Source organism: Hyaena hyaena, unplaced genomic scaffold (assembly GCF_003009895.1).
Source record: "Hyaena hyaena isolate Hyena2069 unplaced genomic scaffold, ASM300989v1 scaffold_569, whole genome shotgun sequence".
Taxonomy (NCBI): domain Eukaryota; kingdom Metazoa; phylum Chordata; class Mammalia; order Carnivora; family Hyaenidae; genus Hyaena; species Hyaena hyaena.
The window spans coordinates 478855-623033 of NW_024081202.1; the positions used below are offsets into that span (position 1 = coordinate 478855).

The 144179-nt window shown below is 37.2% G+C and overlaps 1 protein-coding gene and 1 long non-coding RNA gene across 2 annotated transcripts; one reads left to right on the plus strand and one right to left on the minus strand.

Annotated features, from left to right (window-relative positions):
- The first annotated feature begins 23311 nt into the window (after nt 1-23311).
- On the plus strand, nt 23312-99608 carry SCIN (scinderin). Its single transcript, XM_039256394.1, has 16 exons — nt 23312-23510; nt 30513-30667; nt 35798-35959; nt 47765-47914; nt 69028-69120; nt 72055-72187; nt 72846-72934; nt 73750-73965; nt 76773-76894; nt 82305-82395; nt 85617-85787; nt 92068-92245; nt 92527-92648; nt 95774-95851; nt 98049-98109; nt 98730-99608. The coding sequence occupies exons 1-16, from the start codon at nt 23312-23314 to the stop codon at nt 98855-98857; spliced, it is 2148 nt and encodes a 715-aa protein (XP_039112325.1). The 3' UTR covers nt 98858-99608.
- A 16953-nt stretch (nt 99609-116561) lies between these two features.
- Nucleotides 116562-132394, minus strand: LOC120248163. The gene is made up of 3 exons (XR_005532511.1): nt 132187-132394; nt 126048-126156; nt 116562-116653 (listed from the first exon to the last, which is right to left on the minus strand). It is a non-coding gene; the product is annotated as an uncharacterized LOC120248163 (long non-coding RNA).
- Nucleotides 132395-144179: the final 11785 nt, after the last annotated feature.

Below are 144179 nucleotides of genomic sequence, written 5' to 3' on the forward strand. Positions count from 1 at the left end.
CCACAAGTTTCTTAAAATGAAAAAAAAATCTGAAATCATAGTCCCATTTATTTTTTCCTTTAAAAACTATTTGATATACTTATGGTTCAGATAAATGGCCTTATTTTTCTCAAACATGACTTTCAAATGTGCTCTGTGGATCTTTATCTCTTCAGCTTGAGAACATCTTTGGCAGATCCCATAGCTTTTCAATCATTTTATTTGTACCAATAATGTCTTTTCTGTAATTCCAGTTCACATAAAGCCATGAAAAAACTCAGACTTGAATAAAAGGAATATATAATTCCTACGGTGCCTGGGTAGCCCAGTTGGTTAAGTGTCTGACTCAATTTCAGCTCAGATCATGATCTCACAGTTTGTGTAACTGAGTCCCACTTCAGCCTCTGTGGTAATAGTATGGAGCCTGCTTGGGATTCTCTCTGTTCCTTCCCTTCTCGCTCTCTCACTCTCAAAATAAATAAATAAACATTTAAAAATGTATATATGATTCCTCCTTATACCATGCATAAAGAAACCAATTCATGTGGATTATAAATCCTAATGTGAAAGGGAAAAAATAATGCTTCTAAAATAAGTTTGGGAAAATAAGTGATATCTTAAACAGGACCAAAAAAAGGGGGGGGGTAAGTTATCCATATAGAAAAAATTTATATAAATGCCCTACTTAAGCATTAAAACTCCAATCTTCCATTGATTAAAAGACACAAATAGGGAGTGAAAGGCAGCTCTAGCACTCATGAAAATTAATCTGAAATAGACAAGCAACTCACAGAAGAGGATATCTAAGTGACCAAACTTATGAAAATGTGCTCATCTTCGTATGTCATGAGGGAAACGCAGTTAGAAACACAATGGAATGAATACTATTGTACACCTACCAGAATAACTAAAATGAAAAAGATAGAAAAAATGAAGCATTGGTAAAGGTATGAGGCAACTAGAATTCCCCTATACTGCTTGAGGCAGTTTAAATTGAGACTAGTACTTTGGAAAACTACTTGGTAATGTATCCTAAAGTTGAATGTGTGTTTACAACGTAGGACATGACATTTCATTCTATAGTGTATTTATCTAAGACATATACATGCACTTTTACATGTACAGGAATATTCATAGCAAAGTTATTTTGTTATAATCTTCAACCTAGAAACAAACCTAATGCCAATAAATAGTCGAAGGGATAAAGTATGGTATATTTACACAATGGATTACCATACAGCAAAGAAAGTGATCAAAGTGTTGCTATTTGCAACTACATAGGTGAGTTTTACAAACATACTAATGAGTAAAAAAAAAGTACCAGATGCATTAAATTCTATATATATAAAACATATGTATATAAAATATAATAAAATATATTTTATTCCATTCTATAGAAAAGAAACACTTGCCTATGTGTAAGAAATCAGGAAGTTGATTTCCTTTGACTCAAAGGGAAGGAGTACAATGAAGAGTTTCTGGGTCCTGGAAGTGTAACAATTCCTGATCCAGGTGGTGGTAATGTAGATGCATTGCATTTGTGATATTTCATAGAAATATACATTTAATATGCAAACATTATGCTGTATATATGTAAAACTTTAATAAAAAGTTAACAACAGGAAGTTTTCTTGTAATTACCTTAAATCTCACATATAAATATAAGGCCTCATCTGTTCTAAATTAAAACTTTAATCTCAAAACTAGTTTGTTCTCAACAAAAGCCTGCCCTGTGCCTCAGGGCTCTACAGTGACAAAGGAACATCATCTCCTTTTTTCTCTTTCTACCTCTTCTACCAGTCACATTCCATTGCTTTTTGGTCTGCCTTTTATCTGCAAAGTGTTGCTGCCCAAGGGAGAAATGGGAAGGGCAAAGGAAGGAACAGGGAAAAAGCCTCAGGTAGGAGAGACTGCTGTCATCAGACACTGATATTGCCTGTATGGCAGGTGTCCAAACAGTTACTTGCTGGTGGAGCCCATTTTGGACATACATCTTTGTCCTGCACTGGGACAAAGTCCCATCATTCTGCATGTTCCTTTGATGAGGACTAACCTTCAGCATCTCATTCTCAGCATTCCATCCCGCTGCTTCTTACAGGTAGACCCAACTCCTGTCCAGCCAGCCTTCTTGGTAGGGCTTCCCATAAGATTGCTGAAGCCTAGTTTGCTCATGAGTCTTCTGTGTTCATGGAACACTGTGTACAATCCACCAAATGGTGAGCATGTAGATGGCCCCATATTTACCTTTCTCATTTCCCTGACACTGTGAGCCACCCTTCTTTTAATCTCTAGGTAGGAAGTAGGCACCCTTCTCTATGAAGAAATGCATACCTTCTGAAATCTCCTGGGGATATAGATGAAACCACCCCTCCACCAAGAACTCCCTTACTGCCTTGTTCTGAAGGACACCACAGTGGTCTCTGCTTTTTCTGAAGCTCAGCAAGAAGCCATCCATACCTGCCAGTTTCCTCCTCTTGTTAGCAACCACCATCTCAATTCTCCATAAATGGTAACTCTGAGAACTTGTGAATGGCTTTGCAAGGATCACCATCTTTCCTTTCTCACAGGAACAAGAATATGTACACCGTGATGTTTACCCCCCCAAGGATAATGATGGTTATTTAAAGAAAGAAAAACATGCCTTTATACTTTTAATCACTTATTTACTTAATGAGGATAGAGTAGAGAGTGAGAGTATGAGATATGGAAAAATAGACCTTTTAAAAATTCCTGTGAGAATAGATCTTCTAGTAGCTTCTTTCCTTGTATTTTCACTTTTGGGGATTTTGCCTCATTTCCGGACAACAGGGAAGATCCCATTTCTACCTGGTTAACACTTGTATTCCTTGCCTCACTGAATTCCCCCACCCCCACCCCACCCCCCACCTTTCTTGCCTAAGTGAGAAGCCTTGGGCACACTCTTCTCAAACTCCTCACATGGCTTCAGTCATTTCCTAGGAATCTTCCTGTCAATATTTTTCTTCTACCCCTTCCTGCCCACCTGTTTTATTTCAATGTCTCCATCCATCCATAGGCAAACACTACCCAGAGCATACCTCTAGCATACTTTTATTACATGCTGATGGGTGATGTACTGCTCTTTTCCCCAACAAGGTAATAAACAACTTCAGAGCCAGGCTCTTGCCTGATTTTATTTTGTAGGTGAGTACCTGGAATGTGGCACTTAAAAAGCTTTGCTTAATGAGAGAGTAAAAGACAGTGGTTGAGATTCATTGTGAAGCAAATTGGTACAGATTACCAAAAATTAGAAATAAAATGGTTCACTGTAACACCCCTCAGTATCTTTCACCTTACGGCTGCTGATGGAAGGGAGATTTAACTGTGTGATACACGATGTATTTAGGAGACCTTGGCTTTTGCATGGTTTAGCCATCTTTTACAAATCAAACTCAGCAATGTACAATCACTTTCATAGGCACAGTATTCAGTTATCTCCAGAGCACATGATAGTTACTTAGGCATCATTAGTGTCCTCATGATTCTAATTTTGTGAACTAGGAAACCAAAGTCCTCATTAGGAACTGAATGTTCTCAGCACTTATTCACCATGATGCTCCAAAACACAATGAGTTTCAGATCACAGTGGCATATGCGTACTTTCTGATAAATAACCAAAAATAAACTTATATGACCAATACGGTATAGTTCTCATTCCCAATCAAAGCTGTGATCATGCTCAAAGATTACTATTGCTATCATGCTGTTCTGAGCTTGGTTTCAGATGAATGGCTTTATAATAAGACAAGAGAACCAAACACATGATGTATAGCATTTGTAGTCAAGTTTCTGGTCCTGGGAGGGATGTACATGGTAAACTTCACGCATTTATAGAAGCTGATTTAGGAAATCCTGGTCTCACACTAGGGCTTCCTGAAATCTCTCCTGAATGAGGATGGTTCATCTTCTGTGCCTTTCCTTAGGATAGCATCAATGGATTTTGATATCATGCTGAATTCTACTGAAATAAGCACTCTCCCAAAGTCATAAGAAAGTTCTAAATCTATACGTTTTTCAAACTAAAATTGCCTAAGTTGAAATTGCTTTGTTGCAAAATAGACGAGAATATTGTTATCAGACTTGTGATTTGTGAAGGTTAGATCTTGCACCTATGAGTGAAAAGTTAATAAAACTTGGATTTTCAGTTAATGCCCAACGTTAAAGAGATGCTCTACTCTCAAGTTAAACTAGAGAGAGGCAGGTAAGAATAATGCCAACTAAATTAGACAACCAAGCTTTTCTAAGACAGACATGGTGAATTTTATTTGCATCTTTCATAGTAATAAGAATTTTGTATACATAGCTTATATTCTCTTAAAGGATGAATATTATATCTTTTAGGGGGATATAGTTGGTGAAAGGTAAAATTTTTTTGACCTACAAAAAAGGAAAATTGTAGCAATCAGAATTTCAATAGTTCACATAAATTGGGTATGTTTCTAGTGGGATGTTAACCCCCCAAAAAAATTGAATATAAATTTGTGCTACAGCAATGGTTTTCTAAAGTTTAAGTTGTTTCCAGGAGTAGATTTTGTTTCAGAAATTTTGGGATGCCAGATGGCTTGTAACAGTAATTATTTCTTTAAAAAAAACTCACAAAAACTCAAGAGTTATTCATATAAACTTTGTGTTTATTTCTACAAAGCAGCATGGGCTAAAACAATAAAAATTTACCTTGCATATTTATGGCATATTGAATGGAAATCTGAATCTTTATTTTTCAAATTTTTCCAATATATTTTTGAAGTTTATTTGACACACTCAAACATATTACAAAAAAGATTTCCAACTAAGAAAAACATGTCCTTGAAGATCATTAGGCTTGGAGAATTTATAGTTCTAGAGATAGGGGTGGAGAAGTCTTTCTTTTAACATATGAAAATAATTTTCCAAGATTTTGTTTAAAAGTTTTGTGGGAAAGAAAAAAATGATTGGAAATTTCTTTGTTTCTGATCAAGATTTGATAATTTTCACTTCAAATGAAAAACGAAAAGGGTAGAACTTCATGCCACTCACAATTTTATCAAATGAATTATCCTCTCCTTTCCAGTTTCACTGTGGAAACTGATTGGAATGAAGTCAGATATGGATTTAATAGCTCTGTTTACATAAGCAACATTAAGTGGAAAGATGAGGCAACGAGTTACATCATTTCCCAAAGGATGTTATGAATAATTTAAGTTCTCTGAAATCATAGTAGGTAATCCATGAAAAGAAAATATATTCTTTAGAAAAAATAGATGTAGCTGATACTGAATTAAGTACATTGGGCAGGTGAATGTATTCAGGACATGTGAGTAGAAAGGTGAAAATGCCCTAGGATTCATTTCTTAGTCCCAATCTTAGTTCTAATCTTTTCTGCCAGAGGGAAATCATTTGCACGCCTACTGGAACTAAATCTACCAGTTAACATGTATCTTCACAGAGTCTGAACCTTAGTTAACAGTAAATAACGACTTACACAAGGGTATATTCTGTAGATTAACACAATCCAATAGAAATAAAATATCAGTCACATAAATAATTTAAAAAAATGTTTAGTAGGCACACTGAAAAAAAAGAAAAAGTAAAATATACTAAAAAAATTTTTTAATGTTTATTTCTGAGAGAGTGAGACAGCATGTGAGCAGGGGAGGGGCAGAGAGAGAGGGAGACACAGAATTGCAAGCAGGCTCCAGGCTCTGAGCTGTCAGCACAGAGCCTGACAAAGGGCTCAAACTCATGAGCCATGAGATCATGACCTGAGCTGATGCTTAACTGACTGAGCCACCCAGATGCCCCAAAAATATTTTTAATAATAAACTTCATGTAACCTAATACATGAAAAAATATTTATCAATTTAACACATAATACAACAAATTATTAATGAGATATTTTACATTTTTTTTCACTAAGTCTTCAAACTTTGGTGTCCATTTTATACCTAGAGTACATTTCAACTCTGACTAGCTATATTGCAAGTACTCAGAAACTACATGTGGCAGGTGGTTACCCTATTAGTGTAGTTTTAGATTACTTAAAAAATCTGTTAAACAGTACCCCAGAATGATGTTGAAAGGTTGTGCTATACTTCTTTAGGCTTATTTCCAAGTTTGGGGTCACTGTACTTAACATTTCCAACCAGTAATTGTAGTCTTTTTCATTGACTCCCAGGACACTGAATGATAGCAAATAGAATTTTTCTATAGCATGACTTTATTTAGGATACTAAATGTGTCTTTAAAAGTTATTTTAAAGGCATTTTCATTTATCATATATATCATGTTGCTTAAGCTTTTAGCTACAGTCTTTACTTTAAATTTCAATTGACCTATTCTAACAAAATCTATCATAGCACAGATAATTAAGATGCACAGAAGATTACTGTGAGCCAGCTACTCTAAATATCTTTATATTAGTTGCCTAATGTAATTCTCACAAAAATTCTTTAACCTATTATCACCATTTTAGACATGTGGAAGATAGAAGAGAGTTTATATAACTTGCTAAAGAAAACTGGAAATAAAACCCAGACTTCCCGACTGCTAAGTCTGAACTATTAACCACTATGCTATACACAGGGATGACTTCAAAATCAATTCTCCCAACCCATATTAATTAGATTGCTAAACATTCGCTAAGCAAATTAAAATTAAGGATACATCATTTTTTCTTTACACAAACAAAACATTTTTTCCTGTTTTTCAGAATGAATAGGAAGGACCTACACAAAAAAACAAAGTTTCTGTAGTAATAGAAACATACTATTTCTTTACCCTTTAAAAAATCAGTTATGTTATATACCTGAAATTAATTCAACACTGTGTTAATTATATGAAAATAAAAGTAAATTAACATTTAATAAGGGAAAGAAGTTGTTCATATTAAATTATCTGTAGTGGAATAAAATTCAGTGCTTTTGTTTTCTCTCATTTCTACTTTATAGGTTTGGTTTGTACACTGCTCTTATTTCATAGGAAGAAAGCATAAGGGAGTAATTCTGATTCTCATTATCACAGAATACAATTTGGAAGACCTTTTAAACTGAAATGGAAATCGAAAATTGAAATAGAAATGGAACTATGAAAAAGGGCCTTGCTTCTTAAAGGGACTAATGATTTTTAAAGGCAAACTTCTTCTTGAGAAAATGTGGCCAACAGAAATAAAATGTGGCTTTGTAACAATAGTTTGGCATTTTTTCGCTTTTTCTATTTTTTTGGTTCAACTTGTATAAACTAGAAATGAGTACTGTTCCTTGAATATGTGGTATGAATTACCTATAAAATTCTACTTGTCTGGTGCTTTCTAAGACAGAAAGCTCCACAAACAATAAATGCTAATAACAATAAATGCTCCACAAACAATAATGCTGATTAAAACCGAGTTAAAATCATTCCTCTGAAAACAAATTTGTATCAGAGATTATCCTTTTAAGATTACTGTCAAGTGTGCCTATATATATATATATATATATAAAATTATATATATGTTATATATATAATTAGGAATATTAGGAATTATATATATATATATATATATATATATAGGGAATCAAATTTCATATTTTCTTTCTTGAGCCTGGCCTACAAAACTGAGGATCTTTGTGTCTGGTAAACATTTATACATGGAGTATTAAACTTTTTTATTTTCAGAAGAAAGTTTGAGCCAGACCGAAAAGTTGAAGAAACTCAATGAGAGCTTTGAAAATATATATGTGTTAAAGGGGGTACAAAAATGTAACAGAACTAAAACTGATATCAACAGTTTGTCTCCAGAATCTGCATCTCTTAAACTTTTCATCGAAATTCTCTAAGCAGGTCCAGCCTGAAATAGGACAGCAGACCACTCAGTGTGGTTAGTGTTGTCAAGCTCTCAGAACCCCAGAGATACTAGATTCTCCACTGAGCCATCCAGGAGATTGTGAGAGCTCTTGTGATTTTGGTAAAGACCTGGGCTCCCTTTCTTCTCCAACAATAGGTAGTTGGGCTCTATCTTGGAGGTCCCAGTTACTACTTCTAGGGAATAAAATATAAAGTCAATGAATATAATACATTAAGTTCCTATTAGCTAAAGAATAGCTTTGGGAGAAAATATTGGCACCTGTGTGAGGAGAAACTTTTTACTGGAGACTCAATAATATTGATATAATTCTGAGGTTGGTGAGAATATTAATAATTAAGAACTGAAAGCAGTGAGGAAAATGTTCTATATTTGAGTACAGTTTCACAACAATAGTGAGCTAGAGATGAGCCTGTTCACATTCTTACAGTCAGATAGTTGCATTAACAATACATAAAGATTCAGGCATAACCTGCTGCTTATATTTCTCTTTGTGAAGGTTTTGAGCAATCCAGCGCCTATCCAAACAAAACAAAATATTGAATGATGTCATCGTCAGGGTTATGCAGAGATTATCAAGCACTTATTTTAGAAAAAAAGGAGCAGTGATCTCCAAGGCTAATTCAAACCAGATGCCGTTTGAATATCTAAGTATTTTCTACTGAGAAAACTATCTCTTTCAGGAACTTTCAGGGAAATTCAGAATCATTCACTGTGCAGATATATCCTGCATTTTGCCTCATTTGGCACAACACATGTGTTTTTTTAAAAACTCCTTTTCAAAGCAATTATTTTGCCCATCATACACACCGATTGCTGTGTATTTTAAATTAAATGTAAATGCTATCCCAGAGCCGGTAATAATTAATGTTTACCAGGCACGTTGTATAAATGTTCTAGTTACTTGTTATGTACCTTGTATGCAAAATCTAATTTAACCTTTATAACAGTGTGCCTATGGATTTTATATACATGTGTTCAGCATATATTCATTATTACCATTTTCCAGATGAAGATGTGGAGGAGGTCACTGAGTCGCCAAAGGCCGCACTGTTTATAAATGGAGCATATGGAATCAAACCCAAGTGTTGTTGTTTTTTTCTTTTTTAATGCAAAGTCCACATTTGAAACCACTCTACTCAGTGCTTCTTCTAAGAGTTATAACCATGCACAGAGCAGGAAATGGCCTTCAAGTATCTTTTCATCTCTAATTTTATCACTGGAAAACCCACTTTTCTAAACTACCTCCTAAACTGCTATAAGTATTTGGCATATTTGTTTTGTCTATAAAGTTTGACACACTTGCATAAAAATGCTTTTTACTCTTCTCTTTAAGTTGAAGAGTCAGTCTTTCACTGGTTGAAATACAAAGTAAAAATATTCAAATGTCAAATTATTTTCCTTTTACGGAGCCAGAACTTTAAACTTGAACTTTAAACTTGAAAATTCCAACTTCATCAAAAAACTTTTAAACTTCTCTTAACAGATGGGCAGAGCACTTTCTGCAGAAAATATTCACTTTAAAATCTCATAATCCCAAGAGGGAAAGGTGAAGGCTATGTAAATTGAAAATCTATCCTGTCAGCCAAATGACACGAAAAACTTAACCTCCTGGTGACCTTTTGAAAGAATTTTAAAATTCTTTTTAAAAATTTTTTTTTTCTTTTTTAATGCTTATTTACTTTTGAGAGAGACAGACAGAGCGTGAGCAGGGGAGGGGCAGAGAGAGAGGGAGACACAGAATCTGAAGCAGGCTCCAGGCTCTGAGCTGTCAACACAGAGCCCGATGTGGGGCTCGAACTCATAACTGTGAGATCATGACCTGAGCTGGAGTTGGACACTTGACCAAAGGAGCCACCCAGAAGCCCTGATGTGACCCTTTTCTAAAGAATGAACTTGGTTTATTTGATATGACAAGTAAAGAAGCCAACTAGTTACATAGTCCTATTGGGAAGCCTGTGTGGCACAGACCTCCAGAGCTGTACTCCTCAGGCTTTCAACATTCTCCTTCAGATTTTAGTAATCATAATTTAAAACGTTTAAATTTTAATAAACCTTCAAAACACATGTTACTGATTTTCAACTAGTAGTTTAGTATAGAAAATCCTCCTTAAAACAAATGACTTGGGGAGGCACCTGGGTGGCTCAGTCTGTTATGTGTCTGACTCTTGGTTTCTGCTCTGGTCATGATCTATGGTTCGTGGGTTTGAGCCCTATATCAGGCTCTGCACTGACAGTGTGATACTGCTTGGGATTCTCTGTCTCCCTTTCTGTCTGTCCCTTCCTGGCTTGCTCTCTCTGTCTCTATCTCAAAAATAAATACATAAACTTTAAAAAATAAATAAAATGACTTGATTTAAACTTTCTCAATAACATTAACAATTTCAGTCACTAATCTTTTGAGTAATTGTTCTCTGTAATGTGTTTTAGAAATTGCAGTCAATCAATCAATCAATCCAAACCCAAGCCCAAGAAACTTTTCTCTTCCTTTACAAGGTTACTTGATAGTAATAAATGTTCATTGTTTCCCAGTTTAATTTGGAAATTGCTCAATGAGAGGAAAAGCAAGATATGTAAACATAAACTCAGAGAGGAAGAAAACTCGCCACGCATAAGGAAAAGCAGCCCACACGTGCCAGTTGTTAGGGAAATGAGAGACAAGTGTCAGGCCAGACCTCATCGTGAATGTGTGTGGCCTTTCGGACGGCATCATAACACTTCCAACTGTATCCAGCCATGCAGCCCTAGGAGCTTTATTCATCTCATAAATATTTTAGAAGGCATTTATAGCAAAATCATTGTTAAAACCACACAAAGCTCAAATTTAATTTTTTTAAAGAAAATTGCTTTAAAACGGAGAATTGCAATCTTACACAAAAGTTCACCTAAGAGAATAGTGAACCCCTATATGCCCATCACTCAATATCAACAAGTAGTATCACTTTACCAATTTCATTTTTTCTCTTTCTCCCCAGCTTCTTTTCTGGAGTATTTCAAAGTAAATTCCAGACATTGTGTCATTTTATTCATAAATATTTTACTATATCTGGAAAGAGAATAAGTTGTTTATGCCTTTATCTTTAAGGTATATATATATATATATATATATATATATATATATAACATTTTTGCCATTGCTAAATGATTAAATACTGCAGTCACATAATAAAGGTCATTTATGCAAGAGGATAGTAATAAAGACCATCAGAATATAGCTGAAAGAAATATTTTCTTTCTTTCTTTCTTTCTTTTCCTTTTTTTTTTTTTTTTTTACCTTCTCTTACTTTAAGTAGTCACTAAGCTTTTTCCTCTTTGCTGTTCTCTTGATTCAATAAGTAAATACATTTTTGGGGTCATTATAAGTTTTGAAACTAGACCATAAGAAAAGCTAATATGTGCAACATAAAGCATATTTTCCTTAACAATCATTGAATGTTTTTGTAGTGATAGTTCATAAGGCTGCAAGTTTTCAGGTCATAGAAACAAGTATTTTTCTACACACTCTTAAGCCAGATGGTAATAAAATAGTAAATTAGTAACCCAGGTTTTACAATTCATGTGAAACACTTCCTGACTTAAAGGTTTTACTTTCTGTCACACAGCCAAAAGAATATACAGGGAAAAAGAGAATTAGAACCACTATATTCATCTCCATAATTCTACAAGTCCCCCTAATTTCTTTAAATCCCTACATAATTTCTTATTATAATAGATCTAAGTTTCTATATAACTTTTAAAAAATTTTTTTGATGTTTTTATTTATTTCTGAGAGAGAGACAGCATGAACAGGGGAGGGTCAGAGAGAGAGGGAGATACAGAATCTGAAGCAGGCTCCAGGCTCTGAGCTAGCTGTCAGCACAGAGCCTGATGTGGGGCTTGAACCCATGAACTGTGAGATCATGACCTGAGCTGAAGTCAGACGCTCAACTGAATGAGCCACTCAGGTGCTCCATCTATATAACTTTTATATATTGACATACCAATATTAAAAAACATATATCAGGTAGATTTTTAAATTTTTGTTGGTATTTCAATTTATCTATTTATTTTATTTGCTTTAGGATTTCAGATCTCAAGTGCACAGAATTGAATTGATTGTGCTCTTTGTGTCATGCCAAATTTTTATTGTCAATGAGTGTTTTATTTCATGATCCTTCCCGTTCATTTCTCCATTATCTAGCCCCTTCCCACACTCACCAGGCACCCTGTCACAGGCAGTTAACTTGCATTCTTCCAATCAACATTCCACATAGTTCGTGGTCATTTGCAAATATTTATGTCCAAGGCATTTATTTCTAACATAGGTATGCCTTTCATGGCATAAAAGGTGTCACATCCTAAGTCTTATTGTTTCATTCAGTTGTATAGTTTTACAATGTGGTCACACAGCTATTTTTTTCCATGCAGCTGATTGGCTCTGACACTGTACAGATTCCTCTTATGTTTATCCATATACCACATTTTACATCTGCAGATGCCTACTTTTGAATTCCTAGGTTGCCTTCAGCTACTTTCTACCACCATATGCTTTGGGAGACATTACTATACATGTCTTCTGGTGCATCTGCAAAGAGCATCTCTGGAGTGTAGACCCAAGAGTGAGATTTGGGGGCACAGATTATGCACCTACAGTTTTCACTAAATATTGCCACAATGTTTTATAAATGGCAACATTGTATGAGAGCTATGTCTCTCAGTAATATGTGAGATTTCTCATTTCCCCACATTTTCACCAGCCTTTGATACTATGTCTCAAATTTTTGGCAATCTGATGACTCTAACATTGTATAACAGCAGCAGTAGAGTCATAGTCGTTGTAGAGATTAGGTGTGTGAATCAGGACATTTATATTTTAAAAGCACTTAGAATAGTGCCTGATCCTAGTAAGCACTCAAATATTGTCTGTTTATGTGGTTCCTCCAATGACCATAAAGCTCAAATCAATGCGCATGCTTCATATATTCAGAAGCCACTCAAATTACTCTATAGCTTTATATTCCTTTTTCTTTAAGGTTGTTTGACATTATTTTTGTTGTGTCCCTTTTCCTTGTACATACTCTTAACACCCTTAGTTTTTAATAGAAATTGAGATTTTTACACCTACTGTCGATGATTTAATTTTCTATTTGTTCTATTTTGAGGGCTCATCTTTAGTTCAATGTAGTAAAGCTATCAATTTTTCCCTTTATATTTCATGCTATATTTAGTATTGTTTAAAAAGTCTCTTTCTATTCTGAAATCATAGAGAAATCCCATTTTATATTTATAAAATTTATTAAAATATTTGTTAAAATTATTTAAATAATTATGATATTTTAATTCTTTTGAATTTGTATTTCATTTTATATCATTTGCATTCTTTTAATCATTGACAATCTTGTTGAATTTTCTTACTATTTTTACTAGTCAGTCAGTAGATTATTTTTTTAAATGTTTATTTATTTGTTTAGAGAGAGAGAGAGAGAGTGGGTGCCTGTGCACGTGAAATGGGGTGGGGGCAGAGAGAGAGGGAGAGAGAGAGAATCCCAAGTATGTTCCATGTCCAGCGTGGAGCCTGACGTGAGGCTCAATCCCTTGACCGTAGGATCATGATCTGAGCCAAAATCAAGAGTCAGATGCACACACAGCTGAACCACCCAAGCATTCCAGTAGATTCTTTTAGATTCTTGATTTTCAGATTATCAACTGCAAGTAATTAGTTTTAATTCTTTCTAGAAGTTCTTAATACCTTTTATTTCTTTTTCTAGTCTTGTATTGTCTAGGACTTTATGTGTCCTGTTGAATAATAGTGAAATATCTGGTTTTCCAATTTTTTTCCAGCCTTAAATGAAATCCTTCTAAACATTTTTCATTTGATATGTTAATGCTATCATTTGTTATTTTGTCGTTAGAAGAAGAAAGTCCCCTTCTGCTTACTTTTCTAAGAATGGTGAATATGAGGAGATTTTCTTTTTAATCTATCGAGATTATTATTATTATTTTAAACAAAACAGATTTTTGTTGGATAAAATTTTATTCATAATATTAATATTGATGTTCATGAATGAAACTGAAATAATTTTATTTTCTTAAACTGCCTATATTGGGATTAGTATGCTGTCATAGCATCATTAAAATAATTTTAGCAGCTTTTTCCCCGTTTTCTAGACAAACTACTATAAAATAGGAAACATACATGGCAAAACTCACATGTAAAACTTCTAGAAGGAAGATGTTTGGTTTAGAGCAATGTTGTTTATTTAAAATATATTGTTCAATTTATATATTCTATTTCTTCTTGTGTTAATTTTGGCATTTTGCATTTTCTAGAAATATATCCATTTTCCTTTCAATATCAAATGTATTGACATTTATTTATTTAGAATATAATGTTGATTTTTAAAATATTTATGTAATTGCTGGAATCAAGAACTACACATTCCCTAGGGTCCCATTATCTCTCAATCTCTGTCTTTGATTCCATGTTTTAAGAGCAACAGTCTGGCTGAGGTAAATCTAACTTCATGTCAAATCAATTTACTATTCCTCATAAATTAGGCTACCTCATCTGGTTGGGGCCTGGATGTGTTCATAACTGAAGCTGTAGATGTCTGAGGGTTCCCTATGGTTCAGATGGTGAGCTCATGATAACAGCTCAGCACTGAGTACAAACATAACTTTGTGACTTTTCTTATCCCAACTGTACTTCAGTTTTCCCTTCTTGAAAATCGAGATAATAATAGCATTGTCCACCTAATATGACTGTTGTGTGATTAAACTGGTATTACGTATGAAAACACACAGTATATGGCACACACAAAATATTCAAAAGTAATATATGTTTATTTATAATTTAACCACATAAGAATGTATCAGTTTTTATTCGTGCATTTTTTTCAATGTTTTTACGAAAACTTTTCTAATACCTCCATATTTTTCTAAAATATAACATTTAGTAACTTCTAAACATTATCAAATCTTTTTGTACCATCCATTGAGGTAATTGTGTAGTTTTTACTCCTTTAATTTTGAAGATGAGCCTAATATCAGACTAGCAATATACAAGAATATAATGATATATAATATATATATATAGTTATATACACACAGCACACATGGGGAGACACAAATATATCATATATTCAATTATAAAAAGTTAAGGAATAAGAATTTTTTAAAATCCTGAAGTTCTATTGACTTACATGAACCAAGACATGACCAAATGCCAAGATTATATCATGCGCCCAGAATAGTAGACTAAATTTATGTAAAATTTAATGTTCAACTAATATGTTTGGGGTGCCTGGGTGGCTCAGTTTCTTGAGTGTCCAGCTTCAGCCCAAGTCATGATTTTATGCTCATGAGTTCGAGCCCCGCATGGGGCTCTGAGCTGACAGTTCAGAGCTTGGAGCCTGCTTTGGATTCTGTGTCTCCCTCACTTTCTGCCCCTCTCCCACTTGGATTCTGTCTTTGTCTAAAATATAAATAAACATTAAAAAAATTTTAATGTTCAACAGATTTTTGAATATGTAATAATGTATAATTGTATACAAATATGTAATAAATGATAAGAAAATTTTGAAAAAATATTTAGTGAAGATCTGACATTGCAGAAGTTAAAAGGAAAAACTAATTATCATGATAAAAGAAGCATGCTACAGATAAATGAATAATAAGTAGACTAAGTACAAAGCTAAGGTATAATAATTTTATGTATGATGAATATATTTTGAATCAATACCTATTATTGGTTATAGAACAAATCATATTGAGAAATGTGGCTATCACTTTTGAAGAAAAATTTATATATCTCATTATATGATAACACAAAGTATATTTTACATGAGCTAAAAAGATGTAAAGAGGAAATTCAAAGCCCCCAGATTATTACAGTATAGCATATTATGCTGTATTTAACATCAGGTTATAAAGGACTCCCTAAGGAGAAAGTAAAGGCTGAAAATAAATAATATATTTGTAATGCACGTGAAAGGAAAAATGTTCTTCACCTACAAACTATTAAAAAATGTGTAATTCAGAAGATATATATGCAAATGATATAAATATGCAATTCTCATAAGATATACAAATAGGTTATAAATACTTTGAAAGGTATTCATCCTCACAAATATCACAGAAATAAAAATTTTCAAAAGATGAGATAAAATTTTCATGCAATAGATTGGAAGCAATTTGTTTTCAATGAAAGATTAACATTTAGTGCTAAGGTATGGGAAAATGGATATTCTCATATACTATTTTACAGAATATAATGTAATAATAACTTAACATTTTTTAAAATGTAGAAATCATTGGACCGAGAAATTCTGTTTTTAGAAATCTCTCATACAGAAATAGTGACATAGACATATAAAGAACAATATGCACAGGAGTTTGTTTATTGACACAGTATTTGAATTGATGCACTTTAAAACTACCAAAATTAATTACAAAAATCGTATGTTAATACAAAGAGGTTATTATTATTTTTAATGAGGTAAATCTATATGTAAGTACCTGAAAGGTATTCACAATCTATTAAGTTTTTTTTAATTTTTTTAATGTTTTATTTATTTCTTGGAGAGAGAGAGAGAGACAGCGTGAGCAGGGGAGGGTCAGAGAGAGAGGGAGTGACAAACTCTGAAACAGGCTCCAGGCTCTGAGCTGGCAGTCAGCACAGAGCCCGACGTGGGGCTCGAAAACACAAACCGCGAGATCATGACCTAAGCGAAACTCGGACGCTTAACCGACTAAGCCAACCAGGCGCCCCACAATCTATTAAGTTTTTAAAAGCAGGCACTTTTAAATGCAGTGAATGTGCACTCCATTTAGGGTGAAATGTGTGTATGTATGTATGTATGTGTGTGTGAATAATAATGTGCATTTATTGAGAATCTTAGTTTCTGGCAAGAATTCTTTCAAGCACTTTATCTGTAATAACTTATTTAATCGACAACAATCCTATCATATCAAATGCCTCCAATTTTTTTTTTTTTTTTTTTTTTTAAGAGAGAGCGGGCACAGTGAACAAGGGGCAGAGAGAGACAGAAGCAGGGCTCATGCTAACCCAGTGCAGGCTCAGACTCAACGAACTGCGAGATCATGACCTGAGTGGAAAGCAGATGCTTAAGTACTGGTGCCCCAAATGTCTCCACTTCAGAGACAAGAAAACTGAGCTTCCAAGTAACCCCCCACAGGCTGCACAGCTAGAAGTGGCAGAGCAGGAAAGTGAACCCAGGACTGTTGGCTCCAATGTCTGTGCTCTTCACCACTATGGATAGAGGTGGATGGATGGATACACAGAGAAAGACAGAAGATGCATGAATACATCTGTATCACCTCAAACATTTGGAAAGGATATGCATCAAATGGGCAAAATGTTGCAGCCTCTAAGAAGTGGACTTCAATGGGCTAAGAACAGGTATTCACTTCTTGAATAATAACATTTTTGTTAAAATGGAGAGCAAGAAAGATGTGGTTGTGAGTGTGATTCCCTTATAATTTTTCAAATAAAAATAAAAGTTAAAATTATGACATACTTTCAAAGGCTCTAAAAACAACTTGGAATTTGTTCACACCCAACAAGTCAGGATTTCTCGGAGAGGGGGGATGGGGAGTTTGTGGAAATCTATCTTGTTTATAGCCCCACTCACCCAGTGAAAAGACCTATGTACTATTGGTGACAGAATGAATTATTAATCAAAAGATAGAGTTTCATATCATGATCTTAACTTTGTCTAAAATGTTATCAGAACTTAACTATAGGTTGTGCAATAATTAGAATCCTTTTCATAGTTGGTACTTTCAAAATTGTCTTCAGTGATTGTAACTATTGTAATCAGAAATATTCACAATAAATATTAAAATAAAATAGTGGGAAGAAATTAAAAGGGGTTCTTGCCTTTGAAAGAATGCCAGTGCCCCACACTTTCTTTGGTGACACAAACTGCCTTCCAGTTTTCCTCAGTGGGCGTCAATTGGAAGCATGAAAACCAAGTGTCCAGGCAATAGTCATTGAATGGCTTATTTATAATCTTTGTCATTTCAGGAGAGGGACTGAGTAGACATGGGGGTGATTCATTCCAGATTCAGAACAGTGTTCTCTAAAATACGTTTAAAAAAAAAATTTCAAAAATCCTTCCAGTCATTTTGAATATTCCAGAGAAGCCTGTGATTTTAGGGAAGCCTCAAAATATCAAGATAAGAGGAAGCTAAAAGTAAAAGGAATACCAAATTGCTCAATTTAGACTTATATAAAAAGATGTTGAGTCAAGAAGAGAATTTATTAAAGGAGGTGATTTTTGGTCAGTGAGAAGCATACCTTCAATCTATGAAGGCTCTTTTAAATAATTGCCATTTGGTTTAGGTCAATTAATTAACCCTATTTTTGTTAAGTACCCACACTCAAAATGATGATCTGACCACGTCTGATTTCCATCATTCTCTATGGTCATACAGTTCTGACATTCAAATATTGTAAGCAGTTGTTGACATAGTTCTTGAAAAATCTTAAGTTATTTCTAACGGGCTGCTAAAGTTAGGGCTATAACCAAACAAAACTGAATGGAATGTTAACTAGGATAATAGATACATTTAGAGAAATCAGGCAAATAGAAAAAGCTGCTACAATCTCAGGCTTTAGCCTCAATTTTATAATATTTTAAAACCAGAATTATTTTCAGATCTCTGCATAAACACAAGCTTCAAGCAAAATTTATCATTTTAAATCATAAATCTCTGTGAGACTTTGGATCCTTAACCTTTCCTTTTGTCATAAGCATTCTTTAAAATGTAAATGCTTAAAATAAAGATGGTGTTTTCTCTCAGTAATCTTGCAGGGGTTTGCTATTTCCTATATAATAAAAATTATAACTGATTTTTATATGTAATGAAAATATTAAGAAAAAAGTGATGAATCAACCCACTGTGGCAAGTAGGTTTACAAGAAATGAATTATTTATCAAAATGGCAGACATTCAAGACCAATGAAACCTTCACCACATTATTGACCCCTGACCATGTCTTTATAGTATTATGTGTAATTTTAAATTAATCAATGAAAGGGAAAGTCATAGATCCTGACTGAAGCTAAAAAAAATGGTGAATTTTTTTTGAAGTTCTAGTTTGTCTAGTATGGTCAAGAACAATTTAAATATACTTCCCTAGAGTGCATTTTCACTTTCAGTAATCACACAGCTTTGATAGGTACTGGGGTAAAGGACTTTTGCTAATTATTAACTGTGTTTATTGATTGGTTCTCACAGCTTTGGAACACATTATCTCTTTTGATCCTCACAACACTCAGGTCTTCCGAATCCAGGTTCCATGAATACACCCTCGAATCATTGAGGAAATCAAATAAAAGTTATTACCATGTAGCAGGACTACCAGTAAAACAAATGTGTTTATCAAAATTTTTAAAATATATATTTTTTTTATTTATTTCTAGGAGAGAGAGAGAGAGAAACAGCGTGAGCAGGGGAGGGTCAGAGAGAGAGGGAGTCACAGACTGAAACAGGCTCCAGGCTCTGAGCTGGCTGTCAGCACTGAGCCCGACGCGGGGCTCGAACCCACGAACCGCGAGATCATGACCTAAGCGAAAGTCGGACGCGTAACCAACTAAGCCACCCAGGCACCCCTGTTTATCAAAATTTTTTAAATATTTATTTATTTGTGACAGAGAGAGTCACAGTGTGAACAGAGGAGGGGCAGAGGGAGAGGGAGAGGGAGACACAAAATCTGAAGCAGGCTCCAGGCTCTGAGCTGTCTGCATGGAGACCAATGTAGGGCTCAAACCCAGGAACCCTGAGTTCATGATCAGAGCTGAAGTCGGATGCTCAACCAACTGAGCCACCCATGTGCCTCTAAACAAATGTAATTTTAAATACATTATTTCATTATTATAGACAAAAGAAAGCAAATAAATACCAATCTTGAAGCATTTCCCTCTTCTGGAAAAAAATATACTCTCTGTCATTGATATATATTTAATTTCAATGATTCTGTGGTCACAACTCAGTAACGGAAACAAAACAAGATCCTCTCAACTCTAAGCTTCTATAACTTGAGGAATGAAGATCGCTTGGAAACAAATTTTTTGTATGTTTTTATTTTTGTTTTATTGACTCATTCCAATCAACTGCACAATGAATCAATTATATTCTTTAACACTGTTATTTATTTCAAAGATTAAATGCACAACATTTCTTCTTGAGCAATAGTCTTCTAGAAGAACACCTTTCCTGTATTTAACCACAGTCCTCACACCTCAAACCTCCTGATTCTCAGTAAAAGACATATTTACCTTGGCTGCTTCAACTTGGACTGAGAGTGTATTGGTAAATTGATAAAAAATAAATAAATAAAAAGTAATTTAATCCAAAATCAACTATTGAACTACACCTATTCAGCATGTATTACTACAGAGCCAGAGAAGGAAATGATGAGACGCCTGCTTTCTGAGCGAGCCTACAATCTTGTGAGATTGCAGTTTCCGGTATTGTCACTGTCCATCAAGAGCACTGGGAACACAAAAGATGCTGAAATTCAGTGCAGCCAGGGCAATGATGATGTATCTGGATATCTTCAATTAAACCTTAAAGAATGGGCAAAACTTCAACAGACAAATATGGGAGAAGGGCTATACCATGAATAGGAGAAAACAATCCACTTTTCAGAGCCTAGAATAGGAGAGAGAGAATATAAAGGCATGGAAAAGAATTTGTTGTCTGGTTTTAGGAAACTTTTTTGTATAGAAAAATGGACAGTCCTTATCTTAGACTTGGAGACGTTCTTAGAGGAGTGGATTTAGAGAAGTGGATTAACTACTTAGCAATTTCAGTTAAATTTACTATCATTTCCTATATGCCACGTGCTATTCCAGGATTATATTTATTTATCCATTTAATATTCATGACAATTCTATAACATCTTTTTTAAAATTAGTATTCCCATTATACAGGTGAGAAAAATGAGACACAGCAATGTTAGGTAACCTTTCCAAGCTCAATCAGTTGAAAAGTAATCAAGATCAATAATAAATACCTCGGTGCGATACTTGTAAAAATACCAAAATTAATGCAAAACAATGACAAACCAAATCTCAAAACTTTAAATAAAGGAAGTATTTTTCCTTTGCCTACGATGTGACCCAGATAGCACTATTAACAATTCTGTTTTTATTTGAAATTTAAAAATTTTTATCATGATATTTTGCATCAATTTTGACTTGTTAAAAATACTGTCTTAAAAGAGAATTGATCATGATTATGGACCTTTTTTTGTGGCCCCTCTAAATTTTGCATCCCAGCAGGTGCCTCATTTGCCTCACCCTAGCCCTGGCCTAACCAAGAGGAAATTCCACTTTTCCATATCAAAATTCTTTCTTACTTCTTCACTAGAAGGAAATTATTTCCTTTTATTCTTATTTCTCCATTAAAAGAAATTCTTTCACTAACAGGAAAGGAATTATTGCTAAAACTGAAACTAAACTTAAGTGGTCACTCTGATTTTTAAGTTATCTTGTGTCTAGATCACTGGTTCTCATAATTTTTCACTAGAAGACGGAAGAGAACACATGATTCCTACTTTACAGATAAGGAAACTAAGACATATAATGCCTCAGTGACAATGTTAAAACTAAACTTCTTGGTTCTGCATGGGACATGCTAGATCAGAAGCTTCTCTGGGGACACGTTGGAAGAAGTAACAATATAAAGTATATTTATGGGAGCAAATCTTAGCCAGATAAGTGGACTGAAAGAATGAGTTTTAGTAAACAGCATGTGTTTCTGAATGAGGCATAGTGAGCTTGAATTCCTCCTTGGCCATGCACAGTTCCAAAGCCTCAGTTTTCTCTTCTGTAAAATGAGCCTCATTATACCTACCTTTTATTGTTTTGCTTAGGAGGGAGAAAGAAAGAGAATATAGTTAATAACATTTATCAATCAGTATTTCAACCTATAAACACATGACATTCACAAAATAGGAAATCCTAAGAGTTTTTTCTTAAAGAGCCTATATATAGAATATATAGAAGTTGAAGGACAGAAAACACAAGAAGGAAAATGAACCCAAAGGGGCAGTTGCTACAAACTAAAAAAAAAGAAAAAGAGAAAGAAAAACCCAACACACACACACACACACACACACACACACACACACACAAAACAGAGAAAGCAACAGAGTTGTTGTCTTTAAACGTACAGTGACTTTTGGTAGAAAGGACCAAGTAAATAAATATTCTGACCGCTTTCCCTCTGATTTCTAATCAAATTCTAAACTAGAGGTCATCAAAGACCAGTTGCTTTAGTCTATGCAAGTCAGCCCTAAGGGAAGACCAAAGGATTTAGAAGGATGGAGGAGGTAATCACGAGCAAAAGACGCCTACTGTCACAAAATAGTAGCTCATTAGTGAACATTTTCTATCTAACGGACACAAATCATTTAATTGTGTCATCTCATTTGTACTTTTGAATTTTTTCTCATAGTCATGTAATGCCTATTTAAAAACATGAATTCATTAAGGAAAATCGAATTGTATATTATTAGTGACCTTCTGGGGACTGTTGTAATTTGGGAAACAGTGAAAGAAAAATGCACATGCATAAAAATCAGTTTTCTAAATCTTTAGATCCTTAGTGATTGGCTTTTTCAATAACTAAAGCTTTTGCCATACCAGCTTCTGTTAAAAGAATGCAAGGTAAAAAGGAAACTTCCACATGCGTGTTACAGGGCTGCAAAAGCGAAAAGTGTAGAATAAACACTGAGAAATCACTCTCTTGAAGCCCGGTAACAGGCAACTCAACAAGGCAAGTTGCGCCCTTGATAACAACACCCCAGGGGGAGGGCTGCTGTCTTTCCTGGCCAAAAGAAGCAAAGAGCTTAACCACAGCGCCCGAATCCCAGCGGATTTACCGAGCTCTGTCTTCTGCGTAAGACCACCAGCCGTCCAGGGTTTCGTCTTTTCCAAGAAACTGACATTTTTGTTTTTCACGGCATTATCTAACTGGAAAGATCAAGACAGAAATTTCAGCAATCAGAGATGGAGAGACTGGCAAGTGAAACGATGGCGTTGGTGATTATGAAGATTGCTATCTGGGTAATCGGTTTTCTTTTTAAGAGAACGTTGGCGCCCACCAGAGTTTCAGTCGTTAATCTCCTCCATCTGCTGCCAGGGGGGAAAAAGGTCCTTCCTTAGACCAGGAGGCATTTCCAGGAGTTTCTTTAAGTTCCCTCCGGATCTCACGATTTCTGAGATTCTGATTCTCCCGCTAACTGGGAGGAGGGCGTAGGCGGTGGGTACTAGGCGCTTCGCTCAAATTGAGAGGGGATCCCCCGCTTTCCGAGCAACCGGGCCTAGGGTACTTAGCCCCTCCCGCTTCCGAGCCCCGCCTCCCTGTGGGGCGAGCCCTATAAAGAGTGCGAACCGAGTCCCTTCTACCCATCCCGGGTGAGTCCGGCTTCCACGTAGAGCTGGTCCCGCGCCCCTTCCCCCGAGCGCGGCGCGCAGGAGCCATGGCCTCGGCGCTGTACCACGAGGAGTTCGCCCGGGCCGGCCAGCGGGCGGGGCTGCAGGTCTGGAGGGTCGAGAAGCTGGAGCTCGTGCCGGTGCCCGAGGGCGCTTACGGCGACTTCTACGTCGGGGATGCCTACCTGGTGCTGCACACGGCCGAGGCGAGACGGGGCTTCACCTACCGCCTGCACTTCTGGCTGGGTAAGGGGGTGCGGGCTGCGAGACCCCGGCGCGGGGGGCTGAGATGCGCTGGCTCGAGGGGGAGGAGGAGGTGCGGGTGATGTACGGGGAGAGGGCAGCCACAAACCGGGCGAGCCTGGAGGCGCTCCCCCTCCGGGCCTCACCCTCCCTTCGGACCTCCCCCTCCGGGCCTCCCCCTCCGGGCTGGCCGCCTTCTCCGCACCGGAGCCCGCTGGTGCGAACGCTGCTGCAGACGCGGGGCTCGGCGAAGTCGGGAGCAGTCTTACCCCTTGGGCTTTGACCTTTGTCAGGCCTGTCACCCGGGCTTCGAGGATGCTTCCTCTAGCTTCTCCCCGCTTTCGCCTTCCAGTGTGCACCCCACGCCCGCCCAGCGCGGCTGCTGAGCGCACCGGCTCTGGCCGAGTCCCGCTCGCCTTCTGACGAGCTCAGGCCTGGTTTCACTGTCCGCGAGGAGATGCGGTGGGACAAGTTTGCGGGCATCCGCCGCAGCTGGCAAGAAGTACACCCCCCCCCACCCCGCCCTTTCTCTAATTAATTTATTTTTAGTTTTTGCCCTTGGGCCCCAGCTTCTAGTTCTCCACGGATTTCTGGGTTGCTTTAAATCATGACTCACTTGCTCACACGTTCTGCTGACAGATTCTTGTTCATCAGGATGTTGGCGACCCTGGATGGAAGAGAGGAAAAACATCATACGGATATCGTCGGTATAAATAAATAGCTTTATATGGCATATTATTTAGATGAGTTGCTCTATTATAATAATTTTAGAAATAGTATTATTTATCTACTTGAACAAGGACACCGTGGGAAACAAAATAGCTCCTTCAGCAGTAGTAATTATTTTGGGCTGCACTTGAGCCAGGCTGTCAGAATACTGGGCCTTGTGTGTTCTACTTTTTCCACCTTCTACTTTTACTCGTAAACATCCTGAATGTCCAACCTCTCCCCGTAAGATCCTGTGCCAGTGGGCACACCCCTTCTAACAACGTGCCGATTATCTGAGACTTACTGCCTTCTTTTTAGACTGGAGTGCCTCCCCTAGACGTCTGTTTCTTTATTTTTAGCTGTATTCCTGAGCCTGTGGGGAGAACACCGAAACCACACACACACACACACACACACACACACACACACACATTTTAAGTCCTTGAAAAGCCATCATTTTTATTTCTAACACTTGAAGAAAAAAAGATATTTTAAGAAATAAAATGGCAGAAAAACATTGAGAAATGATGTTCTCAATGGTAGTGAACACCTCATGCAGACACTCCAAATGAGAAATATAAAGAGGGGGAAGGGCTGTTTGTATTATAGCAATTGATAATAAAATTTTGTGCTTACTTGGCGAAGCTCAAGCTGAGTTCCAGACACATTCTGGTTTCCTATTGCAGTGTCATTATTCCTATCGTATTAGACAGTGATTGATTTATATTTTACACCAGAAATCACTGAAACCTTAATATAAAACCATATTCATGAATGAATGATGCCAGATAGAATAGTAATGTCCTCATCTGGATCTTTCTATTCAGAGCTTGAATCTGGAATGACTATAAGTGTCTGAAATGCCACATTTGTAATTTTGGTGAATTATAGTGTGAAAAGACTTCATATTCTGCTGTAAACATGAGTTAGGTTTGACTTTGTCGGGAGGCTGCAAGAAGGCTGTGAACACAGGTGGGTTTTTTTTTTAATATTTTTTTTCCTGCTTAATAGGTTCTTTCTTATCCAAAGAAGCTTACTAAGCAAATTGTTTTTTTAAGGTTTACAGATTCACATTAACTCATTATTCACATTATTCATTTAGGGCTCACCAGTTTCAAAAATTATAATAGAAAATGCCTTGCGCAAGAGCACTTCATGATTTTAAAGATCTGCTAAAGCTGAAGTTAATAGTATGTTAATGAATAAGTGAATTCAGTTATTACTCAGTGTGCCCAGCATGGTATACAGCATTTTTACATGTGAATAATTTATGAGACTTCCCTTAAAGTTTATAATTTCAAAGCACAATAAGACAAAAAGTGATACAACATAGATAAAATGTGCTAAACCCACCATGAAAGAGACACAGTGTTTGTAGTTCTGGGGAAGCAGGGAAGTAGAACAGCTTTGACAGAAAAAAGGAAAATGAGGGTAATTGCGAGGAATCTAGTCCATGAGAAATTCATGTGGAGCATGGAAAAGTTTAGAGTAAAACAGTAACCAGGGTCTTTAGATGGAATTATTTAGCAGTTCTTCCTACTTTAGTTCCCTGAAGCTAGCTGGATTTCATCCAAAATATTCTAACCAAGACTTGAATTTGTATCAATTCATTAGGGCTAATCAGAGAGACAGACTGAGAAAAAATGGTCCAAGAGGGAGAGCTGAAAGTTTAGGGGGAAAGGAGGTTTGACTATAGGAAATCATTTGGAAGGAGGATGAAAGACAGTGGAATTAGAACCAGGTTGGGATGGAAAAGGTGGATTGGACAGAAGGAAAGAAACAGGTTAAGTAAGAGGAGGAGAGCGGAAACCGGGAGAAGCAGGACACGGAATAGAAGACTAGAGCAAGAGCCACCTTCCCTGCTCTGTCCCTCAGTGGCTTTCTCCAATGCCCTTGCATACCTCAGATTATTTCCGTTTATTATTTTTTCTTTTATTTACTTTACAAAGTAATAATTGGTTGCATATAACTTAAAAGTTGTATTGGTCCTTCCTAAAAACATTTTTTTTTTTAGCTTTGTATCTAGCAATTTAAATGCATCCACCTTCTGCCTCTAGTTTCTTAGAGCATCATGGCTGTGGGCATGACTGGGTAATAAAGCTACTCTGTCACATGCAGGGCCTACACCCACACACCCTGGTCATTTCTCCTTTCCAGTGGTGTATCTAGTCTGTGCTTGGCTCCCTGCAAGGCACTGAGAATCGAAAGAATTGGATTACAGTGTACAGTATACAGTACAAGGAACTTAGACCATGCAAGGGCTGGTGCGGATGCTGAGAAACTGGATTTTTATACATTGCTGGGTGGGGAGGGGGTCTTATAAAATGGTACAACCGTTATGAAGGGAGTTTGACACTTTCTTATAAAAGTAAACTGCAGCGGCCATATGACCCAGAAATTGCATTTCATTTTCTAAATAAAAATTTAGATTCATGTAAAAACCTATGCACAAATGTCCATAGCAGCTTTATTTGAATAGCCAAAAACTTGAATTAGCCCAGATATTCTTCCACAGGTGACTAGTTAAACAAACTGTAGTATATCCATACCAGAAAACACTATGGAGCAATACAAAGAAACAATCGATACACATAATGACTCAGATGAATCCCTGGCAAATTATGCTGAGTGAAAAAAAAAATGCCAAAAGGTTCTCTGGCATATGATTCCATGTATATAACATTTTTTAAATGACAGAATTTTAGATTTGTTGTTATCAGGGGTTAGGGATGGGGTGGGGACGGGGTGGTGTAGGTGGGAGGGGGTGATAGTTATAAAAGGGCAGCATATCCTTCTATCACTTTGCCACTAAAGGCAACATAGCACCTTATATTTTTTGGTGATCTGACTGTACAGTTTCTTGACTGGGATGATCAATACATGAATTTACACAGGTGATCAAATTTTAGAGAACTAAATGTACAAACACTCAGATGAGCACAAGTGAAATTGGGGAAATATGACCAAGATAGGAGGGTTGTATCCTGGTATCTACATTCTGTGCCCTATTGTGCTTATATATTTGTGCTTTAATATACTGTACCGTTCCAAACTATACTGTAGTCTGAAACATGTTACCACTGGGGCAAATTTGGTCTTTTGATCTGTGTGTCTCTCCTTCCACCAGTACCACACTGTCTTAGTTACTGTAGCTGTATAGTAAACTCGAACATCAGATAGAGTTATTCCTCCAATCTTATTTTTTGTTGTCAAAAGTGTTTTAGCTTTTCCGGGGCCTGTGTCTTTTCATATAAATTTTACAATCCAATTGTGTAACCTATAATAAACTTGTCTGTAATTTTGACAGGAATAGCATTAAGCTTGTAGATCAACTTGGGGCAAATTAAAATCTTTATTATATGGGATCTTATATCTTATGTCTCTATATTTGTTAAGGTCTTTGATTTTTTTTAAATCAACATTTTATCATTTTTGGCATAGAGATGATATACTTGTTTTATTAAATATGTATCTTTCTTTGGAGTGATTATAAATGGTATTGCTTTTAATTTCAATTTCTGCATGTTCATTGTTTGTATACAAAAAAAATGAGATTGATTTTTGTTTTTGATTAACCTTTATCCTGCTATCTTGCTGAATGCAAGATTCTGGGAGTTTTTGTGTGTGTGTGTGTGAATTTCTTTGTATTTTCTATATGGACAATCCTGTCATCTCTAAATAGGGACATATTATTTCCTCATTTCCAATGTGTATGTTTTTATTTCTTTTTCTTAGCTTATTACAATAGTTAGAACTTCCCATATTATGTTAAGCAAGAATAGTAAGAGTGGATGTCCCATGTTACAACTTACGGAGAAAACATTCAGTGTTTCACTATTAAGAATTGTATTATCGGGGCACCTGGGTGGCTGAGTCGGTTAAGCATCTGACTTTGGCTCAGGTCATGATCTTACGGTTCTTGGGTTCGAGCCCCGCATCGGGCTCTGTGCTGACAGCTAGCTCAGAGCCTGGAGCCTGCTTCAGATTCTGTAACTCCCTCTCTCTCTGACCCTCCCCTGCTCACGTTCTCTCTCTCTCTCTCTTTCTCTCTCTCTCAGAAATAAATAAAAAAAAATTATCTGTGAGTTTTTTGTAGATTCTGTTTATTAAGTTGGGGATATTCCCTTGGATTTCTAACTTTGCAAGAGTTTTTTTTCATGAATGGCTATTCGATTAACCTAGTTATTAGACCTCCCTTTTAATCTGTTTTATATATAAAATCATCAAATCCCCAAAAGGATTTTAGCAAGTTTGCAGCCTATGTACAAGTATAGTATAAAGTCACATAATATAAAAGAACATAACAAAAGAACGTAACATAACTTGAAAGACACTGGTAAGATCAGAAAAGGGAAAATAAATGAAGTCATAAACAAAATTCGTCGAGCAAGTACATAAGTTTCTGAACACTTGCTAGCATTGCATCATGGTATCACTGAATTGGATTCTAGTTTTCACATTCAAAAGCTTCTTTAGGACCTTCCAAATTCTTTAGAGCAAACCCTCTACTTTATTAATACTGATATCCATTGACCCAGCACACTATGCAAGCATCGACAAATGATAGCATAATTTAATTAACTTCCAGTTCATTCACTAATTGCGTGACTATTCGTTTACCTCTGTCTAAAGAAATCTGTGTTTCAACTTGTACTCTATAAGAATGTTTATGTCAAACACATTATCTTAACACTTCTGATATTAACCTTGATTTAAGCTTCCCTCTAAAACATCTCTGTGCAAATCTACATCTGTGCTTTTATTAGTATTCTCATTTATGGATGGGAAAGTGGGCAGAAGAATGACACTAGTATTCTTTTGGACTGTAAGACTGCTTATGTGTTTTCTTTTTTTCTTTTGACCACAAAAGAAGTTCACAAAATTGATACCATGTCAAATATTCTTCTAGCTAGTGGATTTTTTTCCCCTGAGAAGATAACGTGTTATACAGGTCCCCTTTAAGAGTAAGGGAGGAATGTCAAGAAATACAGTTCTTCCATTAATATAGCTGACTGTTTTCCTTTCTTCAGTTTTGGTGAATACTCACAGTATTGGGGTTTCAGGTGAACTGTAATATTGCTATAGCCTCTAGACTTTTCTACCACAGTTATACATGGAGAAAAACAACTACCCCAATCAGCACAAAATGTTTCTGCTACTGAGAATCTGGGTTTAAAAAAAACTACCTATTAGTATTGTAGTTTATAAGAGCCTGTGCTTTAGAATCACAGAAACCTGCTTCTGGGTTGTGTTTTTACCAAAGGTCAACTTTATGACTTCAGGGAAGTTACTTGGCCTTTCTAAGCCTCCATTTCTTTTGTTGTAACATGGTAGAAAATATTTCTGCTGCATGCAGTTACTTGAAGATTAAATGAGATCATCCATGTAAAATCACTAGCACAGTATCTGGCCCAGTGCAAGGATACTTTAAATGTATACATGTTAGCTATATTATTATTTCTGAAATCCTTTATGATTTGCACGCAGCTCAGATGTAGCAAGGGTTTTGAAATGTCTTTTATAAATTTGAGTTCCCCTCAGGACTGTCCCAGTTCTGATTCTTGTGTACCCTGAAGGATGTGAAAAAGTATTTTGACCTCAGTGAGATTAGCTAGATGGGATCTATACTAGTATTGTGCAAATTAAGTGTGTGTTGTGTGTTAAATTCCTGGTAAAAAATAACATCACCTTCAATAGATGTTACCGTCTATTTCCTATACTCTCCCTTTCCCCTCAGAGAATATGATCTTACACCAATAAAATAATGAAGTAGGGACTGTGGTCCTTGAAAAGAGGGGTAAGGTCAAGTTACATTCATTTCCCACTCTACAAACCACTTGCTTTTCTAAAGGTATTCATCTATGGCCTATGATGTTTATATTCACATAGTTGTAATATTACACATATTATCATACTGTCATATCGGAAGCCTAAAGATCGATGTTAATAAAGGCTAAAACAATTGGAAAACATTCTCATAGTCTGATCTGGCTACCAAATGAATCTGAATCCTACTAGAATATATTGTTATATCTTCTTGAGCATATAGAGACAGCAGTATTTCTTTAAAAAAAAATTTTTTTAAAGATTTAGAAAACAAGGGCAAAACAATTCTTTTAGATATTAGCAAAATAATATTTTTATGTTATACCGTTTCTGTTTAAAGACTGTTCTGCCTAAGATGGTTGATTATATTGCTATGTAACTCAAAGAACATCAGAGCTTTTTCTTACTAGAAATTCTGCCTTAGTCCTTTTCCTTGCTTGATAAATGAGGGGCTGTCCCTTGGATTTTCAGGAAAAGAGTGTACTCAGGATGAATACACAGCTGCTGCCATCTTTACTGTTCAGATGGATGACTATTTGGGTGGCAAGCCGGTGCAGAGTAGAGAACTCCAAGGCTATGAATCTACTGACTTTGTTGGCTATTTCAAAGGAGGACTGAAATACAAGGTAAGCAGCTCTCTTGAACTGTTTTCAAATTTTTAAAATGTTTTATTTAATTTTGAGAGAGAGAGAGACAGTGTGAGCAGGGGAGGGTCAGAGAGAGAGAGAGAAACACAGAATCTGAAGCAGGCTCCAGGCTCTGGGCTGTCACCACAGAGCCCAATGTGGGGCTCGAACCTACAAAACTGTGAGATCACGACTTGAACAGAAGTCAGATATTTAACCGACTGAGCCACCCAGGCACCCCTGAACTGTTTTTATGACCTCCTTTCTCTTCTGATCCATCCACACCTCATGACTCCATGGAATGAATGTTCAGGGAGGACGGCTTTTTGCTTTGGTTTTGTTTCAATCTATTTCTTTACTGATTTATACCGGTACCTGCTGGACACACAGTAGGTACTCAATAAAAGTTGTGGAAAGTCGGTGTAATATGGGAAATATTCTGACTTAATGTCATTTCATAGGTCAATTTTTAATAAAGTTAAGAGCTCTCAGTAATGTTGTCACAGGAAAGCCCTTAACAATTTTGTGGAGTTACTTTAGTAATTAAGTTTTGACAACTTGGGTATTAACTTTTTTTTTAATATTTTATTTATTTCTGAGAGAGAGAGACAGTGTGAGTAGGGAAGAGTCAGAGAGAGAGGGAGACACAGAATCCGAAATAGGCTCCAGGCTCTGAGCTAGGTGTCAGCACAGAGCCTGATGCGGGGCTCGAACCCATGAACCGTGAGCTCATGACCTGAGCTGAAGTCAAGCGCTTAACCAACTGAGCCACCCAGGCGCCCCTTAATATTTTTTTTATTCTATCCTAGAGAACCTCTGAATTTACTGCAAATAACCCAGGACTTGGAATCTGTTTTTCTGGAACATGTTAATACAATATAACAATTATAATTCCAGTTAATAGCAAGAGCTATACGCACATTTCCCAAATAGTGTGGGTTGATCTTGGAAATGATACAAATGAAACAACATGGAGTTGAATCTATGTGTGGTTCAGCCTCACAAAGTCAAATATACATATACTACCACACACACATGCACACCATTTATGTTTTTTGGTTAGAAACACTAATCATCAACTGGCTTTGCTTTTGGTTAAATCAAAAACAGAAACAAGTTAAATAGTTTTCTCCTTTTAAGGCAACCTTCAATGAAGGACAGACTTTTTTCTGGAATTCTCTCTGTGACTCTTCTAGACTGGACACCCTTCACAATCCTCCTGGCCCCCAAGAGTGTTCGGTTAAAGCGTAAGAAATACCTCCCTAGACCAACAGCTTAGAAGCAATCTTTCAAAATCAAACCTGCTCTAACAAGTGTTCTGCAGACCCCCCCCCTCACCCTTTGAGCATGTTAGCCTTCTGAAAACCTAAAACCTCAGAGCTAAACCAGAATTCTGAATATATATTAAATTTGTCTACTACAATGACAAGATTTGTTTCTACTTTTACCTGATCAGAGCCTTAGTGAATATTTTGTGATTCCATTGTGATGAGAATAAACACTTAACAAGTTCTCTTCTCTCTTAAAATCATTTCTCTATTAAAAATCAGACTCTAGGCTATGAGCAACCCTAAATATGAAACCATTACCTCCCGTTTTATTTAATTCTCATGAGTTCCTACAGTTTATGTCAATGAACTCAACATTTTGAATAAGCCAGGTCTTATAGTTACTAACAGCATATACTATGACATCATCTCGGTGATAAACCCATTTCTGCTACATATAACTTGTTTAGCTCAGGGCAACTATGCAAAGTTTCTGTGCTCAGTTTCCCCAAATACATAATGAGCATTAAAAAAGCTTCCTCATACAGGTGTTATAAGGATTGAAGATTAAATAATAAAATACATATATAGTGCATATGCAATCAGTAAGAACTTGTGATATTAATCCTTTAGTCCTCTTCTGGACTACTGAAATCAAACTTCTGGATATATATTTAAAAGTGGATATAAAAAACAGTTTTATAGTTATAAGATAATTATCTTCTAATTATCAATATCAAAATCAGCACAAATCAGCATATTTGAGAAAGAAGATATTTCCAAATGGAGGTCAAATTTATCAGCAAAAAAATCATTTCACTGTCATGTCATTAGTGACATTGAGCAGATAACAACATGTGCAATTGTAAAGTACTTGGTAGGAAATATGGAAGCAAAGATAACTTGCCACCCAGAATAGCAGACTATTATGTTATACTTAATTTCATGCTTAAAACAATATGCTAAGCACTTCATGTGTATTATCTCATTTAATCCAAGTAGTGCTCCATGCTGCAGTTTCTAAAACTGTCACCCTATTAAGGTAAGTAAGCACAATCTTTGAGAAACGATTTAACTTACCAGGGTCTAATAGCTGTTAAGTGCCTGGGTGACCAGATGACTTCAGTCCCTAAGCTGACAATCATTATATTATGATGCTCTAAACATAAATAAATGGTTCAAATATCACGATGATTTTCTTACTTAAGCTTACTCTATGCAACAGGGTATTGTGTCTGTTTGGAATGGGCATAGTTTGGCAAAGCCTACCATTACCAAGCCAACAACAGCCATATTTAGTTGCCATGTATAATGTAAAGATTGAGCTAGGCAACATTAAGACCATCTTCTCATGTCATTTAAATGATGTGAGTTTTTTTTTTTTCTTTATGAGGTTTTTAAGCAGGTTGGGGAGGGCATTATAGATAACTATTATTTACCACTACTCCCTTATATTAAATCTCTGGTGAATCACACCCTTCCCAAGCTGAACAAGACCAAGACCCAGCTCAGCCATGATTGTAATAGTGACCATGAAACATCCGTCAGTCAGCAAAACTTTTTATGGTGCCACTGATTTAGAGGATCATGCACCTTGCTTTCATTCTGCCTTGTGAAGGTAGAAAGAGACTGGGAGTTTCTAGGGTTAATTCAAACACTATTCCAGAAGCACTTACTATCAAATACAAGCACATATGTAACTTACAGTTTTCCTTTTTGTGCCTTTTTCACATCAAATATTAAAAAAAATAATTTTTAAAATAATGTTAAGTGTTCAGACTGTTAGCAGTCTGTTGATTCACTATATGACACTAGCCTAAATGCTATGTAAGTATCCTCGGTCTAAGTCTGTTTTGTATTTTATAACTTTTCTTAAATCACAGTGTTTTTACACTGTTTTTCAGATCATAATGTATTTATTTTTAAAAAAGCAAAATGACACACATCATTATACATTGTTCACATTGAAAGAATGCACAAGTGAAATGTAACTTAAATTAAGGACTTTGGGTCCTTAATAATAATGTGTCATTATAATATGTCATTATAGGTTCATCAGTGGTAACAAATTTAACACTCTGGTGAGGAATACTGATAATGGGGGAGGATATGCATGTCGGGTCAGGGATATATGGAAAATTTCTGAACCTTCCCCTCAGCTTTTCTGCTACACTTAAACTACTCTAAAAAATAAAGTCTTCATATTAAAAAAATGTGAAATGACCAAGAACAGTAGTATATAGATGAAAACTTGTAATTATTTTTATTGTATAATACTTAGTTTGTTCATTTATGGTATTTTTTGTAAAATTATGGGCTGAGGAATTATTATGTGTTTCTTAAAATTTGTGGTTACAATGGTCTCAAAGTCAGAATTTAGCCCATAGTAATAAAACCTTTCTATTCATGAGGGTCTTTTCCTAGAGAATGGTGAAAATTTAAACTCAGTGGATATTTCAAGAATGTGCTGATGATTACATAGGCAGCTTAACTTGTTTTTTTGAATTTACTGTGTATGTTTATGTAATAAATTTGAAAATTGGATTATTTTACAGGTTTCCTATACTGCTAATTTTCTTACCATATTATTGTAGGAGGCTTTGAGCAATAAAAGTGATTTTCTTACACTCTGTATTTATTATGCACGTTGCCTCATAGTTATGGAAATAAATAAAGATTATTGTTTCTAACATTATAGAAAAAAAGAAAAGTTAAAAGCTGATTTCAAATAATGTAAGAAGATGTATTTGATATGGTTAATTATTTTCGTTAACATATTTTACTTAAATTTTTTTAATATTTGTTTATTTTTGAGAGAGGCAGAGTAGGAGAAGGGGAGGGGCAGAGAGAGACGGAGACAGAATCCAAAGCAGGCTCCAGGCTCTGAGCTGTCAGCACAGAGACTAACTCCTGGCTCGAATTCGCAAACTGTGAGATAATGACCTGAGTTGAGGTCAGATGCTTAACTGAATGAGCCACCCAGGAGCTCCAATCTTTTAACATTTAAAAAAAAATTTTTATGGTTTATTTATTTTTGAGACAGAGAGAGACAGAGCATGAGCGAGGGAGGGGCAGAGAGAAAGGGAGATACAGAATTGGAAACAGGCTCTAGGCTCTGAGCTGCCAGCACAGCCCGATATGGGGCTCGAACCCATGAACTGTGAGATCTTGACCTGAGCCGAAGTCAGATGCTTAACCGACTGAGCCACCCAGGCACCCCTCTTTTAATATTTTTTAATTGAATATTTTATTTTGTTTTGTTTTGGGATGTGCAACCAAATTTAGGGTATAAATACTCAGGTCTGAATTTCCAGGAATAAAAGGAGAAAAGATTTTTTTAATAATGTTGTAACAAAGACCATAAGTTGGATCCTCCCATACCTGGCCAGCACTCAACTCCCCTTTCTGTCCTAACACTGTGTGTGACATGGGAATTTTGGGGTGTCTAGTTCTCTCCTGTGTTGGTCCTGTTATCTCTGACTGTCCCTGATTCTCCTGTCTCCTTCCCTGATGTTTTATCTGTCTTCTCACTCAGTGATTTGAGAATCATTAGTTCCCAAAGGACAAGAGCTACTGCTTCCTTTCATTTATGTAACAGGTTTCATGCACTGAAGGGTTTTAGTAAATACTTGCAGTGTTAAATTGAAAGGTTAAAACAGGAAAGACAAAAGGCCTTAAAAAAGTGTTGATTTGCCAAGTCATTCTCTTCTGCATACTTAATTTTTCACATGCTCATAAGTGGCTGTTTTATATTGGCCTGGCAGGCAGTTTTGGCTTGTACACCTGTGGTTTTATGTTTTTGTATTTAGTTAGAAGCCTCATCTGTTTCTGTTTTGTTTTCTGTTTTCCTTCCACTGATCAGGCTGGAGGTGTGGCATCTGGGCTAAATCATGTTCTCACAAATGACTTGTCCGCTCAGAGGCTCCTGCATGTGAAGGGCCGGAGAGTGGTCAGGGCCACAGAAGTTCCCCTTAGCTGGGACAGTTTCAACAAGGGTGACTGCTTCATCATTGACCTTGGCACGGTAAGTCATATACACATGCAGTCTACTAAAGGAAAGCGAATTGTCTTAAAATCAAATCCAACATACCTGCCATAGAAGATAATCCCCTTTTCTACACACTAGAAAGAGGTCATGTTTATGAGAGAGGCAATCATATCATATGACGAATTGGCAAGTATTTAAAGTTTTATTTTCTTTGATAGGTTTAGAATGGGGTAGTGATTTAGTTCTTCCTACCATAGAACACGCATTGAGTAATTTTTAATAGATTTACCCTTGTGTCTGAACAGAGCTTCCGCTAATTATTTCTGTCCTTAATTGGGTGTGGGAAAACATTATGTGAAGCGAAAATTGATTTCCCCGGAAAGCAAAGGTTCTAGAATTTCAAATGGACACAGAATGAGTTCATCTGCCTGAGGAGTTTTTAGGGGGTATTATAGTATATATATCACACATACAGTGCACCATATTATTTCACACTTTTTAATTATTTTAAGGTTGTTAAAAGGCACAAGTACAAATATCAAGTATCATCTTAATGGAATGGGCAGTATCTGACTTACATTTTCTTCCAGGAAGAGAGGCTCCTCTAAGTTCATGTATACTTATTAATCAGTGTTATCTTAAAAAGCAGTATTATTGCAAGGACTCCAGGCTCATAAAATAGGGGCAGAGCCTGTATTAGGAGATTCAAGGACATTTATCTGTTTATTAGTAAATTATATTTTTTTATATAGTTAATTACCTTTAATGACTTTCAAGCTATCTCTTGCTTTCATGCCTGGTTAGAGACATTTGGAGTAACTCTGTTGTAGAGGTAGTTGGGTTGGATTATCTCTTATTTATAGAAATATTCTACATCCCAAAGGGATACCCTGGTAGGAAACAAGCATTGGAGTACTACATACACTCTTTTACTCACATGATCTCTTTTTATGTTACTAACCTTTAACCAGTTGGTGTTTTGCCAACAATTTCTAAATGGTGATAAGATCTTGCAATTACCTTGGAGATTTTATTTTTGGGGTGTGTCACAGTCAACTAAGAAGCACATCGGAACAAATTTTTCTCTATTATAATATTTTAATAGGTGTAATTGAGTTCACAATTTCATAGGCACTTTCTGAATTAGCACAAAAAGAAGCCAGTGCATTTTCTTCAAGTTTGTTTTATTATACAAGTATGAAAAAATATAGGTTAGACATCTAAAGCTCTCATCTAACTAGAGCCACCTGGTCAAGACTAAGGTTATGGGTATAACCTAAATCCTGTATTTTGATTGTGTTTGTGGGAAGCCAACCTTTTTGATAAATAATCACTATCATTAATATGATATGCCATATACCTTAGAAACATTTGCTATTATAGGATGTGGGACTACAGTAAATATTTCCTAGATATGACAATTTAAACCACCTTGATTAAAAGCATGAGATTGTAAAATGACCCATTTAATCACTTTGAAAGTTAAAATCATTGACATTTTAGAAGATAATTTAAATCAACTATGTTATATTCAATGTGTTTTCATAAAATAATATGGAACATGGCTAGATTTTAGGAACCTGGAATGTACTGAATCTTTGGAGAGGTGCTTTTGAACTGTGTATTTTAATATTGGTGAATTTATTAATCATCATTTCCCCACTATTTTTAAAGCTGTGAGGTAGCTGAGGTAGTTGTAGAAATGACCTAATAAAATCACATCTAAATATATTGCAACAAAGCCATCAGTAACTACAGAAGGCGGATGATAATGAAAAAAAGTCCTTATTCCTAAAGCTTGGGATCTGGAGCTCTTTCAGAAATATGTGTCAGAGTCAGCCACTAGGGGAGAGTTGGATTTCACAGGAGGAGGAATTTCTGTGGTGAGTTACTAATTGTGCTGTTGGGCATGTTCTGTTTCCTTGTTAACTTGTTTGGTCAGTTATGCAGCTTTGCCCCACTCGCCTTGCTATTTATAACCTCTCGCCCCCTCATTGTTCCCTCCTGCTCCTTTGAAACGTCAATCTTCACTTCCTCATTTATCAGTTGGTCTGCAACCCACACTTCCTGACTTTGACTCCCACCATTTCTCTGAATCTGTTCATCTTATGGGTAATAATACCTTCTGCTGAATCTAGTGGACATTTTGCACATTACACACTCCATTCCTGTGCTGCAGTTGACACTGTTGATCAACCCCTTCTGCTTCAGCGTCACTCCTCCCCTGACTCCCTTCTTCTCTTCCCTTTTAAGCCATTTTTTTCTCATCCTTCTTTTCCTGGTGTGCTCACCCCTTCAAGTCTTTTTTTTTTTTAAGGATTCTACTTTTGATCATTGTCTCTTTATTCATTCTTACTAAACAAACATATCCTCACCCAAAGCTTCAACTACTCACCCATTGGTAAATCTCAATTTTATGATCTCCCTTGGACCTCTTGACTAATCTCTATGTCAGTATTTCACACTACCTCCCAGATATTTCTTGTGTGTATCACAAGAACCTCAAACTGGACAAGTCTAAAAATGAAACCCACATATTTACCCTCTGATTCCAAAATGATTTCTTATCTTATTGTTCTTATCATGTTGAATGGAGCTACCAGTCATTCAGACCTCCAACCCCAAATCCAGAAGTCATCCAGATGACTTCTCCCAGGGGCTGCACATTCAGTCAACCACTAGGTCTACTCTCTTCTACCTCCTAAGTGTCTCCTGAATCCTTCCCATGCTCTTCATCATCATGGTACTGTCTCATTGCCCTGAGCATGAGATTTCCCCTCAAGTCACCATGCTTTTTCTTTTACACATACTGTTTCTTTTGCCTAGAATCCACTTTTCCTCTGCAACACTTTTCTTTGGTCAGCATCCCATTATCATCTCCTCCTTAAATATTTAACTCTGATACTGCTTCTTTATAATGTGTTCCTTGACTTCCCTTCATCCCCTGTCCCACATCGCACTCCTGTAGAATTAGGCAAGTTTTTATCTCATATTTCTTATTACCTTGCAGACTTGCCTTGAGAATTTTCCATGCTGCCTGTCCTTATTAGCCTTACTCACTCACTTTGTCCATAGTATAAAGCCCAGAACTTAAAGTCACTCAGCAGATGTTTCAACAAATGTATGTCTGTCCAACATAGAGCGTTAGTCTCATGCAGTCATGTATATAGAGATATAATTCTCTTTTTTCACTGTGGCTCAACTTGACTTTAGAGTTAAGCTTCTATTGCTACAGAAGGGTTAAAAATAAAATAATCTTGCCCTATTAAGGTGAGCTTTGTTTATCATTAAAGCAAATCATACTTAGCTCATGTATCCCCTTTTCCATCTGTCAAGTACAAGGGATGCGTGTGTGATATTATGGACTGGGGATGGGAGACCAGGTTAAGAATGGAAATGAGTCTGGTTTGCAGGCTTTAGCCCTCACTCCTCTCTGTCATTTATTGAGTCTCAGCCCTTTCATTCATTCTTGAGCTTTGGGCTTTAGGCTTTGGGCTTTGGCCTCTGTCAGAAGATTTTTTCTGGAAAACATCCATGGCCTTATTTGGTCTTCTGGTATGCCCACATATCCACTGCAAGACCCTTTCTGGTTTTTTCAACCATTCCAGTAGCTCTTCAGGAATTCTGCCTTATTTTTCCATACCACAGGCAGTTGTGGGGACACTGTACCCACAGTGAGTCAGTAGCCATTGGTCTGATTGCCTGGACACTGGTGTTTCTACTCTAATGCTCAGGATCATGGATGAATAAATGACAAATGTGTTGGAGGAGAATGTACTGAGCTCTTCTCAAAGATTCATTGTATCTGATCAAATTTCTTGTCATCTACGTATCTGTCTTTGGACCTGACAGATCATTCTGGCACCATTTCACAGTGCTGCCTACTCTGTGGTTCCTGCAGTACACTCTAGCCCCTCAGGCCAAGACTCTGGTTCTTGCTGTACAAAACCAAATTTCTATAAATTGCTGTATCCTTATTCCTTCCTTTAGAGAACTTTTACAAAATCAAGGCTCTTTTAAATTAAACCTATGTTGGTTTTCAGACTTTTGTGTCTGCTATGACTTAAAAATGTTTATTTTAGAACAAAAAAAAACTAGACAAAATCTTTGTTCTGGATAAATTTGTCCTTACCCAAAAGTAATGCATTCCACTAGACTGATGGGGGAAAAGCCTTGAGGCAGCAAGAAAAGATAATGGGAAAGATAAACCTAATGTTAAGTCTCTAAAAATTTACCCCGCAACAAAAGAGGGATGAATGATAGTTATTGTACACTTAGTGTGTGCTGGATACCTAAGTATAAAGGTGAAAACCAGCTAACCTTTGACCTTCAGGTGCTCTCAAATGGTGAGAGGCACAGACACATACACAGCTTGGAGTATGACAAGGTAGAAAGTGAGAAGTGCCGGAATGCAGACACAGACACATTACAAGGGCACTGGGAGAGACAACTCCAAGGTATTGGGATTTATGTTTTAATTCCCACAGTTTCACATTAGGATCACTAGAGATTTTTTTCATTGTTTCAAATGTTTCTATATTTTTGAGAGAGACAGAGAGAGACTGTGAGAAGGCGAGATGCAGAGACATAGGGAGACACAGAATCCTTAGCAGGCTCCAGGCTGTGAGCTGTCAGCACAGAGCCCGACAGCCAGGCTTGAACTCACTAGCCGTGAGATCATGACCTGAGCCAAAGCCAGACGCTTAACTGACTGAGCCACCCAGTTGCTCCATCACTAGGAATATGTTTTTAAAATACTGATGACTGTGTGATCTGACCCCTACAATTTTTGGTTTTAAAGTTTTGGGGTGGAATTGGGTATAAGTAGTTTTTGGGCCTCAATCCGGGTCATTTTATTGTACAGTTCATATTGAGAAACATTTCAATATGGAAAATGTCTGAAGGTGCTGGAAAATTCAGGGTTATGTATCTGAAAAACCAGTAAATCAGTTAAAAATAGTTAAAATAGTTAAGTCACCAACTTACATGGGTGGCAGAAATTTTGATGAAAAGGGACTATAAAACTTCTTTGATTTGCCAAGTACCCTGAAGAGTATAGAGAACATAATTTCACCACCTCCCACTATCACTGTGAAAGCAGTGCTCCCAAAGCTGTCACCAGGTGACCTCACTAACAGCAGCCAAGCAAGAAGGGCCCAAGTCATGTCCCCCTCTCCTGGTCTTGCAGCAACATCCAAAGGGCATTGTTCACCAGTCCTATAGGCTTTCACCTTTTAGGTATTCCTCAGTTGTTCTCTGTCACCATTTCTGTGCCCTAGTTCATATGCAATCCCTTCCTTCTGGTCACCAAGCCTTTAGTGGCCATGCATACACACTCCATTCATCTTGCATTCTTCAATCAGAGCTGTTTTTAAAAATACACATATGTGTCAGTGAATCCTATTGGGTTGGCTTGGCTTTGAACAACAACAAAATAGGATGTAAATAAACACTTGTTCGTCCAAAAGCTAAAAAATAATTAGAAAGTCATGGTTTAAAGTTTTGGAATAAAAAGAGGAGGTATTCCGCAAGCCATTAGCATGTTTAAGTTATTCTTAGAGAGCCTCTAGCAGAAAGGGATATCTGAATGAACTTTTATATTTGGTTAACTAGATCTAATGGAAAACTACACACAGTAAAAATAAAGCCAGTAGAGGCAAGGGAAAGGAAGAGGTCTGGCCCCTCTTCTCCTTTTATAAAAATCATAGATATATTTAGAATAAAAAACTTAGAAAAAGACAAAAGAATAACAAGTCTGTTCTGAATTCTTTGCCTGTTATGAGTCAATATCACATGGGCTATTGTGGGTGCTCCTTAAACTCAGCTTCTGAAATCTTGTTTCCCTTCAAGGGCATCATTAAGCATTGTTTTTTTTCTGCTCTTATTTCCTGTTCTCAAATGAGGTTTGACTGAACTTTGATGTTATGTTAACTCTGACCACGGCGTTTAAAGGAAATTTTGGAAACTTCTAGTTTGTCCTCAGTGTGGTTGTTTCCATAAATTTCACTCACTTGCTTTTATTTCTTCTTATTGCTGGTCCAGACGAATTGCCTGTAACAGATTTATCTTTACTCTCTTATGTACTTTTCCAGTTATCCAGAATAATGTTATTTTCCTTTAATAGTTTGTATATTAAGAGTTAATTATAATTTTACAAACTTCAGCTATAAAGTGTTCATGAGTAATATGTACCTCAGCAAATATTGGCCAGAATTTAAGCGCTTTTCATTCTGAAGCAAATGGATGCTTGCTTCCATATTGACAAGGGGTTGGCTTTATGTCCCTTCACCCAAAGAAGTGTAACATTTAGTGTTGAATTGTCAAATTCCTTAGGGTCCTAGAGGGTAAATAGTTGCCTCTGAAACTGTGCTTGCTTTGTAATTTTCAATGTTTAGTCTACTTAAATCAGATTTACAACAGACTTTTTATATAAATCCCATTAAAATATAATAAATAGAACAATTTAAATTACAGTGAAAACTTTTTATTGTAGTAATACATATCAACCTATTACATCAGTTCAGGGATTTTTTTTAGCTCTGTGTAGCATTCTTGGGTTTTTATTTTAGCTTACTGTTTCCAAAAATCAGCGTGAGTAAAATTATAGGAGAATCTTTCAAGCACAAGGCCAATTGAGTACAGAGTTTCCTTGTGCACAGAGTGGTAAAGTGGTCTTAACCAATACTTCTGAATAAAGTAAGTGTTGTCAGCACAACTTATTAATAGTACTGCACACATTTATTTCAGCACAGTAGAGCTTTGTTAAAATGAGACGTCCTAAACACATCATCCACCCATAATGGCATTTAAATTGCTCAAATTTAACAGATTGCTAAAATTCTGTTTAAAATTTAAATAGATTTTCGTTTAAAATGTAAAGGATGTTTTAACACGTTGCTGCCATGATCATATGAAATCTATTTTGCAGACAAACTTAAGCCACTTTGAAAGAAAAGGATTTTTTAATTAATTTAACTCTTTAAACAATTCTGGCTTTTGGCAATTTATAAGCATAGTGTACATTTTATTGTATTTCATGTCTCAATTAACCATGGAAAATTAAGTCTAGTAAATAAGATAATCTCACTTTTATAGAAATAGCACAAAATAAATAATAAAAGAATAAGCATAACACAAAGCATTTATTTTCATGCCCAATAAGAAATTTTCTTTTTGTGATTTGGTCATCTTGAGTTCTTTAGTGATTTGGTTATCTTGAGTGAAAAGGAAAATTCTACTTTTAAATGTTTTGTTATTTTTACGAGCATTTCCTAAATAAGATTTCACTATTAAAATTTTTTTATTGAAGTATGGTTGACATACAATATTATATTAGTTTTAGGTGTACAACATAGTGATTTGACAGTTCCATACATTACATAGCATTCACCACAATAAGTGTGGTTACCATCTGTCACCATATAATGCGATTACAGTGTTATTGATAATACTTTCTATGCTGCACTTTTCTTCCCTGTGACTTATTTATCTTACAACTGGAAGTTTGTATCTCTTAATCCCCATAACCTATTTCATCCACCCTTCTCCCCTCTGGCAACCACTAGTTTGTCCTCTGTAGTTATGATTCTGTTTCTGGGTTTTGTTTGTCTATTTTATTTTCTAGATTCCACATTTAAGTGAAATACTGATATTTGTCTTTCTCTGACTTATTTTACTTACCATATTACCCTTTAGGCCTATCTATGTTGTCACAAATGGTATAATCCTATTATTTTTCATGCCTGAGTAATATTGGGTGTGTGTGTGTGTGTGTGTGTGTGTGTTTGTGTGTGTGTCTTCGTGTGTCTTCTTTATCCATTCATTTATCAGTGAATTCTTAGGCTGCTTACACAGCTTGGCTATGATAAATAATGTTGTAGTGAACATGGAGTGCATATATTTTTTCAAGCTAGTGTTTTCATTTTCTTTGGGTAAATACCCAACAGTGGAATTCATGGATTATAGGGTAGTTCTCTTTTTAATTTTTTGAGAACATCCATATTGTTTTCCACAGTGGTTGCACCAATTTACATTCCTATCAACAGTGCATAAGGGTTCCCTTTTCTCCACATCCTCGCCAACACTTGTTATTTCTTGTCTTTTTGATTCTAGCCATTTGACAGGGGTAAGGGGATATCTCATTGTGGTTTTGATGTGCCTTTCTCTGTTGATGAGTGATGTTGAGTATGTTTTCCTGTGTCTGTTGGACATCTGTCTGTATGTCTTTGAAAACATGTCTATTCAGGTGCTTTGCCCATTTTTAAAAAATCAGATTATTTGTTTTTTGTTTTGTTTTGCTGGTGTTGAGTTGTATGAGTTCTTTATATATTTTGGATATTAACCCCTTATTGGATATATCATTTGCAAATATTTTCTCCTATTCAGTAGTTTGCCTTTTCATTGTGTTGATAGTTTCCTTCACTGTACAGAAGCTTTTTACCTTGATGTCAACTCAATTATTTGTTTTCATTTTTATTTCCCTTTCCTGAGGAGACACATCCAGAAAAAGGTTGCTAGGGCTAATGTCCAAGAGATTACTGCCTATGATTTCCTTAAGGAATTTCATGGTTTCAGATCTTACATTTAGGTCTTTAATCTGTTTTGAGTTTATTTTTGTGTGTGGTGAAAGAAAGTGGTCTAGTTTCACTCAATTTCATGTAGTTGTCCAGTTTTCCCAACACCATATGTTGAAGAGACTGTCTTTTCCCCATTATATATGCTTGCCTCCTTTGCCATAGATTAATTGACTGTATAGGCATGGGTGTATTTCTGAATTCTCTGTTCTAAGTGTCTGTTTTTGAACTTGCACCATATTGTTTTGATTACTGTAGCTTTGTAGTAGATCTTGACATCATGGATTGTGGTATATTAAGCTTTATTCTTTTTGCTATTTTAAAAGTGGAAACTGAGGTCTATCAGTAATGGTGAAGAATGTTCTCTATATCTAAATTTATCTGTGAACTGATACTACACATAGAAACTCCCAGCCCAAGGTAATATCATAGAAAATATTTTGGTTTCATGGAATATTGTAAAATTCTACATTAAATAATAATTAAATTATTATCTATAATTCATTTCTAAACACATTTTACCAAGCTTCCATAATGCTTTACAGAAGCTAATAAAATCTAGCGTGATTTTATATTACCTCTTTGAAGGTAGGGAGAACATAAACACCTGTTGGACAATTATATAAATGTAGAGCAAGTCAGTAGTGAAAGTTCCTGTCTGAGAAATCCACAGATCTGATCTTCTGATCTACATCCTATATTTCTCTGTAATGTAAATATTGGAAGTTTGTTTTCTCAGACGTACTGAGAAAAGAATCACTTGCAAAGCCTCATGGAATAGCATAGAACAAAAATCTGAGTCAAGAGGCTAGGTGCACGTAGCAGAGAAGCCTGCTTGGCTACATTGGGTAATTAGATGTTGCAGATTCTTTGTAAATGCCTGCTAGGTGCACTGTGCTAAGGCACCCAGCAGCACTGAGCTGAATGCTACAACCATCTGAGGTGTGTTCAGAAAATAGGGCAGACCAGAACACACCTGAGAGGTTATTGCTCAGGTATCTGTATTTTTAAAAATCACCGTTCCTTCCCCACCATCTGATTTTAATGCTCAGTGATAGACATTGACTAATTGTTGGGGACCATTTGTTTTCACTCTGTTAACTGATGACCTGGGCATGGTATTTAAATTGACTCCAAATGTGAGTCTCAAATTCGGACATCTAGCTGTAGAAAAGAAATTAGAGAAGAAACAATAGCAGTGTACCAGTCCTTTAAAAACAATGAAGAAATGCCCCTTGACTACGTTGACTAGTTCAGATTTTAGAGTGAAAGGAATTGTAAGGCATAGTCTTCTGTATTTTACTTCTTATAAAGGCTTGAATTCCTAAAACGTGTATTTTATTCTTGAAGAGGAATATGGAACAGGTGAATCAGGAACATTGTTGAGTGAGGAATTAGAGAAATTGTCCCAAGCCTTTGTGATTCAAAGTTGGGTACCCAGGGCCTGGAAGAGAGCCTGCCTATTTTAGCCAATCAGTAAACTAATTTTGAATAAAGAAATGACTCTGGACTGAAAATGTCTTAATCACCAGAGAAAAGAGCTAATCTCTCTGAATGCCTGGGCGCTCTTTGATTTTGTTGTTGTTAATCGATGTGCTCTTTTAAAAACTGTAAATACAGGGTCATATGGCTGGTGTGTTGCCACTGGGGTCTGCCTCCACACTGTGCCAGCCAGCTCTCCAAGACTGCCTTCAGGAACCCAATGTGGAACCCTTTTGAAAACCAAGTGTAGTGCAAATATATTAGCATTAGTTGTTTACATATCAATTTCTTCTTGCTAGCTTTCTCATTCTTCTCTCTTTCCCCAGCATCTAGCTTATAATAGGCACCTAATAAATGTGAGTGACTTTAAAAAAGAAAAAAAAAAACTCTTTTAGCTTAGATACAGTAAAACTTGAAGGCTTACTTTCTGTGTATACATGCCTCTCTCCATCTGGTAAAACTGTGTGTCTTTAAAAGTCATTTTCTGCAAACCCAGAAACAGAGCTTATGTTTTTGTTTCCACTTAAATAGAACTATATTATTCTATGCCTTCATCTTATTCTGGATGGTATAACTTGAATAATTTTCTGTGTCAGTATTTAAACATTTTCCTCAGTTTTTAGCCATTGAGAAATAGTCTGCAATATCTGCAGAGCACCTACACAGCCATCTCCTATTGATGGACATTTGTGGCTTTTTTGCTTTGTTTTGTTTGTTTCTTTGTATTTGGAAACCATGTTTGAATATTTCTGTGATATAACTAGAAATGGAATTTCCTGATCCTAAAGGCACATATAATGTTTTGATAAAATGCCAAACTTCCCTCAGAAAAAGATTGTGTCAGTTTATACAACCCAAAGAGAGTGTGATCATGCCCATTCTCATACCCCCACCAAACCTAGGTACCATTACATTTTTCTTTCTTTCATTAAACCAGATTTAATGTAGAAAATGGTATTTTATTGTTATTTTACATTTGTGTCTATACCTTCTAAACACTGTACCTGAGTCTAAAACATACAATGTTTTAATCTAAATTGCAGATAATATAATCTATTTACTTTACAATGCATCAAAACTGTCATTCTGTTTTTATTTTTATAAATTTCTGTGTTAAAATTAACTTTGATATTTAGTATCTGTTTTTTCAATGGATCACAATTATATAGAACTATTATCCTGTTTAATAGCATATAATATCCTATTATCCTGAACATTGAATGTCTTTCCAGTGCCTCACTAATATAATTACATAGCAGTGAACACCCTTGTACACATAGTCTTCCCTAATCTTTATGAATAATTTATTCAAGTGAATTCCAGATAGTGTTATGACTGGGTCAAAGGTTTTAATTCTTTTTATGGCTCTTGATAAGATTCATTAGGTTGCTTTATAGAAGTGTTAGATCAATTTTTATAAATCAAGAGCACATTATTATAACGGATTCTTGACTACCTTTCTGAACTATGGTAAATTTATTATTTTAAATTTGAGTAATATATACAACTTTACTTTTATAAATTAAAATTAGTGGGTATATACAAAGACTGGTGAGTGTATACTTATATTTTCTGTGTTTAAAAAATGGCTGTTATAATGCTAACCAAAAGCAACAGGATATAGAATGAGGTATAAAATCATATATACTTCTGTGATAGAAAATTTTAATTTTATTTTTTGTATCTTTTGTATATCTTTTATATCTTTTAATACAATGAGTATTACAACAGGGCTAAATGTCCTCCACCTATTTCTGTGGTCAAAAGATCTGTCTCTTTCTTTTAGGAAATTTATCAGTGGTGTGGTTCCTCGTGCAACAAATATGAGCGTCTGAAGGCAAGCCAGGTTGCCATTGGCATTCGGGACAATGAAAGGAAAGGAAGATCACAGCTAATTGTGGTGGAAGATGGAAGTGAACCATCCGTGCTCCAAAAGGTTTTGTAACTTGTTTTTTAAAGTTTTACCACTCTAAGTTGTATATGTGGGGGGTGTGTGTGTGTGTGTGTGTGTGTGTGCGCGCGCGCGCTTGTGCGCGTTTGTGTGTGTTAATTTTAGCAAATTCTGTAATACTGGGTCTAGGCTAAGGTTAGGTAAGAGGAAACATCAAGATTATCTAAGTGATGGTACAGAGAAAATAGAAAGTCATGACTGTTTTATTTCACCCTTGGTTTGACCACCAGAGGATGTGCTGACTTAATCTTCTGTCATACAGGACAGATGGGTGCTCTTTTGAGACTGACTGTAGGAATATATTTTGGAAGTAAAATAATAGTTTCTTCATGTGAGCCTCTGAATATGTATATTTTTTAATATAGGCATATTTTCAATTTTAAAGTTAATTATTATACTAAAAGAATGAAACAAAATCTTATTCCAAGAGATTAAATATACCAATATTTTAAATACTTCAGTTATTTTAAACTGAGAATTAAAGGCAAGACACTTATGATTTTAGTATAGTTCAATTAATTTGAAAATTATCTCCATAGCTCTTTATACCTACGTTATTTACTTAACAGTTATAGCAGTCTTAGACATATAGTTGTGAACAGTTTTTCACCTTTAAGAAAACTGCAGTGAGTGCCAAAGTGTATATATTTTATATTTTCCCTTACGGTTATTGGTCAAACGTATAGTAATATTCAGGTGTCTTAATACATATTGGTACCTTGTTTCTCATGTGTTCAATGCACATTATTTATTGAATCCCCTGTGGTAAGTCAGGCACTAAAATGTTTGTACAAATGTTTGCTTCTTCTTGACTTTACAGAACCCCATCAAAATTTACTGTTATGATATTGTCTTGAATCCTCCTGCATTTAAAGGTGGTATCTCTTTGAGTTTTAATTTTTCTGATTTCCTGGGATAATATACATTTTCCTCAATGATTTTAGCTATTTACACTAAATTTTTCTAATGACTGTCTCATACACATTTTTTTAAATGTTTTATTTTATTTCTTAGAGAGAGAGGCAGCATGAACAGGGGAGGGTCAGAGAGAGAGGGAGATAAAGAATCTGAGGCAGGCTCCAGGCTCTGAGCTAGCTGTCAGCACAGAGCCAGACATGGGGCTCAAACCCACGAACCATGAGATCATAACCTGAGCTGAAGTTGGACGCTTAACTGACTGAGCCACCCAGGTGCCTCCATACACATGTTTTTAATAATTTTGATTTACAGTGTTTTTATACATGAGAGTTATTTGATGTAGTAATAGTCTCCATAATCCACCGATCAAAAATTATATGTGAGATAATTTTATCATTACAATGTCTTTTTTAATGTTTATTTATTTTTGAGAGAGAGAGAGAGAGAGAGAGCAGGCGAGAGCGAGTATGAGCAGGGGAGGGGCAGAGGGAGGAGACACAGAGTCAAAAGCAGGCTCCAGGCTCTGAGCTGTCATCACAGAGGCCAGTGTGGGGCTAGAACTCACCAACTACTAGATCATGACCTGAACTGAAGTTGGATGCTTAACCTACTGTGCCATCCAGGTGCCCCTATTATCGTAATATCTTCAAACTTTATTATTTTAATAACCACCAAACACAGATATTCATGTTAGGGATTTTTGAGAAGTGACTTTTATTGAGTGGGGAAAATGTTCAAGGTTAAATGCTAAGAGAAAAGGCATGATATAAGATTTTATATATAATAATATCTTAATATATAAGTTTATATGTAGGTATATAGCTATATATTCGTATATACATATATATCTGGAAAGAAATATGCTGAAATATTGCCAGTATTGACAATATTGCCTTTGGCTCTTGGGATTTGACTGCTTGTTAATTTTTTTCTGTTTTTGTCGTTGAATTTTCAAAATTTATTATAATAGATGTGTGTTTTCATTTTATAATCAGGAAAAAAAGGACATTAAAAAAACAAAGTAGAATTAGGGATTAACTGGCTTTTGAATAGTCATAATAACATGGCTAATAAATTAGACTTTGAAAACTCTTCAAAACACAACTTCTTTAACTTTTAATATTCTTTAAAGGCCCCTGTTCTGACATGTAATCACCATTTAAGTCTTTCAAGTTTCATATTTGGAAGCAAAAATTTATAAGTTGGATGTATTTCTACTTGATTGTAACCTCTTGTTTCAGTAATTATGCTTTAGTAGGTGTGACCCAGTTGTAAGATGCACCCTGGTGGAGCAGTGGAGGAGGTGCCGTGTTAACTTTCAGATGAGCTTTTCTCCTGTCATCTTGGGTCCCAAGCAAGTCCCTTAACCTCTGTTGTTTCTGGTTCCTCATTTGTGAAGTAAAGGGTTGGACAGGGTGGCTTCTGGTCCCCTTGGGATCATTCCACCTTGTCTCTTCGGCAGTTTCTGTGTTTAATTACCAAATCTTTTCTACTCTGTTGCAAGAAGCGAAGCCACTGAGGTTGAGGGCCTGAACTGTGCATCTGTACATTTAATACACTTGCTTATTGGATTTGTTTCAGACTTTTGGGAGAAAAAAAAAGCTTAAGTATTACACTGTTAAATTTTATTTTATTTTATTTATTTTTGATGTTTTATTTATTTCTGAGAGAGAGAGAGAGAGAGAGAGACAACGTGAGCAGGGGAGGGTCAGAGAGAGAGATAAAGAATCTGAGGAAGGCTCCAGGCTCTCAGCTAGCTGTCAGTATAGAGCCTGATGTGGGGCTCGAACCCACGAGCCATGAGATCATAACCTGAGCTGAAGTCGGATGCTTAACTGACTGAGCCACCCAGGCGCCCCTACACTGTTAAATTTTAAAAGGAAGTGCAAACCTGAAGAAAAAAATTGTGAAAATATAAGTTTGATTCTAAAATATTAATGTTAGAGAAAAGGGACATAATTCATAATATAAAATGTGATGTCTTATTCTTATAGATTTTCAATTTTTGGTTTTTAAAATATCCTAGAAAACACCTACTTTGCTTTCTATTCAGTTCATTCAGTATATACTGCATTATATTTCACAGGTCTCATTTACAAATGAATTTTCCTTCTAAAAGCATTTGTTGGACTTTTGGTTTTTACAAATGTTGTTTTGTAGCCTGATCACAAGGATGAACAGTTGTTTGATAAATTAATCATGCACCTATAATAAACTAGTTTGACTTTCTAGGTTTTCTTTTTTTTTAACGTTTATTTATTTTTGAGAGAGAGAGAGAAGAAAGGGCAGAAAGAGAGAGGAACACAGAATCTGAAGGAGGACCCAGGCTCTGAGCTGTCAGCACAGAGCCTGATGTGGGGCTCAAACCCACAAACTGCAAGATCATGACCTGCGCTGAAGTAGGACGCTCCACCAACTGAGCCACACAGGTGCCTCTCTAGGCTTTCTTATAATTGTACTCACAGCGATAAAATTCAAAGAGGTCATGAACTTGGTTAGGAGAAAATTACCTTATTTCCACTAACCTCTTCATAAAAATCTTCTCCAGTTGTAAATATAGTTGACTAAACAGTAGCATAAGCAGCATTGTGACTTTTCAGATTACGCTATTGCAGATAATTTTTTGGGGGGGGTTTCAATTTCTTTTATTTTTTTATTTTTATTTTTTTTTTTTACAAATAGTTTATTGTCAAATTGGTTTCCATATAACACCCAGTGCTCATCCCCACAAGTGCCCTCCTCCATGCCCATCTCCCCCCCACATCCATCAGTCCTCAGTTTGTTTCTCAGCATTCAAGAGTCTCTCATGGTTTCCCTCTCTCCCTTTCCCCCACCATTTCCGCCCTTCTTCTCCCCCATGGTCCTCCATTAAGTTCCTCCTAATCCTCCTATACGTGCTAACATATGATATTTGTCCTTCTCTGCCTGACTTATTTCTCTAAGCATAACACCCTCAAGGTCCATCCATGTTGCTACACATGGCCAGATTTCATTGTTTCTCATTGCCATGTAGTATTCCATGGTATAGATAAACCACATCTTCTTGATCCATTCATCATCCAGATGGCCAGCAGATAATTTTAAAATATCATTGCTGTTCATCACTTCTTGGTAATTATGATAGTTATTAGACCTGCTGTTCAGTATTGTTATTTAATGAGTAAATAACATATATTACTCACATATTACTTTATCACATTCAGAAAATACATTTTGATAGTTGTACCCCAATATAACAGATTTCCATTGTAATACTTTGCATTTTATTTCACATAATTAAAAAGCACTTTTTTTAGAAGGGGGTTGATAGGCTTCAGAAGTTATACACACACACACACACACACACACACACACAAGGTTTCCTTGTTGAAGACAATGGAATTTCATTTCTTTTTCTGAAACTCTAATGAAACTATATTGCTAGAAAAGGATTCTAAAAACCTAAAAATCTTTTAAAATGGTCCTTTTAAGTGATTCCTTTTTAATGATATTCTTTTAAGTTTATTTACTTCAGAAACTTTGAAGGTCTCTATATGAAGTTTAGTAATGGTTTAAAATCCAGGACTTATAAACCAGTTAAATGATTCTCTTATCATTATTCCATACTGGGTGCTGAGTATTTGAAATATGCATAACACATCAAAGTGCTCAACACAATAAATAGTGAAAAATACTTTTACTGAGAGTTTTTTTAAGAATTCAATTTACTTTTAGATATTTAGCTATCTGTTAATACTATTCATGTAATTTTAATATGATTTAACTTTATGATCATAAATTTACCATTCCAACTGAAATACTTGGGATAGTAATTAAGGGGTCCCTTATTAGACAAAACTAGGAGACACCATGTATTAACAAGACTGTCTGGGAAAATAGGATACATGTTCAGCCTCTTTCTTGTCTCTTTAACACTTTTAAAAACTCATCTACCTAAATATGAAAATTATTCTGTCCATGGAACTAAACTAAAACCTGTAGGTAAAATCACATTTTACCCTGTACATGTTTTTTCATCACTGTAAATATATTTACCAGGAAAAACTACACATAAATTATGTAAAGATTTTTTCTTTCTCTTTCTTCTTTTCCTGAAAAGAAACAATCAATGAATGTGAAGGAGAATTAAATATGCCACTGGCCCTAAGGTTCCATACTTTCTTCATTGGTCCTATTCATCCTCTAAACATTAGGAGGAAAGCTGTAAGAGTGCCCTGAGGAAAAATTGCTAAGTTTGCTAATTTATCTGTTTTATAGACTCATTTTCTAAAAAACAGCATCTGGTAGATATCAAAAAGAGAATGTAGAATGGGCAAAAGTTTTTTGAAATGACAACAAAAATCAACTAATTTTTCTAACCTTGAAAGACTTTTTTTCAATATAATTTAATGAGCATATTAAGTCCATAATCATTGTAAATACTAGTGGTGGAATACTGGCAGTAACTATGCTACAAGGAAATTGTAAGCATCTGCTATATTGGTGAACTGTTAGATTTCTTGCTTTTATAAAATTACTAAGGCTTCCTGGGAAGTCTTGCACAATCATTTTTCAGCTTCTGGACAATAAGAAAGAAAACTGGAATATCATGTTGCATCTCGGTTAATAAGTGTTTACAGAGCACTGTGTTTGTTCCCAATGAACCTCAGAAATTACTTATCTTATTGTCTGAGAAGAAAAGCATGCAGTAGATCTAAGATAAAGTCAGAAAGTAGGAGCAGATGGTGAGGGCCCACAGATACCAGAAAGCATGGTTGGATACCACCATTATTGGAAGCCTTCTCATGATAAAACTCATGTATTTTAGGCTATATGATAATAGCATATAGGCTAGGTTAACCTCCAAAGGATCTCCCAATAGGAGGTTGTATTCATCTTATTCTAAGTCATAGTTGACAACTTGAAAATAAAACATTTTCAGTCATTCTCTTAATAAGTTGATTGGATGTGTATGACATGCTCATCTGGGTATCTTGTAAATAAAATCTAGAGTGAAATAGTGTAAGTATTTCTTCAGTTACTCTTTAGAGATGTCTATTTGGGCAAAGAGTAAAAATTTAGTTCTATTTTTCCCAAGTATTTTTCAAAATAAAGTGTATGTGTTATAATTTGCCAGGCTGAATTCCTTGAGGGAAGACACAACACTGCCTTTATATCTGTGTTGCCTCTGTAGCTCTAACTACTTGATCATTCATATTTGGATAATTAGTACAATTAACTGTGAACTGCATGGTACCAGAAACCCATTACATTTGTTTTTCTGTTTTCTAAAGATAGTAGTATCTCTAAAAAGAGATACAATGTTTTAGGTAATAGTGTTGGTGAAGATATGAAAAAGACGACCTATTGAATGTTTTAAAATCAACTACATTTATAGAAGAGCAGTTGGTATTTTGATAAGTACAATTCATATGTTCTTCTAGTCTTCTATCTGCAGATGGATAGTTAACAACTAACCTTTTGGAAAGTAATAGCTGAGTCTTGGGCTTGTTTATATTGATGGCAATACCTTCCCATGTGGTAGGTGGCGTGTACTTCAGGTGAAAGGATAGCACATTAAGAAATAAGTAACTGGTGTCTTGGGATGCCTGGGTGGCTCAGTTGGGTAAGCTCTGACTTCAGCTCAGGTCATGATCTCATGGCTCGTGGGTTCAAGTCCCACATTTGGTGCTGCACTGTCAGCTCAGAGCCTGGAGCCTGCTTCAGATTCTGTGTCTCTGTCTCTCTCTGCTCCTCCCCCACTCTCACTCTGTCCTCTCTCTCTCAAAAATAAATCAACATTAAAAAAAATTTAAAAAGGGGTGCCTGGGTGGCTTAGTCGGTTAAGTGTCCAACTTTGGCTCAGGTCATGATGTCACGGTTCGTGGGTTTGAGCCCCGTGTTGGGCTCTGTGCTGACAGCTAGCTCAGAGCCTGGAGCCTGCTTCAGATTCTGTGTCTCCCTCTCTCTCTGACCCCTCCCTGCTCATGCTGTCTCTGTCTCTCTCAAAAATAAATAAAAAACATTTTTAAAAAATTTTTAATTAAAAAAAAGAAGTAGCTGGTGTCTAAAACTTTTCATTCTATGATAAAAATGCATGTTTTAGGGAGCTGTAATTGGATACTCTAATCTGTAGAGTCCTTCCTTTCAGGTCAGGTCACCTCCCCACTTAGTGTCCAGCTACCACAAAACCCCACTTCTCTCTCTCTCTAGCACATGGCACTGCTATCCGTTGACCTTGACCACTTTGCTTGGTTGTGGCCCACAGTCCTGGTGCTGCCTCTCAACATCACTAGATTAGAAGTGAATATGCCCCATGAACTCCAAGGAACTACAGAAGTGTAGAAATCACCCAATATATTTGTCTTACTTTTCCCCCAAACTTAACATCAAAAGGCTGTGCACATTATTAATGCTTCCTAAGTTCTTATATAATCTAAATTTATAGAAAAGCAAAACTGGGAGCGATTTTGAACATCTAATAACCTGAGCATTGGAATAGTCATACATTGTACCATGCAAAGTAAAGATTAAGAAAGAAAAAAGTTGGAAATTTTTGGAAATTTGGAAATTTAGAATTCTGTGAAAGTTTCTCTGTGGAGGGGCGCATGGGTTGCTCAGTCGGTTAAGCATCCGACTTCAGCTCAGGTCATGATCTCGTGGTTCATGGGTTCAAGCCCCACATTGGGCTCTGTGCTGACAGCTCAGAGCCTGGAGCCTCTCTTCAGATTCTGTGTCTCCCCCTCTCTCTCTGACTCTCCCCTGCTTGCACTGTCTCTCTCTCTCTGTCTCTCAAAAATAAATAAAACATAAAAATTTTTTTTAAAAGTTTCTCTGTGGAAATGTTTATTTCAAAGCATAATGTTGTGTTTATTGAATTTCCATGGGATCAAAATTTAGTCTTTAAAATATTGAATATTTAAATCAAGCACGATCATTTTGAAAATGTTGCTATAGAAAGTGGGAGAAGCTATTTTCTGGGGATGATCTTTAATTAGATAAATCAGTCCCCATTTACCTTTAGAAGAGTAGCAAATGATACCAAAAATAGAAATAGGGAGGTAGGGGCACCTGGGTGGCTCAGTCAGTTGAGCATCTGACACTTGATTCCCGCTCAGGTCAGCATCTCCTGGTTCATGAGATTGAGTCCCATGTTGGGCTTTGTGCTGGTAGTGTGGAGCGTGCTTGGGATTCTTTCTCTACCTCTCTCCCTGCCTCTTTCTCTCTGTCTGTCTGTCCCTCTCTCTCTCAAAAATAAATAAATAAACATTAAAAAAAAGGGGGTGCCTGGGTGGCTCTGTCAGTTAAGCGTCCAACTTCGGCTCAGGCCATGATCTCACAGCTTGTGAGTTAGAACCCCATGTTGGGTTCTGTGCTGACAGCTCAGAGCCTGAAGCCTGCTTTGGATTCCATGTCTCACTCTCTCTGTCCCTCCCCTGCTCGCATTCTCTCTCTCTCTCTCTCAAAATTAAGCAAACATTTAAAAAAAAAAAAAAAGGAAAGAAATAGGGAGCTGCTTTGAAAATTCCCCTCATGACCATTTTGGAACAATGAGTATATAGTATTTTTTAAAGGGTCTGAAAATTCAGAGGAAAATAATAATACATAAAAATCACATTGCTTTTTAGCATCTGGGAACAAACATAGATATATTGGGCTCCTTAAATATAAGACATAAGGTTGTTTTGTGGGAGTATAATAGCACCCCCATCACTTAGTAAACTATTTTCTGTTCCCCTCTTATTGATTTCATTGTTTTTCACAACACTGTACTTTGTAAGGGTGGAAATTTGAGTTGCCTTAGATATTAATTTGGTCAATAGACTAAGTAAACACTTTGACACGAAGAGACAAAGGTTTTGTCAGGTAAACACTTCCTGAGTGCTGTCCAAGTAACTTTAGCTTCCTTTTTTTATCCTTCCATTATTTTCTACGGTCTTTTTGTAAATTCTTGGGAAATTGAACAATGTCTTAAATATTTTGTAATTTCCCATTCTTATAGCATGGTGTCTGGCACATAAGAGTTCATCAGTATTCACTGTCTGAAATAACTTTATAATGAGAGCCATGTGGAAAGAGGAGGTCCATTTATGGGCTTAACCATCCAAAGATTTTTAACTTACTATGATTCAAAATATTTGCCACTCTCTCTAGTTTAGTCCTGAGTAGAGAGAAATATCAAAGGTACCCTAAAATGGGAAGCTTTCCTTTTCTTCTCTCTGTTGCATTATAACTGAATCATTTTTTCCATTTTGCTTATTAGCCATAATACTCAAATACATATTCACATCCCAAAATGGGTGATAGACACTGAGGAGGGAGCTTGCTGGGATGAGCACTGGGTGTTGTATGTAAGTGATGAATCATGGGAATCTACCCCCAAAACCAAGTGCCACACTGTATACACTGTATGTTAGCTAACTTGACAATAAATTATATGTACGTATATATAAAAGAATTATAGTAACAAATAGCATATACCACAGCGTTATAATACTTTCAAGAACACTATGGTTGCTATAGCTTTTTTTTTTTTTTTTTTGCTATAGCTATTTTTATTTACCATTTATTGATAGTACACTATGTGCTAGGCACTGCTCAAGGCAACATTCATCATTGCCATTTATTTTAATGAGTCTTTTATTTGGATTCTGGTATTAAGTTCAGGTCTCATTTAATTCAGGTACTCAATTCATCCAGTGTGGAGAGGTGAAATATTCTGAACAAAGATAAGAAATACAGCAACAGTGGATACCTGGGTGGCTCAGTCATTAAGAAATAGAGCAATAGTGTAGTTAACCATATGCTGCAATATAATATTTCAAATAGTCTTCCACTTTGTCACACTAAAGGTCAATATGAAGACTTGTGACCTTATTGATCAAGTGTCTGTTTTGTATAATGAACTCAAATTAATAGCACTTGGCAATCACTTTTGAAGGAGGTAATTTCTCCTTTCGTTTGCAGCTGAAGTGGAGGCTAGTGTGATAGAAGCTGTAAATAAGATAGTATAATTCTAGGACAGATGGATTATATGGAAGGTTAGATCCTATCCCGTGCAGTCTATATCTGCATCAATAAACTAATATAAATATTGAACTAGAATGGCAGGTTTCATTTTCTGTATTTATATCATTCCTTGTGTTTGTTATGATATTAGTGATCATATATAATGAAAAAAACTAACATTAAGACTATTTTCCTTCAACAGTTTTAGGTCAGTTTCATCTTATCCCCTGTGCTAAGAATTAACCAAACTCAGATATCAAAGAACCAGATCTCTAAGATTTAGTGAGTCATAATTTCTTGGCATTTATTTTGTAAATTAGTTTTTTAATTATATACTAATAATTATTAACAGTAATATTAATTTTTTAAATGTTTACTTAAAATTTATTTTAAGTCTATTTATTTATTTTGAGAGAGAGAAAGAGCAGGGAGGGGCAAAGAGAGAGAGGGAGAGGGAGAGAGAATCTCAAGCAAGCTCTGCACTACCAGCACAAAGCCTGACACAGGCTCGAACTCACGAACCTTGAGATCATGACCTGAGTTGAAATCAAGAGTGCGCTGTTTAACTGACTAAGTCACGCAGGTGCCCCAATGTTTACTTTATTTATTTTGAGAGCGCGCGCGCGAGAGAGAGAGAATCTCAAGCAGGCTATGTACTGCCAGCACAGAGCCTGATGCAGAAGCTCAAACTCATAAACTGTGAGATCATGACCTGAGCCAAAATCAAGTCAGATGCTTAACTGACTGAGCCACCCAGGTGCCACAGTATTAATTTTACACGTTTCCTCTTCTGTCTTATGCTAAGAAGTAACCAAGCCCAGACATTAAAAGTTGACTCTCCAAGATTCAGCAATTCATAATTTACCTAGTATTCATTTTGTAGTTGATATTTGCTTACTATCATGAGTAAATGTGTTCACATATTGGAAAGAACTCCCTAAAACCGGGACCATTTGGATTGTGCTTCTAAATCCTGTTTATTGATAGCCAAGGATCACACTGCGGTGGAGCTGGGATCTATTGGCAGTCCTTGGGCAAATGAAAAACCAGTAATTGCTATTAGAAATACTATTATGTTTGTAAGGGTATCCAGTCCAATTCTATAGTTACATTATTTAGGATATAAATGTATACAGATGTATCCGATTATTATATATATTCATAGAAAAGGATTTTAAAGTGACTTTTTCAGGAAAGCATGGTTTGTTCAGGTAAATACAGTATATTTTTAGTGGAAACCAAGAGGCAATACCTCAGTTCTGGGTATTCCATAACATTTTACTAATCAGGAGAAAGGTACCAACACATGGTTAAAAAATATTAAAATATCTGAGTAGCTTCACGCAAACAAACAAAAGCCATGCAAATATACTGGGAAATGAAGTTCTATGCCATGCATATCAGAGAAATGAAATGTCAATGCCTGATTTCAATGAATTCTAGCAACTAAAACATAAACCAAAACTGAAAACTGATTTTAATGAAGTCTGACAGAGTGCATGTGGCAAGACAAATACATTAATTAAACACTATTTCAAAGCAAGTAGCAAATGTACTACAATTAAATACCCATTTCTGCAATACTCACTGTCATGGAGCCTTACTGCTGCGTGATGGCATAATTTCTCTCATCTTGTTGTTCTGTGGGGTAAGGGCAAGTGGCTCACTGGCAGGCTGAATTTTGTTGTTTGTTCCTTAATCTATCAGGTTGTGCTTTTCTTTATATCATACAAATACTACTTACCATTAACACAGAAATTCCATAATCTAAGGAAAAAAATTGTGATGGATTTATTTTTGCTGCAGAGGAGGTAACAACAGCCACCATCATGGCAAACATGTAGCGCCTACAATCTTTCTATGGGCTTTACAAGAATGAGCTCGTTTAATTCTTACAACAGCCCTAGGAAGTAGATGCATCTCTTATCCACCGTCTTGGTTTGCATTCCTCCAGAAACAAACTCTATACAAGGGCTTAGAGGCACGTGGTTATTTGGGAGATGATCCTGGAAGCACCAAGGAGGAGTAAAGTGAGGCAATAATTTGTGAATACATGGTTCACTGCTACAAGGAACTGGGGCTTAATCCCAGAGGGACTCTGTGAGAAACTGTGTGGAACACACTTTGGAATCAGCTGAGGCTGAGGAAGGTGTAGGATTTAGATGGTAATTGCCATCCTTCATTAGTTGGGGGTCACTCCTCGGGAGTGTTAACTCCCCAGAACTCCAGCCTGCCTTGCATATGCATACAGTACAGCTCAGTGGCCCGATAATGCCATCAGAGAGCAGAAGGCTTTGACCTTTAAGAAATCATCAACAAATGACATCCAAGGTAGACCACGGTGAGATGGGCAGAGCACCAATGGCATCTCTATACCCTTACTTGACAGATGAAGGAGGTAAGTCATAGGGAGGCTGCCTAACTTGCCCAAGTGAGAATGGGAACAGAGAGCTACAACTCACATGCAGGCTGTCTTCAGTACAGAGCAGTGGTCTTAAACATACAGACAGATGGGAATTCTATCTGCTGCCAAGTTCTTTTAGAACTTCCAAAAATTAGGCCCAAAATTTTATTTATTATTTTTGGGAGGGGGGAGGTCAGAGAAAGAGGGAGACAGAGAATCCCAAGCAGGCTCCAAACTGTCAGTGCAGAACCCGACATAGGGCCCAAACCCTTGAACTGTGAGATCATGACCTGAGCTAAAAATCAAGAGGCCATCACTCGACTGACTGAGACACCCAGGTGCCCCTGCAACACACTTTTGACAGTCATACCTATTTTATGTATTCCATGTCATAAGTAATCCCTCTGGTAGCATAATGTTTGTACTCAGTACATTTGTTTCATATTTATTACTGTCAGCATAAAGCCTTTCATCCTTACTATGGAGAGTCACACAGGTTAATTGGGGTAGACATTTTCTTGGAAAGATAATCCTTTTTTTTTTGAAATGTGAGTATAAAAATCATGGAAATATTTTTCAGGTACCTGGGAGTATATGAAAGCCACTTTGAGTTTGCTCTGTTAAATTTCGGAGCTTGGAAAATTTCTGAATTATGGAGCTAGAGAGGAAGTGTTCATAGCACTCTTGCCATAAAACATGACAAAATCTGATTAAATATAATATGTAAGTCATATTTACTGACCTCTCCCTAAAGGGATAGAAGGAGATAAAATGAACTAAGTTTATGTCAATATGTGCATATGTGTATATGGTGAAAAGGGATAATAAAAAAAATGCTTCTGGAGATTTATTTAGCTCATATTTTCATACTGGGAAGCTCTATGTAGCTCTTGTCTCCTTGTCTGCCTCAAAAGGAGAAAATGGAGAAGAAAGGCAGTTTCTCCTTCTCCCTTCCTCTTCCCATCCAACCAATGGTAGTTTTTCCTCTGGTAATCTCCAAAGTTGGTGAAAATAAGCACAAGTTATGAGGGAAGAAGCTCAGAGGCATTATGATAGAGAGCCAGCCGTGAGAGGAGGAGAGTGATCCTCACTGGACTCGTCTACTTTTGAAACATTTCTGAATTTGAGAGTCCTTACAAGCTATTTTCATATATTTGGGGTTAAAAAGAAATGGAATGTGTGCTGCCACTTCTCCTACCTCTCTGGGAGCGAAATAGCTGGTAGATCATGTTAAACCTTCTCACTAAATTTGGAAGCAAACTCAGAACCTTTCCCTGCAGCCGCTGTCTGTAGTGAGATTTAGGAAGCACAGGTGAAACCTAGTTAGCATCCCTGAGCTGAAAGTCAGCTCACTGAGGACAAGGACCACAGCTAACTTATTAGCTGTTACAGTTCTGGCCCTTTCCTTTGCTGCTGGTATATCATAGACACTCCACAAATAAACCTTACTGATGAATAAACTGTAACTGATGGATCCTGACTCAAAAAAATAAGGTCATTTGTACGGGACTAAATGGGGAGATATGACAGAAACACATGGAAGATCATTAAGTCAGTTTTATAACCAAGGACTAATGGCATCATGCATTCTCATTTGTGGAGAAACTTCAAAGAAGAGAAGAGATTACTAAGTTTTATTTTCTTTCTCAGCATTATTAACTATTAATTTGTTGATACACAGGAGACTATTCTTTAGGTTTTGCTTGAAGAGGGATATTTAGATCTACTGGTTGTAATTTTAAGTCTAAAATGTAAGACTTTGACACGGGTATGCTGTCAAGACATAGACTACTTAATGACGTCATTAGATCAAGACATAAACAAGTAATAAGTGAATAAATGTAAGTCGCAGGGAGGTGTCTAGAAGTTCAGTGGTAAAATCATCATGCAAAGAGTCAGAGTGGTGATTAGCAGGGTTGTATCAAAGAAAGAGAATGATCCGTTGACAAAGGCTTGTTTGATTCAATGTATATAAAGGTGGATAAAGGATGCAAGATCTAAGTTTTGTGGAATTCTCACTATGTGCCAGGTATAGCGACAGTCACTTCACATACATTATTTCACTTAATCATCATGATGATTATGAGTGGTATTAATTATCAGACCATTGGAAGTGTGGAAAGAAAATCACAGTCACTCAGTGGGTTCTCCGAGCTCAGAGTGCCGGATCCTGCCAAGTGAAGGGATTGTCAAAAAGACAAGGAGGAATGTGCTCATTGTGAAACATACAAATTTGGAATGCCAGAGGCAAACAGTGAAACTGTCTATTCAAGCACTAATCAGGTAGAAATGTCCAAATGGGTTTGAGGTCTTACCAAAAACAAAACAAAACAAAACAAAAATCATTTAATGATTCCCAGAAAGGGCAGATGAACTAAAAATTTTTACTTGAGATTTGTTCCAGGCAGCTTCATGACTGCCAGGCCATGACAATTTGTCCAGGAAAGGGGTTCCCTAGGAAGCTATTGGAATATCAGGAATGCTTGGCAGACCTGTCCTGATGATTGAGATGGATGAACCATGTTAACAGAGCTAATGCCACTAAACACTAAACAGGCCCAGAAGGCTTTGAAAATACACAACAATGCCAGGCTTCAATCAGAATCTTAGGCTCAGTTTCAGACTTTAGTACTCTTTATCACGACTCTCCAGATGGTTCTAGAATGTAGCCAGTTGAAACAACTGTTCTAATTTAATCAGTTGGCACTCTGGCTTATGTATTTTAATAATTTGTGAGTTAACTTTCCATGGTATAGTGTCTTATAAGTATGTTCCCATAGTATGAGAACTTGTGAATGTGCTTTTCACATTATAACTTATGAGTTAACTTTCTTGTGAATTGGACCTTCTAAATCTAATATCTAATCTGGTGATGTTACCGCATCACTGAGAATCAGACCTGCATCATGGTGAGTTCCCCAAAGCCAAAGCTTTCCCTGAGTTCTCCAGAACTACATTGTCAAATGCAGCATTGGCAGACACATCTGGCTATTATAGTTCTGATTTAAATTAATTGAAATGAAATAAAAAATCCAGTTACCTGGTTATGCTGACAACATCTCAGATGCTCAGTAGCTGCATGTAGCTAATGACTACCATATTGGACAGCATAGATGTGGAATATTTAAATTACAGAAAATTCCACTGGGCAGTCCTGGCCCAGATTATTAAATAACCAAACATCTCTTGCAGACTTGCAATTCACTTTATCCTTTTATGCAAACATGCACTTCACATGCTTTCTCTCAGCTAAGATAACTTTACCCACTATTTGATATATTCAATTACCCTTTTTATTTGATTTCTCCATAAAGGGATAAAGGTATTTCAGAGGCAGAGAAGCACATCACTGGGAACAGCAAATGTTGGAACCTCATATCAGATTAGGTGGAGCCAGCTAAGTGGAGTCACATCATTTCTCAGAATTGCCTGTAATTTTATATCTCTGTCTTTCCTGCTATCAAATATTTATCTGACTTAAGCCATAAAATGCCTTGAAGCAAGTAAATATACCATACTAACCAGGCTATATTTCGTCCTTATAATTTATTTCTATTTACCATGTGTTAGCAATCAATTAATTTTTTTTCCATTTGGGGAAGGAAAATAAGACAGGAATTTCTGGATAATTAAAAGTTTACCCCTTAGGACCTGAGAGGTTCCTTCATTTTTACTGAGAGTAGAAATAGCCATTTGTACTAACGTGATTAAAGCGACCATGATGTCTCCTTTGCTATGGTGAGCACCATGGGAGGAATTGTGAAGCCTGGGGTTTACATCCTTTGCTTTACAATTTATAAGACTTGGACCAAAGGCCAAACTCCTAACTTCTCTATCCTCAGTTTCCTAATCTGTCAAGCTGAAATCAGAGTTGAGAAACATAGAAGACCCTCTCTGTTAAGTGCTTTTAGGACTTGACACTAACATGAAACATTTTCATCCAAAATGATTTGGAGTCTTGAGTTAGGTACTGTCCTTCCTCCAGGCCACACATTATCCCCCTCTTTTCCTACTATTCACTCCAAATACGTACTGCACATTATCCATACATCCTGACTTCTCTGTAGAAAAGAGAGAAACCGCATCCTAAGAGAGCAAGATTGTAAAGGTTGGAATTTCATATCCCTATTTGGTGGGGCTGGCTAAAGGATTCAAAATAAACAAAGGCAGATGTAAACGTGAAAATTAAGTAAGGATTATGAAGATAGAGCAACATTTTTCTTAACTTCCTGGTCCTTCTTTTCTAAAACAAATTTACATGTAGGCCTGTTTATATTTAAAGGAAAAAGTCACAATGGGTCATAGAGAAAAAACACAAGACCCTATGGATGGTCTTGACCCACATCGTGAGAACCCAGAAAATATGAAGCTAGGAGATTGTGAATTTAAGCAAGATGGAAATAGAGTAAATAAATAAGTAAATGAATGAATAAATAAATAGAGCAAGATGGTGTATGTGCTGTCATGATTTAAGATAAATATCTTCTGATTTACTTTGGATTGAACTGTTGAAGGTAAGGAGTGAAGAGCAGAACAGATCTATTTAGGCATAGAACAAAATTGTATTTACACAAATTTCTAATCTCTCTAATGTATCTTAAATTGTTAGACGTTTCTATTATGATACTGACTAACAGAGAAGACAGTGATGTTCCCATGTTTCTATTCATATCACACCCTATAGCAAAAAAATGGTACTTGTGACCTTTGAAACCACTTAATTCCGAGTTGAAAAATTAAGGCCCCTGTGCCACTGTGGATTGATCAAAATACCTAGAGCATTTAGGAATCCAGCAGGAATAGTTACTATCTTTGATGAATTGATTGAGGAAGCCTGAGGTGGAAGCTTAAGGTAGATTATAAGTTAAAAGGAAGTTATAATTACTCCATTTGAAGGAATGCCGACTATTCCACAGGGAGAGAAAATAAATATAAAAAAAGAAGTCAATATTTTTTGTTCAATAAAAGCCTTTACAGTTTTATTTATTAAAGAAAAATACCTGTTTATTATTGAAATTTTATAAAATATAGTCATAATAGAGAAGGAATATATCCCCAAGTCCCACCTTTGAGTAAAACATAACCAAATTCTTCATAATCTTTCTTTTCATCTGTGTCTCCCTGCATAAGAAAGAGTTCCTAGTACAGATAATGCTTTGCAATATAAATTTTTACTTGAAACATTATGAACATTTTCCCGACCATCAAAAAATTTGTATAATATTTTAATGTCTCTATAGTTTTCCATTCCATAGATAACAGCCTAATATTTTTAATCCCTTTCATGTTGGGCATTTAGGTGGTTTGTGTTTTTTTTAATACTGTGAAATGCTATTATGAATATTTATTAGGTTGATTCTTTGTATGTATTTCAATTATTTCTTTATAATAAACCACTAGAATAGAAATATTGGGTTAAATCATTGGTCTGGTGATCAGCATTGAGATGAATTTGCTGACAAATGCAAAGCTGGCCTCTTTCACAGGGCAGAAATTATTTTCATCTCCACCAGACAAAATTCCTGTGCATGTCTGTGGACAAAATCATTTGCTGGTATCAGTCTTCTTCTGGGCTTGAAGATTACTCAAAGAAAAGGAAAGAAAATAACATTACGGTATCAGATCACCAGAAGGAGCCCCTGGACACCATCCTTGGAAAGAATCCTTTTGTCCATTTCACAGACTTTCCTATTTTCCCTTGATTTAGGGAAGTAGGCAACTAATTATTATAAAAAGTACTGAAATTAGGGTATTAAAGGGACTTTGACAGAATTTAAATCTCAAACACTGAACAGTTCTGTGAAACAGTCACTTCATGACTTGGAGCATCAGTGACATTTTTCTGTAAAATGAGGATAATGGTGTCTGGTTCAAAGAATCTCCTATAAAGATGAAACAATATGTGTCCAAAGCTCCTGATACAGTGTGGGACTCATAGTAGACGTTCAATAAGCAGTAACTATTACTGTGCTAATTATGATGAGCTGAACCAGCCAAAGAATAATTGCTCAGTTTTGCTTCTACCACTTGCAGTTAGCCTAGGTAGAAGTTATGTACAGCATTAGGTAAAGCCCTGGGGGAGAAAAGTGTGTGGCTCCCACAGGGGACACTGAAAACACCATCATGGGGAGGGGAGTTGGTAGAGAATATTAAGAAATAACGCAGTGTAGGTAGCATCCAGTCTCTCAAGGGGCTTTGGAATCCAGATAGAAGTTTTGGCTCTGTCAGTAAGCAGCCAATTCAGCAGCATCTGGAGTGCAGATTCCTGGGCCTCACCCTAGACATAATGACTTAATGGCTGGCAGTTGAGAATGTATATTTTATCAGGTTACCGAGTTACTAATGTTGTATTAGCATATTGGAACTTTAAGAATCACTGATGCAACTATAAGATATAAACCTTTATCTTGAGTCATGTTCTTGAAACTTGGGAGTAAAGTGAAGTAACTTTATCCAGTCAGTGTGCAGGATAATTTCTGAATGAAAAGATGAGGTGAACCTGACAGCAGGAGGGAACTGACAACAGGTGTAGGTGTAACATGTCCCTCAGGTTTTGAGAGATTTGCAGTAAAGTGGAAATTAAGGAAGAGACAGGAATAAATGACTCCAAACATTATTATTAACAAGTAGAATTTAATGACTAAGTTGGTAGGAGATTCAACATGGAGGACAGGAGGTATTCAAAATGGGCCACATGATTTTAAGTCCAGGTAAATAGAACAGAGATTCACTGATACAAATTGGGAATTGAGAACTGTCGGTATTGTGAAAAGCTGAGTTCAGTTTGGGGCATGTTAAAGGATGAATATACTCTTAAGTGGAAATTTATGGAAAATAATTGAAGGAAGTGGAGGGATGGCGAAACTCAAAGCTTGAGTGACTGATCTTGGCTAGAACAATAGGTGAAATTTTTAAGAAACATCTTCAGATAAGTCTTCTCCGTGTCCCTTCCTCTTTAAATTGTCAAAATATATGTTATTTCACACACAAAGGATTTCATGAGTTAAATTGCTAATCACTTGAGAAACGTAAAGTGAGCGTTTCAAATTTAGATATTATCCTAGCTGTAGAAAAAAAGAAAAGCTGTATTTATTGTTTATTTCAAAGATAAAAACATATGGCATGGTTGATAATGTGAACGTGTTTATTTTCCTCTTTCTAGGCAAGATGTAAAGTACTTAAGATCTAAGTGGTTAGAAACTCATTTGTATATCCCAGTGAGGTATTTGGTAAATGCCTAGTTGTTGAACTGAATTTTAAAATGATTCTTGAGGGTACCTGACAATGGACAGCACCCCCTATCCATAGAATTAGGTCTGTTTCTGTTAAATCCTGTGAGTTCAATTCCCAATGGTGCTATAGTCCTTTGAGAAGCTAATTAAGATCCTTGCCTCATATGGGGATTGTTGCCTAAAAACTAAGAACGTGCACTAAATCTCAGACTCACATGACCCACGGGGAAACTTCCAAGTATTAGGTATGTCCTCAACCCAAACCGTTGGTTCCAAACTACTCTCTTCGTTGGAGTAAAGTTATAAAAGGGTATTTGAAGAGCCCTTTCTTGCTCTTATAAAATATACAAACTTCTAGCACAATAAAACTGTTTTTAAAATGTGCCTTTGATTGCAAGTGTTGTAATTTTTGTCTTGATCCTACTGTTAGCAAAAAAGGAAAACTATATTGTAATCATTTAGTAGGTACAATAAAGTGTTTTATTAATTGTGTCAACAAAAGGATGAGCATGTCCCCAGAGAAAATAAGTTCTTTAATGAGTTTCTAAACTCCAGGCAGTACCCATGCTCGAACAAGGATTAGAATTTATGTACATTTTTATTGTTGCCTGGTTTTTGGCAGTATGTATTTTCAAGCAATGTATTTTTAATGGATATAAAACACAGTAGGCAAGGAATTTCATTGTATACAAAATGTTACTGAATCTAAGGGAATACCTTCTTTGTATGTTCTAAACTTGAATTTATGTTTATGTTGTTATAAAAGTCACATTGCTTAGAGTAAGTTTATATTTTTATCCTGTCTTTAACAATCTTTGACATTTATGTTGATTAATTTAATTAAGTAAGTTGCTTTATACACTTATTTTTTTTCTGATTTTAAGTGTGTAGAAAATCAAAGCAGATTCAAATATACTTTTCTACTAAATACTTTATGTACTTGAATTTTTGGACTATACTATATATGCAAAGAATAAATGGATGCGTTCATTTATTCATTTGACAACTACTTATCAAGCATCTCTTATGCTCCCAACACCGTTATAAGTGCCAAATATACAGCAGGAAATATAGTATTGTGTGGTCAAGAACTTGTCCTTTTTCTAGGCTATAATATGTCAGTGATGATAATGGTACTCCACCCTCAAATAGTAATTTGATCCAAGTCTTTGTAATTAAACCTATAGATTGATTCTTGAAGCAAAGGTCACAAGAAGAAATTGTTATGGAAGTGAATTTAGAACTCATATTTTAATTGATTCCTGGTCATCTTCAATAAGATGAACATGTTTACTTTCAAGTGTAGGCTTTTATTTTCTTGGAAATTCCCATCATGAACAAACTCAGTGTTTGTTTACTTAATGCAATTGGTGTGGTCCATGGGAAAAGGCCAATGCAGTATGATTGTTGAGAAATGTTTGAGCCTGGTCATTTTAATTACAAATATTTTATAATTTATGTCTTTAGAAATGTAAGATAGATTTACTTTTTTTTTTTTTAACTCTGCATCCTTCAATGAGAGATCTTTATCTTTTATCTGTTCACTTTTTTCCCAGGTTTTAGGGACAAAGCCAGAGCTTAGGGATGGAGATGATGATGATGACACCATAGCAGACATAACCAACAGGAAAATGGCCAAACTCTACATGGTGAGTTTACTGTTAGAGAATTCTGTTGTTTTTACTAGACTGGAGGCAGCCAGGAGGCCTGTTGTGGAAGGGACTCCCTGCAATAGCTGATTATTCTCATTGCCCTCAAAGAGAAATGTATAGGTGGAATCCATTGTTTGCTCTAGTATGTCTATTAAATTTCCTCTTTTTATCGCTTTTTGTTATTTTTATTAAAAAACACCAAATAAGTGAAATAATTGCTACAACTTAAATAAAATTATATATTTTTGCTGTGCTAGTTTGCAACAGTATGTTTTGATATATGATATTTAATAAAATGTTTCCTTCATGGAATAAAAATAGTTGGTAAAGCTTTTTCTTTTTTTAAATTTATTAAAATTCAAGTTGGTTAACATACAATGTAGTATTGGTTTCAGGAGTAGAGCCGAGTGTGGTAAGCTTTTTCATATAAAGTCTTGATAAACTATAGAATCTTCACGTTATTTTAAAAATCCTGTTTAGCCATAATGAAACCTTTCTTTGTTACAGGAGGGAAAAGCTATCAAACCAAACAGCTGGGAGGAAACAGGGTAAAAACAGCACTGTCCTGGGCATTTGGGACCGAGTTCCATGTCACCTCTGTGGTGATAACCCTGGGCAAAGGGACCATTGTAGGCCTCAGTTTTCTTAGCTGAAAAACAGAGAGAGACATTACATTAGAAGTTTCTTCATGTTCCTTCCAACTTCACAATTTTATGATTTTATTGTTGGTGAAGGCAACAGAAGCTACAAATGCACAAGTTGAGGAGATTGCTCAGATGGGATCCTTCAAGAGTTTCTTCCCCTTGTAACTTTCCAAGTACATGATTGGGAGCAGATGGTTAATCTCCCTGCAGAGCCAAGTAGTCATCAGGCATCACAGGAAGGAGTTACATTTGCTCTTCTTTAAGGGAACTTCTAGCTCAGAAACTGATTTTGAATGAAGATCAAGTTACTAACTTGTGTATTATAACTTGCATTTTATAAAGGGGAAGTGGATTCTTTTCTTCCTAGAAGGCAAAGGAAAATGTGGTTACCACTTCTGCTAAATATTAATATAAGACATACAAAAATTGTTGTTTTGGACTTTGTGGCAGATTTTTTTATTACTTTTTCTAAAACCCGTTTTCAACAGCTTAACAAATATATTTTATGCCACATCATCAAATAACGTTCTCTCTCTTGGACAGCATTATAATAAACTAAGTATTTTTAAATGTGAAAAATGTAACATTGCTCCCTCTAGTGGATATATAGTGTATTGCATTCATATAAATTGCAAAGTCTGAAAATGCTTTAATTTGGAATTGTAGAACAACGCTGGGAAGCAGAATCACCTAGGCAGTTTCTAAAAAAACAGAATTCAAGCCCCACCACAATGCTGCAAAACCCTACCACTGATCTAGGAAGGTCCATGGAATATTTATCCAATGCCCAGATGATTATCTTGCAGTTTACTAGCTGCCCTTTGAAAAACAGTGAATTCTAACCTAGGCATTAATATCACTTTCCGTTTTGAAGACCACCTCCAACTTAAAAAAATGTTTTGTGGTTATTTCTAAACTTCAAGAGTCTAAGTTAATAAGTATTTGTGACAGAGGAAATTTATTTTGACAATTTACATAAAATATACTTAAATTACAGGACCTAATTTGAAAAAATCTATAAGCATAGACTAAAATATGCCAGTTCCTCCATAGCACAATGTTTGGCATATGGTAGGTACTCAGTAAATGTTGAATGAATGAATGTTTAAGCTTTAGCTTTTGCATGTGTGCAGTGAGTTTAAGATTATTACCTAGTTGAAAAGATCACTATACAATTTAGAAACTAATCATGTAAACGTCATTGCCTGGTGTTTACAATTTATAGAAATCTCAACAAACCTTAGCTATTATTATTAACACTATGACTTTCTGATGTATTAGGTCCAGTATCAAAACTTGGCTTTTTATCAGCGGTGCTTTTAGCCCAAAATACTTCCAAATTTTTTTTTAATGTTTATTTATTTTTGAGAGACAGAGAGAGCACTAGCAGGGGAGGAACAGAGAGAGAAGGAGACACAGAAACCAAAATAGGCTCCAGGGTTCGAGCTATCAGCACAGAGCCCTATGCAGTGCTCAAACTCACAAACCATGAGGCCATGACCTGAGCTGAAGTCAAATGCCTAACCAAATGAGCCACTCAGGCATCTCTACCCTAAAAAACTTTTCAAATTTTTTTAAATTTTTATTTATTTATTTATTTTAAGTTTATTTATTTTTGGGAGAGGGAGACTGAGAAAGAGAGAGAGTAAGTGTGCATTTGGAAGAGGGACAGAGAATGAGGAGAGAGAGAATCTGAAGCACTATGAGTATAGTTTTGCGCTATGAGTATAGAGCTTTATGTAGGGCTTGATCTCATGATCTCACACAACTGTGAGATCAAGACCTGAGCTGAAATCAAGAGTCAGATGCTCAACTGACAGAGTCATCCAGGTGACCCATTATTAATTTCTATGATGATGAGTGACGTTGAGCATCTTTTCATTTGTCTTTTGGCAGTCCGGATATCTTCTTTGGAGAAATGTCTATTCATGTCTTCTGCCCATTTTTAATTGGATTATTTGGGATTTTTTGGTGTTGAGTTATATGAATTGTTTATATATTTTAAATACTAATCCTTTATCAGATATGTGATTCAAAAATATCTTCTCCCATTCAGTAGGTTGTCTTTTAGTTTTGTTAATTGTCCAAAATCTTTTAAAAAGCCTATTAGGGTATTAGCACTCATGGCTTTGTTTGTTTTAAACAACTTTGTTGAGATATAATTTACATTCCCTGCCCATTTAAGATATACAGTTCAATGGTTTTTATTACATTTACAGACCATCACCATAATGAAATTTTAAAACATTTTTATTATCTGCAAACAAGCTCATGGTTTTTATATTAGGTTTCAGATGCCACTGGATCCATGAGAGTGACCATGGTGGCAGAAGAAAACCCCTTCTCCATGGCAATGCTGCTTTCTGAAGAATGCTTTATTTTGGACCACGGTGCTGCAAAACAAATTTTCGTATGGAAAGGTAAAAAATGCCATTCATACTGTGGCTGTGTTCCAGATATACAGCCATTTCTGTAGAAAGGTAAATGAAACATCTTTTCTGATTGTAAAAAAAAAGCCTGTCTTTTTGAGACTTGGCCTGTAAACACCTCATATAAAATGCAGACATCAACACCATATCTTCTTCTGACTGATATCATTTGCCAGGAATGATGGGGTTAAAGAAAGCATTAGGGAAATTTGAAAAGAGTCTTTCTATATATATAGTGATCAATATGATGTTACTAAATATATTTAACACACTAGGAAATTTTTACCATTCTCTGTGTTCTATTTAAATTATAATTATGTTCAGTGCTTGGTGTGCAAGTATTTCTTAATCATATATCTTCTCTTTCTGAGATTCTTTTTTTTTTGAATGTTATATTTTATATTTTTTAAGTTTTTTAATTTATTTTGAGGGAGTGAGACAGTGAGATAGTGAGAGTAGGGTAGGGGGCGGTAGAGAGAGAGGGAGAGAGAGAGAATCCCAAGAACTGACAGTGCAGAGCCCAATGCGGGGCTTGAACCCACAAACTGCCAGATCATGACCTGAGCCAAAATCAAGAGTTAGAGGCTTAATTGACTGAGCAACCCAGGTGCCCTAAGATTCTGTCTTTTTAATTTATCTTCCATTTTAGGTAAAGATGCTAATCCACAGGAGAGAAAGGCTGCAATGAAGACAGCTGAAGAATTCCTAAAGCAAATGAATTATTCCACCAATACCCAAGTATGTGTGGAAATGAACTGGCTAGAAGAAAAAATTAAGAACATGGGAGTTTATCATATTGCCACAAAAGTCATGCGAGAATTTCGTTCAAAATAATATATGCATGGGAGTCATTCATCACTTATGTGTGTGCTACATGGCATCCTATGTTCCTAGACCCATAGCTTTGTAGAGGATGGAATTTTGCAGAAACGAGATCAGACCTTCCGTGGGACTGTATGATGCAAATAAGACCCTGTCTGCTTCCTCCACAGCATTTCAGTCAAGATAATCAGCCACAGTTGAGTTAACTGAGAGCACTTTTCAGTTGGTCCTTAGAGCAAGCTGTGCAGACATAGACTAACACCCAGACAATATTTGGCTTCACTGAAATTAGCCTAGACACATTCTAGTTACTTTTCTTTTCTGAGTCTTTCAGACTCACTCTTTCTTTCGTTTTTACGTACTAGCACAAGTAACATAATGAGATTATTTCTTCCAGATTACAGACCTCTTATAAACCTAATGCAAAAACCAGTCAAACGTATTTGACTTGATGGTTACATTTGAAAGAATTTTGTTCATATTTCAAACATCCGAATTCAATGGCAATCACTTTAGTTGTGACAAAAGGCATTGGATTGTTTTACCTTCAAATTTGGTCACCTTCCATTTTACATTCCCTTAGGATCCCAGCTTCTAAGTTTCCATCTGTCATCACAGAAACCAAGATAGTCATTTTCATTTCCTTAGTTTTTTTCTCCACTCCTGGTTGAATGTTTTTTTTCCAGTCGCTTATTTCCCTTTGCATAATTATTATCTTTTTTAAATTTTAGATTCAAGTTCTTCCAGAAGGAGGGGAAACACCAATCTTCAAACAGTTCTTTAAGGACTGGAGGGATAAAGATCAGAGTGATGGCTTCGGGAAAGTATACGTCACTGAGAAAGTGGCTCGTATAAAACAAATTCCATTTGATGCCTCAAAACTACATAGTTCTCCACAGATGGCAGCCCAGCACAATATGGTGGATGATGGTTCTGGCGAAGTGGAGGTATTTGGCTATTTCTCTTTGTGGTTTTTGTTTTCATCAAGCCCATTTATGCCAGTGTACTTGGAGATGTAACTTTAGGAAACTACAAACTTTGTAAACTATGAATTTTATTTATTAATAAAGGTGACCCATGACTATATATCAAATCAGGGAATTTAAAGCTGGAAGAGATGCTCTCTAACCTTCAGTCCTATTTTACAAAGTATATGCTGAGATTCCAAGAAGTTAGGTGATCTGCACAAGATCATCTACTTATCATCTTAGACACATGGAACCCAGCCATCTTGTTTCCTGGTCCAGAATGTCTCCAGCTCTTGGAACTGGGATTGTCCAGTGAGAGTGTGAGCTCTGAATGTACCAAATATCATTAGTTAGTCCTTTCCTTGTAGCTTACAGACATTCCCAAAGCAAATTGGACATGTGCTAAAATCACTGATATTTTGAGAGCTTTCAATTGGTTGATGTTACTCCTTTTTTTTGACAAAAACATGCTACTAACCTCCTAATAATTCTCCCTAACTCATCTCTCACCACACTCTACTCTTGAGTCACTTCACTTAATGAGAACTGGGTAATGTCACATCTGATTATAAAATATTCTAATGGTGGGGCACCTGGGTGGCTCAGTTGGTTAAGGGTCTGACTTTGGCTCAGGTCATGATCTCGCAGTTCATGTGATGGAGCCCCACGTCAGGCTCTGTGCTGACAGCTCAGAGCCTGGAGCCTGCTTCAGATTCTGTCTCTCTCTTCCTCTCTCTTCTTTTTCTCTCTTACCCTACCTCTACCCCTGGCTTGTGCTCTGTCTCTCAAAAAGAAATAAATGTTAAAAAAGTTAAAAATAATTAAAAAAATATATATTTTAGTGGCTCTGCATAGTCTTCCTGGGAACCTCCATCTTCAGCTGGGCCTGCAAGGCCTTCTGTGACTAGATCCTTGCCCTCCTTCCTGCCTCACCCTTCCACTTCCTGAGGACTCTTCCCCTCCTCCCTCGGGCTCTCATTCCCACTTCTCATTTGTAATTCAGTGAAGTCACAAGCTGCACCTTTTTGAGAAGCATTTCCTCCCTCCCCATTGGAAAGCCTTTGTGCTCAAACCAAATGGAATATTTTTCACAGAGCCCCTGTATTGTTCATTAACTTACAAACTTACAAAGCAGGATTGTTCATTTACTTAGAATGTTCTCCTCCTAGACCTCTTATCAGTGCCTTGAGGGTAGGAATTGAGTATTTTGTCTTCGCATTCTCAAGACTTGCCACCTATGTTTGGAGCAAAGTATAGGGTAAAGGGATTTATGAAGTAGTTTTTCCTCTTTTCAAAGACATGAAGTGAGAATCCAAGGTGTCTAGGGTTGTGGGAACCTCAAAGGGAGCAATGACAGAGGGGCCTCTGCTTCTGGTCTGGGTTTGTCTCCTGCCCAGTGGGCCTGGTGGCACATTTGGCTCCCCAGCACCACCTGTGTCTCCGCCGCTGCAACCTCCATTTGTCACAGGTCACAGCAGCTCGGAGATGTCGTCCTGTGTCCCCCCAGGACTGCTGAAATCTGGGGCTCTCTCTAGGCTTTTGGGTTGAGCCCGGCAGCACTGGAGTTTCTCCTCTGCCCCTCTGCTCACCAGGATGGCACGGGCAGGCTCTTCCACCAGCTCATCTCTCCAAATTCTGAAGCAAGGGGTGTACCTGCCTCTCCCTGGGAGGGAGTGCGTGCACACAGTGTCTGGCGGGCTCTTCTGTTACTTTCCTGGTTCATCTGTAACTCTGCTCTCTCCAGCTTGCAGTGTCTTTAATCTGTGATGAGGATGAGAAACTAGAAAACACACTGGTTCTGACTACTTTTGTCTTTCCAGTCTTTTGCCTACTTGGCACCTTTGGAAAATAGTCATGCCATCGGCGTCTTGCTTATTTGGTCCCAGTTTGCCATTTTTGCCTGAGAAAATAATAGTCTCATGCCTTAAAGTGCAGGGAAAAAAATCTTTTTTAAACAACAAACAAACAAGGTATCTTCCGATGGATGAAAAATGTTCTGCAAACTAAGAGATATTCTTCTGAGCTGAATATTTTAGTTCATTATTCCACTGGAGTCTAGTGCTGTTTTCACTAATCAATCAAATAATAGGTATGTATTAATCAATAGGCTCAGACCTGAGCTAAGTACTATGGACGATGCAAAAAATCTATATAAGCGCTTAAAAAGTCAATGAACAAATTGTCAGATTGATAAAATTTTGTCTCATTGCTTAATTTGTAAGCTAGAGAGGTAACTTATGAATTGTTTCACGTGCTCTAAAGTAAAAAAGTCAAAAGGGGCACCTGGGTGGCTCAGTAAGTTAAGAGCCTGAGTCTAGATTACAGCTTAGGTTGTAGTCATAAGATCAGACCCTACACAGGGCTCTGTGCTAAGCATGGAGCCTGCTTAGGGTTCTCTGTCCCCCTCTGCCACTCTCCCCAGCTTGTATGTGCACTCTTTCTCTCTCTTTCTTTTTCAAAGAAGAAAATCATTTTTTAAAAAGCTATTGGGGCATCTGGGTGGCTCAGGCAGTTGAGAGTCCACTTTTGGCTCAGGTCATGATCTCACGGTTCCTGAGTTTGAGCCCTACATGGGGCTCACTCCTGTTAGCACAGTGCCCAGTTTGGATCTTCTGTTCCTCTGTCTCTCTGCCCTCCCCTGCTCATGTTCTCTCTCTCAAAAATGAATAAACACTTACAGAAAAAAGTTATTTAATGATAGATCTAAACCGAAAACATTTTTAACTTCTAAGTACTATAAGATCAAGAACATTTTAATTTTGGTATGCACATTCCATTCCTTTCAGATTTGGCGTGTAGAAAATAATGGTAGGATTGAAATTGACCGGAACTCGTATGGTGAATTCTATGGTGGAGACTGCTACATTATACTCTACACTTATCCCAGAGGACAGATCATCTACACATGGTAGGTGTCCCTCTTTCATAAGATCTCAAGTTCTAAGGAGGACAGATTTTGCTCCAAAGTTTCATTTCATTAAATTTCATGGGATATGGGGTAGAATTATCGTATAGTTACCCCAGTGAGATTTGCATGGCATGCATGTGATATTTTCTTTCACTATGATTTTGGCTGTATTTTATAGCTCCTGTCCACAAGCAGGAGAGGTTGTATAAAAATCGTCCTTTCTAGTCTAGGAAAAACGTTTTGGCATCTAGAGATAGTGTTCTTTTAGTAGGTATGTAGTTGAGTATCTCATCTCCTATGCAAGCAAACACTAGCTGGCCCGCCCTGGCTACCATGTGTTCCTTCTTATTGTTAAAATTCATGAGCCCCATCCTGACTGGAACTGCAAAGTTGCAGTGAGGCAAACCCTCTAAGGGATATATGTAGTTTACTATTCTGATTCATACTCCATTAAAAATTGATGCATTTTTACTCTTGGTCCCATGAAATTCATGGCAATAAAGGAGGAAAAAATGCCATTGTGGCCATATTTTATATGTTTTTGCATAATGATTTGAGTTAATTGAAGGTTAAGTTTTCTTAGAGTCCGTGCCAAGGCCCTGTTCAATGGGAAGTGTCCAATCAGATCAATTAACTACACATGCCATGCTGAGCCGTTTCAAAGGGATGGGGATTCTGTAACAAATCATAATAATGTGGGATTCTCAAGCTTTTTATTAAGTGAAATCAGGTAAAATCTTACTGAGAAGACTGGGAAAAAAATTCTCAAAAAAAAGATCTTAAAACTGAGAGGTGTGGGTGGAAGGTAGAAGGGTGAGTGAAGCATGTCCTACATCCTGATGGCAACCTTCAGTGGGTGTATTGAATGTACCTGGAGACAGATCTCTCCTGATGTGGTGACATTTCTCTATGGTGAGGGTCCCACCAGATGACAGAGTCACCCCCATCTCTACAGTGTGACCACTTATGACTCCCACTGACCAGTGCACTGAGCCTAATGAAGTATAGAAGATGGGGTGATTATATTTATCCTATTAGTTCCTGGTACTCAAAGGGTGGTCCAGAGACCAGAAGCATCGCATCGCTTGGGAACTAGTTGGAAATGTAGAATTCCAGCACTCTCCTTTGGCCCATTAAAGCAGAAACTGCATTTTAACAAGATCCCCAGACGATTCATATGCACTTTCGTGATTGACAGGCACTGCCTTAGGCAATGGGTCCCATTGTATCCCATCAAAGATGAACATATTTAGCTATTTGACTGTGTGTTTATGATGTCATCTTCATAGCAACGATTTTTCTTTTTCTTTTCTTTTACTTTTTTTTGAGCAGCATGTTTGTGTAGCAAAGTGCTGGTTGTTTCCATATATTGTTTCTTTCTCACAACCAGGTTATTTTCAAAAGACAAAAAGGGAGGAGGGAATCAAACAGATTAAGTAACTTAACCCAAATTCACAACTGTGGTAACTAGTGAAGCAGCATTTTATACCTTGATCTACAGCTTCCTTAAATTCTCCAGCTGAGCAGCTACCCCTGCGACAAGCTATGTTCTTCTGCAGTTTCCTTTTCTACAGTTTCAATTCTGAACAGTGTTTGTGCAAAGCATGGCATTTATAGGGATAAATCAGTTGTTCCCAGTCAGACCTTCTTCTATATTGTTTCTTGGTCTTCTCTTAATTCTCTTTTGTATATAAAAAAAATGTAATTGATTGTGGCACTTAAACAAGAAAGACTAAACAAGCAATTCAAGAGAATATTTTGAAAAATTAACAATTTGCAGCCTACCTAAATAACTGTGAATATAACTAAAACAGACTAAATCAGATTATAAATGTTCAATGCAATTATTATTTCTCAAATCATTTCAAAGTGTTCACTGAGCACTTTCTATATGTCAAGCACTGTACTAGATAGATACTAAAGACACAGTGGTAAAAAAATATATACAATGTGTCTCAAGAATTTATACTTTATTTATTTTTTAATTTTTTTATGTTTTTTAAAATTTATTTCTGAGAGAGAGAGAGAGAGCATGAGGAGGGGAGGGTCAGAAAGAGAGGAAGACACAGAATCTGAAGCAGTCTCCAGGATCTGAGCCAGCTGTTAAGAACAGAGCCCGATGCGGGGCTTGAACCCACAAACAGTGAGATCATGACCTGAGCCAATGTTGGAACTGAGCCACCCAGGCGCCTCAAGAATTTATACTTTAAAAAGAACCAGAAGAAGGGCACCTGGTGGCTCAGTCAGTTAAGCATCTGACTCTTGGATTCAGCTCAGGTCTGATCTCATGATTCATGGGTTCGAGCCCCATGTTGGGCTCTGCTTTGCTGGAATTCTCTACCCCTGGCTCTCTGCCCCTTCCCTGGTAATGCACTCATGCACACCCTCTCTCTCTCTCTCTCAAAGTAAAGAAACTTTAAAAAAAAAGAATCAGCAGATTATTAGCAAGCATTTCATTGAAGTATGAAGGATTTTAAGATAAAAGCAAGCTGAGTGGTCTTTGGGGAGCTCTGGACAGACTCCCAAATCCACTCCTAGGCTATTGATGAAGGGCTCCTAGAAGAAGTGACATCTAAGTGGGAGCATAAGTAGCAGCTAGTCAGATAAGCAAATAGGGAAGTTGTTCTTAGCAATGCAGGGTAAGTGTGCTCCAACCTACTGGTAATGACATGGCTGCAGCAAACTTAGGAAGCAAAAGATAAAATCAGAGAAATTAGAAGGAGAGTAATTGTGAATGGCCTTGTAACCATCCTGCGGAGGAAGCAGTTTACTGTCAGGGCACTGGAGACCAATCAAGGAGTTTTCTTAGGGGAGTAGCATGATTGGTTTCATATTAAAGAAATTATTCTAGTTGACATCTGAAAGAATGGACTAATGGGAGAAAACTGGTGGCAGGGAGGCCGTTGGGAATGTGTTGCAATAATCCCAATTGGATGATAATGGGATTATCAGAACTCAGTGTAAAGGCAACAGGAAAGGGACGCATAAAGTAAGTTTGTAAAGTGTTACGGAGTTGACATCTGAAAGAGTAATTATGTGAAATAGTGAGGATGAGCAAATCAAAGGTGACCCCTAAATTTCTGGTCCATACACAAGGGTGTAGTGCTGGAGTCACTGAGATAAGAAAGTTAGGAAGAGGACACGTTGGGCCCTCACTGTCAAAATTCAAAGGGAAAATGTGAGACTATGCCACACTCTTCATAGCTCCTGTCTTTGGGATGGGCCTGGGAAGGAAGGGGAGGTCATTTAATTTTCTTCTTTCCAATTTTATGTGTTCATGGTTTCTGTGATGACGATTTATGATTTCTGAGATATCAAGACTAAAAATTAGGTATTGAGAGTCCTATTTTTGAGAGTCTTTACCACTTAATATCACAGATGTTAAACATTTGAGTGTGTTAATGTATGTTTTGTAGGACTTCAAAAGCTTCTATAAAGGCAGTGAAGAGACATTTAGAAAATAAGCAGATCTCTTGAAGATTAGCTTTCAAAACTAACAACTTCCCAATTTATGTGATAATTTCAGTGCAGGGCTATATGTAGGTTAAGTCCAGGAGGTACAGTAAAAGGTGAAGGACTAGAATTAAGTCAACTACTGGGGCGCCTGGGTGGCTTAGTCGGTTAAGCGTCTGACTTTCGCTTAGGTCATGGTCTCGTGGTTCGTGGGTTCGAGCCCCGCGTTGGGCTCTGTGCTGGCTGCCGGCTCAGAGCCTGGAGCCTGTTTCAGTCTGTGACTCCCTCTCTCTCTGACCCTCCGCTGCTCACGCTGTCTCTCTCTCTCTCCTAGAAATAAATAAAACATTTAAAAAAAATTTTAGAATTAAGTCAACTACTGACTATACAAATTTACTTTTTAATTTCTGAAACCACTTATATTCTAACAGGATAGGAGAAAAATAATTTCACCAATGATCTTTTCTCTGGGATGTCAAGTAATTGAAATTGAACAAACATTGAACAATGGCAATGATGAATTTCTCAAAGCAGTAAATTCTATTTTTATGTGGCATTTATTTTTAATGAATAACAAACATCAATGGTTTATAAAAAGGAAAGCATGTCCAAGTAGATTGCTCCCCCTTCCACCTCCCAACATAGGATTTCAAAACTAGAGGCAAAGAGCAAGTTTATTATGTCTTGATTGAAGTGGAGTATTTGACCCCTTAGGTCATAGATCCATAAAACAAATTAGTCTGAATCTATGTGGATGGGAGCATGGGACTCTTTGACAGCACGTGAAAGAGGGGCTGGAGGTTAAGTAGCCTATATTTTTATGATGTCTTTATTAAGGATAACTTTTTATTTTCTTTTAAATGTGTGCCTTGCATGAGCATATCCTTGTTTTTCTTTCTTCCTGGCCTTTGTAGAACATTTTTATGTCACTTGATTCTGCTGGTCTAGTGAAACATTATTAAATAAACAAAGCATGTTTCCTGTACCCAGTGTTTTCCCACACCCAGGGTTTCTATGTGTATATGTATACGTATGTGTCTGTTGCCCTGGATAGAAAGTTATTGCTAATCTGTTCTGGGTATGAGATAAGTAGGTAAGTCACTCCTAAAGTTTCAGAAGTAAAGATCTCGTTAACTTCTGAAATCCAGTTTCAGAATTAGTATTTTTCCTGTTAACTCCTAGTCAGACAGAGGTGGGAGAATCGATGAGAAACAAACAATGCTCAGTGCTTTGGCTTTCCCCGCCCCCCACTCACAAACGCATCAAAAAAGCAGATCTCCCAAAGATTGCCTTACAGGTTAAGCCAGTGATTGGAGTTCTAGCCACAAGCTACGTTAGGAAGAGAAACGGCGAATGAACTGGATGAACTGATTTATTGATCCCTGTCTGGGTTGCTGGTAGTTCAACCTCACATAAGGTTTTATTAGTAATTCTTCATCATTCTAGACAAAATGGGGCCTCTCCATTGCCTACTTCTTATGATTATTTCCTTGATTTTTCTGGGTCCAGATATTCGTTACTACGGTCACCAAACATTCATGTAAAGATAGGATGCTTCTAATAGCCAGCCTAATGGATCAGGCTCACGTTCTACTAAATGGCTTATTTTTACTGCAGAGATGGATTCCCAAAATAGGCAGCTTCAACTTGAAGTCAGACAGACCTGATTACTTAGCTAAAGTTATGTAAGGAGCCAGGCCTCGATTTCTTTTCCCATATATTGGGGATAAAAAATAATTATCATGTGTCGTTCTAGACAATACACAGGGCAATTCATGGCGCAATGTTCGTTTGTACCTTCAAAGAAATGAAAAGAAATGATAGCTTCTACAACCTATCATGTCAGAACAGTTGGTTTCATCTTGAGCTTTCAAGGTGACTTAAGTCTCTGAAATGCCTACATTAGAAGGTCTTAAACTCAAATACAAGCTAATTGACTTTGCTTTGGTTCCTCTAGGCAGGGAGCAAATGCCACAAGAGATGAGCTGACGACATCTGCCTTCCTGACTGTTCAGCTGGACAGGTCACTCGGAGGACAGGCTGTGCAGGTCAGGCTGTTTCACTTTACTTTGAAGTTTTGCTATCCCAATAACTGGTGAAAGCTTTCTTCTCAGGTTGGGCTGGGAATTTGAACATTTTCTAAATACTATTTTTTTTTTTTCATTTTGGAATTTAAATGTTCCTACTCTCATGTCATGGTAGTTCTCTCAGATTCTGGACAAGAAGGAGCAAACAAAATTAAACAAACAAACAAAAAAACTATTAACAAACCTAAGGAACCAAAAGAATTGACAGGTACTTGACATGAAACTGTTCTACCCAAGTTATTACTTAGAGCTGATAACTTTCCAGCTTTCAAATCTTTGTAAAAGTGTAATTACTTCTTAAAAAGTAATAATTAAATAGAGAAGTAAGTCATATACTTTTGTATAGAAAATCTAGGTTAAATTTGGTTTTCCAGCTGGTTTCTTTTCCATCTTTCTATGGAAGTTAGATCTAAATTTAAAGCAAATTAGAACTAAATGTAAAGGTGCATGTTAACTTTTTATTTGCTTTTATTTTTAGCTTTTTAAGTTTATTCATTTTTGAGAGTGAGCAAGAGAGAGGGAGAGAGAATCTCAAGCAGACTCCACTGTCAACACAGAGCCCATGTGGGGCTCCATCTCACAAACCATGAGATCATGACCTGAGCTGAAATCAAGAGTCAAACACTTAACTGACTGAGCTACCCACACTCCCCAACTTTTAATTTTTTTTTTTTTTTACAAAGTAGCAAGATGACTGAATCCTTTAAATGCACTGAAATCTACTTTCACATGAACTATTATATTCACTTCTTGAATAATATACTTCTAAGGACACCTGGATGGCTCACTCAGTTGGTTAAGCATCTGACTCTTGACTTCAGCCCAGGTCATGATCTCATGGTTCGTGAGATGAAGCTCCAAGCTGGGCTGTGCACTGACAGCAGGGAGCCTGCTTGGGATTCTCTCTCTCCACCTCTCCCCTGACCTCTCTCTTTCTCTCTCTCAAAAATAAATAGATATTTTTTAAAAAGAAATAAATATTTCCAGCTAAGAACTGACATCAGTGTCATTTAATTTATCTTTAAAATGTTCCTTACCAAATTATGCAAAAACCTTGAACATATGCATTATGCTTTGTAAATTCTATATTTCATAATAAAATGTTTGATATACCCATTGAACGAATTTCCATTGTTAGCCTGTTGAATCTTAAATTTATAATGAAATGGTAATGTTTAGTTTAATCACTAGATGGCAGTAGTTTACAATAATATATAAACAACTCCAGTCTTGCACTGCTGTTTTAAATTCCTTTGCAGAGTATACTAACAGTAGTGAAGATTTTTCAACTTACTGTTTAGCTCTTTTATCGTAATTTAGCAGTGGAAAATGGATCTTAATCAGTGGCCCTCTTTTTTTTTAAGTTGGCAGCTGAGGTTTTTTCAATGTTATGGAAAATGCCAAGCCAGCAGTAGTTTTAGGTAATCCTGGCTAACCTCATCCCAAGCTTTGAAGCTGTGACTTAAAAGACATTTGTATAAGTTGCTACTTGCTTATTTTGTTTTTGGTTTTTTTGGGTTTTTTTTTCCTTTTTTTTTAACATTTATTCTTTTTTAAAAAATATAATTTATTGTCAAATTGACTAAGATACAGTGTGTAAAGCATGCTCTTGGTTTTTGGGTTAGATTCCTTTGGTTCCTCACTTACATACAACACCCAGTGCTCATTTCAACAAGTGCCCATCACCCGTTTTCCCCATTCCCCCACTCCTCCCTCAGATTGTTCTCTGTTTTTAGGTGTCTCTTATGGTTTGCCTCCCTCCCTCTCTGCTTGTAACTATGTTTTTCCCCCAACCCTTCCCCCATGATTTTCTCAAATTCCACGTATGAGTGAAAATATATGATATCTGTCTTTCTCTGACTGACTTATTTCACTCAGCACAGTACCTTCCAGCTCCATCCATGTTACTGCAAATGGCAGGATTTCATCCTTTCTCATTGCCAAGTAGTATTCCATTGTATATGTAAACCACATCTTCTTTATCCATTCATCAGTTGGGCGGAGATACTTGCTTAGTTGAATGTCTGCTAACTGAAAGGTATCTGTGGGGCGCACCTGGCTGGCAAGGTCAGTAGAGCACGTGACTCTTGATCTCAGGATTGTGAGTTCAAGCTCCTTGGTAGGTGTGTAACTAACTTAAAAAAAATTAAAAACAAAACAAAAAGAAAGATCTCTGTGAAGTTAGTTATTTTCAGTGCTCCCTAGGCCTCCAGGCTATGGTATGTACATCCGCATTCCTGTTTACTTGGCTTCTAAAACACACACGCGCACACACACACACACACACACACACACACACCAGGGTAGTTGAGACAGTTCAGTTTTAACATAGTGCAAAATAATTGAAGAAAATAGAGAACTGACACAAAGTTTGAACTTTCTGTAAAAATTTACATCAGTAATTTATGTCAGAAACAGGAGAATCATTTCTAATCCAATGTCTGGTGTTCAGCTAATAGGTGAAGTTAAATGGTTTACTGTTTATTTTCTTCAATTTCCTTATCCTGAAGAGTCCTTATAATTCATATTTTTAGGTGCTTATATTTAGCAAATCTATTACCATTTCTGTAGATAAGAAATACAAAATATATTCAATTTATGGTTTTTTTCCCAGCTTTTGGTGTTTGGATTGAAATCTTTCTTCATCCCCAGATTATCACATGTTTTCATCTCATAGTCATGGAGATGTAGAAATAAGAAATATGCTTTGGTGTTGTCTTATTTTTGGAAGTTGAAATGCACATCTCTTCCCCTTCTGAACAAGGTCCAAAACATTTCAGAAACAAAGGCATCAGTAAACATCTGCAAAGTGTTGGTTGAAAATGAGTAACCTTTATAAATGATGGCATACGTCATCACTTTGTTGTGTTTTCTCTTTTGGAGATGTAGATGGACAGCCTTACCTCCTTATACTTTCTGGAAGCAGAGAGTGGCACAATATGGTGATGTTTCCCTTGAGAAGAAACTGCTCAGGGTGCTGTGTCCTGAGTAACAGATCCTTGAGGCAGATTCTTATGAAAATTGAGCTTGATTTGCATTAACCTGTTAATCATCATGCCTCCTGTGCTTCATTTTTAATTTATTTTTTGTTTTGTTTTCAGAAAGGAAAATAACACATGTGGAAATACAGCCTTCTTTCATTGCATCCTTTATGACATTTCTTTTATCCACCCCGCCCCTAGATCCGAGTCTCCCAAGGCAAAGAGCCTGCTCACCTGCTGAGTTTGTTCAAAGACAAACCACTCATTACTTACAAGAATGGAACATCAAAGAAAGGAGGTCAGGCACCGGCTCCCCCTACACGCCTCTTTCAAGTCCGGAGAAACCTGGCATCTATCACCAGAATCATGGAGGTAATACCAGTCAATAAAACATGCCCTTTTTATGGACTTCCCGGTGGACCTGAGCCATCAACAAATACTAGGCTTCAAAAAAATTGGCGAATTCCTTTTATTTCGATAGTTAATCCCTGGTTCACAATAAAAAATCTCTAAAAGCAGGAGAACCAAGTTAGCTCCAGATATCAGGCCTGTCACACTTCTCATGTGCCTTGTACCAAAACAAATACATTTTAAGAGCAATGTAACATATCAAATGGTCAAAGGCCTGAGGAAGCGGAAGCTTTATCTTGAAAGGCCTGGAGGAAGATGGATGGCAGGCAATGGCCAGGTAGTCTTACTGGGGAAATCCGAGAGGGAAAGCCCTTTTGTATAGGTGTGGCAGTTGTGGAAGGTAAGCTTCAGCACACATTGGGCCAGAACCATAACTCAACTGGCCAAATAAACTGTTTCTGACAGCAACTGTGAAAGAAATCAAACCCCATATTGTGGGTCATAAGAGAAGAAGACCTCCAGGTATGGACAGGCCAGCAGACACAGGTGTTTAAATGGCTGAGTGTTTTGACCTCTAGGACAGTCTATCATAGTTCATCACCCAGACACCTCAGTCACCATTGAAATCCAAGTCTCCCCGGTCACCCCTAAACTGCCCTGCACAATCTGTACTCCCCACACCTGGACCCATTTGCCAACCCTTCCCCTTCCCACAAACCATTCAGCTGAGCCCTTGAAGCTAGGTGGGTCATAGCATCCCTCCACTACCATCTGTTCTCTAAACCACCCTCCCCCTTTTTGCACTATGGCTGTCCCCTGAGGACATCGGTTCCCATACCCCTCTCAAGTGGCAGGTGTTTTTCCCCAGTGCCCTCTTCCCAGGTATGGGGGTGGGTGGGGTACCCTCCTTGCCCACCCTTGGCTCTTTGACTTTTGTCCTTATCAGACACCCCCTCCCTCAGCTTCCTTGTGCCATTGACCGTGGAGTGGCCAGTCCTTCCCCTCTTATAGTCAGTGGCTTCAGCCATTGTTTCACTTTCTCCATCACTCTGGCTTCTCTCATCCAACAATCTTATCCTTGACCCCTTTTATCTCACACTCCTGTGGTCCTGTACTAAACCTTACCATTGATAATTACTTTAGCACCTCAGAAATCTGTTTCAGATATCTAATCTCTGGCAACCATCTCCTGTCATTTGGCCCTTTTACTCTAAGATGTATATCCCAGCAATCTCAAATCTGAACCCATGCATCTTCACCATCAGTCACACCCTTCATATCCTTCGCTCTCCAGATCTCCCAACATGCCTGCTCTCTATTGAGAACTGAGTCAGAGATCTCAGAGAACATAGACCTAATCGCACAAGAGTCACCTTATCTACTCCCCAAGTTCACCAACATGCTTGCATCTGTACATATATATTCACCTTCTTGCCTCTTACACGGAATAAATTTGTTTATATTTAACAACTTATAAATACTTTGTAACAGTTACTTATATATAAATACTACATTATTTTATAAGTTGATATTGATATACTCTTATCCATAAATTAATAATGCAAAGCAATGTTTGTAAAAATTTATTGATAAATAAATCAATACATATTATATAAACAAACAAAATGTGACTTCTGTCCTAAGGCCAAATTCCTACCACTTTCCACCACCAACTTCTGTCCAGAACCTCCCACCCTTTTGCCTTCCAATGGGCTTCCTTGGAATCCCCTCTGTCCCATGTTCTTGTCTTACTTCCCATTCATCATTGTGACTGGCAGTAATCTCCTTTCTCTTGTGTATTATCAGTGTATTTTTCTCTTCTGGATCATTTACTTCAAAATACAAGCATGCCTTCAAAACACTCCTATCTTCCTTTAAAAACTATCTCTTGACTTCCATCTTCCCTGTTACCATTTCCTTTCTCTGCCTTAAGAGCCCAGATCCTCAAAAGCATCGCCCTCACTCACTCCCTCACATGTTTAAGCCTCTTCTCTGTAAAGCCACTCTCCTCAGGCATCCATTCCCGCCACTCCTACACTGTTACCTAGTTGCCAGTGCCCCCTATTTACCATCTTTTCTGACCTCTTTCCTTAAACTTCCATTAGCCTTTGCCACAATTGCCCTTGCCTGGCTTCTTGAAACCAGGCCTCTGAAGCACCACGCTCATAAGGTTTCTTCCAAACTTCTTGAGTGTTTTCACTCCACTTCTCACAGCAAACCAATTTCTGCTTCTCCTCTGCTGTGTGTCTTCCAAAACCCCCAAGGCTCAGTTTTGGCCCTTTGCATGGTGATATGCATTCAATCATGTCATTTAAATGCTATCATGGGGGCTCCTGGGTGGCTTAGTCGGTTAAGCGTCCGACTTTCACTTAGGTCATGATCTCGCGGTTCGTGGGTTCGAGCCCCGTGTCGGGCTCTGTGCTGACTGCCAGCTCAGAGCCTGGAGCCTGTTTCAGAGTCTGTCACTCCCTCTCTCTCTGACCCTCCCCTGCTCACGCTGTCTCTCTCTGTCTCCTAGAAATAAATAAAACATTTAAAAAAAAATAAATGCTATCATGTATACTGATCTCATCCAGAACATTCTGTAAGCAGATTCTCATGTGTTCGACTATGACTAATTACTTTTAAATCTATAAAATTAACCGTTAAGCTCTCATCTACAGGTACACTCAGCTGATCTCAGATGGAAGGGTTGACAAGAACCCTTGCATTCCTGGTCTCTTCCTTGCACATCTTTATGAGACGTGCAAGCTGCTTGTAATGCAGTTCCTGTGGTTCCTTTTAGCCTCTCAAGGCTGGTCTTCACAATCCCAGCTCTTGGAAATGTGCTAGTCAAAGCCAAGTTTGTAAGGTTTTCTGTTTTCCTTTCCTGGGAGGCTACCATTTTATAATATTCTATTTTGGAACTACCTCCCTGAGGTCAGACTAGTCCCTGTGTGGGTCCATTGTCCCCTGTCTATCATCCAAGCTCCTTCTTCTGTACCAATAAGGAGACATTTGGATGAGAAATTGGAAGTCCTGGTTCCTATCAAGTTGCATCATCACATCCAATAGATTCCTTAGACTCTTAGTCCAAGAGGCCCTGTTTCTACTGAAAAAGGATGATAAGTACTTCCCTGAATGCTACCAACCCCTGGAACACATCTTTAACATTTCCAACAGATCGTGTGTCAACTATATTTTAATTAAAAAAATAAAAAATAGAACTTCCAGTGATTCCTTCCTCCTCCAGTGCTCTCTCTGGGGACAGGGTGCTGGCAAACCTGGTGAAATCCAGCTTTCTACGTTAGTTGATGGCACTTCACAAGTCAGCCAAGTGCCATCATTTGGCAGCTGAGCATCACCCCCTTCTTGAAACGCTCTCTAAACTTGGCCTTGAGAATACCACACTTGGGTTTTCTTCCTCTCTCATGACTGCACCATCTCAGTCTTGCTCACTGGTTCTTCATCACATTGAGCCCCACAGTAGTGCAGAATGTCGTACACATACTGTCGGTGACATAGTTATGTGGCCAGACACAGGCTCTCACAGAGTCCAGCACAGAGTCACAGAATCACAAGGTCATAGACACGAAGGCAGAAGCCCATCCTAGGACACTCAGGTTCACTACCAGGCCTGACACTGCACATGCTTGTCTTACCATAAGGTTCTACTTTCAGCCTCGCCCTTGGGCCAAAGTCTTGGCCCTGCTGGGTCCTTCTCATTCCTCTGTGGCCACTGGGAGCACAACTCTGCTCACCTGGCCAGTCCCAGAGAGTGGCCACGGCTTCTTGGTTGGAAGGAAGGAGCATATCAGTGCTGTGTTTTTAATCTGCTATTGTCTTTAATAATTTGACTTATGATTTATCTGAGCCTGGAGAACCTTTTAGTGAAATCTGCATTGTTATCTCTTTGCCAACATTGGACTCCAGTTCCTGTTCTAGGATTTTTAGGTGTCCCTTTGTATGTTGTTTGGTGTTTCTAACAATTTAAAAATTTCATTATGGTTAACAGTGTTGTGTTAATTTCAGGTGTACAATATAGTGATAACACTTCCATATATTATTCAGTGTTCATCTAAGATAAGTGTATTCTTAATCCCCTTTTTCTATTTCCTCCATCCCTCCCCTTTCCCCACTGGTAACCATCATCTTGTTCTCTATACTTAAGGGTCTGTTTTTTGGTATGTCTCTTCTTTTCCTTTGTTCATTTGTTTAAATCCACTTATGAATGAATTATATGGTATTTGTCTTTCTCTAACTGGCTTATTTCACTTAATATTATACTCTCTAGCTCCATCTGTATTGTTGTAAATGGCAAGATTTCATTGCTTTTTACAGCTTAGTAATATTCCATTATGTAATTTATGAAAAAAATATATATATCACTTCTTTCTTATCTATTCACCTATTGATGGACACTTGGGCTGCTTCCATAATTTGGCTATTATAAATAATGCCTCAGTATACATAGGCATGTATATATCCTTTTGAATTTGTGTTTCTCAAATTCTTTGGGTAAATACCCAGTAGTGCAATTACTGGATCATAGTGTAGTTCTATTTTTAGGTTTTTGAAGAACCTCCGTACTGTCTTGCACAGTGACTGCCCCAGTTTGCATTCCCACCAACAGTGCAGGAGGGTTCCCTTTTCTCAACATCCTCATCACCACTTGTACCTTTTTGTGTTGTTGATATTAGCCATTCTGACAGGTGTGAGGTGATACCTCATACCTCATCGTGGTTTGGATTTGCATTTCCCTGTTGAGCATCCTTTCATGTGTCTGTTGGCCACCTGTGTCTTCTTTGGAGAAATGTCTGTTCATGTCTCTGCCCATTTTTAATTAGATTATTTGATTTTTTTTGGTGTTGGGTTATATAGCTTCTTTGTATATTTTTGATACTAACTCTTTATCAGATATGTCACTTCCAAATATCTTCTCCCATTTAGTAGGTTGTTTTTTAATTTTGTTGGCTGTGTCCTCTGCTGTGCTGAAGTTTTTATTTTGATGTAGGGCCAATATTTTATTTTTGCTTTTGTTTCCCTTGCCTCAGGATGTGTATCTAGAAAGATTTTGCTATGGCCAGTGTCAGAGAAATGACTGCCTGTGCTCTCTTCTAGGATTTTTATAGTTTCACGTCTTATATTTAGATCCTTAAACCAGTTTGAGTTTATTTATGTGTATGGTATAAGAAAGTGGTCCAGTTTCATTCTTTTGCATGTTACTGTCCAGTTTTCCTAACACCATTTGTTGAAGATACTTTTTCCCATTGGATATTCTTGCCTCCTTTGTCAAAGATTAAGTGACCATATAATTGTGGGTTCATTGCTGGGCTTTCTATCTTGGTCAGTTGATCTGTGTGTCTATTTATGTGCCAGTACCATACTGTTTTTATTACTACAGCTTTGTAATATAACTTGAAGTCTGGAATTGTGATACCTCTAGTTTTGTTTTTCTTTTCCAAGATTGCTTTGGCTATTCAGGTCTTTTGTGGTTTTATACAAAGTTTAAGATTGTCTCTCAATAAACTTTGGCTATAAAAATAAATAAATGAATAAATAAATAAATAAATAAGTTTAGGATTGTCTATTTTAGTTGTGTGAAAAATGCTTTTGGTATTTTCATAGGGATTGCATTAAATCTGTTAGCTGCTTTGGGTAGGTCCCTTTGATTATTTGAAGAACCTATTTAAGTTGAGGAAAGAAAAACTGAACATCTTTTGCTTTATGTGTGTCATTTGTGTATATTACACTCACTTGCCAACCATCATTTATAGCCCATACTTGTTCTTCTGGTTTCTTTGAATATCATTTTTGTTACTTATCACTTACATTTGGGTAATTTTATTTGCAGTGCACCATGCTTGTCTGGAGGCAGTTGAGCATTATGAGTGACACAGAGAAAAGTGCTACTAGTGTTTCTTTATTTTAAAAAAGTATTTATTTATTTATTTAGTTTGAGACAATCGGAGAGATAGCTTGAGTGGGAGACGAGCAGAGAGAAAGAGAGAGAGACAGAAAAAGAGAGAGAGAGAGAGAGAGACTCCAAACCTCTTCACTGCCAGCACAGAGACCAACATGGAGCTTGATCTCCTGAACCATGAGATCTTGACCTGAAGGGAAATTACGAATGGGACACTTAACCGACTGAGCCACCCAGGTGCCCCAATATTTCTAAGACCATAGTGGTGTCCTATGTAATGCCACCCTGGGATCAGGACGGAAAGCAAAGGATGGTTTGTCCATCACAGCTTCTCAGGCGTGTTTGTTGAGGGAACAGCAATGAATTGGAATCACTGTGTTATTTTTCTTTGTACTCTAGGTAGATGTTGATGCACATTCCTTGAATTCCAATGATGTTTTTGTCTTGAAACTGCGGCAAAACAATGGCTACGTCTGGATAGGAAAAGGCGCTAGCCGGGAAGAGGAGAAAGGAGCAGAGTATATAGCAAGTGTCCTCAAATGCAAAACCACAAGGATTTCGGAAGGCAAGGAGCCAGGTGTGTACTATGGGGTGAAGGACAGAGCCAGGACTTCTATTTGGTATCATTGCTAATCGTGTTACTTTTTTTTTTTTTTTTTTTGTAAATAGGACCTTTGTAATGTTTATAGGGCATTAAAAATCCTTCTATTAGTTGCAAAAGTGGGTGATGGTACCTGCCATATTTAAGTAATTTCTTAACATTACAGTCAAGGTAAAGTAATATCATTTGTTAATGTAAATCAATACCAACTCTGTGCTCCTGGAAATGCATTGGATAACTCATTGTGTTTTTCACAGAGGAGTTCTGGAATTCCCTTGGAGGGAAGAAGGAATACCAGATCTCTCCACTACTAGAAACCCAGGCAGAAGACCATCCACCCCGGCTTTACGGCTGCTCTAACAAAACTGGAAGATTCATTGTGAGTGTCTTGCCGAACACAGGGGTAGAACTGAATAACCTTGGGAGAGGCATTCCGGTGTGGCTTTAATACTTTTCAGCCGTGCTAGTGCTCCGATTCTCAGTTTTAGCTTGCTTATCTACAAACCATAAATGATAATCTTAGCTCTATGCAGGATCAATGTAAGAGTCAGTGAATCAATGATGTGGGGTACTGGGGTGGCTCAGTCGGTTAAGCATCAGACTTTTGATTTCTGCTCAGGTCATGATCTTATGGTTTGTGAGACAGAGCCTCTCTTTCTCTCTCTTTGCCCTTCCCCCGCACGCATGCATGCACACTCTCTCTTTCTCAAAATGGTTAAATAAACATTAAAAAAAAGAGTCAACGATGTAATGGATGTGAAAGCATAGGAATACTGTAAAGTACTAAATAAATCAAACTGCTCTTAAAAATACCAGCTACTTTGCACCTGTGTCAACATGAGGTTGTTATGAATATGCATGTGGTTGGATTTACTAATTTAATAATTTGACACTTTCTCTGGGAAACCGTAGTGGTTTGTGATCAAACTATGTCAACTTTGCACTTCAGTTTCCCAGGGAATAAAAGGTTTCACCACATTGACTGAATAAAAATGTTATGGAAATATTATGATCATTGGGCAGAATCAGAGAAAGCTATACATGCACCTGCAAATTAACTGAAATCAGCAAAAATGTTGTATTTCATAATCATTCACAGGTTTTGAATCCCAGACATTTCAAAGTAAAAGTATTTGTGTACAAGACTGATTTTATACTGGGCTCCAAAATATCTTGGACCACAGCCCTTCATCTCAATTCAACCATAAAAATTTGGTTTTCTCTGTTTGACATGCTAGAGTTTCATGTAAATATTTTATTTAAAGGACAAACTTTTTTCCTATATATAATTTGATCTGAAGATTTGGTCAGCATGTCTTGGTGAATACAAGCTTTTTTCAACACACACACACACACACACACACACACACTCACACTCACACGGAAATTGCCGAAGTCTTTTCCCAGCTACATAGCTTGTTAGAAATAAAATGCTTTGGGGCACCTGGGTGGCTCAAGTGGGTAAGTGTTCAAATTCGGCTCCAGTCACATCTTGCAGTTCGTGAGCTTGAGCCCCAGATTTGGCTCTGTGCTGATAGCTCAGAGCCTGGAGCCTGCTTCAGATTCTGTGTCTCCCTCTCTCTCTGCCCCTCCCCCCACTTGTTCTCTTTCTCTTTCTCTCTCTCTCAAAAATAAGTAAACATTAAAAAATGCTTTGAAGAAGAAACTGCTAATGTTCAAACCACACTTGATAAGTGATTTCACCTAAAAGTTAAAGGTTTAAATTAAAAATTCGAGTTTTGACAAATATTTGGTTGTTGGGCATCACAATTGCTCACCTACTTTCTAGGAAATCCCTGTATTTTAGAAACTTTTTAGAAAAAAATCTATTTTACTCTTTTGACTGTTAATTTTATATGGCATCCAACCAGCTTCTTATTCAACTAATGCTTCTATAATTTCTTCTTAGTATACAAAATATGCTAATATTGCTTTAAATAACATGTTTGTCTTGTCTCCAATGAAGATATATCTTACAAAAATAGTAACTAGGCTTTGTTCTCAGTGAAGTTTGGAAAAATCTATTAGTCTTTTTGTTTTTGTTTGTTTTTTTCTTTGTCATGAACATATTTAATGGAAATATACTTTTTCTCTACACCTACTCATTTTCTTGTTTGATATTTGGAACTCCTACTCTTCCCTTCACAATTTAAGGAAAAGAAATGTCACTAACAGGTGTTTGTTTGATCTTATCGCCACAATCAGAAAGCCAACTGTAGCCCTGTAGATTCGCATAAGATAGCAGAGCATGTTGGTTAAAAACACAGGTTTTAGAACCAGTTTGCCCGTGCAATATCACTTACTTGGTGATATTACTTATTGGCTGTGTGACCTTAAGCTAGTTGCTTATCTTCTCTATGCTGTAGTTTTCTCATCTATAAAATAGGGATAATCCTAGTACCTACTTTATAGTATTACTGTGAATATTAAGTCATTCGTTACATATAAAGGATTAGAATAGGTTTTGGCATGGGATAAGTGATGTTTCAGGTTTTTGCTTTTTAAAATCTCTATGTGATTGGTAAAAGTTCTGTAAAAAGATAATATAAACTCTTTGCCTTTGGTAAATAGTTTTTGTTTGTTATATAGCAGTCTCAGTATCTCATCAGGTTATAACAAATATGTATTCTGCTCAGAGGGCTACAGGCTGCCTGGGACCAGGTTTACCTAGGCTGGGCCCAGCTAGGAGGTTCTCCTTTGGGCTTTGGTTGGATTCATGCCTGTTTTTCCCAAGACTGAACCCAGGAGTAAAAGAGGGCCCCTAACCTGCTTGATTGACATGGCCAGGGCCAAGGTTACCTCCACTTACTTGACTATACTACAAAGTCACACACCAGAAGGGCTATCATCCAATCTACCACACCTTCCTAAATACCGGCGGGGTCTTTATCCAGAATCCTTTAAACATTGTGAACTTCAGATTAATACCTGCCCGCTAGTGGTGAGTGCATTAAACAAACCCTCCCTATTGCCCTGTGATGTTAACTATAGAGGATACAATTTAATACATTTAAAATAATAATAATAAAACCTTGCTTATAGAATATTGTTATATCATCTTGTCAAAAATTATTGATTTAAAAAATGATCAGACCTATCGATTTTATTAAAATAATCTTGACCTACAATATAAAAGACAGCTTAATCCTTATACCATAAACTCAAATACCTTTATGGACTACAAAGATGACAGAAATCGGTGAAGTAGCTTGTCACTAGGACTGGACGTAGAGCTGTGGTCAGACTGTACATAGCCTACCTAAGACATTCAGGTGCAGTGTTTATATTAAGTACTATGCTTCCCAGACAAGATTCAATCAGTTTGTGATACATGAGTAAACAGATAAACAATTGTTTAAATCTTTATTACCCCAAAACAACAAAAAAATGACTACTAAACTTTATTTTTGTGGTTCTCTAAAATAATACAATGCATTTGTAGCTTGTATGTTAGAAAAATTACTGCTCTACTGTTTGATCATAAAGCTTTCTCATACATTTCAGATTGAAGAAGTTCCGGGAGAGTTCACCCAGGATGATTTGGCAGAAGATGATGTCATGTTACTGGATGCTTGGGAACAGGTAAAACTTGATTTGATCATAACAAGACAGTGTGCTTATCATTGGGAGCTCACAAAACCAACTTTGAAAAATGGCAAGTCTAATAGTAAATAGACCTATGGATTTAGGCAATATTTTAAAAAGACCCAAGATAGTTTAGCAAAAGGTAAAACTGATATGTATAGGAAACTGATTTCTTAATGTGGAAATAATTCTATCGCTACCATCTGTTTCTGTATAATTTTAGGCAAAAAAACAAAAAACAAACACTTCCATTTTTCACTTATTTGTAAAATTCATTCACTCCAACTTATTCATGCATTCATCTATTCATTTAACTGGTAAAAGCATTAGTGTATACAATGCCATGGGGGTACAGTGCCAAGGGGAAGACTGAGAGATTCAGAAGTTTTCTTGAAATCTGACATGAAGTCATAGAGCACCTTTCCCCTGGGGAAGAAACAAACGCAGAATAGTTTTGAATCTATACAGTAAAATACATATTGTTTTATACACACACACACACACATATATATTTGGGGAAAAAAGAATGGTGATTTGGCATGCCATATATGAGAATTGGGTTTTGAGGTTTTTTTTTTTAACCTTTATGTAAATTCATTAAATAGTAAAAGGGAAAAATACATATATTAGGAATTAAATTGTATAGAACAATTATGAAACCCTTATCCCTGAATTAGGCCTAGTCTTAGAGTTAACCCCACTAATTGTTACTTTTAGGTCTGTTCTTAATTGCTAAACTCATTTGTTTATTTTACACCTTAGCTTCTTGGTCTGGAATTAATCATATTTGAATTTGACATCTAGCTACAGACTCTCCCCAGGTGAATGGATCACTTATTTGTGGATATGAAATTTATTTTCTTAAGTTTTTTGTTAATGTTTATTTATTTTTGAGAGACAGAGTATGAGTGGGGGAGGGACAGAGAGAGGGAGACACAGAATCCAAAGCAGGCTCCAGGCTCTGAGCTGTCAGCACGAGCCCAACATGGGGCTTGAACTCATAAATGGTGAGATGACCTGAGCTCAAGTCAGACGCTTAACCTATTGAGCCACCCAGGTGGCTCTCGATATGAAATTTAAAACCTCATGTCAAAACATCTTTGTGTATTAAGAATTAAAATGAGAATGAGGTTTCCTTATTCAGAAGAATTTAAGTATTTCCATTTGTAGTCAATCCTATAGTCACAGATACTTTAGAATATTTCCCTTATGACTTATTTTTAATCACATTTTTCATTTGTATTCCCATGCTTCATGGTGTGTTCTGTGCCCTGCAAGCAGATATTTCAGTACTTCCAGTGTGAATTAGAATACAGCCAAAACTAATTTGACCAAAATTTCTCTGCCAACAAGTTATTCTAAAGTGATTTAAATATAAGTAATTCAAAAGAATGTTTTTCAGCATTGAAGCTCCCAAACTACACATTTGACAAGAAGGATATGTACAGAATTTATAATTATATCAGTTTAAAAAAAAACCTCAGGGAGCCTCGGTAGCTCAGTCGGTTAAGCATCTGACTTTGCCTCAGGTCATGATCTCACAGGTTGTGGGTTTGAGCCCTATGTAGGGCTCTATGCTGACAGCTCAGAGCCTGGAGCCTGCTTCAGATTCTGTATCTCCCTCTCTCTCTGACCCTACCCTGCTCACACTGAGTCTCTCTCTCTCAGAAATAAATAAAAAACATTAAAAAAATTTTTTTAAAGACCTCAATATTGAAATACTAAACATTATAGCACCTTTACCAAAGTGTTACAGGATACAGTTTTATAGGTGTAAACTACAGGCTGAAGTCAGAGGTTCCTAAAGGGAGTCTGAGGTCTCCACAAACAAGCTAAGTGTGGTCCTCACATAATAATACAGAGATAATGACTGCATTACACACTCCATCCCAGAAGTGGGTGCAGAAAGTGGCCAATATTTTGTTTGGAGCAAGTCTATAAAATACTATGTAAACACAGAATATCAGAGTGTGAAATCTGGAGTCAAACTGGCTGGATATCAATTTAGATGTCTCCTGATAAGGCAAACATTGGGAAAGTGGTGGAACTTCTCTTCACCTCCTTGTTCACATCCTTAACTTCTGGGCTTGTGGTGAAGAGTATAATGAACAGCGTGTGAGAAGCACTTGGCTTAGGGCTTGCACCGAATCAGTACTCCCCAAACAGTACATATTATTATTGTTCCATTTTTCAGATTTTTATTTGGGTTGGCAAAGATGCCAATGAAGTCGAGAGAACAGAATCTCTGAAGTCTGGTAAGCGATATCCCGTGCACAATGATGGCAGTTACCCTGAATGGTTATGTCTGAGTCCCTGACTGCTCTTTCCAGCACATTCTTCAAAACTGCACATTAAAACCGAGGAGAATCTAATAAGCTTTCGCTTTCAAAACTAAAGAGTAATGGAAGTCTTTTAAACTCAAGAATTTCAGAATAAGAAAAATAGACTTTGTTACCTAATTTAGAATACGATTACATCAATTTGTGCAGAAAATTTTAAATTCACTGAAATAATGTTCTATATGGAAATTGTTGAAACCTCTATAACTGTGATAACCTAAGTTTTTAAAAATTCCTTTTGGGGAATGCTGTTCTTTCTGGCACAATTGCTTTTTATTACTGAAAAGTATAAGAAAAATTATGCCATAAGGATTATTCTATAAAGTTTAGTTTACTTTTAGGCAGTCATGAGACACGTGCAATCCATAGGAGCTGAGAGAAATCAATAAGGAATTATTCATATGGAACAGCATTTGGCTACTTTGGGGGCAACGAAAATATGATTCATCACTTTAATTGGAAGACTTTTCATTCTGTCATTATTTTAGGTCCATTGGAACTAACCCAATGTGTATGTCTCTGCCCATTCTTTGTAGCTAAAATGTACCTTGAGACAGACCCTTCTGGAAGAGACAGGAGGACCCCAATTGTCATCGTAAAACAGGGCCACGAGCCACCCACATTCACAGGCTGGTTCCTGGGCTGGGACTCCCACCGGTGGTAAACTGGTTTTTGTAGGAAGAACCACACAAATGTTATGGCGCAACTGTCCTATTGCTGTTTGGGGGGAAGGAAGGTTTTCTTGCTTGTTGGACTTTAGAAAGTTAACCTCAGCCATATGGCTGTTTTTTTCATACCTAATGTTAGCTTGAAATTCTTCTTAAATTTTCTTTTAAAAAATTTTCTTTTTAAAAATAAGAATTTTCTTTTGTTAGTATTTTTAAATAACCTCAAGTAAACTTTTGTTATGGACCAATAGTAGCTCTGCTGGAAACTGGGATTCATATCTTTTTATATGACCTTTTAAAAGTGGAAATTTATGCATAATCTAGGGGAGTTTATCAGGGAATTTTATAAATCAGGAGCCATTAGCCAAACTTTTTCTTTAATATGCCAGAGAAGTAAGCCTTAATGCCTTTGAAGTTATTCTCCTATGTGTTGTGTTCAAAAGGATTATATATTTGTGGTGAGGTTGATGTTAAGGGGGGTTTAGGGTTTGTTGTTATTTTTCTTCTTCAGCCAATATGACTCTGACACCATTAACTCCCAACTGTCATTTCTTAAGAGTAAGAATTACCATTTTTTCCTTTTTAAAAACCTTTGAAATCACAGCTTTTTCATGACAAAATAATTGTATCCTTATCTGCTTAGATATATGTATTTGACAGTACTTGTTTAATACTACAAAGGCTATGTACAAAAAAATTCATTAAGTTTGTCTTTCATCATTAAAATACACCTCTTTTTGAAAAGGTTTCTTGTCGTGACATTTTATTCAAATATGACATGTGAGTTAATTACATAATTAGTTTTAAGGTTAAATACTTTTAATCACAAATAAATATGAATTTAATACTTCCTTTTTAATTTTTTTTTCTGATGTTTATTTATTTTTGAGAGAGAGAGAGACACAGCAGGGGAGGGGAAGAGAGAAAAGGAGACACAGAATCCAAAGGATGCTCCAGGCTCTGAGTTGTGAGCACAGAGCTGGATGCAGGGCTCGAACCCACGAGCTGTGAGATCATGACTTGAACCGAAGTCAGACACTTAACTGACTGAGCCACCCAGGCACTCCTAGAATTTAATATTTCTTAATTCATCCTCATTAAGTAGTCAAAATTAACCTTTCTAAGGTTACATAATTATGAAGGTTTTTAAATACATAGTGAATGGGAAACCTGGTCCCTTTTAAAAGATAAACCAAGGCATATTAAACATTTCAAGAGTTTATTTGAGCAAAAAATCCATTTGGATTGGGCAGTGCCAAACTAGAAGCAGTTAAGAGTACTCTACCAGAAGGAACTCAGGAAGAGACTTTTATAGAGAAAGAGTAAAACAAAATAAGCATATTATTGACTGGCTAGGCTTAAAGCCCAAGTGACTGTTCATGATTGGTTGTCCTCAGATTTTGATTTTGTAATCTTGAGGCATTTACAGGCTTAGATTTTGGTTTCCTTACATAGGTCTCCATAGCATTAGAGCCACATCAGTCTAATGATCTCCTTGTTTAAATAATTTGACAGACCCCATAACAGAGGATTGGGGGTAGAAGGTGGAGATCAAATAAAGTAGAAACCAACTTTGGAAGTAGGCTAGAAGGAGGCTCATTGAGGAGGAGAAGCTACATTTCCATGGAAAGGGGAATCAGAGCCAAGGAGTGATCTGAGAAATTCTCACATTCTCTCAGTTGGAAATTAATGGCATGCACATTTCAAACTGGGTCTTGGCATGGGTCCTGGTGTGGAGAAGTGGGTCCAGTATCATTATGACTGAAAAGTAAATACAGCTTGTGTGAGTGGTAAGGAAGCAGCGAGAAGCTGCACTTCCAGGGACTATTCCTTCATTCAGTAAATATTTTTATTAGGTGTCTATTTGGTGTCAGACACTATTCTAGGCACTTTGAATCCAACATGAATGAAACAGACAAAATCCAAACTGTCAGAGAGTTTATATTCCAGGGAAGAAGCTAACAAAAACAAAGTCACTAAGTAGATACAGAGTCCCAACTTTCCCTCAGTCTTGCTTTTCATGGTTTCAGTTAACTGTGGTCAGCTGTGGTCAGGAAGCAGCTGACCCTCCTTCTGGTGTCTATGCAGAAGGTCAATAGTAGCCTAAAGCTACGCTACGCCATTTACTTCACTTCATTGCATCACGCAGGAATTTTATCATCTCACGTCACCACAGGATGAAGGGTGAGTACAGTGCATTAAGATATTTTGAGAGAGGAAAAGAAAGTCCACATTCACATAACTTTTATTACAGTATCTTGTTATAATTGTTCTATTGCACTGCTATTGTTGGTATGCACTTGCAAGAACTAATTTATAATTTAAACTTTATCAGAGCTATGTGTACGTACAGGAAAAAAACCAGTAAATGTAGGATTGTGTACTAACCATAGTTTCAGGCATTCACAGGGTATCTTGGCATGTATCCCTCAGAATAGGTGGGGGCCACTGTATATTATAAAATATATTGGAATATAAATTCTGTGGAAGGAAGATATATAGGGAAGGAGGACAGGATATATTAGGTGAGAGTGGGGAAGAGTGCAATTTTAACAGGGTGGTTCCAGAAGTCCCTATTAAGTAAATGATATTTGAACGTGGAATAGACAGGGGGAGGGATTGAATCTTGTGGTCACACCCAGGGAAAAGGCATTCCAAGTGCACAGGTGCAGGGGCTCCTGGGTGGCTCAGTCGGTTAAGCGTCCGACTCCGGCTCAGGTCATGATCTCGCGGTTCATGGGTTCAAGCCCTGCTTTGGGCTCTGTGCTGACAGCCAGTTCAGAGCCTGGAGCCTGTTTCAGATTCTGTATCTCGCTTTCTCTCTGGCCCTCCCCTGCTCACTCACTCTCCTCTCTCCCTCTCTTAGAAATAAATAAAACATTAAAAAAAAAAAAAAAAAACCAAGTGCAGAGGTGCAGAGGTAGGAGACTTATATCTGTGTTCTAAAGAAGCAGGGAGATGCCTCGTTTCACCTCTGGACCGGAACAAATGCATCTTAAGCTGAACTGCTGTTGTAGATCTGAGCTATGAAAACATTGCTTTCCTAAGAGTCCTAAGCCCACGTACTCCAAGGCAGAGATGGTGACACCTCAGGAGACAGCCCCACGTCATCAGCACAAGCACAATGAGGAGGATGTATCTACTGAGCAACATGCCCAGCCGAAACACTGGAGGTGACCACAGAAATTACCAGCAACTACAGCTGCTACATCAAGATTTATAAGCCCTACATTTAGTAAAGTGGAGCGCAGCTGGTGGAGAAATGGGAAAGAGGATGTGTAAATATTACCTGGGAAGGGTGAGCTAGGGAGTTTCTTTTTTAGTTTCATACTCCAAGCTGATAGTGGTTAAAGAAACACCTGCAAATCATGTAAAATCATTATGAGGGCAGGGGAACCTATGTATCTCTGAAAAGGTGATTGCTGGATTATAAAATGGTCATCAATCTATGGTACTGTGTAGTCTCAAAACTCAAATGATATGTAAACCCCTGTAGAAATTAGTCTCCTGGCTTTAAAATGCAGTTGTATACAGCCTAAAGTGATAGATACGAAAGTTTCATAATTTTCTGCTTTTCTTGAGTGGAACAATTGCTTATTATTAATTTTTAATATGAAACTTAGATTTCTTTCTTCTCTTTGATTTTCCTTCAAAGATTTTTGTGATGAAAAGCCAAAGCAAACATAAGTTACTCCTCAGCTACTAGTTCTTTTACAGACCTTTCTTTGCATCCAATATTATAGCACACTCATTTTTGTATGAAATATGTGACTAGAAAAATTTAGTGAATCCAGTAAAACAAAGTGCTAACAAGAAATAAATATTCTAGTCAGAAGTAGCACATCTTAGGAATCTTATTTTTTTTAATTGTTTAAAGTTTATTTATTTATTTTGAAAGAGAGCATACACGTATGCATGTTAGCCAGGGGAGGGTCAGAGAGACAGGGAGAGAGAGAATTCCATGGAGGCTCTGCACTGTCAGCACAGAGCCTAATGTGGGGCTCGAACTCACAAACTGTGAGATTATGACCTGAGCCAAAATCAAGAGTTGGATACTTAACCAAGTGAGCCACTCACGTGACCCTCTCAGGAATTTTAAATAAGAAATCAGATTCGGAGCATTAACTGAGCAAAAGACAAAGGATACAAGGAATCTATATAAAAGGACCGAGTGTTTTTCTTAGTATTTGTTTTATTTTGCAAGACCGTTAGAGAATTGGCTTGAAAATAACTTCTATATTGGACAGGTTATTCAGAGGGATGGAATTCTAGTGAAAATAAAGAAAAGAATAATAGTATTCACTTTATACACACACATATATATATACAGAGAGAGAGAGAGAGGATGTATATGTTGCAGTTCAAAAATGTATTTTTGGAACGTTTTTCTTGCACTATCTTTTTTTTTTCTCTACCATGATTTCTTCTCTTTTAGTTTTAAAGACTTAACATTAAATATTTTTAAAGTATGCTATGTATTTTACAAGTTCTCTAAAATAATTTTCTCTCTTAAACATCATCCTTACCACACTACCTAAAATATTAATGATAAACTAGTTTGGTGCTGGAAGAAGAAAAAGGGAAGGTTGGATCCACATTTTACTGTACGTGCCTAGATCAAGTTCATATGGTTCAAAAAGCTAAAGTGTAAGTGAAACTGAAAATAATAGAAACAAACATGGAGTTCCATCACAATAGGGAAATCATCTCTCAATGCCTGGTAGAAGAGAAGAAAATCAGTAAGGATGGAGAAGTCTCAAACAACATTCTCAACCAATTTAACCTCATTGATATATCCTGAATACTCCACCAATAATAGCAACATAACTTTTTAAGGGCACTTAAAATATTCACCAAGAGAGAAAATAATACTCTGGGCCAGAAGACAAATCTCCACAAATTTAAGGCATTGAAAAAGCATACAAACAAATGTTCTCTAGCCATAGTGGAATTCAACTAGATATTAATGATAAGGAGATATCTGTCTAATCTCTAAATATTTGGATAAAAGGAGAAATCACAAGAGAAATGAGAAAATATTTTTATCTCCGTGAAAATTGAAATGATGCCTATCAAAAGGTGTAGGATATGGCTGACTCAGTATTAAAAGGAAATTTATAGCCTTAAATGTTAACATTAGATAAATGGAAAGGCCTTCAGTCAATGATGCAAGCGTCTGCCTTAAGAAACCAAACGAGGAATACCCTAAACCCAAAGAAAGCAGGGAGAAGGGAATGAGGAATACAGACTAATAAAGAAAAATGGAAAAATTTAAATTACTAGTATCAAGGGGAAAAGGGCAGTATTGCCATAGGACCTATGGAGACTGAAAAGAAAATAAGAAACATAATTTTATGCTTGTAAATTTGACATTGATGACCAGGCATATTCCTTGGAAGACAGATACTGATAAAGCTCAAGAGTAGAGCCATCTAAATAGCAATGTGTGCACATATTAAAGAAACCAATTCATAGTTGCACCTTCTAGCAGAGAAAAGTGTAGGACTAATTGGACTTCACTGGTGATTTCTATCACACATTTAAGAAAGCAATAAAATCAGTTCTACATGAACCTTCCAGAAAATAGAAGATAGTGATTAAAAAAAAAATAAGACATTTCCTGATTCATTTAGGAGGCTAGTATTACCCTGATATCAAAAAGAAGCAGACATAAGAAAAACTACATACCAGTATTACCTAAAACCTTTGAGATACATCAAACTGAATCCAACAATACGTAAAAATCAGAGGAGTTTATCCCTGGAATCCATTTTAATAGTTAAAAATTAGTCAAGAATTCTCCTTATTAACAGAATTAAAAGAAAAAACTATCTAAACATCTGAATAGATGCAGAAAGCATTTAATAAAATTCAATAACCATTCATAATACAAACTAGGACTAGAATGGAAGTTCCTCAATTTTGAAAAGGGTATCTGCAAAAATATTAGGTCCTAAATAAGAGAGGAAGACCAAATGTTTCCCACTAAGATCTGGAACAAGATACAGTTGTTTGTTCTCATCATTTCTATCCCATATTTTACTGGAGGTTATAAGCAGCCTAATAAGGCAGGGTTTCTAAACCTTGGCACTACTGACATTTTCATAATTCTTTGTTGTGGGAGAGGGAGAGTTGTTCTGTGTTTTACAGGATGACTAGTAGCATCTCTGGCCTCTGCTTACCAGATACCAATATCACTGTCCTCAACCTCCACTGAAAATGCCTCCAGATGGTTTCAAATGTCCCTGGGGAGACAGAGAAGCAAAATGGTTCCTCCATGGAGAACCACTTCAATAAGATAAGAGAAAGAACTAGAAAGCTCAAAGATTGAAAAAGAGGAAGTACTCTTGGTGAAAGTGATCTGGACATTAATAATTTTTAAATGCTCCCATTATAATATGCAACATGATTAGAGACCTTCTAGAGCCTTCTGCAAATGAAATGAAGATCTCTCCAACTTTAGAGGCTTTTTCATTAACCAGGAAGCATACTTATATTACTTTCATATGTAGGAATAGCAAAAACTATAATTATTTATCTTTCAGACACAGTATTTTTTAACTGGCAACATCGTTTTGACTTAAAAATTCTGTCCCTGCCCTACTCTGGCTTCAAATCAAATTTGAGGCAGTGAAAATTCTATTATAATAATCCACACGACAACATGTAAGATTTACTTCATTTACTGGAGAAATATATTTTTAGTTTAAAGCTATAAGAATGGAAATTATTTATAAATCTCTTCAAATTCATTAAAACAATGTTCTGATTAAAACAAAAATTAAGTCATTAAAAAATCTTCAGAACTGTGTATACCCAAACAGCACGGTAGAGGGCACTCTTTCTCCATGTTAATAAATATAGTCTTTGCTAGTTTGTGAAAACGCTGAGAAATACAGTCTTACTTTTATTTTAGATTGAAAAAGAATAGTGCTTCTAGGCAGGTCAGATGCAGCTGTGTTCTAGTCTAAAACTATTTTATACTATCTTCTAAATTTGAGCTTCAACAGAGTGCAGTCATTAATTTTATGATATATTTGCTACATTCCAGGCTATGCTGGCACGTATATCCTGGTGTGTGTGTGTGTGTGTGTGTGTAAACTAGCGATACATCAGAGGGCAGATAGTTAAGGATGCCCTGCCCTCAATGGAGCTACAATTTAGTGGGTAGAGACAGAAAAGAAGCAAATATTCAGTATATGTATTCTGCAATATAGCAAGGCTAGAAAGAGGGATAGCAATTGTGAGATGAGGAATTCTATTTTAGATAGAGTGGATAGGAAAGTCCTCTCTAACGTGACATTTCATCAGGGACCAAAAGGAAGGGAGGAGATAATTCTCTGATGGTTAACTTTATGTGTCACCTTGACCTGGCCATGGGATGTCCAGGTATCTGTTTAAAGATTGTTTGTGGGTGTGTCTGTGGAGGTGTTTCTGAAAGAGATTAGCATTTCAACTGGTAGACTGAGTAAAGCAAATGGCCTTCCCCACTATGGATGGGCATGATTCGCTCTGTGAAGGCCCTGAAGAGAACAAAATGGTGGCAGAGGTTCAATTGGCTCTCTTTATTTAACTTTTTGAACTCAAGTAGCAGTTTTCTTTCCTCGGACTGTGATTTACACCATCAACTATCTTGATTCTCAGGACCTTTATACTCAGACTGGAATTTACACCATGTGTTTTCCTGAGTCCCCAAGTTGTAGACAGCATCTCAGTCTTCATAATCATGTAAGCAAATTTATTAAAAATAATTCTCATTTCACACATACACACACATGCATACATATTTCCAATTGGTTTTGTTTCTCTGGAGAACCATGACTAATGACTTATACCCTGGCCATATCTCTAGGTGTAACCAGCAGTCTTTCATACAGAGGGAAAAGAAACTGGCTTGTTCAAGGCATTGTGAGGAAGGTAGTGTGGCTAAAGAGGATTGAGAGGGATGGAGAAGTCTGAGAGATGAGGCAGAAAGGTAGTAGAAGCAAGATCACATAGAACTTGTGGTATTTTCATTTTCCCTCTGGCTGCTGAGTCAAGAAGAGACTGAGAATGGCAAACCTAGAAAAAGAGTCCCAAGGAAAGCATCTGGTTAGGATCTAAGCCAGAGCTGATGGTGGTGAGGGGGCACTAGATTCTGATATGTTGGTAATATGAAGTCAATAGGAGGATAATGGATTTGATAACGAGTGTGAGAAAAATGAGAGGAATTGATTCTCAGAGGAGTTGCCATTTATTGAGCTGGGAAACAATGTGGGAGAAGTCTGACTGGGAAACCAGAGTTGAACGTGTTCATTTTTGAGATGCTTAGCCTACTGGACAGTCAGTGAAAGTTGTCAAGTAGGCTCTTCAAGTTCAATAGAGAATTCATGGCCAGGGACATGTATTTGCTATGAGGCAGTGCATAGATAGATTTAAAGACCTGAGAGCGGACATGATGACAAAGGGTGTGAGTGTAGATAAAGAAGGCATCTGAGATGATAACTGAGTCCCAGGATGTTCCATCACTGAGAGACGTGAGAGATGGGGAGGAGCAGCAAAGAGGATGAGAAAAAGATCTTAGTGAGGGAAGAAGAAAACCAAGGCAGTCCATGATGAAATGTTTTAGGCAGAATGTCAGCCTGCTTTAGTCATACAACAAACTGCCTTTCTGATAATCTTGCAGTAATATCACCATATTCTTGTGAATGTTGTCATGGATGACCAAGGGGTATTTATTGCCAAACTGTGCGTTACCTAAAGCATTGACTTTCAACCAGAGCTAATTTTGCTCCCTAGGGGACACTTGGAAATGTCTGATGACATTTTTGTCATCACAGCTGGGGAACATCAAGTGCTTCATCACATACAACACCCACAGCTCATCCCAACAAGTGCCCTCCTTAATGCCCATCACCCATTTTCCCCTCTTCCCTGCCCCCAAGTCCACAGTTTGTTCTCTGTATTTAAGAGTCTCTGTAGTTTAAGAGACTCTGTAATTATTTTTCCCCGTCCCTGCCCCCGTGGTCTTCTGTTAAGTTTCTCAAGTTCCACATATGAGTGAAAAACATATCTGTCTTTCTCTGACTGACTTATTTCACTTAGCATAATACCTGCCAGCTCCATCCATGTTGCTGCAAATGACATGATTTAATTCTTTCTCATTGCCAAGTAGTAGTCCATTGTATATATAAACCACATCTTCTTTATCCATTCATCAATTGATGAACATTTAGGCTCTTTCCATAATTTGGCTATTGTTGAAAGTGCCACTCTTAATATTGGTGTACAAAAGCCCTATGAATCAGCATTCCTGTATCCTTTGGATAAATTCCTAGTAGTGCTACTGTTAGATCATAGAGTAGTTTTATTTTTAAATTTTTGAGGAACCTCCCCACTATTTTCCAGAGTGGCTTCACCAATTTGCATTCCCACCAATAGTGCAAGAGGGTTCCCATTTCTCCACATCCTTGCCAGCATCTGTTGTTTCCTTTGTTGTTAATTTTAGCCACTCTGGCCAGTGTGAGGTGGTATCTCAGTGAGATTTTGATTTGTATTTATCTGATGATGAGTGACATTGAACATCTTTTCATGTGTCCATGGGCCATCTGGGTGTCTTTGGAAAAGTGTCTACTCATGTCTTCTGCCCATTTCTTCACTGGATTATTTGTTTTTGGGTGCTGAGTTCAGTAACTTCTTTATAGATTTTGGATACTAGCCCTTTATCTGATATGTCATTTGCAAACACCTTTTCCCATTCTGTCAGTTGCCATTTAGTTTTGTTGATTGTTTCCTTTGCCATGCAGAAGCTTTTTATCTTGATGAGGTCCCAATAGTTCATTTTTGCTTTTGATTCTCTTGTCTTCGGAGATGTGTCAAGCAAGAAATTGCTGTGACTGAGGTCAAGGAGGTTATTGCTTTCTTTCTCCTCTAGGGTTTTGATGATTTCCTGTCTCATATTTAAGTCTTTCATCCATTTTGAGTTTATTTTCATGTATGGTGTAAGAAAGTGTTCTAGTTTCATTCTTCTTCATGTTGCTGTCCAATTCTCCCAGCACCATTTGTTAAAGACACTGTCTTTTATTTCATTGGATATTCTTTCCTGTTTTGTCAAAGATTAGTTGGCCATACATTTGTGGATCCAATTCTAGTTTCTCTGTACTGTTCCATTGGTCTATATGTCTGTTTTTGTGCCAGTACGATACCTCTTGATGATTACAGCTTGTAGTAGAGGCTAAAGTCCAGGATTTTGATGCCTCCTGGTTTGTTTTTCTTCTTCAATATTACTTTGGCTATTCTGGGTCATTTGTGGTTCCATACACATTTTAGGATAGTTTGTTCTAGCTTTGGGAAGAATGCTGGTGCAATTTTGATTGGGATTGCATTGATTGTGTAGATTGCTTTGGGTAGTATTAAAATTTTAACAATATTTATTCTTCCAAACCATGAATTTGGTATGTTTTTTCATTTCTTTGTGTCTTCTTCAATTTCCTTCATAAGATTTCTACAGTTTTCAGCATACAGATCTTTTATATCTTTGGTTAGGTTTATTCCTAGGTATTTTATGGTTGTTCATACAGTTGTGAATGGATTAATTTCTTGATTTCTCTTCCTTTTGCTTCATTATTGGTATATAGAAATGCAACTGATTTCTGTACATTGATTTTCTACCCTGCGACTTTGCTGAATTCATGTATCAGCTCTAGCAGCCTTTTGGTGGAGTCTGTCATGTTTTCCATGTAGAGTATATGTCATCTTTAAAGAGTGAAAGTTTGCCAATTCTTCTTTCTTTCTTCTTCTTTGCCAATTTTGATGCCCTTTATTTTGTTTTGCTGTCTGATTGCTGATGCTAGGGCTTCCAACACTATGTTAAAAACAGTGGTGAGAGAGAACATCCCTACTGTGTTCCTGATCTCAGGGACAAGCTCTCATTTTTGCCCCATTGAGGATGGTATTAGCTGTACATTTTTCATATATGGCTTTTATGATTTTTAGGTATGTTCCTTCTATCGCGACTTTCTTGAGGGTTTTTATTAAGAAGGATGCTGTATTTTGTCAGATGCTTTTTCTGCATCTATTGACAGGATCGTATGGTTCTTATCCGTTCTTTTATTAATGTGATGTATCACATTGATTGACCTGTTACTATTCAACCATCCTTACAGCCCAGGAATGAATCCCACTTAATCATGGTGAATAATTCTTTTTATATGTTGTTGAATTAACTCTGCTAGTATCTTGTTGAGAATTTTTGCATCCATGTTCATCAGGGATATTTGCCCGTAATTCTTCTTTTTTGTGGGGTCTTTGTCTGGTTTGGGAATCAAGGTAATGCTGGCTTCATAGAATGAGTCCAGAAGCTTTCCTTCCATTTCTATTTTTTGGAACAGCTTGAGAAGGATACATATTAACTCTGCTTTAAATGTCTGGTAGAATTCCCCAGGGAAGCCATCTGGCCCAGGACTTTTATTTGTTGGGAGATTTTTGATAACTGATTCAATCTCTTTACTAGTTATGGGTCTGTTCACATTTTTCTATTTCTTCCCATTTGAGTTTTGGTAGTCCACACTACAATTTTGATATTACATATTTAAAATCATTATTGAATCATGGTATATTCATTTGCTATTGCTGCTGTTACAAGTTATCCTAAAACTTAGTGGCTTACAACAATACAAATATATTGTCTTCCAGTTCTGGAGCTCAGAAGTTTAAAATAGGTCATCACTGTTACGTTCCTTCTGGAGGGTCTGGGAGAAGAATCCCCCTCCTTGTCTTCTCTAACTCTTAGTACCCTCCACGTTCCTTACCCTGTGGCCACTTCTTCCATCCTAAACCTCGTAGTGCAGCATCTTCAACAATCTCTCTCTCCCTAGCTGACTTTGCTATGTGACCATTATTAATGTCTTCTTCTCTTACTCTTATTTTCCTAACTCCTCTCCTTCCTTCAGTTATAAGGAGTTTGTCATTACACTGGATCTTCCTGGATAATCTCCCTATCTCAAGATCCTTAATGTAATCACATATGTACCATCTCTTTGCCACATCCAGACAAGATGTGGTCTCTCTGATGGTTTGTTATTCCACCTACCATACTGGGTAGAAGGGTATACAAAGAAGCCAGTATAATAGTCGGTTGGCATATTGAATGAAAGCTGAGAAACTGATAGACTTTTCCCACTCTCTTCCATCTCCACCTTTAGCCTAGACCCTCATTTCCGAAATCAAAAATAAATTGTAGCTGGAGGGGGAACCTAGTCAGCATTTCATCTCTTTCAAAATTCTTGCAAAGTTTCTGTCCTTGCTCCACCCTGAGAATCTTATAAGTGGAGGCAAAAATAATTTTCTCGTACTGGGCTTACATAAGGCAGTTGCTATCTGTACAATTATAGTAACACTACTTGAAAGACAAAAGTAAATATGGGGAAATTATGGAGATAAGGGAGTGGGGGGCAATATTTCATTTGGTTTTAGCCCAAACCAAAATATTTTGAACAGCCACAGATCTAATTTAATAAGATCATTTTGAGCCTTGGTTTTTGAGAGTGACATTTTTCTGTCCTCAGGCACAGATATCTGTGAACTTCCTATATTTGAAGAATCTGAGTAGAGATATTGCCAGACTGATAATCCCAGCAGGTCATCAGAGAGGTTAGCCAACAGGCTTCTAATGGTACATAATATTCAGCCCAGGTTTCAGTGAGAAGAATCATTATTTGAAATTTTGACTTCTGAATATAAAAGTACTTCAAAAAAAGGTCATATTTTTATTAGGTCAAGTATTATTTTACATGAACCTTCATGAAGGATAATATCTGGTTTTACAATCTTTGAATTGGCTGCTCATTTAAGTCTGCATTTTATTCTTGCCTTTGTAATGTTTTAGGCCCCAAGAGGTCATCTGTTACTCAAAGCAGAAAATTTATATAATGCCTACTTGTCCCTATAGAATCCACACAACCCACTTCTTTAGGATATTCCTTAGGAAAAGAGGCTGCTGCCAAACACAATATATTTCTCAGGAAACGGTATAAATGGTACATAGCGGCAAATGATTTCATTCCAGTACCAAAAATGCCCCAAGCTCTAAAGATTATGTAGGCCAAAATACCCACAGAATAATGATTCCACAGCTTTTAATGAAAAGACATGAATAAACAAAGTTACTATGTTTTGTTTCCTAGTAAGGATTACAGGTACCCTATAGTCAGCTAAAATATTCTATGCTCCTAAAAGTTCTAGCTCTATGAGTTTTTAGTTTATTAATGTATTTAGTACTTTCTGACTTTCAGGATAATCATTAAGTGAAACCAAAGATAAAAAGGTGTCATTTCATTCCAGGCATGGTTTCCCCCACAGTAAGGAAACTACTCAGTCTCAACAGAACCCGATTGCCTTATGGACATCCCTATGATGACACTTAATATAAATATAATGGAAAGATTACTGATGTGTTGGATTTGCTTTGCTTTGTCAGAAAGCAGTGTAGTTGGTTAGGATACCACCACAACACAAAAGAACACTGCATGGTGTCTTCATAGGGCCTTTAGTGTAACGACCTTGGAAGGATCCTGGCTCCATCATTACTAGTTGCAATTGATGTATTAGCTAAATCACTTAATTGCCTTTTTTTTTTTTTTTTACAAATTCTTTTAATGTTTATTTATTTCTGAGAGAGAAAGAGAGAGAGAGACAGAGTGCAAGTGGGGGAGGGGCAGAGAGAGAGGGAGACACAATCTGAAGCAGCCTCCAGTCTCGGAGCTGTCAGCACAAAGCCCAATGAGGGGCTCGAACTCACAAACTATGAGATCATGCCCTAGCTTAAGTGGAATGCTTAACTGACTGAGTCACCCAGGTGCCCTAGAATCACTAAACAGCTTTTTAACCTCAGTTTCTCTAGTAGTTAAGGACGCATTTGCTTGCCTACTCACCTTAAAATCCACATATATAAGGTGGTCTTCATTGGTGAGCAAGGATGTTGGAGAAAACACAGTATAACTGTTGAAATAAGGTCATTAAGCTGCCACACCAGGCTAAGCCAAATGATAAGAGTATGAGACGGTGAACAAGAACATGGCCAGTCTTTGGATGTACAGAATATGGAAAAGATAAGAAAGACCGTCTGAAGTAAACCAAAATAAACACATGTATCAAAAAGTGGATAGGCTAAGGAAGGGATTTACAAGCATAATTAATTGTTCACTTCTCATGGAAACCTTGAGGTAAGAGATTGAGTAGAATAAATAAGACAATAATGGTGATGAGGGTGAGGTGACCATGAATAAAACTGAATGCCAGAAACTCTTACTAGTACTTTGTGCTTGATGAGATTGGTCACATATGAAGAGATGAGAAGTAAAAAACAAAATAAACAACAGTTATGCAGAAGACAGGGAAAATTCCTTCTTTTTTGGAAGGAATTTTTTAGAAGAAAGATCCATCTCTAATAGGGATGCTATTAAACATTTTATGTATTTACTCACTTAAAACTTTTTTTAGTCTTAAATTAGATAACATACAGTGTAGTTGTGGGCTTCAGGAGAAGAATCCAGTGATTCATCACCTACATATACATATACATATACATATACATATACATACCCAGTGCTCATCCCAACAGGTGCCCTCCAAAGCACCCATCACCCATTTAGCCCATTCTCCTACTGACGTCCCCTTCTGCCACCCTCAGTTTGTTCTCTGTATTTAAGAGTCTCTTGTCAGGTGACTGGATGGCTCAGTAGGTTAAGTGTCCAACTTCAACAGAGCTCATGGTCTCAAGGTTCATGGGTTCAAGCCCCACATTGGCCTCTGTGCTGATAGCTTGGAGCCTGCTTCAAATTCTGTGTGTCACCCTCTCTCTCTGCCTCTCCCCCACTCAAGCTCTGTCTCAAAAATAAATAAACATTAAAAGAAAAAATTAAGAGTCTCGTATAGTTTGCCTCCCTTTCTATTTTTATCTTATTTTTCCTACCCTTCTCCTATGATCATCTGTTAAGTTTCTCAAGTTCTACATATGATGTACTCACTCACTTCTTGCATTTACCATATATAGGCTTCTACCAACAAGCACATCATTAAGACATTTCAGTTATATTGAACATTCAGAAGGTAAGAGGTAGAAGTTTAGAGAGGTATTCTCTCTAGCTCTGAAAAAAAAAAAGAAAAAAAAAAAAAAAAAAACCTGAGAAGTTCCTTGAGTTATAAGGGCAGGTTTCTAGTCAATTCCTTAAAAAGGAAGTTCTTTGTCTTCTACTTTTCTATTCTCTTTCCCACTAGCTGGAAAGTGATAAGAGCTTAAATACTTACCTTGGGCCAAGAGACAGAAGCCACAGTAGTGGATGACAGAAGCCAAGTCATCCCTACTATGACTTGGATCTGCTTATTTTAAGATTGTTAGATAAAAAGAAAGAACATTCTATCACTAGAGTCTCTTTAGAGCAGGTCAGCCTGTACCCTGATTAATATAAAAACTGATATCATAAGTGGAGTTTTTCATAAAAAATGTTCGAATGTACGGCATCCTGCCTTAAAGATAGGCTTGCTAAGAGTGAGTAAATAGATACCGTAGGTGGAGATGTCAGCAATCCTTTGTACGGTAAAACATGCAATACGACTGTTACCAGTGGAAACTAAGAAGGCAGATCAGATGCCTCTTAAGGTTGAGAAAGTGCAGATGTTAATGTGTGTTGGCTGTTCCATGCAGCTTTTAGCAATGTGCTATAAGAGAAAGATGAAGTCAGGCAAGAATTAATCAGTTTAAAGCAAGGATGAAAAGGGATCTAAATCTGCTCTATTCTGAGCAGGTGGCCTTTAATCTAAATTGACTAAGGGATTAGTAACTTGGAAAAGCCAACTGTTTCTATAAACAAAATAACAGTAGATAAAGTTGTCACTCAGGACTCCGTTCAAGAGCCTTCCTTTAAGAGTTCTCAACCAGGAATGTAAGCCAATCCAAAATCAGATTAAGGGCGTTTTTCTACCCAGTGTAGCTGCTCTTAATTCAAGGGAGAAAGGAATGATAGCACTGTTAGGGTTTTAGCCAGATAAAGCTTCAGATCATAGTTTCTTTTATATACAAGTTCCTGGAGCCAAGTAGATAGGGAGTCAATTCTTGCTGTAAGCAAATTATACCACTGGAAAACTCACAAGTCTAATCTGCAAACATTTGTGATTATTTAGTCAGAAAGCACCTCCTGAGATCATCTCAGCAAAGAGCCGAGAAACCTGAGCTTCAGACAGCAGAGCAGGATTTCATTGAGGAATCTTTTCCACTACTACTAGTAAGGGTAGTCCTCACAATTTCCACTCAGCAAGATCTCAGTACTGCTCTAGATAAGTGATTCTGCATGTGCAGGTGGAAATTTTTCTTATAGTTTTCCTGGTTGTCTTTCATCCCTGTATGTCAGAGTTAATTGTACTCATGTGTGTGGACTTGAGGGCTGTGGGTGTGGTCATGAAAGTACTTACTAGTGTAGATCATGGGACCTGATAAAGCCTCATTAGGGTTTGTAGAAATAATTTTGCATCACGTAGAGATTAGATTTGGGGATAAACTGGATTGTTGATGCTTAGAAGAGTGTGGGATGAAAGAGACGGGAGATAATCAAGCTACCATACAAATAGGTCATAGTAGAAGCTCCTATGTGTCCTCTAGTCAACATCTCTTAATTCCTTCTAATCATAGAACCCACCAAAATTTTAGCAAATATGTGCTGACCAGGTATAACTGAAATTTCTCAGGCTCCCTTGGAGCTTATTGTGGTCACGTCAGTCAGTACTGACATTTACCTAATAGGCATTGACCTGTATACTAATAAAGATAGCACTTGAGCATTCAACAACAATGAGATAGGAAGGCATTTAACTATTTCCAGGAATAATAATGGAGTGAAAAATATTAAAATATATCTATAAGTATCTTATGAAGCAAATTTCATTTACTTATTTAAGGCTGGTGAGAAGGAAATATTTAAAGAGTACTTGTCCACAAGTTTAGTGATTCGATGTACATTGTATTTGACTATGGTTCTGTAGTTTATCTAGTAGCTCTTTCTTATCTCTGATTTCTAGGCATATAGTAGGGTCTCAGTTACTATTTATTGAATGGCAATCTCCGATGGGATAGACAGGAAGATGATAAGGTTGGAAAACCTAAAATAACTCTTCAGTTCTGTTGCCAAGAGTTTTAACCTACCCAAAAGAAAGTGAAGAGAAGAAAGCACAGTTATATAACTTCTGAATGCATCACAGCAAAAACATGCTCTCAGAAGGCATAAAAGAAAAATAGATGCTACATTTTCCTACAAGAATACAGCCAATCAGAAGTCCTGCATTACCCTCTGTATTGGAGAGCCATTTAGAGATTATCTGTATTTACTCAAGCATAATGCTTACTATTCCCATCTCCTATCTCAGTAGCTTATCAAATTATTCTTCACACCACCCACTTCTAAAAGTCTTTCTAAAGAGAATTGCCCCCACGTTGTATTTTTAGCAGCATTTGGCCTCTACTAATGGTTAGAAAACCACTATAGATTTAAACATTAGTATCTATCCACCAGGCTCATCAATCAGCCATGTAACACTTCTCATGCCAGTAATTTCCCAAAGCAACACACTGTAAATGTGTCCTGTTGTATAGAGAAACCAGTCCTTCTTCTAAAAATAGTAACTTGAAACTTACCTTGAATTAATAGGAAAAAAAGCCCTGACATTTATTTTAAGCCTAATGCATTTGAACAGGGTTTGAATTTAAAGGCTTGCATATGCCCAGCATATGTAGAATGACCATTCATTCCAGGTGGCTGTGGTCCCTGGGTAAGAAAAACAACCTGAGAGGCTGGGAGAAAAGCTTATAAATGCACTTCACAAAAAATAAAAAAATAAAATAAAAATAAAATAAAAATAAAAAACAAATAAACAAACCAAAAACCCGATATAAATAAAGCCATTACACCTATAAAAAGTGTTTCAACTTCAGTAGTCATTAGGGAATGCCTAAAATCAAATATTTTACTTGGAAATACCAAGTAAAAACACTAGTAAGGATATGGTGCAGCTAGAACCCTCATCCACTGCTGGTTCAAAGTTGAAATGATATGTTGGTTTTGAAGAACTTTCACTTTCTATTAAAATAAACATAAATTTCCCTTATAACCCAGAAATTTCACTCTATGGTACAATCACAACAAAAAGGCATACAAAAGTGCACCAAAGGATATAACCAAATTTTTAAGTGATAAAATTTGTTTATTTATTTTTTGCATTGGCTAAGAAAGAAAGATACTGATGAGCAATTTCCTTGTATAATGCAATCAGTGGAAGGCAAATCAGATATATTGTTTCCCTTGTGCTTGCAACTTGTTTTGTGTTTTTCTCTTTCATGCTGATGTGAAAAGCAGCTATTATTTGAAAACAGCAGTCCTGTATTCAGTCATTTTCCGTATATAATTGACTATGAAATCTGCATTTATTTCATCAGGCCTCTATCTCTTTAGAAAGATGATCTCTAATACATTTTTCACTTGGTGCCAGAATAAGAATTCAGTAGTCATAATGTTTTCTGTAACCTCTTGATTTAGTTAATATGACAAAATCCATTTTCTTTAGAGGGATTATATTTAATGTTACAATGAGAAAAATGACACCTTTATTAAAAATGCTTGATCATAAAATACATTTCCATACTGATTGCAAACAGTACTGAATTAAAATATTATTCCTGCAAATTTACTACGACACAGTCTAAGGTTTTAATAATTCATGAATGAAGATTAATGTTGATGTTATCCAAATGATTCTGGCTAATGTCAACTCCCAAGTAAACAAGCAAACAAAAATGAGATAATTTCAATTTTCCTAATTATCTGACATTGGCATTCACTTGTGCGAGGTCTGTATTGGAAAATATTTTTAAGGTCTTTCCTCCCAGGGGACTGGTGATCCCTGGCTGTAAGGGGCAACAGGGTGTTTAACTCCTTAGAATGGTCAGAGGAAGAGATGAACGGGGACAAGTCTTCACCAGCACATTGACCCACCAAAGACGCCATACAGGTGGAAATCCCTTCCGACCTCTTCCTTTTCCAGTGAACTGGAAATAACAGCTGAATATGGAGTCTTTAGTAACGCTATCTTCTAGAAAAGAGTCTCGCCAACATTGTAGATACATAATGAAGCTCATGTCAGATAGAGTTCAGGAAATAAGATGAAAAAAGGCAGGCAGGTCATTGAAATGAGGCTGACTGTCTCCCTCATTTTATAAGGACCAGATGCTTGGAAAGGGTGTTTGTGATGAAAGGTGATACAAGGCTCACTCATAAGATCTCTCTCTAGCTTGTACAATCTCTTCTCCCTGCCCTTTGCCTATAGGAAGGAGTCCTGGAGGTATTCATATCAATCTTATCATTTCTTTTAGATATAGATTACCTCTAGGTATCAGTGATGTTGGAGCATTTGTGGAATATGAGAAATGGAAAATGTAATTGGTATAGAGAATAACCAATTCTGATGGAGCTGTTACATTTTTTAATTCAGTGCGGTGAATGTAGACAACACTACCACTGCATATGCTTTTTGAAAAGCACATTTACTGACCCATTTGTCTGTGGATTGAATCCACTTCTCTATGGACGGTAAACAATGGACAGGTAAAAACAGACTTGACTGTATCTCCATACCATCTTTAAAATCAGAAGCCATACATCAGATAGGCAGACCTGTCTATGGAATCAGGAGATGAACTGGTGATGTTTGGAGCGGAGGTAAGACATCACGTGCCATTTTGGTGTGGATACATAATTCCACCACGACAGCTTTGTATTAATGAGGGAGATAAAATCCAGAATCAGTGTCTCTGGTCATCCGGGAGAAAATGGTTTAAACGATCCATTTTATTACCACTTAACCTGGAGACAGAGATAACAAGTAAACATAATACAAATCACTGTCCCTGTTCCAAACCATATTTAATACGTTTAATACAGTGGTTGGTTAAAATGTCACAGGGGCAAATCCTGCCCATAGTCTGCCCCATGCCAAATACACAGTCCCTCACTTTACACAGGTCACATCACACTTGGCCTTGGAATTTTTATATACATAGCCTGCTGTATGTATTTGGTACACACAGTGACCTCGCTCCTTCAGTATCAAATGGGAATTAAGAAAAGCAAAGTTTTCAGAGCAGGGGTATTCTCATGTTTGGCGCTTCTCTGTGAATTGATTGCTGGGGTTCAAAGGGTTCCATAATATTGCTATTGGCGCTGCTGTTGTCGTTTTGGGGAGATGCCCCGCACGTAGATTTTGGCACAGTTACAGTGCTAAGATATGCGGGCTACGGGCCGAAGGAGGGAGAGTCTGGGGGCTCTCGGCAGCTGCTCCAGGCTACAGCGGATTATAACCCGATTAGTGCCACAGCGCCCGGAAGGCAGATTTGACAAGTAATTTCCATTTTTAGATAAGAACTTTGGGGGTCAGTTTCCCAGGCAAATCGTGCAGGGATGGAAGCTCTCAGGACTAGCAGGAAACATCTGTTGTCCAACTGGAGGCAGACGTTCTGGTAGCGTCAGTCTGGACGGGTCAGGGCGTCCCTGGTCCGGGGGGAAGTAGAGGAATCTTTTCTTTTCCCGAACACCTGTAGCCATCTCTGAATACAATATATCAAGAGTACGCTGGTGTGTGTACACACACACACACACACACACACACTTTTGTGTTGTCAAAGAGAAACTACCTTTATTTTCTGATTATAAAAGTATAACCTAATTTAAGTGCTCCTCACCGCCACGCTAATCTCAGCATAGTAATGCGTCCTAAAGAAACAAAGACCCAGCTCCAGGAAGCCTCTGAAGTCGCTCCAGTATTTGTCGAAATTCTCTTGAGAAGGAAGCCAAAGGCGAATTAATACATTCGAACACAGAGCAGGCCTCCCTCCAAATCTGCTCTTCACAGCGGCTGCTCGCGTTCCCTACTTTTTCTCATTCTGTTGCCACCCTCCCTGTCCTCAGCTTCCAGCCCGATTCCTGCTCTCGACATTATTCTCCTTTGCACCCTTCCCCACGATCAAGCAAACAATGGAGGGCTGAGTTGACACAAGAATGCTTCTCTCCTTAGATAGGAAGGGAAGTCAGGAGGATTAAAAATCTTATTTAATTGTATTTATTTTATTACTGTCACAAACCGTATGTTTCCTAAGGCAGCCATCACAAATTACCACAAACTTGGTGGTGCAAAACTACAGAAATTTACTCTCTCGCACTTCTGGAGGTCAGAAATTCAAAATCAAGGTCTCCTCTGGGTCATGTTCATTATGAAGACTCACTATGAGGTCTCTTCACTACGAAGAATCTTCTCCCTTTCAGATTCTGGAAGTTCCACATGTTCCTTGGCTCACTGCACACAGCTCCAACCTCTGACTCCTTCACATGGCACTTTTCACTGTGTCTTTTCCTTCACTGTGTCTTTTCTACTGTGTCCTATAAGGACACTTGTCATTGGATTTAGGGTCCAGTCAATTAATGCAGGAAGATCTAATTTCAAGAGCTTAATTACATCTGCAAGAACCCATTTTTGAAATGAGGTCACATTCACAGGTACAAATGAACACCACAACTCACGTTTCCTTGTTTATGCACAGAGTAAAAGCCTAGACAGACATACGCCCTTCTGATATTGTCCAGAGTATAAGCTGGTAAAATTAGCTGAGCTGTGATGTGAACACAGAGCATATACTTTTCACTTCTACAACCCATTATTAGCCAACACTTGCCTCTGTCTAAGTGCTTCTACCTGGTAATGAAAACTCCCCACTACCCAGACCTACACTAGAATCTGGAGTAGCTTTTTCTTTCTATTTTTTTTTAAGAAAATTTTTTAAGTTTATTTATTTGTTTTGAAAAAGAGCAAGAGAGTGGGCCGTGCGAGCCAGGGAAGGACAGAGAAAGGGAAAGAGAGAATCTCAAGATTCTCTATGTCTTTATGTCTTCATAAAGCCCAACATGGGGCTTGATTGCACAAATTGTGAGATCATGACCTGAGCCAAAATCAAGAGTTGGGCACTCAGGAGCGACTGAGCCATCCAGGTGCTTCTGGAGCAGCTTTTCTATAGTTGAAATAGAGAATATATTTCAGAGCAGGATCTGAAAGACCGGAGGGTCTTTCTATATCAAAATAGTTAAGATCTGCCAGGACTAAATGTGTACCACTACCTCATCCCTGTCTTTGTCAGGAGAGGAGGGAATCTGATTAAATACATAGAGAAATCCTGCTCACATCAATGGACCATCTATAGGTTTATCTCTCAGAAGTTAAGAAGACTGTGACCTTGTAACAGCTGAACATGAAAAACGTCCTTGAAACCTTCCTAGGAAGAATACTGGCTGAGGTGAGGAGTGAGTGTGGCTTGGCATCATTTAGTGCTTTGGTATCCCTGGCTCCCCAAACGTGGCTCGGTGGTTCTGTGAGGCGAGTAATCAGCCTAGGGGAAGCAGGGCTGCCACCTATCACTCTGACTTCTCCAGAGGCAAGCCTGAGTGATGTGTTTATGGTTCGAGGACATCTAAAGGGGGAAGAAGGGCAGTTAGCAATGGGCATTTTTTTTTTTTTTGAGAGAGAGAGATTCAGTTTTAAGAGAAGGGGTTTATTTGGACTGGAAGAAGTGAAACATTTTGGATAGCGAGAGAGAAAATGTACCAGTGGTTTGGTAACCTGTTAACAAATACAGAGCAAGGTGCTGCTAGCCGCCGCACCCTTTTTAAGATACCAGGCAATATAATAGGGTAAGGGTAGGAAACTAAAGGTGAAGTTCTTTGTGCCGTACTGGAAAACTGGTTACCCATGAGAAGCACAGCCTAACATGGAAGTTGCATTGAAAGTGTCATACACATGGTTAGAAGATGAATTAAAATTAAAGCTATAGAAAATAAGCTAAGAGAAAAAAGCAAAATTCAAAGTAAAGAGTTGATTAAAAAACAATAAAAGCACAAAAAATAATTCCCCTGACAGATTCTGGCAACTTCTATGAGGAAGCAATGATGGCTTTGGAGGTAGACCTTCTAATGGTCTGTGGAGCCAGTGGGGGCTCTGAGCAGATTTGGCGGTAGCTTACTGAAAGGACTAGAAAACAAATAAAATTCGGAGGACCTAATATTTAACATTATTATAACTAATAATACTGCAGTATATACTTGAATAATTCTAAGAGAGCAGACCTTCAATTTTCTCACCACAAAAAAAGGGGTGGTAATCATTTTGTAATATATAAATGTATCGAATTAACATGTACCTCTTAAACTCACACATAATGTTATGTGCCAATTATACCCCAATAAATTTAGGGGGAAATAAGAGAGAAGAAATGGGGAAATACTAGCTCTAGGTTTTGGAGCAAACATTTTCCCAGAAAAATTCACAAGGCCCACCATATTGCAGCATGTGAGAAATTTAGATAAAGATAAGTAGAATGCATAAGTAATGGTCTATAAGTTGACTTTTGACTTCACTTATGCCTTCAAGTTATTGTTTATTTAATTGTTTTCATCCTGTGTCCACTACTTCATGATAGCTCACTGAAAATACAAATGCCATCAGATGCCATCACTTATTCATATTGGTGAAACTTTAGAGTTAAATTGTATATTTGATTCAGAGCTAAGGCTTGTTTTCCCAAAGCATATTCTCTGATGGCTGTCTCACTTAGAATGATGTTAGCCAATATAAACACATACTGAATCTTAATTTCCAGTTTATATTTTAATTTTTCTTCAACTTTCAGGAAGCATTAATTCATATAATTTATCTAGATTTTGAGCCAATGTTTAGCCAAAAGTAAGGATTTCTGTGTTAAATCATCCGTATAGGTCATAAGAAAATGATTAGCAAAGAAGTACAAAATTCTGCCCTGGAAAAAAATTAGGCCTAAGAAACCTGGATGGAGTCTTAGCCTTCTGCACAATATGAAAATCCCTCGACAAGAATTCTAAGCTAAGTTTTATCAAATCTTCATTATTTTTCTCTTAATATGAGGAAAATGCCACTTTTCTGGTACCTATTTCATCCAACAAATATTTATTTATTATCTGCTAAGATATTGGAAAGTATGAGAAGATGCATAATAACATTCGAAAGTTGATGTTGATAGTTTAAAACACGTATAAGAATTAATACAGTGGAGGGGTGGCTCAGTTGGTTGAGTGAATGACTCTTGATTTCAACTCAGGTCATGATCCCGGGGTTATAGGATTGAGCCCCATTCTATGCTGAGCATGGAGCCTGCTTGGATTCTCTCTTTCCCTCTGCCCCTCTCCCCAACTTCTACTCTCTCTAAAATAAAAATAGAAAGGAAGGAAGGAAAGAAGGAGGGAAGGAAGGAAGGAAGGAAGGAAGGAAGGAAGGAAGGAAGGAAGGAAGGAAAGGAGGAGGGAAGGAAGGAAGGAAAGAAAGAAAGGAAAGAAGGAAGGAGAAAGACAAAGAAAGAAAAAAAGAAAAAAAGAATTTGTTAAGTGGAAATATAACTATTTTGTCAAGTTAGAAAGCTTTTATTGCCCAGGTGAGAAAAATATTAGAATCTCTCCTTTGGTCCATTACCTGGTATATTTTTTAATCTTTATCCTTATACTAGTTGTTCATTTCTTCAAAATAACTAGCTCCTTTGAATCTCAGTGAACTGTTTAAATATACTAACACTAGAGTATGGTAACTCTGAGAAAAATAAGCAAGTAGCCTAGAGAAGGATAATTCTAGTACCACAACGGGAGCAGAGGGACATATTATTAATTACAAAAAAATTAATCTACTTCATATGATTCACCCTATATTTATTTTCAAGTATGTTCTAATTTTTTGGATCTCCTTATACTGTATTAGCTATATATTATAATATATACTGTACAGATATCCTTTCCATCATCCAATTCATGTATATTTCATATCCATTCTACAATTTATATTGAGTACATACATTATGTGCTACAAGCATGCCGTGGTAATCAAGATAGGCACAGTCTAGTGAAAAAGTTGGAGCATTAAAGAGAAAATTATATCACATTTTAAAAATTCACTCATGCTGAGAGTACATAAGGAGGCTAGTCTGGAATCTGAGGAAGGGTAGGATAGGTGGACCTGAAAGAAGATACTCTATCAGAAGTGTTATTTAAGCTAGATCTGAAGACTAAGTAGACGTTAGCCAGGCAAATAAGTGTTGTGAGAAACTATTTCAGGGGAAAGAGGAACAGCGACAATGACAAGAAAATGTTTCCATTTTCCATCTTCTAGAAAATGTTTCATATTTCAGGAATTCAGAGAAAGCTCCTGTGGTAAATGCTATTATTTAGTCCATCTATAATTTCTACTTCTTTCTTATGAACAGAACTCAGAAAAACATCTATGTTAAAAGATATAAAAACACACCCAGAAAACAACATTTTGGACTTATAATTAAGGGCCATTTGGCAGGGTTCTAGCCAATGAGACATAAACAGATGTTTAGTTGATGGTCTCCTGATACGCATGCTGGCTCTTCTTCCTTATTTTTCCTCCCTCATTTCCTATCTGGAATATGATGTATCTCTAGAGGTGGAGCAGCCATCTTTAGACCATGAAGGAACCATGAGGAGAAAGGGCCAAGCAATGAGGGGTAGTGTAGAAAGGTATAATAAGGAGACTGAGAGGCTGATGATATCCTGCAGTCACTATTCTAGCCCTGAACTGTCTACCCTTGAATTTCTTGATATGGTCAAAAATGATAATAATGAAACCACCTCCAATTTCAGTTATTTGAGTCACTAGTTTCAGACAGCTGGATGGAATCTCATGTAGTCTATACAGCTGCTGCATCGTGTGTGAAGATTAAGGCTGACAAGGGGTGCCTGACTGATTCTGTCAAGACCATGACACTATTGATCTCAGGGTTGTGAGTTCAAGCCTCACATTGGGTGTGGAGATTACTTAGAAATAAAACCTCTAAGAAAAAAGAAAAGATTAAGGCTGACAAGCAAGCAGGAACAAGATCAGTGAAAGACTTTAAAACATGTTAAAGAGTTTGGACTTTATCCTTGGAGACTTTGGGATACCACTAAAAGATTTTAGATAAAGAAGCCAGTAGCAACATTTGCATAATAGAACGTTTCCCTGGCTGCAGTGTGGAAAATGTACTGGAGGGGGCAAAACTGGAGGCAGAAAACCACTGAAGCTGGGCAGCCATCCCGACATGAGATAGTAAGAGTATAAACTAGAGTGGTAGCTTCAAGGATGGAGAGAAGTGAATAGTTCAGAGAGATACTGAAGTAGTGAATCAGTAGGAAGAACTCTGCATATGGTTGGGTATAAAGGGTAAGACAAATAGATGAGCAAAGGTGATGGCAGTTTTCTGGCTCAGTCAGCTGGGAGGGTGGTTTTCATTTCATGAGAGAGACAGAGTGTGGAAAGAAACAAGCTTTGAGAGAGGAATATGAGCTTGGTTTTGAGCATTCTGAGTTGTCATGTCCATGAGGCCATGTGAGGTAAAGCCTTGGAAACCCAGATCAGGAACTTAGGATATATCTCTAGGTAGAGGTGACAGATTTGGGAGTTGTCATCATTTAGATGATATTCAGGACCATGAGAGGAAATGCAGAATCCCAAAGAGGCATGTGGAGAAAGAAAAGGTGAGGTCAAAGTCAAAAGCTGGGAAATAATAACATTAAAAAAAAAAATAGTAGGAAAATAAAGGCTTCTAAGAGCACTCAGAAGAAGAGGCCAAAGAAAGAAGAGGAAAACAAGACTATGATATCCAAGAAATCTGGTGGAAAGAGGTGTCTAAGGTCTCAAAGCTGCTGAGTGAGTGATCAAGGAGGATACAGAGCAAGCTTTATCTGTTGGCTGCAGCCCTAATGGTGTTTCCTGACTTCTGTGAGAACAGTTACCATGGAAGCTCAAGGGCTGAGGAGGGAGTATGAGGTGACATCATTGAAAGAGCTTGTACAAAAAATTCTTGAAAGAAGTTTGGCATAGGCTTTGGCTGTGTAGCCCCTAAGCCAAGGTCTCTGGCTCTCCCGCAGATTCAAAGAACTATCTGACATTTTTACATGTTCCCTTTCTGCTTAACTAACTGGAACTGATTTCCTTTGTTGGCAGCTTGAAACCTCAACTGTTACACAGAGACCAAAGTATTGTAGTTGAGGGTTTCCTGGAAAAAAAAATAGATTTTCCGATGCAGTCACCTTTAATTCTTACCTCAGTGAGGACTGTGATTTCAGAACATCAGCAGATAATGCTGAAAATTCCATCATCTCAGGAGAATCCCAGAGTTGCCATGGTAGATAATTACAGATATCTCAAAAATCTAAGAAAGAACAAAAAGTTTCTTTCTTCCATGTGTGAGATGATTTGTTGTCAGAGTTCCTCAGGATGGATAAAGAGAAACCTGTCATCCTTGTCCCTTTAGTCACTTAGTCACAAGTTACGTATGTAAAAGAGGCATGGGGCAAACGAAAGCAAATTTAAATTTTAGTGTTCTATGTATTTGATTAAATAATTGATAGTGTGTTTAGCACTAACATCATGAAGGAAGATAATATGTGGTGAGACTATTACAACAATGGTTACAGAACATCTTGTATTTTGTACATTTTTTTTTATAAATAGGTATCAATATGCATCTCATTTCCCTAGAGCCTAGCACAGTGCTGGCAAGAAAAGACTCTATAAATATTGTACATATGTGTGGTTATACTCTGCCTCTGCACACATGCATGTTTAATTTCCAAGACATAAATCTCAGGCTGCAAAAGGAATTCATATACATAACACTGTGTTTATGCCAAAGTCTTACCAGTCACATGTGTGTTCAGCTTGGTAAGGAGTCCGAGTGTCAGGCTGGATTAGAATGTATACAAACACAGCTGCCAAAACTGAGATTTGTGTCTCCATCTCCTGGCACAACGGATTGCCAAATACCTTTGCTTAATCTTTGTTTAGTCCTCTTTGATGTTGTAGCAGTGCAATTTTTATACTTATTTGGAATGAATTATCTGTGAGATGAAAACAAGTAGCAAACACAATCCTAAACTCAATCTCTCCAAAGCATTGTGTTGTTTCTTGAAGTCTTGCATATGTAACTGAAGCTAGTACATGTTAATTATTTCCTTGTCAGCTAATCACTCTTCAGAGGAGCAGACATTTTGATACAAAGACTCAAGATCTATCAAAGCCTGATACTGTTTGCCCTTTGAAGTAAAAGAACTGCAATGAATTCAGTCAAATGTCTGCTTTTCTGAACACACCATGAATGATGGCCTGTAGGGCTGTCTGAAAAAACTGGAGCATTGCAATCTTTTTTTCTTTTTTTACCCCTTTGTGCCAGATTTATATATTTTTGTATCTGAATAAGCATGGAAGTCTTTTTAAAAGAAACTTGATTTACTTGGAAAAACCAGTTAGTTTTTGAGGGATTACTGTTGCCCTCCTTTAAAAAAATAATTAAATGGTTTTGGCATATTCACAGTGGTACAATCGACATCAAGATCAATTTTAGGACATTTTTATCACTAAGAAAAAGAAACCCCAGACCATTAGCAGTGACTTACCATTTTCCCCTATCCCTCTCTCTCCCCAGCCCAAGGGAACCATAATTATACTTTCTGTCTCTATAGGTTTGCTCATACTGGATATTTCATGCAAATGGAATCATACAATATGTGGTTTTTATGACTAATTTCTTTCACCTTGAATGTCTGCAGGGTTCGCTCTCGCACAGTATGCGACAGTATTTCATTTATTCTTATTGCCAAACAGTATTCCTTTGTGTGGATACACCGCATTTTGTTTATCCATTTCACCATTTGATGGACAGTTGGATTGTTTCCACTTTTTGGCTATTATGGATAATGCTGCTATGAACATTCATATACAAATTTTTGCATGAACATGTTTTTGTTTCTCTTGAGAATATACTCCGGAGTGGAACTGCCTGCTTCTATGGTAATTCTCTTTAACCTTTTGAGGAACCGCCAGACAATTTCCAAAGCAGCTGCCCCATTGTGTATTCCCATCAGCAGTTGCATATGTTTTTTTAATATCCAAATATTTACATATTCTTGGAATTCATTACAGCTTTGAATCTCTGTACCTAATAATATGATAATCTTTAATATTTGAGTAAAATCTAAACAAAAGGAATTTTTTTAAATTCTTTGGAAATTAGACTTTTGAATATAAAATGTTAAATGGTAATTGATTTCTAAAAGCCTCAGTGTAATACCCAATTTTCTAATAAAAGGCAGTGTTATCTTTAAATAGAAGCTAGCAGGATACTTCCTCAGCACTCGTTATTTCTCTATGAGTAGTAACCTTTAACCTTGATTTCATTCCCTATTTTGAAACTACACCTGGACATACCTTAAGACTGGGCAATCCTTTTGGATTGAGAATATCATAAATTTGTTACCAACTCTCAGTAGATTCCAGACTGATAGTTATTAACTCTCAAATATTATATCTTCATGATAAATGAAGCATACTGAGGAATTAATAAGCTAAAAGCAGAAAATATACTTTCAAAACAAGAACATATTGATCTTCCTTTTTTTTTTTGCTCCCCTAGTGTGTTATATTGGAAACTTTTTGAAATAACTTTCTTCCCTCTCTTGCTCTCCACATACCAAAGTAAGTCAGAATGTGGTCATAGACAGAGCTCTTACCCGGACCTAGCCAAGTTAAAACTCTAAAACACTAGCTCAGTGACCTTTAGCGAATAAATGACCTAACTTTACAGAGCCTCAGTTTCTTCATTTATAAAATTGAGATAAATCACACAGATCTCATTTATAAGACAGTTTGGAAGATAATTGATAAATATGGAAAGCTCCTTTTTAAAGTAAGGGTACCTGGGTGGTTTAGTCAGTTAAGCATCTGACTGTTGATCTTGGCTCAGCTCATGATCTCAGGGGTTTGTCAGTTAGAGCTGCACATCAGGCTCTATGCAGCTGACGGTGAGTAGCCAGCTTGGGATTCTGCCTTTCCCTCTCTCTCTACCCCTACCCCACTCACACTGCCTCTGTCTCTCTCAAAAAATAAATAAATAAATAAATAAACTTTAGAAAAACAAAGTAAGTTTGTAAATTATAATTGTCCTTCTGGTATTCATTAACTGATTTTTATAAAATGTTAATGATTTATCGGATATCAAATTTAGGATTCAGTTTGTTCATTAAATTACTTGCAAATAGCCAACAATTTTATCTTTCTTTTTAATAGGTCAGGCACAATGCTGCATCTTTGCTCAGTTTACCTGTTTTGTGCCAAAAATGTCAGTAGTTTAGAGTAACCTTTAATTTTTTTAAATGTTCATTTATTTTTGAGAGAGAGAGAGCATGCGCAGGAGAGGAGGAGGGGCAGAGAGAGAGGGAGACACAGAATCTGAAGCAGGCTCCAGGCTCTGATCTGTCAACACAAAGCCTAATGCAGGGCTTGAACTCCCAAAGTGTGAAATCATAACTTCAACCGAGATTGATTGCTTAACTGACTGAGCCATCCAGGTGCCCCTAGAGTAATCTTTAAGACTTAATTACTTATAACTAAAATGCTGTTTCGTTAATAAGTTCTGTGCTCCTCAGTAAACTAAAAAAATAAAAGTAATCATATATAAATAAAATACTATTTTTAATGCGATGAAATCACAGAAAATAAAGTACTATTTTATCTAACAGTTGTTGGCATATGCAGAGTAATTTCATTCAATGCCCCAAAAACAAGCAGAGGAGGAGATGAGGCACAATGGCCCTGAGGCACACTTAATTTGCTTATGTATTCACTCTGAATATTTTCTTTTTTTTTTAAATTTTTTTAATGTTTTATTTATTTCTAGGAGAGAGAGAGAGAGAGAGAGACAGCGTGAGCAGGGGAGGGTCAGAGAGAGAGGGAGTCACAGACTCCGAAACAGGCTCCAGGCTCTGAGCTGGCAGTCAGACGCTTAACCGACTAAGCCACCCAGGCGCCCCGACTCTGAATATTTTCTAAATGCCTGTCTGTTTGCAGGTATGGGGCTAGTAGAATCTGTAAGAACCAAGGTTGTTTGAGACGGCCTCTGATATGGTATCACCTACAGAGGGCGCTCTTTTACTCCTGTCTCAGCGCTCCACTGTTAACTGATTTCTACTTGGTAGCATCACCTTGTGAGTGGGGTGTGACCTACATTCCCTTCCAATGAAAGGAAGACTAAGCATCAGTACTTAACAATGTTGATTAAATGTAGCTGACCAGTAGCAACTACCCCCCTGGGCCTCTGCTCACGCCCCCTTTCAGTTCACACACAAACATCACAATATTCATGCATTTTGGCCTGGATCATTTGCATAATGGACAAGCAGTCCCTCTGCCAGAGCAAACACACCCCTTCTGACTCCCATCGCTTCTGGCACCATCTCTTCTGACCTCCTCCTGACAATTGAACAATTGTATAGCGTAATGCAACTTTTAAAAATTTCTATCAACATGAAAACACAGGCTTTCCTCCAAGTTTCTGGCCTCCCCTTGTCTCTAGTAATCACACCTACCTTGCATCTATGCCAGTAGAAAGTTATTCTGTACCGTATTCTGTCATCAACTTCAGTCAGTAATTTCCAGCTACTTCTTATTCCAGAAGTTGTTTAAGAACTTAGCCTTAGGCAGTCTGATTTGGTGGATCTGGGTGGGAAAACTAAAATCTTTAGACCATACATTAGAGTTACATTCCTAAGAGACCATGCATTATCACAAAGTATGGTATTAAAGCAAGAACCTCAATGAAAAATGAAAAAGAGAATTAGAATCTGAAAAATTTTAGTCATATAGAAAAAAAGTTTTCTTGTACCTTTTTAAAATGATAATGAAGGGGCGCCTGGGTGGCTTAGTCGGTTAAGCGTCCGACTTTCGCTTAGGTCATGATCTCACAGTAAGTGGGTTCGAGCCCCGCATCGGGCTCTGTGCTGACAGCCAGCTCAGAGCCTGGAGCCTGTTTCAGAGTCTGTATCTCCCTCTCTCTCTGACCCTACCCTGCTCACGCTGTCTCTCTCTCTCTCTCCTAGAAATAAATAAAAAATATTAAAAAAATAAATAAATAAAATGATAATGAATATGGCTATATAATAGATACAAAATCAAGCAAATGTGAATATGATTTCTTGTAGAGTTGCCTATTACTGCCCTTCCAGAACTCTTAATAGCCCAGGAATTCGTAGATACACCACTTTTAAAAAGTATTGACCTAGGAGGCACAAAGCCACAAGAAGTGGCTGTTGCCTAAGAAAACATCTTTTATTTTAATGCTGCTGCTGTTTTCCAATCATTATTTACCTCCCACTTTCCGTTCATGGTCCTCTTATAATCAATGGCAGTTTGTAACAGTGTGAGAAAATCAAAATGTGTTACCTGCTTAATCATAACATATCTAACTGTAATCTAAACATTCCAACTGTAACAGTTTTGAAAACCACCATGCTCGACCGCTCTGTACATGTACGCCTACATCACCACCACGTCACACCTGCATTCTTATTGCAGACTGGTTAAATTCTCCCATGCTGATTCACCTTTGTGCTTCCTGTTTTTTGTTAATGGTTCCAACATTTTTTTTTGGTTACTCTGGCTAAATACATGAGAGCGATATGATACCCTTCTCACCTCTGGTATCAGTTTCTGTTACTAACCTTAATTCAGACTTAATTCAAAAACTACCAGTTTTTGTCAGCGTAATCTTCCTAAACCACAGATCTGAAATTGGCATTCCTTAAATGGAAAAACAAAATCTTTGACTATTTGCTCTGTAATTGGTAGAACCCACCTCAAGAGCCAAGGTTAAAAGTAAGATCACAAAATTTATTTTTCCAAATAAAACCACCTCAGGGGCGCCTGGGTGGCTCAGTCAGTTAAGCATCCAACTTCAGCTCAGGTCATGATCTCATGGTTCATGGATTTGAGCTCCATGTCGGGCTCTGTGCCAGCAGCATGGAGCCTACTTGGAATTCTCTCTCTCTCTTTGTCTCTCTCTCTCTCTCAAAGTAAATAAACAAAATAAAACCACCTCAGAATCAAATATTAGGATAGCAGGAAGACCCGTATCTTCTTCTTGGGGCCTCTTGTCTCTCCTTAAATGATCCCATAACCATAGGAACTGAATTTAAAGAAGCAGCCTTCCTTTTAAATACTTTGTGATGATAGAGTCGAGGATAATATGACCATATGACCAGTCTCCCAGTGGCCTGTTTTTGAGCCACTTTATTTTGGTCTGTACAGCAGTGTTGCTGTTCCAAACAAGACCTACTATCATAATGTGATGATTGGCTGAGATCTCTTCAAAGACTGCAGCAGTTCTGACATAAAGGAAGAGGGAGCTTACCTGTGGCGGAAGTCCACCGTGCTAGGAAGACTGGATGAGGGCGGGCTGTGGCACTCATCTGTGGTGTACACCAGAACCAGGCCTTTCTCCCACATCTTTTCAAACCCGGCTGTTGAGTCCAGGTCCCCAGCGCAGACCTTCCCCTTCCTTCTCGTACAGAAGTTCCCACATGAAGCCTCTTCCTCCTATAGATCTTAGTTGAGGCCATGTCAATCTAAAAAAAAAAAAAAAAAGATTCAATAAGATACATTTGTTATATTCCTTTTCCACCCAAGATGTTCCCTGGCTTTAGACAATGTTTTGTACCTTTTCCTAGCTAACAATTCCATTCGCCTGGCAGTCCTGTTTACAAAAAGTGGCCCCTTATGTCTTGTTCCCCAGGCTATCTTTACCTAATTGCCTTGCATTTATTTAACTAAAAAGGGCGTTTAAACTGCTTCCTTACAAACCAAAATTACGCCTCAATGAGACTTACACTCACTCGCAGTCAGAGAGGCAGCTGGCAACTTTTACATGGCAGATGTGTCTGGATTTAAATTATAATCAGTCTAATAACTCACCTGCCTGTGATAAATTCTGTACTGGCATTGCGCAAGACATCGGAGATCAAAGAGTCTAGCAGGAGAACTAGACACGAAAACAGAATTTCAAAGGGATCGGCGCTTAAGTAGTGGTAGATACATGAAACAGAAGTGGCGTAAAGAAAACAGTGACTTACTCTGATTGGGAAACTGAGAAAAGCCTCACCAAAGTGCAGCCTCTGGAACCGTGTATTAAACAATAAATAGATCTCCAAGGTGACACGGGGTAGTGCAGGGCTGGGAAGGGAATGGATATGGGACATTGTGGGCATTGTATAAAAAGTAGAAAAACATGATTCAGAGTGTGGTATATATGCTAGGGGATTCTTGGAGAAGCAGTAGTTCATGTGGATGGAGCACAGGAATGGGGGTGTTGAAGGGGGGATGAGGGAAGGGTGGCAGATTAGAAAGCTTAATTGACTTAGCCACACAGGCAACCCAATCATCATCTATTTCTTTTTCTTTTTAAAATTTATTTATTTAAATTTTTTAACAGAAATTATTGAGAAACAGAGACAGCATAAACAGAGAGAGGAAGAGAGAAGGGGAGACACAGAATTCGAAGCAGGCTCCAAGCTCTGAGCTGTCAGCACAGAGCCCAAGGCGGAGATAGAACCCACAAACTGAGAGATCATGACCTGAGCTGAAGTCAGATGATTAACCGACTGAGCCACCAAGGTGCCCCTATGTTTTATTTATTTTTGAGAGCAAGAGAGAGAGAGAGAGAGAGGGAGGGAGGGAGGGAGACAGAATCTGAAGCAGGCTCCAGGTTCCAAGCTGTCAGCACAAAGCCTGACTCAAGGCTCAAACTCACATACCGCAAGGTCATGACCTGAGGTGAAGTCGGATACTCAACCAACTGAGCCACCCAAACGCCCCTTTTTCTTGATTAAATAATCTTTTCTTTGCATCTGTCAACAGCAAAGTTCCTAGTATTTTGTTTTTTTTATCAGTACATGGAAATGCATAGAAGGGAAGCAAAGATTCTACCTGACTTATAATTTTAAAATAAACCAAACTTCAAGCTGCCGTTAAATACTAAATGTAAGACAATGAAAAAGTAGTTTATTATATCATTTACCATCATAAATTCATCATTTTTTCCTCAGGATTATAAATCATATTGAGTTGTTTGACTTATCCTTTGCCTCCCTTCCACATTGTAACTTGCCTCACCTGGTCAACTACTCTAACGCCATTATAAAAACTCACATATACCCACTCACAAACACTCACACAGATATACTCATACACAGACACAGACACATACACACACACACACACACACACACACACATATTAAGGCAAAGATCAACTGTGGTTTTCTAAATATCTATTCCAGTACTAGGCTACTACTCTAAAAACTGTTTATGAAATTGGTGTTTTAGTAAGTAAATTAATAAACAAATAAAAATGGGATTCAGAGTAATGTAACAGAACTTTCTCTTCTCATTTGCTCTAGGATATTAGGCCATAGTTTTTCTAAATTGTCCTAACAAAATTACTTACTTGGACGGTTTCTTGCAAAGAGAATTAATCTGTTTGTTTATATATATTCATAAAGCTCATTTAAAGATACCTTAACTGTTAGGAATTCTTTAATAATAGGGGTGTATATGAGGCAATATTTCTACTATGTATCATTTTGCTAGATTTAAAATTGTGGTTTCGTCTTAATTAAAATACCCAAAAGAGCTATGATGTCAATTCTATTCTGGGTAATAACTAATTTCTCTAACTACACAGAAATTCAGTATAGATTAGAGAATTTGAAATTAGTTATCTAAATCCCTTATTCTGTGTTTGGCAAAAGGGGGAGCACTTCAATTATAAATGGTTGTTCTAAACAGTCATTTCAAGGGGCGCCTGGGTCTCTCAGTTGGCTAAGTGTCTGACTTGGGATCAGGTCATGATCCCACAGCTTGTTAGTTTGGCTCCTGTGTCAGGCTCTACGCTGACAGCATGGATCCTGCTTTAGATCCTCTGTCTCCCTTTCTCTGCCTCTCTCCCCTCTCAAAAACATATAAACATTAGAAAAGAATTTAAATAAAATAAACAGTCATTTTAAGATTGATTACCATGTATTCTGTACCAGGCACATATGAATCCTTGACTTTAAAAGTATAAGGATACATTTTGAAGAATTGAAAAGGGGAATTTCTGCCCATTCTTGACTTGTAGTAACGTTTTTTTTTTAATGTTTTTTTTTTTTTATGTCTAGGAGAGAGAGAGAGAGAGACAGCGTGAGCAGGGGAGGGTCAGAGAGAGAGGGAGTCACAGACTCTGAAACAGGCTCCAGGCTCTGAGCTGGCAGTCAGCACAGAGCCCGACGCGGGGCTCGAACCCACGAACCGCGAGATCATGACCTGAGCGAAAGTCGGACGCTCAACCGACTAAGCCACCCAGGCGCCCCTGTAGTAATGTTTTTTACTCCTTATCTAAGAGGAGCAGTGTGACAGTGTCAACCACCTGTACTCTAATACTGTCCCCCCACCCCCACCACAGGATAACTACTGCTAACAAAACAAAAAAAAACAAATATTGGGTGAAAAGAAAGAAGTGGAAAAGCTGAAAACAGAAAAATTCTGGCTGAAAATTGAACTAAGATATTTGAAACATGGATGGTGTGAAGGTAGAGGAAATTATTATTCTCAAAATTATAATTAGTTATTGCCTCAAAAGTTGCAAAAATCTGTACACTACTTTAGGTCCCCTTACTTTGGGGATTGAGAAAAACACTGGAAAGGGTCCATTAGCTACCTTAGTTACATTAGTTACAGCAAGTACCTGATGACTAGTCTCAGGAGTACTGAAATAAGTACTAAATTTAATAAAAATATTTTACCTGGGGAAGCTAAGCACTCTATTTTGTCATAATGGTGCATTCAAAGCTGTTTCTCTAGGGTCCGTTGCCTATTTAAGAATCAATATGTACAAGTTATTTGTTTTGTTTTTTCTTTGTGTAGAGTTGTGCCTTTAAGATTATTACTTGTTTTTATGGGGGTCAATTGGTTCCTGTTTGAGCAATTATTCTTAGGCTATTAAACATTCATTCAATAAATTCTGACCTCCTACTATGTGCCAGACACCGAAGTAGACACTGGGGGTGGAATGGCATGATATTGACATTATCCTTGACTGCTGGAAGTTATAATGGAAAAGGGGACAGATAGTGAGGGTACACAGTAAACAAATACAAATTCCAGGAAGAAGAAATAAAGCAGAGTAAAGGATAGAAAGTGATTGCAGAGATGAAAGGGAGGTCTGGGCAGATACTTTAGATAAGATGTTTGGGATGGCCTTTCTCAGGAGGTGACATTTGTGTCTGGGGGGGAGAACTTTCCTGCAGAAGCAGAGAGACCACACAAGAGGACCAGAAACACACTGGACATAGACTGGAGAGTGGGGTGGTAAGGGAGAAGTGGGGGCGGGTAAGAAGTAATTTGGTTTGGATGTGTGTATCTGTGGATGGATTAGATACGGTACATGAGGAAGACTCCTAGGTTCTTGCTCTGAGCAAGTAGGTAAATTGGGTGCTAATGTAGAAGATGGGAAACACTGGGTCTGAGGAGTAGGTTTAGGAACTGTTTGAGATGTTTGTGTTCATCTCAGTTGTGAATTTCCGGGAATAGGTCCAGGTTGGAAACAAATTTGGGGGAGTAAAGGGCGTTTAAAGTCGTGGTGCTAGATGAAATTACCTAAAGACTGAGCTTTGGCGCGTTCCAAAAAGACAACATGAATGTGCTGAAGAGGATCACAATGCTCACGACAGAGGGAAGAAATGCAAAAATGACTGGACAGGACTGGACTGTTCAAATCAAATATAACACACAGTGCTTGTTAAAATGAGCAGAATCAGGACGCCTCTGTTCTGACGCAATAGCCTTACCGGGGTGCTGCTACACTGGACATTCTCACTGTCAGTCATGCCCAGAAAGAGGGCCAAGGCCAGAGGGACACAGAGAGTAGACCTTGTTTGTGTTATGGCATGATAGCTTTCCACCGCTGTGCCTTTCGGCAGCTGGGCCTTGACTAGGTGTCTAGAGGCATGCGATGGCCCTCTCAGAAGAAACAGTAAACTGCCCCATGGACTTAAAACCTGGTGAAGCTAGTCCTTGAAGCTGTCCACAAAAGAAGCTCACGAGGAGGGTTTTGGACACATCGGCCTGGTGAATTCTTATCTAGGAGTCATTCTAAGTAAATCTGAGGTTTTAGTTCCCTTCTGACATTTTCTTTTTAAAGTCTTGTCAAAATTGTACCATGGCTTTGTGCTGTGGTGGATCGAAGTGAATTAGCCTAAATGTGGACTCCCCAGAGTGTAATGCAGAAAAAAACAGACACTGGTGCCAGACATAGGGGACAAATCCCAGCGCCACTGCCTATTAACTGAAAAATCAGTTAGGAGGTAAATTAACTAGTTTAGGAGAGACAATATGAGAACCAGATGGAAGTACTGGAAATGGAATGTAAAGAAAGAAATGGATTAAAGAGACATTGGTGGCTAATTGTAAGTGGGACATAGGAGAATTTTTAAAATGGCCCTGAAATTCTGCTTGGGGCTGTTAAATGAACTACCATCAGCCAAAACAGGAACTAAAAGAATAGGGCCATATTTCAGCAACAGTAGTAATAAGGTGATAATTAAATTTTGAACATTCTGGGTCTTTGGCAGAGAAGTTCAAGAGACAATTCAAAATGGGAGTTTAGCTCAAAAAAATTTTCTGATATAAGGTTATGAAACTTGAATAGTTTACCATGAATATGAATGATATTAACACACTTTAGAAACATAAAATGTGTCCATTTTTCTTCTATCATTTGAAGTTCAGGAAAATATCCTTTTGCTGGCATATCTTTTTTTTCTCCAGCTTATTGAGCTGTAACTGACAAGTAACATCATATAAGTTTAATGTGTACAATGTGATGGGTTTGATATATTGTGAAGTGATTATGACAATAAAGTTAGTTAAAATATCCATCATCTCACAAGGCTCCCATTCCTGAGTGTGTGTGTGTGCGTGTTTTGTGTGTGTGTGTGTGGTGATAACATTTCTGATCTACTTTATTAGTACATTTCAAGTAAAAATACATTATTGTTAATTATAGTTGTCATGCTGTATATTAGATCCTTAGAACTTATAACTGGAAGTTTGTACCCTCGATCAACATCTCCTCTTTTTTCCTTCCTACCAACCCTTGGCAACCACCATTCTACTCTCTGTGTCTATGGTTTAATTTTTTATTAAAAAAATTTTAATGCTTTTATTTATTTTTGAGAGAGAGAGAGAACACAAGCAGGGGAGGGGAAGAGAGAGAGGGAGACACAGAATCTGAAGCAGGTTTCAGGCTCTGAGCTGTCAGCACAGAGCCTGACGTGGGGCTCAAACTCAGGAACTGTGAGATCATGACCTGAAACGAAGTTAGACATCCAACTGACTGAGCCACTCAGGTGGCCCTGTATGGTTCAACTTTTTAAGATTCACAGATAAATGATATCATACAGTATTATTCTCTCTCTGTTGGACATTTCACTTAGCATATTGCCTGCCAAGTTTGTTCATGTTGCAAATGGCAGAATTTCCTTCTTTTTCTATGATGAATAATATTCAATTGTATACTTATACCATATTTTCTTTATCCATTTATCAACTGATACTTAGGTTGTTTCCATGTCTTAGTATTATGAATAATACTACACTAAACATGGGGGGGGGATGTCTCTTCAAGATTGTGATTTCAGTGTATTGCTGGATCATGTAATAGTTCTATTTCAATTTTTTGAGGAAACCCTATACTATTTTCCATAGTGTCTGTACCAATTTACATTCCCACCAACAATGCATAAGCGTTTCCTTTTCTATCCATCCTCACCAACAGATTTCCTCTTGTTCTCATGAGGATAGCCATTGCAACAAATGTGAGGTGATATTTCATTGTAGTTTTGGTTTACATTTCTTTGGTGACCAGTGATATTGAGCACCTTTTGGTGTATCAGCTGGCCATTACTGTGTCTTCTTTGGAAAAATGTCCATTCAGTTTCTTTACCCATTTTTAACTGAATTATGTTTATATTGTTTTATTGTGGGTTTTTTTGTGGAGTTTTTTCGGTGTGTTTTTGTTTTGTTTTCTTTTGTTTGTTGCTATTGAATTTTATGAGTTCTTTATACATTTTGGGCATTAATCCCATGTCTATCTATTATCAGATAGACACTTTTCAAATATTTTCTCTTATTCCATAGGTTATATTCTCATTTTGTTGATTGTTTCTTTTTCTGTGCTACAGAGGCTTTTTAGTTTGATGCAGTCCCACTCACTGATATTTGCTTCTGTTGCTTGCGCTTTTGGTGTCATATTTAAAACATTATTGCCAAGACCAATGTCAAGGAGCTTCTTCTCTCTGTTTTCTTCTAGAAGTTTCATAGTTTCAGGTCTTACATTTAAGTCTTTAAATAAGAGTCCAATTTCATTCTAAGCAAATGAATATCCAATTTTCCAATCCCCTTCTATTGAAGAGACTATCGTTTTCCTACTGAGTATTCTTGGCACCTTTGTCATAGATTAGTTGAGCATATATGCATGACAATACCTGGGATCTCAGTTCTATTCCATTGTTCTATAAGTCTGTTTTCATGGTAGTGCCATACTCTTTTTATTACTATAGTTTTGAAATACACTTTGAAACAGAAAGTGTGATACCTCCAGCTTTCTCTCAAGATTGCTTTGGTAACTTGGGCTCTTTTGTGATTTCACATGTATTTTAGGATTATTTTTACTATTTTTGTGAAAGATGCCATTGGAATATAGAGAGACATTGCATTCAATCTATAGATTGCTTGGGTTGGTAGGCACAGTTTAACAATATTAACTCTTCAAATCCATGAACACAGAGAATCTTTTATTTGTGTCCTCTTTAATTTCTTTCATCAGTGTTTTTAACTTTTCGGTGTACAGATCTTTTTTATTATTTTATTATTTATTTTCTTTTAGAGAGAGAACACACAAGCAGGGAAGAGAGGCAAAGGGGAAGAGATAGGAAATCATAATCAGGCTCCATGCTCAGTGTGGAACCCAACACTAGCTCACTAGCCCAACACGCGACTCATGTCCATGACCCTGAGATCACGTCCTGAGTGGAAATCAAGAGTTGGATGCTCAATTGACTGAGCCATCCAGGCACCCAGTATACAGATCTTATACTTCCTTAGTTGAATTTATTCTTATATATTCTATTTTTTTCTGATGGTATTATAAGTGGGGATTATTTATTTTGTTTACATAGTTTGTTAGTGCATAAAAACACAGCTGATTTTTTATGTTGATTTTGTATCCTGCAACCTTACTGAATTTGCTTATTAGATGCAGGGGTTTTTTGTGGACTCTTTAGTGTTTTCTATATATAAGATCATATCTGCAAACAATGACAATTTTTCTTTTCTGATTTATATGACTTTTATTTCTTTTTCTTGCTTAATTCCTCTGGCTAGAACTTCCAGTACTATGTTGAATAGGAAGGTGAATAAGAGTGGACACCTTTGTCTTGCTTCTGATCTAAAGGGAAAAGCTTTGAACCTTTCACCATTGGATATGATGTACCTGTGGGCTTGTCATATATGGCCTTTATTATGCTGAGATACATTTCTTCATACTCAATTTATTGAGAGTTTTTATCAAAAAGGATGTTAAATTTTTTCAAATGCTTTTTCTGAATCTTTTGAGGTGATCATATGATTTGAATTCTTAATTCTACTAATGTTATATCACATTTATTGGTCTGCATATTTTGAACCAAACTTAAGGTGTTAAAATGTTATTTGACATCTTTAGTTTTTCTTAATGTAGGTATTTATAGCTAAAAAACTTTCCTCTTAAAATTGCTTTTGCTGCATCCAAGAAGTTTTGTCCTGTTTTTCCATTTTCATTTGTCTCCTAGTTTTTAACATTTTCTAAAATACATCTTTTATCTGTTGTTCAAGAGTATGCTACTTAATATCTATGTATTTGTGAATTTTCCAATTCTTGTCCTGTTATTGATTTCTAATTTCATGCCATTGTGGTTAGAAAAGATACCTGATGTATTTTGAATCTTCCTGAATTTATTGAGACTTGTTCTGTGATCCAACATATGATCTATCTTGGCTCATGTTCCATATGGGTTTGAGAAGAATGCATATTCTGCTGCTGTTGGATGCAATGTTCTGTATATGTATGTTAGGTCTATTTGGTCTATGGTGTTGTTCAAATGCTGAACAACATTCAGCATTGATTTTTTACTTTCTGCCTGGATGATTTATCTATTGTTGAGAGTGGCTAAAATCCTCCTAGCACATCTTTTTTCCCCTCTGCCCCCTAGGTGATATTATAATCCCCTCTTTTTGGATGTCTTTGAGCATAAAGTTTATGCTTCCTTGCTCTTTATACTGTTGCTTCTAGCTGCAATTCTATCCCCCTACACCTTGTCTACTGTTGAGTTCTTTTAATATTCAGCTTCAAAATCATATTTTTCCTGACCCTGACTCTGTCAGATAAAACTTGAACAACCATAGGACTTTATAATAACTTCTATTTTACCACTCAGAAGGCCTACTGTATTATGTAGCAATTGTGTGCTGTGTGTCTGTTGCCTCTACTGAACCAATTCCTTCCACCATAGCCCATGCTTTCTGTTCAAAATTGGGTGACTCCAGTAAATATGTACTGAAACAAAGTGAGGTATCCTAGAAGAGAAAACAGTGTGCAAAGGTCATGAAGGACATTAGCTACAGTGTGTGCCTTAATTATTTTTAATGTTTATTTATTTTTTGAGAGACAGAACGTGAGCACTGGATGGACAGAGAGGCAGACACAGAATTTGAAGCAGGCTCCAGGATATGAGCTGTCAGCACAGAGCCTGATGTGGGGCTTGAACCTACGAACCATGATATCATCACCTGAGCCAAAGTCAGATGCTTAACCGACTAAGCCACCCAGGAGCCACTATGCCTGCTTAGTTTAAGCACATTATAGAAAATCAGATTATGGAAGAGAGGGAAAGTGCTACAGCCCAGATTTGATCTGGGTCCTGGTATTCAGAAAGGAGAAACAAGGTACATTATTCGATTGTAGTATTTCAAAGGACAAAGCTTATGGATTTCCTAAGGTTAGTATTTCTTCAAAATGTCTAGCCCCGCGTCGGGCTCTGTGCTGACTGCCAGTTCAGAGCCTGGAGCCTGTTTCAGCCTGTGACTCCCTCTCTCTCTGACCCTCCCCTGCTCATGCTGTCTCTGTCTCTCTCTCCTAAAAATAAATAAAAACATTAAAAAAAATGTCTAATCATTAATTACCCGAGATTCTTGATGTATACAGATCACTAGCTCCTCCCCTAATGATTCTGATTTGGCAGGTCTGTGATGGAGACCAAGAAAGTATGTTTTTACAAGCACTACCAGATGCTTCTCATATTAGTAAAGTTTGGAAAACCGTAACTAAGGGCAGGGATTGGCAGAACCTCTAGTCTAAATAACTTTTTCATGGTGCCTCAGGCCCAAAGAAATATTCCAAATATCCATTTAAATAGATAGATCCAGTCAGCTTAATAGTTACAGTAGTTAATAGAGTCCAACAGATGGCACTGTGTTTCCCTCAAAATGGTAAAATCTCCCATAGAATCCTCATGAGCTCCTGAGACACCCCAGAACACCTCAACACGCAGCCTATGAACTATAGCTTAAAAGGAACATTTTCCTGAAATAGCCTCTAAATAAAATATCTGAACTTGCCTTCTACAAGAAGGTTGTGCAACAAAATAAACAGTATATCCATGAATTCCATTGCTTTTTATATCGTTTAGTGCAAGTTTTCGTATGGTTGTTATTACTTACAGAGCAGGAATATCATTTTTCTCTAAAGAGCTAGAAAGAAAATATTTTAGGTTTTGTGAGCCACAAATGGCCTCTCTTTATATTCTTTTCTGTTGCAGCCCTTTAACACTTAAAAACCATTCTCATCTCCTGATACATGTAGCTAAATTCACACATGCTATAGTTTGCCAACCCCTGTTCTAGTTAGAAGCCTATGTTATAGTATTAAGTGTAATTCAGTGGAGGTGATTCTGCCAAGATAGAAACTCTTAGTATTTTTCTATCTCCTTTTTGCTCCAGGGAAAAGTGTACAGATACGCACCCTTGCAGCTAACATGGGAAGGGCCTACTTAATTGTAAAGCTATTGTAAACAGAAGGCTGTTATGGACTCTTATTCTTAATTCTTGATTTCATGACAGTTTGCAAGTTTTTCCAGTTTAATAAAGAATACCTGTTAAATTTCTAAAAGAAGACTAGTCATTACACTAAGCCCTTTAGAACTTATTTGCTGATTACTGTAAATGGCTAATGAAGTTCCACAATTATAACTAACATGGCAAGCTTTAGATTACACTAGATTCAGCAGCTTGATAGAATATGCTATTTGAGATTTCAGCTTTATTTTCAAAACTGGTGTTGTGATCTTGAAAATACACACTGTGCTTAGTCTTAAGGTTTTATGTCTGTTACTTTAAAAAAATTTTTTTTAATGTTTATTTTTGAGAGAGAGAGAGAGAGAGAGCGAGCGAGCACAGGGCAGGGGCAGTGAGAGAAGGAGACACAGAATCCAAAGCAGGCTCCAGGCTCTAGCTGTCAGCTGTTACCACCCAAGGCTAAGAACTCATGAACTGTGAGATCATGACCTGAACTGAAGTTGAGGCTTAACAGAGTGAGCCACCCAGGTCCCCCTTATCTCTGTTATTTAAAAAATCTAGTAATAATGGTAATAAATATCACTAGCAATGATGGTGTTGAGAAACAAATTTCTTGAGGAACCTTTAATCTGTATTTTAAAAGCGCAATTTTTTTGAAAGTGCACCATGTATATTCTTCCAAGTTCCAATCTCTTACAGTCCCAACCAAAAAGATGTTTGTTGATTGACTCTTTTCCAGTACCACACCTTCTATGTTGTCTAAATATCCCGAAATGATCACTGATCACATTTTTAATTAAATTTATTCCTGTGGCAATTTGGTGATGTTCTTTTACTCCCAATGAGACCAGTATCCCAGGAGACAGAGACAATATGTGATTTCTTCACCATTTTATCTCCAAGCACATAGAATTATCCCTACTGCCTGTTAAGTATTCAGTAAGTATTTGGCGATTTATGGGTCAAGCACACAACTGCCATTTAGGGTCAGAATTATTCAACAGGAAGCCTTCGGCACTTAATGACTAGTTAAGTAGAGTTTAAGTTCCACCTTAAGTAGAAACACCTATTTAATGTTTCAGTTTATTTCCTCATTTGTGAAACTGGGGTCTTTCTACCTCACGGCAGGGATGGTGCTAGGATCGTGTGGGAGAGAGAGAATATTCGTTTTGCAAAAGGAAGGTGAGTTTCAGACATCATT

Bases quoted from the DNA above. Each gene is read 5' to 3' on its own strand.
- SCIN (XM_039256394.1), top strand. From the start codon at position 23,312: ATGGCCTCGGCGCTGTACCACGAGGAGTTCGCCCGGGCCGGCCAGCGG. The intron at 47,915-69,027 runs GTTTTGTAACTT...CTTTTTTCCCAG, and splicing joins AACCATCCGTGCTCCAAAAG to GTTTTAGGGACAAAGCCAGA. The intron at 95,852-98,048 runs GTAAAACTTGAT...TCCATTTTTCAG, and splicing joins TACTGGATGCTTGGGAACAG to ATTTTTATTTGGGTTGGCAA.